Source organism: Megalobrama amblycephala, linkage group LG17 (assembly GCF_018812025.1).
Source record: "Megalobrama amblycephala isolate DHTTF-2021 linkage group LG17, ASM1881202v1, whole genome shotgun sequence".
In the NCBI taxonomy this organism is placed as follows: domain Eukaryota; kingdom Metazoa; phylum Chordata; class Actinopteri; order Cypriniformes; family Xenocyprididae; genus Megalobrama; species Megalobrama amblycephala.
In genome coordinates, this window is record NC_063060.1 from 46793593 (window position 1) to 46924593 (window position 131001).

The following is a 131001-nucleotide window of genomic DNA, read 5'->3' on the forward strand; positions in this document are numbered from 1 at the left end:
TGAAAATCCAAGCCTCCAACAAACTGATCTAAAGTCAGTAAATCATTTGCAAAATATAGTTAATTCATATTTTATATATTTCATTATGTACATTGTTAATATATTAAGATAAGGCTATATACTGTACAATTATTGATTTCATTCCTTGTTACTGTAATTAAGAAGATTATATTAATTTATTAACATTTTATTAATTAGCTCATATGTGAACAGTGAGATAATGTTTTTTTATGCTTTGTTCACAACTTATTACCTGCAAGTGTTAGCACTTTGGATTAGGTTATGGTAGCTCCGAAAATCAAAAAAAATCAAATGACATTAACTGCACTACAATAGACCCTTTTCACATTTCCGGGGTTCTCAAATGTGGAAGTCGTCATAGTTGTGTTAACTTTTATAGCGCCGAATGAGAGACTTTCATGACTGAACTACTAACTTAGCCCATACTAAATGTCAAGATTTATTTTTATTTTTTTGTTCAAACGTATTAACCATAATAAATTTTCATAATTTTCCATGACCTAATGTAAAGTGAAAAATATTTACTTATTAAGATGTTTATAAGGAATAAAAAGCATTATCTTAGTCTTTACATATGACCTAATTATAAAATTTTGATTTATATCCTGAAAATGAGTTAAGAACGCACTATATGGTAATCTATTAATACATTAACAGTTAGGAGACTACAATATACAAACCAGGAGTTACCTATTTAATTTGCAATTGATTTGTAAGCATTTGATTAGTTTTTATACTTAGTAAGAAGTGTCAGCATTTTTTTTCACAGGGCCAGAGTACAAAACAAAGTTGCTAATTACTGCTTATCATGGTTTTCTTAAATATACACCATCATTGGACCATGAAGATGTAAGAATATTTACAGTCTTGTATTTAGAGGCCATTTCAGTTTTAGGTTCTTAGTGGCTGAAATTTCATTTTAAATGTAATTAAATTAATTTTTATTAATTATTTTTTTTTAAATATATCAATCTATCTATCAAAAAATTAGAACATTTAAAATAGAACACTGATTTGTGGGAATGTAATTACAGTGTTCAACCCCAAGGATCATTGCTCCTTTTGTGGACAAGAGTCTCCTGCTGGACGTGTGGGTCGGAACACATGGGTTTGTGTCCTTTTTTATGAAACAATTCTTATTAGATAGGCTATTTAACATAGATCTTATGTTTTAAACTATTACATCTACTTATATAATTAGTATGCAGATAATTAAATAATTAGTATGGGGTCAACCTTGAAATAACATTATAGCAAATGTTCTGTAGTACTTTGTATTAAGTAAATAAAATCATATATTTTCATTATTTCAATTTCCCCCCACCAGATTCAGTGCAGCAGCTGTGCAAGATGGTACCATGCAGTCTGTGTCAACATTACCATAAAAGGTGTACGAAAACTAAAAAGAGCACTGTGGCTGTGTGCTTTCTGTACATAAGCACTACTAAATCCTTTGAGACAAAACATGTAAAAAGTTATTGTTCATTTTGTATGGTTTTCATTTTATGTTGAATGTTTGCATAAACACGAGTTCTGTCAAAATGGCTGTTGTCCTAACAATTTTTGGGGTGAGGTCTGGGAACCTATTAACAGCATTCAGTATATTTTTTCGTACTGTTCCATATTCAACCAGTAGGGTCAAGTCTCCTTTATTTATGTTTCATATTTTTTTACAATACAGATTGTTTAAAACCAGCTTTGCAGAATTAACAGCAAACATCTACATCATGTACATTTTGACATTGTAATGATATAATTAAGGTATAATCTGTACATGCAGTTCCCTTTTTCACCAGTAGGGGTAAAAAAAGGTTGTGAAAGTTGTCCCCTGTCCTCTTCTACTGAATGACACTGGTTGGATGTCTCTGTCTCCGTCTCCCTGATGGTCAAAGCTATTACACAGAGAAAGTTAATTTTGGGCATGCAGTTCCCTTTTTCACCAGTAGGGGTAAAAGAAGAGGTTGTGAAAGTTGTCCCCTGTCCCCTTTTACTGAATGACACTGGTTGGATGTCTCTGTCTCCCTGATGGACAAAGCTATTACAAAAAGAAAGTTAATTTTGGTCATGCAGTTCCCTTTTTCACCAGTAGGGGTTAAAAAAAGAGACTGTGAAAGTTGTCCCCTGTCTTCTTCTACTCAATGACACAGGTTAGATGTCTCTGTCTCCCTGATGGACAAAGCTATTACAAAAAGAAAGTTAATTTTGGGCATGCAGTTCCATTTTTCACCAGTAGGGGTAAAAAAAGAGACTGTGAAAGTTGTCCCCTGTCCTCTTCTACTGAATGACACTGGTTGGATGTCTCTGTCTCCCTGATGGACAAAGCTATTACACAGAGAAAGTTAATTTTGGTCATGCAGTTCCCTTTTTCACCAGTAGGGGTAAAAAAAGAGACTGTGAAAGTTGTCCCCTGTCCTCTTCTACTGAATGACACTGGTTGGATGTCTCTGTCTCCCTGATGGACAAAGCTATTACACAGAGAAAGTTAATTTTGGGCACGCAGTTCCCTTTTTCACCAGTAGGGGTAAAAAAAGGAGGTTGTGAAAGTTGTCCCCCGTCCCCTTCTACTGAATGACACTGGCTGGATGTCTGTCTCCCTGATGGACAAAGCTATTACAAAAAGAAAGTTAATTTTGGTCATGCAGTTCCCTTTTTCACCAGTAGGGGTACAAAAAGAGACTGTGAAAGTTGTCCCCTGTCCCCTTCTACTGAATGACACTGGTTGGATGTCTGTCTCCCTGATGGACAAAGCTATTACAAAAAGAAAGTTAATTTTGGTCATGCAGTTCCCTTTTTCACCAGTAGGGGTACAAAAAGAGACTGTGAAAGTTGTCCCCTGTCTTCTTCTACTGAATGACACTGGTTGGATGTCTCTGTCTCCCTGATGGACAAAGCTATTACAAAAAGAAAGATAATTTTGGGCATGCAGTTCCCTTTTTCACCAGTAGGGGTAAAAAAGATACTGTGAAAGTTGTCCCTGTCCCCTTTTACTGAATGACACTGGTTGGATGTCTCTGTCTCCCTGATGGACAAAGCTATTACAAAAAGAAAGTTAATTTTGGGCATGCAGTTCCCTTTTCACCAGTAGGGGTAAAAAAAAGACTGTGAAAGTTGTCCCCTGTCTTCTTCTACTGAATGACACTGGTTGGATGTCTCTGTCTCCCTGATGGACAAAGCTATTACAAAAAGAAAGATAATTTTGGTCATGCAGTTCCCTTTTTCACCAGTAGGGGTACAAAAAGAGACTGTGAAAGTTGTCCCCTGTCTTCTTCTACTGAATGACACTGGTTGGATGTCTCTGTCTCCCTGATGGACAAAGCTATTACAAAAAGAAAGTTAATTTTGGTCATGCAGTTCCCTTTTTCACCAGTAGGGGTACAAAAAGAGACTGTGAAAGTTGTCCCCTGTCTTCTTCTACTGAATGACACTGGTTGGATGTCTCTGTCTCCCTGATGGACAAAGCTATTACAAAAAGAAAGATAATTTTGGGCATGCAGTTCCCTTTTTCACCAGTAGAGGTAAAAAAAGATACTGTGAAAGTTGTCCCCTGTCCCCTTTTACTGAATGACACTGGTTGGATGTCTCTGTCTCCCTGATGGACAAAGCTATTACAAAAAGAAAGATAATTTTGGGCATGCAGTTCCCTTTTTCACCAGTAGGGGTAAAAAAAGATACTGTGAAAGTTGTCCCCTGTCCCCTTTTACTGAATGACACTGGTTGGATGTCTCTGTCTCCCTGATGGACAAAGCTATTACAAAAAGAAAGTTAATTTTGGGCATGCAGTTCCCTTTTTCACCAGTAGGGGTAAAAAAAAGACTGTGAAAGTTGTCCCCTGTCTTCTTCTACTGAATGACACTGGTTGGATGTCTCTGTCTCCCTGATGGACAAAGCTATTACAAAAAGAAAGTTAATTTTGGTCATGCAGTTCCCTTTTTCACCAGTAGGGGTACAAAAAGAGACTGTGAAAGTTGTCCCCTGTCTTCTTCTACTGAATGACACTGGTTGGATGTCTCTGTCTCCCTGATGGACAAAGCTATTACAAAAAGAAAGTTAATTTTGGTCATGCAGTTCCCTTTTTCACCAGTAGGGGTACAAAAAGAGACTGTGAAAGTTGTCCCCTGTCTTCTTCTACTGAATGACACTGGTTGGATGTCTCTGTCTCCCTGATGGACAAAGCTATTACAAAAAGAAAGTTAATTTTGGGCATGCAGTTCCATTTTTCACCAGTAGGGGTAAAAAAAGAGACTGTGAAAGTTGTCCCCTGTCCTCTTCTACTGAATGACACTGGTTGGATGTCTCTGTCTCCCTGATGGACAAAGCTATTACAAAAAGAAAGTTAATTTTGGGCATGCAATTCCCTTTTTCACCAGTAGGGGTAAAAAAAGAGACTGTGAAAGTTGTCCCCTGTCTTCTTCTACTGAATGACACTGGTTGGATGTCTCTGTCTCCCTGATGGACAAAGCTATTACAAAAAGAAAGTTAATTTTGGGCATGCAGTTCCATTTTTCACCAGTAGGGGTAAAAAAAGAGACTGTGAAAGTTGTCCCCTGTCCTCTTCTACTGAATGACATTGGTCTCATGTTTATAGGGCTTTAAACAAAAGAGCTATTAGAAAAACACCACTCAGCGAGTTATAGCAAAAAACGAAGAAAACTTGCACTTTCCCCACGGTCCCCGACTTACAGCACAGTCTTTACAGCGAGCCTTCTCGCCGTAACTCACATTGCGATGGCTTTTGCGGGTCATTGCTCATTAGATCGAGCGACAATAATGAAAAGAAAGCTTGTGAAACATTACCAGCTTTCCCATTTTAGCGATAATACAGTTTAGATTTTTGGGGGGCATGTCGTTTTGGAGTTATTGCCGTTTATAGCTGAATGTGTGACGAATATCCAAAACAAAACTAACTTTACTCCGCTGAAAAAGCGGTATAGAAAAGCATCGATATATGTAGCTGACTAATGAATAACTGGATTCAATCTTGTGATAAGCTTTCCGAGCTTCTGTAATAGGTGAAATTACTGTCACTGTCGTGGCACACATTCGTTTATTATTTCTTAGCACCATCTTGTGGCAGTTTGGTGTAACAACAAAGAACATTGGCTGCGTTTACACTTGGCATTAAGGCCTGGATCCCATGAATTAAGGACAAAGCTTTTTTTCTTTAAATATGTTTTTGAACTTTTTAATAGTTCAGAGGAAATTTAATGGAAGTAAAATATTAATTCACTGAGAAACTCAAAGTGATATCAGTGCCTTAACTTAGGTGCTAACTCTTTAAAATGATAATGTTTTAAAGGGGCAGTTCATCACTGTGACGACAAAACACTGATTAATAATTACAGACTCCATGAAATACAGTGATTTGCCTTTTCTATCAAGCCATCATTGGTTGATTGGTAACAGACCTGACAGTTGATTACTGAACTGATGGAGCTTTAAGATTTCTGAACTACAGATTAGATTCTGTAAGATAGGATAAGAATAATAGATCAAGTTCACATTTGCTTCTGTAATATGAATTTGTGAAAAATCCTAAATTAATTTGTCAGATCTGAACTTAAGATAGAGGGTTTCTGTAATAGATTCAGATGATGACAAAGCATGCTGGGAACTAAAAATCCACTGCCCAGTTTCAGTTCATTCAACACTAATGGATGAACTTCAGTTTCACATATTTAACTGCATTTTACACAATTAAAATTAACATATTTTAATGTTTTAGTACATTTAACAAGCAGCAGAAATATTTTTTCAGTGTAGATTAAAGATCAGACAGATTGATAATTTCTGATTGTGATGTGTTTTATCTCATCAGATTCCCATCGGCTCACTCTGGATCTGAACACAGTGAATGAATACCTCCATCTGTCTGAGAGCAACAGAGTGATTACTTACACTGACACACTGCAGCCATATCCTGATCATCCAGACAGATTTGATCTTCCTCAGGTGTTGTGTAGAGAGAGTGTGTGTGATCAACGCTATTACTGGGAGATTGAGTGGAGTGGAGATGTGTCTATATCAGTGTCATATAAGAGCATCAGCAGGAAGGGAGTGGATTATGAGTGTGTGTTTGGATCTAATGATCAGTCCTGGAGTTTGATCTGCTCTTCCTCCAGTTACTCATTCATACACAATAAGATACAGACTGAACTCTGTGTAAAGCCCATCAGCAGGAGAATAGGAGTGTTTGTGGATCACAGCGCAGGAACTCTGTCCTTCTACAGCGTCTCTGGAGACACAATGATCCTCATCCACACAGTCCAGACCACATTCACTCAACCGCTCTATCCTGGGTTTGGGGTTTATTATGGATCATCAGTGAAACTGTGTTGATGAATCAGAACAGACTGATGAGAGATTCTACCCATAATGCTTTGAGCTGATGATGAATCAGTGACAGTGAGATGTTATTGAGTCTCTTCATTACATTAATACTGAAATATCATGTCAGAATAAATGTGTGATAAATCCTGATATAGACAGATCAGTGTGTGTCTGTGTGTGTGTGTGTGTGTTTGTTCTTCTCTCAGCCTCTACTCTGATGGAAATCAGTTTTTATTGTAGTGTCACATCAATCTCTATTATTACTGTTAACATTACCTTCAGTTGAAAAGTGTCTTTCACAAACATTATTCATGAAGAACATGTTATTGTCATAATTCATGTGATTATTCTCTAGTGTTTCTGCTCAAATAATAAAACTTGACAAATTAACTTGATCAGATTTTAACTGATGAATATTTGAAATGTCTCAGCTTCATCTGAAATATGATCAATTTCTGACATTTAATAACAATACCTTAATTACTAAAATACATGATCTGATTATTTGATATTTTGATCAATGTAGTTGATCAATGTAACATTATAGTGTTTTCCACCTTCCACCTTCCCCGGACTCCATTTCCCAGCATCCCTCCTGATACACACCTGCACCCAGTCAGCTCATCATCTCATCACATGGATTCCCTGCACCTGCACATCCTCATCAGCACTTCCTTTAAAGACTCGCTCCTCCTGCTCTCCCTTGTCTGTCCTCGTCATTGTTTAGTTGGTTGTCTCTGTTCCTGCTCCTGAGTGTTTCTGTGTTCTAGTCATTGTAAATAAACCTAGGGATGTGCAGTGAGGCTTTTACAACAAACTGCACCGGTGCTTCGAAGCTTTTGAAACAGTGCTCTACTTCGCCATCTGGTGTTCACCAAAAATCAGTACACTACCTGTGCCATTCAGTTTTGTTCATTGGGATGTCATTGTAAGGTTTATTATTAACCATATATGTCATTTGAAAGATGGTGGCGCGTGTGTATGCAGCGAAATTTCATTGCATTTTGCACAATACAATAATAATAAAGACTTTGTTCCATTATTTCTCGTCTGGGATCATGTAGAGCTCTTTGAAGCTGCACTGAAACTGACATTTGGACCTTCAACCCGTTGAACCCCAGTGAAGTCCACTATATGGAGAAAAATCCTGGAATGTTTTCCTCAAAAACATTCATTTCTTTTCAACTGAAGAAAGAAAGACATGAACATCTAGGATGACATGGATTTTTTAAATTTTATTTAAAAGGAACTAATCCTTTAATGTATTCTTATTTGGAATTATGTATTTTATTTATATTTATTGTTTTTGATATTTTCTTCAGTAGAAAAAAAGAAAATTTAATTAATAAATAAAGCCGAGACCTACTCTGGCATATTGTTAATGTTATGATACAACGATGATGAAAATTTATGTTACTTGTTTGTTTGTTTTTTCTCAAGCATTTAATAATAAAAAAAAATAATAAAGCAGGGAAAACATCCTTAGCTTATTAAATAAGATTTAATTACTCTAATTACTAATTACTTTTTTGTTTTGTAAATTCAATAAACACTCTGTAATAAACTTTACCATAAAGTAAATAAAGTTTACAGTCATTTCCATATTTTTCAGTATGTTTCTCTTTGTTTTAATAACAGCATTTTAACGTTTGTAGTGAAGATGTTCGTGTTATCCATTGTGATTTCAGAATGTTTCAGTGAAGGTCACATGATCAATCTGCTCGTACATTTGACTGACTCTTGGTAAAATATTTCCAAACATTTCTAAAAATGACAATACATAAAACACCTGGATGCTGCTGTAAACTAGGATTTGGATCTTTATAATTCTGTTCACACACACACACACACACACACACACACACACCCACACACACACACACACACACACACACACACACACACACACACACACACACACACACACACTCACTCACTCACTCACTCACACACACACACACACACCCACACACACACACTCACACATACACACACACTCAATCACACACACACACACACACACACACACACACTCACACACTCACACACTCAATCACACACACACACACACACACACACACACACACACACACACACACACACACACACACCCACACACACACACACACACACACACACACACACACACACACACACACACACACACACACACACACACAGTTGCTGTAAATAAGGTCAGTTTTATTGCTGAAATCTCTCGGCCGCCACTGACAGCTGTGTCACATGATGCTGGTCAGGACGGGGCGCTGCACCCTCGTATAAAGTCATGCAATTTCTACAAAGTTTTCAAAATCACAGCATTGTTAAAAAGATGATTTGGCTCCTTGAAAAGTTCTTTCCACATGAGTTCAGTTCGGTGACGGATGTTTGTTTTTGTGCCTTAATGTTCAAGATTCCTACAACTAATATCATAATCTGGACTCAATCCTGATGCAAACAAACTGAAGTGTGTTCGGACTGGATTCTCCTGACAATCTCAGGGGATCAATAATTCAAACGAATCACAAATGAAATGAAAATACACTGAGCGAACTGTTAAAGTACAAGCAGAATATGATTGTAGCTTGAAAACAGAATCAAAGAAGACAATCTGAATGTTGATTTGTGGGTGAACTGTCCCTTCAAGCCTGTTACTGATCAGATTATAACTCACACTTCTGTCAGCATCTGAACCTGCTGTCCGCCATAATTCAACTGTGACGTTTATTAAAGGTGAATTCAGAGCAAAAATATTAATGTGTGACTGCGCTCAGCATGTTAAAGCATGTTAAAAAAATATTCAACTATTCTAGTAAAATGTGGAACAGTTTTGCTCAGCTCTAAAATATTTTATCAGCATATTGTACTCTTTGTTGTATATAGTCTATTAGTTGAAGTCAGAAGTTACATACACCCTGCAGAATCTGCAAAATATCAATAATAAAAATAAATAAATAAGAGATATAATAAATTACATGTTTTTATTTAGCCTTCAAAATCATTTCAGACCCTGAAAATGTTTTATTATATCAGATGTGTACATGTAGTCCACAAAATATAGTAATATCTGAATTTACACTAATGGCTGGACGGCACTACAGAGCACTGAACACCAGAACAGCAGTTTCTTTCCTCAGGATATCCATCTCATGAACAAATGCTCCCGCTGGCAACAAACATACATGTGCAACACAACACTATTTATACGTTTATTTATTTAACACACCATATTATTTACGTTTCCTTGCATTTGTACATAACACACCTGTACACACATATATTCTATTTTTGTGTATTGTGTATGTATTATTTATTTTTTTATATTGTTATTTCCTATTCACTTATTCTATTTGTATTATCTGTGTTTTGTCACTGTCATTCTGTTTGAGCTGTGAGCTTCTGTCACCAAAGCAGATTCCTCATATGTAAATACCTGCAATAAACCTCTTTCTGATTCTGAACTGAGGGAATCACAACTATTACAAATGGTGAAAACATGTACTGTTCCAGAGAGAATTGTAAACATTTGCACAGGTGTTAATTGGGAGTAAATTGTTCTTATTTTGTCTTCTGGAAAATAAAAGTATTTTATGTAGCTTCTGCAGGGTAGTACTGAAAAACTAAGATCTTTAAATAAAATATGAGCAATTTTCCAATCACCCTGTTCAAAAGTTTATACCCACTGACTCTTAATTGTCAGTTGTTCAGTGAATGTTTGCAGCTTTTGATCATCCAAGTAACAACACACTATTAAGAATTAAGAATCAAGCATATGTAAACTTCTGAACTGGATCGTTTGTATAAATTCAGATATTATTATTTCTTGTGTTCTATAAGTAAACAAACATCATGTGACTTGAACTGTACATATATTTAAAGTTCCTCTCAAATTACTATATATTGGTGCAATAAAAAAATCCTAAGTAGTTTATTTTTCTAGCAAGACTTTTAGCAAGAAAATTTTACACAACAAATGATTTTAATTATATAACTCGAAGTTACATGATTAAGTTCACATACAGTATCTCACAGAAGTGAGTACACCCCTCACATTTTTGTAAATATTTTATTATATATTTTATATATTTTATTTTATTATATTATATATTTTATTCATTTTCATTTTGGGGTGTACTCACTTTTGTGGCCAGCGGTTTAGACATTAATGGCTGTGTGTTGAGTTATTTTGAGGGGACAGCAAATTTACACTGTTATACAAGCTGTACACTCACTACTTTACATTGTAGCAAAGTGTCATTTCTTCAGTGTTGTCACTTGAAAAGATATAATAAAATATTTACAAAAATGTGAGGGGTGTACTCACTTCTGTGAGATACTGTATAGTGTTAATGTTTCAAAGGAAAGTCAGTACGTTAAATCAAAAGATGTCAGGAAAGAAAAGGCAATACACAAGGGAGAAGCTAGAAAAGGCAGTTGAGGAAGTGAAGGCAGGAGCAAGCTTGAGGGCAACAGCAAAGAAATACAACATACCACACATACCAAAAAAATGTCTTTCTTTTATTTTCTGGATGGCAGACCATGGCTTTCCATTAACAAGATCTCTGGTCAAAGCTCTTGCTATTGGGATAATTAAAGAGAGTGGCAGATCCCAGAACACCACTGTTAACATGGAGAAGAGGCCAAGTGATGTCTGGTGGGCCAGGTTCAAGGCCCGACATCCAGAAATGACCTCCCGGATAGTAGATTCTCTGGACAGAGCCAGAGTTCATGGTGCTACACCAAAGGCCATTGAAGGCTTCTTCAAGTTGTATGAGGCCCTCTATGTCAAACATAGTTTGGAGGGCAAGCCACACCTCATCTACAACTGTGATGATACAGGCTTTGGAGACAAGCCTCCGTCCAGGGAAAAGGTCCTGTGCCAGACTGGGAGAAAGCATGTGTACCAGCAGCAGCAGATGACCAGGAAGCACATCACAGTGCACTGCTGTGTGAAGGCAGCCGGGGACAACATTCAAGCTTTCATCATTTACCCCGGCTGCCTCCCAAGCAGTGCCTATAAGCTGGATGGGCCCCCCAACGCCCTCTGTGGCATCCAGGAGAAGGGTTACATGGACTCGGTGCTCTTCCTGAAATGAGGAGAGACCATTAATTTTAATCATGGACCAACACAAGACACATGTGTCAAAAGATGTAATCATGTACTGCAGAGAAAACACAGATGCAGATGGAAGTGATGCCACTCCATCCATCACTCCCGTCAATCCTTCAGCCATTCCGTTGCCAGCCCGTGTCATCACCAGTGAACAGTATTTCAACCTGCTGGTAGAAAAGGAAGCTGAGGAGAGGAGAAGGAAGAAAAGTAGAGAAAGCGCAAGGAAGAGATGGCAAAGAAGAAGCAGGAAAAAAGACAAGCCCAGGAGGCCAAAAGGCAAAAAAAGCAGGCAGCTCCTCCGACTGAAGATGATGGAGAACACTGCGCTCTCTGCCGTAGAGTGGTTCCACCTGGATCAGGAGATGAGGCCATAGATGAATGGGTCCAGTGTGATCTGTGCCATTTGTAGTTCCACTTGCGGTGCGCAGGGGTGGAGGAAGTGCCAGACACTGCCTGGCTTTGCCATAAATTAATATTATAAAGTGACGAGAATATTTTTGGTGCACCAAAAAAAACAAAATAACGACTTATATATAGTGATGGCCGATTTCAAAACACTGCTTCAGGAAGCTTCGGAGCATAATGAATCAGTGTGTCAAATCAGCGGTTCAGAGTGCCAAAGTCACGTGATTTCAGCCGTTGGCAGTTTGACACGCGATCCGAATCATGATTCGATACGCTGATTCATAACGCTCTGAATCTTCCTGAAGCAGTGTTTTGAAATCGGCCATTACTATATAAGTCATTATTTTGTTTTTTTTGGTGAATCAAAAATATTCTCGTCACTTTATAATATTAATATTGAGCCACTGTACTCACATGAACTGATTTAAATATGTTTTTAGTACATTAATGGATCTTGAGAGAGGAAATGTCATTGCTCCCTATGCAGGCCTCACTGAACCATCGGACTTCAACTAAAATATCTTAATTTGTGTTCTGAAGATGAATGAAGGTCTTACAGGTGTGGAACGACATGAGGGTAAGTAATAAATGACAGAATTTTCATTTTTGGATGAACTAACCCTTTAAGTAGTTTTTCCACTATTGCCGAAAGATCTTAGTATTTAATGCATAATAAGGTGCAGCATCCCTTTCACTACTCCCTTTCGCCGAACAGAGAGTGAAGCTGTGGTCTTTCATGCAGAACTCTCTACAAATAGCTCAGAGGACATCATACACTGTGTGATTTCAAAACAGGAAATGAAATGCATGTGGTTATTCATTTAGATCTACATATTTACTAGTATATAAGATCAGAAAGGACCAGGGCAATAGTAAACAAATGCTTAAATGTTAACCTTATAAAATGCTTTATTCGCATTAAACTCTATGTATGTTCATTCTAAACTCTGTAAAGAGATAAAAGGCGTCTCAAAACTGCACGTGTCTCAGTTTGAGTGTAGGTGACTTCTGGTGGGAGCAGGTTTTGTTTTAAGGTCTTAGTGAGATGTGGAAGATCCCATTAAGGCTGTATAAAACATTTGTGGTTTCACGATCACGGCCCCTTCTTTCATTTTTGGGTGAACAAACTGGCACATACATAGAAACTAGGTCAGCTTAATAAGACAGGGAACAGAAACAGAACCAAACCAGAACGAAACATAATCATATAATATAATTACACTTTTAAAAACCCAGCCAGTGGGTTAAAGATCCAATTTCTATATTTTTTGCTGCTAGAGGTCACCTATTCAAAACAAAGTTGTAGTTTGATGATACCGAGTTTGAGCACGGAATCTTGGGAATCGTCGTCTTCATCTCACAGCCAGTGGAAAAGAATCGGGACGGGACTCGGGCAGAAATCATATTCATGGATGAGATTATTAACGTTAGTGAAGTATGAAGCAGAGCAGGGCTGAGTGTTGTTGGAGATGAACGAGACCGCCGGAGCGATAATGAGACGAGGGCGACATGCACACATCTCACGAGCAGTGGAGCTCTTATGCCGTAGTCACCACTTCTGCTTTTATCCAGTCAAGCGTATGAGGTAACAGAGCGCTGTTTATCAAATTAGATACATTTGACTATGTTGAAAATTATAAAATTACTCTGTGCGTTCACTCACTGGCTGCTATGAATCACTTGTTGCACACTGTAAAATTTTAGAATAACATTAATAAATGCTGGGTGCGTTGTGTTGAAAAATAAATGGCATGCGATTAATTTTATAACGTATTGTACGATGGAGAAAATGCTGTATTAGCCATTTGAAAAAAAAAAATTTCTCTGAGGCATGGTAAAGCATGATACTCTCAGAAAATTAGATTTAAGCAATAAGAATAAACGTTTTGAGCTATATATCAATAATTTGTTTTCCGTCTATAAATGTAACCAAACAGTTGTTCCCTTGTCTATTAAAACATGTAAATATTAAAGCGTCTTTGGTGTTTCCATGGTTTCTACAAAATAAACCGTAAACCGAGGGTAACGCGGGTATGACGCAATTGACAGGCGACTCCTCACACGTCCCGGAGCCTTGGTTAAAATTGCAATTTTCTCAAGATTTACAAATAGTTGGAAACATTTGAGATATTGTAAGTACTCAAGTGAACAAAATATATAACACTGGCCTAGTGGTTTTTGGATATTTTACTGCAAAATATTACATATTGCACTTTTAAGTTTTTTTAATTACATTTTTAACCCTACCTTAGGGATTGTGCATATTTGACCCAAATTTGGGTTGAAACAACCCAGCAGTTTTTAGAGTGTACTAAAGTAATACCATCTGGTTTATTTATTTATTTATTTACATAAGTTTAAGTAAAAAAAAAAAAAAACGCAACATAATTAATTAAATAATAATAATACATTTTAATTTTAAAACCAGGGACAGGTTCTGCATATGAATTATGTAGATCAGCCTATATAGAAGATGAATTTAAGTGAATCGTCACTCTGACCAGAACTGTAGGCCACGATGAACTGAATTCAGTCACTCTCAACGCTCATTGTGAATTCTGTAACCCCTTATTTTCCTGTATGTGGTTGAGTGCAACTCTTTCTCTTTCTCACTTTTGGTCTTCCACTCATCAGTCATCTTTTCCTGTCCCCATCTGAGGTGTCTGTGGGCCTGTAGGTGACGAAGAAAAAGTGGTGAGCTCTGAGGGCTGAAAGACCTCCCTCCACATAGACCCTTCAGCACTGAAGAACGTCTCACAATTAGAAGAGAGCAACGGGACAAGATGAAGTCCTCTCTGTTTTCTGCCGTTCTTTTCTGTATTGGATGGATGAGTGTTATGGTAACAGGTGAGATTTGATTATTTTAATTTTTGAGCTCTTTGGTTAAATATTGTGGTTTGACCTCAGTAACTTTCACTCGACTGAATGCAGAAGTTGAGCTGATATTGTGTCTTTATGAGAGAGTGAACATGTGTGTTCATCTTATGGTAATGTGCTCGCAGGATGGCAGACGATGGCAGAAGATAAGGTTCCAAACATTTAATATAACAATCCAACTCAGACAGACAGACAGGCAGGCGTGCAAACACCTAAGTATTACTGTGACCGGACAAGGAGTGCATCCCTGGGTCCCAATGTCCATACTATCCATCCTAAATAGTATGTGAGATTAAAATAAGTGTGTCCCAAAGCATAATATGTTGAAAAGAGTATGCCAAAACTCCCCGGATGGTCTACTATTTCCGTTAGATTTTCGAAGTGTGGATCCGTGCACACTATAAAGGATAATATTGCCCACAACCCACTGCGCTTTAGATGAGGATTCAGTTCAGAACTACAAACACGAGTAAAAAGTAAAAAAACTACAAAACATGGAGGATATGCGCGACTGACGGTGAGAGGTTTGAGTGACTAATAATCAGTTCAACCTGATAGAAAATATTTTTTAATGTTATCCGTGTTATATTTCATCTGCAATACCAATATGGACTTTTATAAAGATCCGATTGGCCATTAACTTTTAAATGTATCATTATGCATTAATATGAGGAGAGTTCTCCACATGAAAGACCCGCGACTGCAGATCAACGTGCTGCATTTCTCTCCGATACAGTAGGAAATGAACTAAATTACATGTAGTAGAGGATGTAAGATGATTGACAAGCCAGTTTACGGTGACAGGATGCGACAGAGAGCAAAGACGCAATTGTATGACGTGATAGTATGTCACAAAGCTTGTCTACTCTTTTGCTACACACTCAAAAGTAAGTACTTTTTGTTCACAAAAAGAGAACATACTTTTAGGGCGTAGTAGAAGTAGGCGAATTGGGATGCAGCACATGAGAGAGAACAACTAGTGACACAGATGATTAACTCAAATGACAAACAGCTGATGATGATTAGTGTCCATTGTGACAGATTGTGGCGGGAACATAAAACAAAGGAACACGTGATCAATGATAAACTGAAAGTTCATACAAACTGAAGCTAAATGGAACTGAATGTGACACTTATACTGAGAAAGTAATGATTATTTACTGAATATAATGATGTTCTTCTCCAATAGGTGAAGGTCCCTTAGGATCAGACTGCTGTCTTACTGTGACAAACACCAGAATACCAGTTGAAAACATCGAGGATTATTACATCCAAGAGACAACATCAGTATGTTCTCTCAGAGCTGTAAGGCAAGTTCAGAGTTATTATAGTATATCATGATGTGAACTTTTATTTATTTATTTTATAATTTTGGGTGCTTAATTAAATGCAAAAAAAAAAAAAAAAACATAAAGCTTTAAAGCTAAAACATCAAGTATTTTACCCCCATGTCCAGATTCCTCACCAAGAAAGGCATATATATTTGTTCAGATCCAGATGACAGTTGGGCTATCAGAGTGTTAAATTACTTGAATAAGAGAAAGAACAAGGAACCTTCTGTAGAAACTACAAGTGCAACAAAAATGATCCCAACTACAGCACATAAGTCACATGATCATCCAGACTGTTGTCTCACTGTGACAAACACCAGAACAGATGAAGACATCGTGGATTATCACATACAAGATTCATCTCTGTGTCCGATCAGAGCTGTGAGGCAAGTTCAGAGTTATTATAGATCTCAATATGAAGTGTTACACAGATTCTGTTATATATATATATATATATATATATATATATATATATATATATATATATATATATATATATATATATATAAGACTTGTGCCGATATTCGGTAATGCGATAAATCGCGATAATGAATATGCACGATATTGTAATCGTGGGCACTTCAGAATACCGTAAATAATAATTTATTACCAATTATTAATTTTTTTATAAGGCAATTAAGAATACTTTACCCATCAATCGTATAAAATGCACAACACCGCTGTATTCTGCGTCAAAAGGACACGCGCTCAGATGTAAACAATCCCAACGTGCACGAGAAGCACATGGCGGAACCAGTGAAGGAGACGAGCTGAATGAAAGTGCGCGTTCACTCTCTGACAGCAGAGGGCGCTGATGGAACAGCAGCGTGCAGCGGTTACCACGGAAACCGTGCAAACAAAGTAACTGCGCTAGGGAAGTTTTTAAAAATGCTTCAAACAGCCATTCATTTTTTTGTAATCTTTGTGTTGTTCATCACAGCACCAAATACTGAATACTTAAAAAAGACTTAAAAGGATATTTATTTTCAAACCTAAACATTTTTATATTTTAATCAGGAGTACAACATGCCCTAATGATTAGAAATGTTCTGATTATTTGTTATTGTTCAGTAAAACTTTGAAAACATACAGCTTCATTAGTTAACATGTTAATTCATTATCACTAAACTGACAATAAAAATACTTATAAAGTATTAATTATTATTAATTAATGTTAATTTCTTAGTTACTGTTTAATAACATTACTAAAATCAAAATAACTTATTTAATGGACCTGAGATAAAACTAACAATGATCAGTTGTGTTTCTAAACTAACATTAACAAAAAATAACACTTTCTGCAACAAATGTAGCTATTGCTCAATCTTAGTTAATGCATTAAATAGAGTAAAGTGTTATCTGTTGTTCTTTATAGCCTAATTCTTTTGCATTTTAATCTGTTTGAAAATTTCAGTCAGAGTTGTTTTTGTTTTATTACAAAAAGAGTTCTTAAACCTGTTAAACTATGACAAAAATTGTTTTGCAACTTATTTTAATATCGTGATAATACCGTATACCGTGATAAAAGCTTCATCAATTAATCGCAACATGAAAATTTGATACCGTCACATGCCTAATATATATATATATATATATATATATATATATATATATATATATATATATATATATATATATATATATATATATATATATATATATATATATATATATAAATATAAATGACGGCTATCTAATGTAGTATCTATTCTTATTGGACCCTAAATTCCATATTAAAACAACTCATTTGCTTATTTACAGATTCATAACTGTGGAGAACAACACAATCTGCTCTTCTCCAACAGAAGAATGGGTCCAGGATTACATACAGAACCTGAACAGAAGAAACACATCTACAGACACTCTTCAGCTGGACGGGTTATCAGAGGAGGAGAAACACACATCAGAAATAAATGATCCATATTCAAACAACAATGAATACTTTTGTTTAAAGAAGGAACCAGTTCAATACTTTTGTATCAAACAACCTTAAAACTTCTTCTGTTTGAACAGTTAGGACTGATAATAACACAAAATGACTGTAAGTCTAATAACTGAATGAAGTGATAGTGAAAAATCAGCTATGGTTTCTTGACAGGGAAGAGAAGAGATTGTTGAATAAAGTCGTTATTTTTATTTTGGTGCACGAAAAGTATTCTCGTCACTTCATAACATTAAGGTTGAACCACTGCAGTCATGTCAGCTGTTTTAAGGATGTCTTTAGTTCCTTTCTGGACCTTGAAAGTGTTAATTATATTGCTGTCTATAAACGAGTCATATACCTCTTGGATTTCATCAAAAATATCATAATTTGTGTTCTGAAGATGATCAAAGGACTTATGGGTTTGGAACGATATGAGGGTGAGTAATTAATGACAGAAACTTCACTTTTGGATGAACTAACTGTTAACCCTTTAATATTCTTAATTGCATTTCAGTTCTCTCTCTCTCTCTCTCTCTCACACACACACACACACACACACTCACACACACTGTAAATAAGGTCAGTTTTAATGCTGAATTGCCATCTCTCGGCCGCCACTGAGAGCTGTGCCACATGATGCTGGTCAGGACGGGGCGTAAGTTTTCAAAATCACAGTATTGTTAAAAAGATGATTGGGTCTTTGAAAAGTTCAGTCTTTCCACGTGAGTTCAGTTCGGTGACGGATATTTGTTTTTGTGCCAACAACATTTGGTGCCATAATGCTCAAACTCAGTCCTACAACTAAATATTTATTTAATATTCAAAAAATATCAAACATTTAAATATGTTTCTTGTTAAAAATAAATAATTACTCTGTCTCCTAATTTGTCTTTTCCTTCTAGCATGGTCAGATTTGTCTGTAAGCATATTTTGGCATCTTTGTATAGTCTCACCCAACACAAATGTTTTTTTAAAAAATTGTACAATTTTAACTTCTGATAAAATCTAAAACTTGAGAGGTTAGTTTGTTACAATATTGGTTTATACAGGTCCTTCTCAAAAAATTAGCATATTGTGATAAAGTTCATTATTTTCCATAATGTAATGATAAAAATTAAACTTTCATATATTTTAGATTCATTGCACACCAACTGAAATATTTCAGGTCTTTTATTGTTTTAATACTGATGATTTTGGCATACAGCTCATGAAAACCCAAAATTCCTATCTCAAAAAATTAGCATATCATGAAAAGGTTCTCTAAACGAGCTATTAACCTAATCATCTGAATCAACTAATTAACTCTAAACACCTGCAAAAGATTCCTGAGGCTTTTAAAAACTCCCAGCCTGGTTCATTACTCAAAACCGCAATCATGGGTAAGACTGCCGACCTGACTGCTGTCCAGAAGGCCATCATTGACACCCTCAAGCGAGAGGGTAAGACACAGAAAGAAATTTCTGAACGAATAGGCTGTTCCCAGAGTGCTGTATCAAGGCACCTCAGTGGGAAGTCTGTGGGAAGGAAAAAGTGTGGCAAAAAACGCTGCACAACGAGAAGAGGTGACCGGACCCTGAGGAAGATTGTGGAGAAGGACCGATTCCAGACCTTGGGGGACCTGCGGAAGCAGTGGACTGAGTCTGGAGTAGAAACATCCAGAGCCACCGTGCACAGGCGTGTGCAGGAAATGGGCTACAGGTGCCGCATTCCCCAGGTCAAGCCACTTTTGAACCAGAAACAGCGGCAGAAGCGCCTGACCTGGGCTACAGAGAAGCAGCACTGGACTGTTGCTCAGTTTTCCATGTCATTCGGAAATCAAGGTGCCAGAGTCTGGAGGAAGACTGGGGAGAAGGAAATGCCAAAATGCCTGAAGTCCAGTGTCAAGTACCCACAGTCAGTGATGGTCTGGGGTGCCATGTCAGCTGCTGGTGTTGGTCCACTGTGTTTATCAAGGGCAGGGTCAATGCAGCTAGCTATCAGGAGATTTTGGAGCGCTTCATGCTTCCATCTGCTGAAAAGCTTTATGGAGATGAAGATTTCGTTTTTTCAGCACGACCTGGCACCTGCTCACAGTGCCAGAACCACTGGTAAATGGTTTACTGACCATGGTATTACTGTGCTCAATTGGCCTGCCAACTCTCCTGACCTGAACCCCATAGAGAATCTGTGGGATATTGTGAAGAGAAAGTTGAGAGACGCAAGACCCAACACTCTGGATGAGCTTAAGGCCGCTATCGAAGCATCCTGGGCCTCCATAACACCTCAGCAGTGCCACAGGCTGATTGCCTCCATGCCACGCCGCATTGAAGCAGTCATTTCTGCAAAAGGATTCCCGACCAAGTATTGAGTGCATAACTGAACATAATTATTTGAAGGTTGACTTTTTTTGTATTAAAAACACTTTTCTTTTATTGGTCGGATGAAATATGCTAATTTTTTGAGATAGGAATTTGGGGTTTTCATGAGCTGTATGCCAAAATCATCAGTATTAAAACAATAAAAGACCTGAAATATTTCAGTTGGTGTGCAATGAATCTAACATATATGAAAGTTTAATTTTTATCATTACATTATGGAAAATAATGAACTTTATCACAATATGCTAATTTTTTGAGAAGGACCTGTAGATTTCAGCATATGCAGCCAGTGAGTACTACTGCCATCTAGTGGCCATTGATATTTCATGTAATTGCTATTTTTATTCCAACATATGTCACCAGATGTCACCGATTTATGCCAAATGTTGAGTTTTGGCTGTTTCAACTTACTGGAATGAATATTTTTTTTACTGGAGTAAGTAAACAAGATTTAAAACAAGTCTCGGATGTCCCAGAGTGTGTATGTGAAGTTTTAGTTCAAAATACCCCACAGAAATGTTTTTTTAAAGTGCCCCTATTATGGATTTTTGAAAATACCTTTCATGTAGTGTGTAACAGCTCTAAGTGAATGAAAACATCCTGCAAAGTTTTAAATCTGAAACACCGTATATAAAGTTATTGTCTCTCAAAAGTAAGAGTCGACTCTGAGTCAATTAAACGAGTCATTTGTAAAACGAATCCTAAGCCGTTTTGTTGTGACAAAACATTAGCATATTGCCCGCCCACTTCTTGCACGCGCAGACGCCAGGGGGGAAAAAAATGCACAACATTTCAACAATACCACAGCAGTACAATAATTTGAGTACATTTTAAGCGATGTATCTGTTTCACAATTTTCCATGATCATGGAAAACTTGGAAATTTAACTTGGAATTTTAAAATTGTGATTTCCAGGCCATGAAAAATCTTGAAAATAAATAAATTAAAAACTTTTAATACATATATAACTATTCTAGTAAAATATGGAATAGTTTTGCTCAGTAATGCTCAGCTCTAAAATATTTTATCAGCACATTACACTCTTTGTTGTGTTAGTTGAAAAATAAATAAGAGATATCATAAATTATGTTTTTTATTTAGCCCTCAAAATCATTCCAGCCCTGAAAATGTTTTAATATAACAGAAGTTTACATATAGTCCATAAAATATAATAATATCTGCATTTACACAAATGAAGCAGTTCAAAAGTTTACATACACTTAACTGTAGTTTCATTACATGACTGTCTATATGACAAGTCCCATATTTGTCCTGTTCTGCCCACAGTTCCTCAGAAAAAATCCTCCAGGTTCAACATTTTTTGGTTTTCCAGCATATTCTGTATATTTTAAGCCTTTCAAGCAGTGATTATGAGTGAGTAGAAGGGCTGGCAAAATCATTCTGGACCCTCACACCCGAGCCACTTCCTCTTTGAACGGTTACCCTCTGGTCAATACTAAAAAAAAAAGAAAAGAAAAAAAAGATCTTTAAATAAAATATGAACAATTTTCCAATCACCATGCTCAAAAGTTTACACCCACTGGCTCACTGTTGCCTTGAGCATCAGTGCTTTTGATCATCCAGGTAACAACACACACACACACACACACACACACACACACACACACACACTATTAAGAATTAAGAATCGTGCATATATAAACTTCTGAACCGAATCTTTTGTGTAAATTCAGATATTATTATTTCTTGTGGTCAATAGGTAAACAAACATCATGTGACTTGAACTGTACATAATTTAAAGTTCCTCATTGGTGCAATAATTAATCCTAACTAGTTTATTTTTCTTGCAAGACAAAGAAAGTATTAAAACCCTTTAAATGCATTTTACTTACTATTTAATACAAGTTCATTAGAAATCAAAGTGAATCATTCTGATTAACAAAAAAGCTTATTTTTAAAAAAAACCTATCATAAATCGAATCAATTGACCAACCAACACTACAAAACAATGCTGCCCATCCAAGTTTTAGAAACTTAGAAGTTTAGAAGTCAAACACTTTACTGTTCCACACAAAAGATCGGACCCTGTCTCCAGGACAGGCCTCTTCATCATCTTCTTCTTCTTTCTTTTATTGACAACCGCACTTCACAGTGCATTACAGCCAAGTAGCTTGGATCAGAAACTATTTCCTATACCTCTTAACATTTTCTACCCCCATTAAAAAACAAACAAACAAACAAAACAAAAAAAAAAAAACATGTTCAGCTCCTCCAGTTTCCAGCCCAATTCCCTTTAACTCCCAATACCCCACTGTATCCTTATTTAACCTTCAGATATTATTTGCCTTTTACCCACACACTATATCAGCATCTTACCCACATCTTCTCTCTATATACTTATCCTTCATTCTATTAATTAAACCTGTTATTCAGAAACTGAAACAACACATTTACCATACTATTTCCTATATATCTGAGTCTAATATATTCTTTAATGTTAATTAACTCTTCCTTCATTCTTCCATACTTCTTCTCTTAGCAATTTTCTTTCTTCACCATAACCATTAAAATTAATAATCTCGTTTACGCTGTTCACATTTCTCACACAGATATTAAATGTAATGTTTTATTCAAATCTGTATGTCCCATTCTTAGACTTGTAATTATATTTCCCTCCATCCTATTTCTGTCTCCAGGCCTCCCTTCAGGTGCCTGCTCAAAAAGCACTCTAGGGTTGCCAGGTTTTCACAACAAAACCCGCCCAAAAGTAAGAAATCACGGTAAAATCCGCGATTTTGGCGGGGTTCCCCAGGTAAATGTCGCATTCTAGTGGCTAAATATCATGTTATTTGGGGTCGCTTCAACCCGTGGACATGAAAAACAACCCGCGGTAACAGTGATAAAGTAGCCCAATTCTGCGGTAAAACCAAGGATTTGGCAACACTGCCTACCTGGCCACGCCCTCTACTAGCCGCCTCACTCGTCATAAATGAAAGTGAAAGTAAATCTTTTTGATGTTTCGCCATTTAAAACAGACATAATTGATCATTTACCAGACAGAATATGTTTAAAACTGTATTAGTGTCATTTATAAAAGTTTAGGCAGGAATTGCTAATCGATGGAAAAGCTGTAGGATTTCTGTGAATCGGTATGTATGATATTTTTCATCCTAAAATGTCTCCGCAGTTCGTGTTTCTGACTGATTCTTCAAAAGTATAAAGATCATTTGTGTTTACATGACTAACCATATGTATTTGAGTGGTCTGATCTATTTCTCCAGCTCTCAAGATCATTCAGCTGAGTTATAAAGGCTGTTTGATTAGTTTTTGTGATTGTTTGTCACTTCCTGTTCAGATCCATCATGGATGACACACACGGAACCAGAAATGAAGATTGTTTTCCAGGATGCAGGTGCTTTGACTAACACATTAAATATCCTCAAATTTTATAGAGGAAATTACTGTCTGCAGAGTTTATTTTTAATGTAACATTTATTGATAACAGTAAGCCTCCTTGAGCTCTTATCTTGAGAATCTGATGATTGTAATCATAAAGGATGTTCTGTTTTAGCTCAGTTCATCAGAAGAGATCAGAACCAGAGCCCAGCTGTGTGTCTATGAAGAGTGATGTGTCTATGGATAAGCCAATACAGTTTAAGAGTGGAGATAGACGGACTGGCCTCCGGTAAACATTTCTATAAAAATGATTATAGTATGGCAATTTATATTATCATGTATTTTCTACAAGAGATTACATTCTTCTTGTGCTTTTTGTGGGAATTTATATCTTTATTTTATAATGTAACACACTTTAAAGGGTTAGTTCACCCAAAACTGAAATTCTGTCATTAATTACTCACCCTCATGCCGTTCCACACCCGTAAGACCTTCATTCATCTTCAGAACACAAATTAAGATATTTTTGATGGAATCTGATGGGTCAGTGAGGCCTGCATTGACAGCAAGATAATCACTTTCAGACATCTGGACATCCAGAAAGGTACTAAAGACATATTTAAAGAAGTTCATGTGACTGCAGTGGTTCAATCTTAATATTATGAAGAGATGAGAATACTTTTTGTGCTCCAAAAAAACAAACTAATGACTTTTCAACAATATCTAGTGATGGGAGATTTCAAAACACTGTTTCATGAAGCTTCAAGGCTTTATGGATATTTTTTTTTTTTTTTTTAATCATTTGTTCAGATCGTGTATCAAACTGCTGAAATCACGTGACTTTGACGCTCCGAACCACTGATTTGAAACAAAAGATTTGTAGCAGTGTTTTGAAATCGTACAACACTAGATATTGTTGAATAAAGTGCTTTTTTTCTGGCGCACAGAAAGTATTCTCGTCACTTTATAACATTGAACCACTGTAGTCACATGATCTGTTTTAAATATGTCTTTAGTACCTTTCTGGGCACTGAAAGTGTAAATTATCTTGCTGTCAATGGAGGCCTCACTGAGCCATCATATTTCATCAAAAATATCTTAATTTGTATTCTGAAGATGAACGAAGGTCTTACGGGTGTGGAACGACATGAGGGAGAGTAATTATTGACATTATTTTCAGTTTTGGGTGAACTAACCCTTTAATGTGATTTCTTTAATGATAAATAAATAAATGAGTGGTTAAATACAGTAATTTGAAGTATTCACATTAATCTCTGTCTGTTTTAGCTCAGTTCATCATAGGAGATCAGAACCAGAGCCCAGCTGTGTGTCTATGAAGAGTGATGTGTCTATGGATAAGCCAATACAGTTTAAGAGTGGAGATAGACGGACTGTCCTCCGGTAAACATTTCTATAAAAATGATTATAGTATGGCAATTTATATTATCATGTATTTTCTACAAGAGATTACATTCTTCTTGTGCTTTTTGTGGGAATTTATATCTTTATTTTATAATGTAACACACTTTAAAGGGTTAGTTCACCCAAAACTGAAATTCTGTCATTTATTACTCACCCTCATGCCGTTCCACACCTGTAAGACCTTCCTTTATCTTCAGAACACAAATTAAGATATTTTTGATGGAATCTGATGGGTCAGTGAGGCCTGCATTGACAGCAAGATAATTAACACTTTCAGACATCTGGACATCCAGAAAGGTACTAAAGACATATTTAAAGAAGTTCATGTGACTGCAGTGGATCAATCTTAATATTATGAAGAGATGAGAATACTTTTTGTGCTCCAAAAAAACAAAATAATGACTTTTCAACAATATCTAGTGATGGGAGATTTCAAAACACTGCTTCATGAAGCTTCAAGGCTTTATGGATATTTTTTTTAAATCAGTGGTTCGGATCGCATGTCAAACTGCTAAAATCACGTGACTTTGATGCTCCAAACCACTGATTCGAAACAAAAGATTTGTAGCAGTGTTTTGAATTCGCCCATCACTAGATATTGTTGAATAAAGTGTATTGTTGAATGAAGGTCTTACGGATGTGAAACAACATGAGGGTGAGTAATTAATAGGGGTGTAACGAGACAGGTATCTCACGAGACGAGACTCGAGATTAAGTTCACGAGACGAGACAAGAGTTTTACACACTATTTTTAAGAAATCCTCAATGGCGAAATACATGACTAGAAAAAAAATTCTGCAGGTGTATTTGAAATGTTTTAACTAATCATCTTGTAATGAATGCCATTTCAGTTCTACTTTCTGAGTATGAATTATCATCTGCAGTAAAAGACAACAATACTCAAGTACTGTAAAAGGTTTTGCCACAAACTCAACTGACTGACTTCTCTTCTGTATGATTTCAGTCTCTTCAGACATTACTGTACATGATTTATGAGCTTCTACAACTTTAGACCTCCTAACTGAACTCCTTTCCACAAACTGATCATAGAAATAAAAACAGTATAAATACAAATGGTAACACTTTACAATAAGGTCTCATTTATTAACATTAATGTATTAACCAACATCAACTAACAATGATATAACAATATATTTGCTACAGTATTTATTAATCTTTGTTTATGTTTGTTAATAAAAATAGTCATTCATTTTTAGTTCATGATAGTTCACAGTGCATTAACTAATATTAACAAATGAAACCTTACTGTTTGTACTTAGTAAGATTAAGAGAAAATTGTTATTGTCATTTTTTATGGTAACACTTTACAATAAGTGCAACCATCGCACTCTCTCAATATTCAAAGTGCAAATAGAGACCAAATTTTTCTTTGATACAGAGCTGAGAGATGGTTACAACTACACTGCCCAGCCTAAGATAGCTTTCATATTGAGAGATATTTGCATGCATCAGGGAGCCGCTTTCAAAATGCAGGGTATTGAAATCGTGTTTGAATACGTGCTTGCGTTTACTTTCACGATCGCGATCGCACGTAACTCTGTAAATATGGAGCGGCGGCGACTGTTATCCAACTGAATTAAATGTTTTTTATTTAAATACAAAGCAAAACAACAGTGGAGGCATAATGTAAACGTAGCAGTGGCATATTCTTTCCTAATCATCCTAACACTCTGTCATGGCAATATCATGAGACTACTTTTGGCCTCAACGAGAAATCTCGTCACATATTAGTCTCGCTAGATCTCGTGACACGAGATCTTGTCACACCCCTAGTAATTAATGACAGAAATTTTTTTGGATGAACTAACTTTTTTGGATGAACTAACCCTTTAATATGATTTCTTTTAATGATAAATAAATAAATGAGTTGATGAATACAGTAATTTGAAGTATTCACATTAATCTCTCTCTGCTTTAGCTCAGTTCATCATAGGAGATCAGAACCAGAGCCCAGCTGTGTGTCTATGAAGAGTGACATGTCTATGGATCAGCCAATACAGTTTAAGAGTGGAGATAGACGGACTGTCCTCCGGTAAACATTTCTATAAAAATGATTATAGTATGGCAATTTATATTATCATGTATTTCTGTGTTTTTTTTATTTTTATTTTTTTTGGGGTGGGGGGATTTTATCTTTACTTTACAATGTTTAAATTTTCACCATTCGAATCACTTCACTGTCAGCATTCTCACAGCGAGTGTCATGGAGGATGAGCAAACCCACCATATTGTTATTCATGCACCCACAGAGAACAGCTTTAAACAACATCTTATGAGACGCAGCTGACAAATGCATTGACTAGTTGAGTAGTTCCTCACAAAAGAGGGTTTTTAAAGATACTCCGTTGTTATTTATTATTTACTAGAGCTGGTCCGAATACCAAATTTTTTTTTTTTTTTTTTTGAGCTTCGAAGCTCTGTAGTGATCATCACCGAATACATGAATCACAGCTGTGCTGATATACAGCTATATAGTAAGGCTGCTCATGTGATATTGCTCATTTATACAACAGTTCTATCTGATTGGCGAGAGCCGTGCGATATTCTAGTGATAACAGCACTCCTACCTTTTCACTGTTTTTATCACTCCGCTTGAAGCAACTGTCATGGTGGCTGAGTAAATCCACCGTATTTTTTACAAATACTACACTTGTACCACAAACAGTAGATTTAAGAGTTTTTTTTTAGGTGAGAATATAGTTATTTAGTTTTTAAGCTTTTGCAGATGTGAGTTCCAGGCCGCCAGCGGTCATTCAATGCTCATGTACCCGCCGAGAACAGCTTCATCTCAGCCAGTCCTTTGGGTATTTGCTGCTGGCTGTTATGTAGATAGTAGTTAAAAATATAATTAATTTGGGGTATATTAAATGGGCAATCTTTGGTGTTAATAATCTATTACTTGTTCCAGAGCAAAACGATTTGGGTTAAGGGGAAAATTAAATTTCATAACTATATTTTGGCTATATTTAACTTATAACGATTTGGGTTAAGGGGAAAATTAAATTTCATAACTATATTTTGGCTATATTTAACTAATCCTGTATTAGAGCGCTACTTTTGTACGTTTGACTAAATGGTTTGCTTGTGTTTTATTTATTTGCTTGTGTTTATTATTTGCTTGTTTATTTATTTTTATAATGTCTATTGTTGTTTATTTAAATATTGTTCAATATATATACAGTGGGTACTGAAAGTATTCAGACCCCCTTAAATTTTTCACTCTTTGTTATATTGCAGCCATTTGCTAAAATCATTTAAGTTCATTTTTTTCCTCATTAAGGTACACACAGCACCCCATATTGACAGAAAAACACAGAATTGTTGACATTTTTGCAGATTTATTAAAAAAGAAAAACTGAAATATCACATGGTCCTAAGTATTCAGACCCTTTGCTCAGTATTTAGTAGAAGCACCCTTTTGATCTAATACAGCCATGAGTCTTTTTGGGAAAGATGCAACAAGTTTTTCACACCTGGATTTGGGGATCCTCTGCCATTCCTCCTTGCAGATCCTCTCCATTTCTGTCAGGTTGGATGGTAAACGTTGGTGGACAGCCATTTTTAGGTCTCTCCAGAGATGCTCAATTGGGTTTAAGTCAGGGCTCTGGCTGGGCCATTCAAGAACAGTCACAGAGTTGTTGTGAAGCCACTCCTTCGTTATTTTAGCTGTGTGCTTAGGGTCATTGTCTTGTTGGAAGGTAAACCTTCGGCCCAGTCTGAGGTCCTGAGCACTCTGGAGAAGGTTTTCGTCCAGGATATCCCTATACTTGGCCGCATTCATCTTTCCCTCGATTGCAACCAGTCGTCCTGTCCCTGCAGCTGAAAAACACCCCCACAGCATGATGCTGCCACCACCATGCTTCACTGTTGGGACTGTATTGGACAGGTGATGAGCAGTGCCTGGTTTTCTCCACACATACCGCTTAGAATTAAGGCCAAAAAGTTCTATCTTGGTCTCATCAGACCAGAGAATCTTATTTCTCACCATCTTGGCAAACTCCATGTGGGCTTTCATGTGTCTTGCACTGAGGAGAGGCTTCCGTCGGGCCACTCTGCCATAAAGCCCCGACTGGTGGAGAGCTGCAGTGATGGTTGACTTTCTACAACTTTCTCCCATCTCCCGACTGCATCTCTGGAGCTCAGCCACAGTGATCTTTGGGTTCTTCTTTACCTCTCTCACCAAGGCTCTTCTCCCCTGATAGCTCAGTTTGGCCGGACGGCCAGCTCTAGGAAGGGTTCTGGTCGTCCCAAACGTCTTCCATTTAAGGATTATGGAGGCCACTGTGCTCTTAGGAACCTTAAGTGCAGCAGAATTTTTTTTTTGTAACCTTGGCCAAATCTGTGCCTTGCCACAATTCTGTCTCTGAGCTCTTCAGGCAGTTCCTTTGACCTCATGATTCTCATTTGCTCTGACATGCACTGTGAGCTGTAAGGTCTTATATAGACAGGTGTGTGGCTTTCCTAATCAAGTCCAATCAGTATAATCAAACACAGCTGGACTCAAATGAAGGTGTAGAACCATCTCAAGGATGATCAGAAGAAATGGACAGCACCTGAGTTAAATATATGAGTGTCACAGCAAAGGGTCTGAATACTTAGGACCATGTGATATTTCAGTTTTTCTTTTTTAATAAATCTGCAAAAATGTCAACAATTCTGTGTTTTTCTCTCAATATGGGGTGCTGTGTGTACATTAATGAAAAAAAAATGAACTTAAATGATTTTAGCAAATGGCTGCAATATAACAAAGAGTGAAAAATTGAAGGGGGTCTGAATACTTTCCGTACCCACTGTATATATATATATATTTTTAAATAATGCCATATTTGGTATTGAGAAAGGGTCAATAGTATACATGAAAGTTACATTATTATGCCATTAAACGGCGGCAAAGACTCTCTCTTTGAGTGAGTCAGAACAAGGAATCTGTTTTAGTGCTTTGGAAAATTCTTTTAACTTTTAAAAGGACAAAAATGCTTTCCTCAGTGGACATTCAAACTGATTTTTGTTTTTATAATGATATAATATTATGGATATTGACCTGAAGATTGAATGCAATATGCAGGTAATACCCTCGTTTAGTAGATCTCTCTCATAATACCATATATATGTCAAACAACAGATAACAAAGAAATCACTCACTGCTCTTGACTGAATAGTTTTTGTAACTTCAATAATGATTAATCTTTATTTATTTTATACAGTAAAGATAATATGCATGCAGTGTTATTTTATATTTGATTACTTTATCCATTTTCTGTACCTGTAATAAACTACTATTTATTTTATTTGAATATTTGCTTTATTGTACTTATTTGTGATGTTGCTTGTTGTTGCGATGAATGATTGTTTGTTCTTATTTTCTTTATTTTTATTTGACAGTAGTCCTATTTTCCCTAAACATAGCACATATCGAACCGTACCGAAACCGTGACCCTAAAACCGTGATACGAACCGAACCGTGAGCAATTTGAACCGTTGCACCCCTAATATGTATATATGTATATGTGTATATATAATATACCAGTGGCGAGCGGTGACTTTTTTAACCGGGTATGCTGTGTGGTGCGTCATGTAAATAAATGTGGCCAATGCAGTTACGTTGAATGGGTTTATAGCTAATATGCGAGACGCTCACGTTCTCTCTAGACATTGTTAGTTTACTCATTTGCTTGCTCATGACAAATAGAAACACAGTGAAAAGTATTTCTAATATGTTGGAACTTTTATTGAGAGTAGTCCATATTTACCTGTTGAGACGTAACTTCACAAGCACCTGTAAGAGCTTTTGTGACGTTTGAGTCGACGGAGGCGCAACATGCGAAAGGTGTTTGCAAAATATGCTGTATTTTTGTAATCCGCTAGGTGCCGCTAGTGTCACAGAAATGACATACTTCAACGTATCAGTTTAGGACACAGATCTAAATCAGACACGACAAATAAAAAACACCATGGCGTCAATTTAAATGTATGCCAGAAGTACCTTTTAAATTAATAATTAAAAAAAGTATAACAATTAGTATTAGCAGCCTATTATAAATAAAAAAAATAATAATTATGATAGTAATTATAATAAATATACGTAGGCTATAATAAATAAAAATATCAGTAGGCTATTCTTTAAAAAAAAAAGTTGAAATTATGCAACAATTATACACAAAAATGATATCGATTAACATCCTTAAACTATTTATAAGTTTTCATAAAAGAAAATGAAATACTATGAAAATAGTTTTAGTTATGATTTAAGTTAGTTTAAGTTTTGTATCAAATACAATGTGATTTTCGGTTTCAGCAGCTATTTTTTCCTCTTGGGCAAGCGGTCCGCTCATAGCTTATCCTGCCTATGTAATTTGCAATAGACCAGCAAACCAATGAGAACGCGCGACAATGATGACGTTCCATAACAAAAGCGCGAAGGCGCAAAAGCTGCTGCAGATCAGCTTACCCGGAAGTCTCTGTAACTGGCAGATTTAGGGAAAATTACCGTCGTTTGGCAAATAAATTAATTACGGACAGTTACATATGCATTACCAATCATGTAGGCTTTATGGTACACATCAAACAAGGGATTTAATAGTAATTTATCATGTTAATATTAGTTGCCGAGTCCACGAATGGCTTGGGTATGCAGAGCAATCGCAGCTTATATGGACCGAACGCCACTGTAATATACAACAGTTCTTTCTGGTTCAAATGGCTGAGAGGTCTTTCCAAACATGCAATATTCTACCAGTATCGCCACAGAAACAGTTTCATTGTTTGAATCACTCCGCTTTCAGCATTTTTAGGCTTTCTCTGGCTCTTATTTAGATAGTGTTTAAACATGAGTTATAATTCATTTTTTGGGCATATCAAACAGGCAATCTTTGGTCTTATTAATCTATTACTTGTTCCAAAGCTAATAGATTTGGCTTAAGGGCTATATTAAGTGTAATAACTTTATATTTACTTTGAAATTACATCCCGCACTAACTAGAGCGCTGCTTTTGTACATTTGACTAAACTGTTTGCTTGTCTTTATTTCCTATATTACTTCTTATACTATAATGGCTATAGTTGTTAATTTAAATATTGTGTTCAATAAATAATTACACTCTCATAATACTCTACATATTACAATGAGTTTCAGTGAAGAGACTCTATGTTCCTTTATTACTAGTTCTAAAGTGACGTTTTAGAATTAGTAACAGACACTTGGTCAAACTCGTGCTGTCAAACTGTTGCGTAAACGCAATGTCACACTTGTAGCCGTGTGTAATGGCTGTATATCAGCACGCTGTGATTACCTACGGGACTCAGCCTGCGGCCTATATATATGGAAGAAAATTATTATAAAGTGCTATTTAACATTTTAATAAATAAGTTGTTGAATACAGTAATTTGAAGTATTCACATTAATCTCTCTGTTTTAGCTCAGTTCATCAGAGGAGATCAGAACCAGAGTTCAGCTGTGTGTCTATGAAAAGTGACGTGTCTATGGATCAGCCAGTACATTTGAAGAGTGGAGATACACAGCCTGGTCTGAGGTAAATCATTTCTATAACAGATATTTGAATTTGAATATATGATACAGAACTTGCATTGTGCTTATTAAACCATGTAATAATGTGGAGTTTTTAATTTACAGTCATAAAGCCGACTGCCTCAACACATTTAGATCAAACCTGAGGAAGAAGTTTCAGTGTCTGAATGAAGGAACAGCAAAGCAGGGAAACGCAACACTCCTGAATGAGATTTACACAGAGCTCTACATCACAGAGAGTGAAAGTGGAGAGATCAGTAATGAGCATGAGGTGAGACAGATTGAGACACAATCCAGGAGAGCAGCAACAGAGGACACACCGATCAAATGCAATGACATCTTTAGACCTTTACCTGGACAAGACAAACCCATCAGAACTGTGCTGACAAAGGGAGTTGCTGGCATTGGAAAAACAGTCTCTGTGCAGAAGTTCATTCTGGACTGGGCTGAAGGGAAAGAGAATCAGGACGTCCAGCTCATATTTCCACTTTCTTTCAGAGAGCTCAACTTGATGAAGGACAAAACACTCAGTCTTTCAGATGTTCTTCATGTCTTTTTCCCTGAAACCAAAGAAATGGAAATATCCGGTGATGAATATAAAGTGTTGTTCATCTTTGATGGTTTGGATGAGTGTCGTCTGTCTCTGAACTTTAAGAGCAAAGTGAAACTGTGTAATATATCTAAATCAGCCTCAGTGGATGAGCTGCTGATGAACCTCATTGTGGGGAATCTGCTTCCCTCTGCTCTCATCTGGATCACCTCCAGACCAGCAGCAGCTGATCTCGTCCCCTCTGAGTGTGTCCATCGAGTGACAGAGGTACGAGGCTTCAATGAGCCACAGAAGGAGGAATACTTCAAGAAGAGAATCAGTGATCAGAGACTGGCCGACAGGATCATTTCACACCTGAAGTCATCAAGGAGCCTCCACATCATGTGCCACATCCCAGTGTTCTGCTGGATCTCAGCCACAGTTTTAGAGAAGATGTTGAGTGAAGCAGAGAAAGGAGAGATTCCCAAGACTCTCACTCAAATGTACACACACTTCCTGATCATTCAGACCAACATCAAACATGAGAAGGACTATGAGAAGAAAGTGAAAGATGAAGACATGATTCTCAAACTGGGGAAATTGGCTTTCCAGCAGCTTGTGAAAGGCAACCTGATCTTCTATGATGAAGACCTGAGAGAGTGTGGCATTGATGTGACAGAAGCATCAGTGTACTCAGGATTGTGCACTCAGATCTTCAGAGAGGAGTTTGGCTTGTATCAGGGGAAAGTCTTCTGCTTTGTTCATCTGAGCATTCAGGAACATCTAGCAGCTCTTTATGCACACATTTACTGTACAAACAAGAACATAAATGTGTTTGAAAAAACCAAGCAAAGTCTCTTTTCTAAAATTCCAAACCAGAAGAAATATCATTCATTATCTGAGTTGCATCAGATAGCTCTAAATAAGGCCTTTAAGAGTAAAAATGGACATCTGGACCTTTTCCTGCGTTTTGTTCTGGGTCTCTCATTGGAGTTCAATCAGACTCTCTTACAAGAACTAATGACACAGACAGGAAGCTGCTCCTACAACAAAGAGGAAACAGTTCAGTTCATCAAACAGAAGATCAGGGAGAATCCCTCTCCAGAGCGATCCATCAATCTGTTCCACTGTCTGAATGAACTGGGTGATGATTCACTGATGCAGGAGATCCAACTTTATCTGAAATCTGGAAAAATAGGAGAAACCAAACTCTCCTCTTCACAGTGGTCAGCTCTGGTTTATGTGTTGCTGACATCAGAGCAGACGATGGAAGTTTTCAATCTAAAACTGTTTATTGGAGAACAAAATACAGCAGATGAAGTTCTTCAGAAGCTGATGCCTGTGGTTAAAGAATCCAGATCAGTTCAGTAAGAAACATTGACATTATTCCACTTTCAAATCATGATCATTTAATGAATTTAACATGTGCTGTTTTGTAGTTTGATGATAAAGCAAATAGGAGAGTGTTAGTGGCATTAAATGTAAAAATAAATGCAGTTGTTGTGATTAAAATATTAGTGTGATGCATTAAAAAGTAGACAAGGTGATTCGTTTGTAGAAATGTTTTTAAACATTACACATTTAGATATAAATGTGACACTCGTCATACAAACCTCAACAATGGTGACAACAAAATATTCAGATAAACAGATCAAATCAACATCACAAAACAAGCTATTAAAAAGTCTCAAGAAAAACGACAGCAAAAATAAAAGCAGAAAAATTTAAGACAATTCAGCTTCATAACCTATTATTGATGCAGTGCATGCTGGGAGCCTTTGATGAGTTTTGAACTATGCTGTTACCCAGCATGCACTGCAGCATAAAGCTTTTAATTTATTGTTACCATTGATGAGTTTCATGTGCTGTTGCTGTTGATGTCTGTGAGTCTGCGTTCCTGATTATCACAATACTGCTGGATTTTTATCACTACAGTTAAAGTTACAGTCAAAAGTTATCTGTGCTTTAGTACCCTGCCTGATAAACCCATTATATCACTGTTTGTTTTGCACTCTACACAGACTACAGTTCTGTAACCTCACCGCTCATTCCTGTGAGAGTTTGTCTTCAGCTCTACAATCCACAAACATGTTCCTGGGAGAGCTCGACCTGAGTAACAATGACCTGCAGGATTCAGGAGTGAAGCTTCTTTCTAATGGACTGAAGAGTCCAAAATGTCATCTGCAGATACTGAGGTAAATGGATTTCCATAAAATCACAAAAAAATACCATTAAATTTTGTCACTAAATGTGGCATTTGCTCTCAATGAATTACCATAACAAGAGTGGTAGTGGTATTAAATGTGAAAATCTGTTAAATGCAGTTGTTGTGATAAAAATATTAGTGTGATGCATTCAAAATTAGACAAGGTGACTCGTTTGTACAAATATTTTTTTAAACATAACACATTTTGATATAAACACTCATCATACAGACCTCAGAAATGGTGACAACAAAATATTCAGATAACCAGATCAACTCAACAAAACAAGCTCTTAAAAAGTCACAAGAAAAACGACAGCAAAAAAAAAAAGCAGAAAAAATTAAGACAATTCAGCTTCATAACTTATTATTGATGCAGTGCACGCTGGGAGGCATTGAATGAGTTTTGTACTATGCTGTTACCCAGCATGCACTGCAGCATAAAGCTTTTAATTGATTGTTACCATTGAGTTTCATGTGCTGTTTGTTGATGTCTGTGAGTCTAAATAATACAGTAGTTAATAAATTTTGCTCTTTGCATGTTTTTAACACTTTTAACCCTCTGGAGTCTGAGGCTGATTTGGGGTCCTGGAGAAGTTTTGACATGCCCTGACATTTGTGCTTTTTTCAGTTGTTCATAAACATATTAATGGCAAAAGTGTCATTACATTCAGCACAAACTAGGCTACCATAATATGATGTACATGTTTGTATTTTTTAAGGAATAACGTTTATGTGTGGTTATTGAAAAAAACAAACAAAAAAAAAAGTCACTGAAATAATGCCAAAAAACTAATGTTATATATGTGTTCACAAGACTTCTTGGTATTGGAGGTTGTAGACTAGAATTTTTGCTTCAAAATGATGTAAAAATTTTCCTGCCTACTCGTTCATATAAAACAATATAGATCTTTAAATTTTGTAAGACACTTTTTGTCAAGAAACACAGTATGCGTGGAGGCGTGAATCATCATGAATAATGCTGTGATTCACACCTGAGAAGACAAAATATTTGCATAATGACCTTTAATGACTTGAATAATAATGAGGCCTTTCAGTCAGGTAGGCTATGTGAAAAAACCCTATCATGCTGATAACAGGATTAATGTCCACTCTGTCTCAATTAATGTCTCAAGCTCATCATGGTGTATATCAAACATACAGAAAAAACAGCAATACTGTGAAATATTATTACAATTTAAAATAATGGTATTCTATTATATACAGTGGGTACGGATAGTATTCAGACCCCCTTAAATTTTTCACTCTTTGTTATATTGCAGCCATTTGCTAAAATCATTTAAGTTAATTTTTTTTCCTCATTAATGTACACACAGCACCCCATATTGACAGAAAAACACAGAATTGTTAACATTTTTCCAGATTTATTAAAAAAGAAAAACTGAAATATCACATGGTCCTAAGTATTCAGACCCTTTGCTCAGTATTTAGTAGAAGCACCCTTTTGATCTAATACAGCCATGAGTCTTTTTGGGAAAGATGCAACAAGTTTTTCACACCTGGATTTGGGGATCCTCTGCCATTCCTCCTTGCAGATCCTCTCCATTTCTGTCAGGTTGGATGGTAAACGTTGGTGGACAGCCATTTTTAGGTCTCTCCAGAGATGCTCAATTGGGTTTAAGTCAGGGCTCTGGCTGGGCCATTCAAGAACAGTCACAGAGTTGTTGTGAAGCCACTGTTTCGTTATTTTAGCTGTGTGCTTAGGGTCATTGTCTTGTTGGAAGGTAAACCTTCGGCCCAGTCTGAGGTCCTGAGCACTCTGGAGAAGGTTTTCGTCCAGGATATCCCTGTACTTGGCCGCATTCATCTTTCCCTCGATTGCAACCAGTCGTCCTGTCCCTGCAGCTGAAAAACACCCCCACAGCATGATGCTGCCACCTTGGCAGCATCATTTTTTGTAACCTTGGCCAGATCTGTGCCTTGCCACCATTCTGTCTCTGAGCTCTTCAGGCAGTTCCTTTGACCTCATGATTCTCATTTGCTCTGACATGCACTGTGAGCTGTAAGGTCTTATATAGACAGGTGTGTGGCTTTCCTAATCAAGTCCAATCAGTATAATCAAACACAGCTGGAGTCAAATGAAGGTGTAGAACCATCTCAAGGATGATCAGAAGAAATGGACAGCACCTGAGTTAAATATATGAGTGTCACAGCAAAGGGTCTGAATACTTGTGATATTTCAGTTTTGGACCATGTGATATTTCAGTTTTTCTTTTTTAATAAATCTGCAAAAATGTCAACAATTCTGTGTTTTTCTTGTCAATATGGGGTGCTGAGTGTACATTAATGAGGAAAAAAATGAACTTAAATGATTTTAGCAAATGGCTGCAATATAATAAAGAGTGAAAAATTTAAGGGGGTCTGAATACTTTCCGTACCCACTGTACTTTAAAATATAATGTATTTCTGTGATGCAAAGTGTCTGAACAATTATGTTACCTCTATGGTATTTCATATAGACTTTTAGCTTAATAGCATGCACAATTGGATAAATACTGATGGATTCTCATATGTTTATGTCAATTTTCTATACAGAGGAGTAATATTTATTCAGTATTTATTGTCTGTGAAATATTTATATTCTGTGACGACCTGTAACCTTTCTCCAGATATAAAAATTTCCGGTTCTATATTTATATTGTTTTTAGAAAAAAACATGGTAACTGTTTTAGATATATTCAATTGCAGACAGGATTGTTCAAGCCAGATTGAAATCGATGACATGGCCTCAGTTAGTTTAGAGGCAACTTCCTCTGCAGATTTTCCATAGGCCAAAATAACTGTGTCGTCTGCATACATCAAAGTGTCACAGTTCTTACACAAAGATGGTAACTTGTTAATGTATAAACTAAAAAGAATTGGACCTAAAATTGAACCCTGTGGAACACCAGTTGATAATAGTAAGGGGGTAGAATTATATTGGTCAATTCTTACACTTTGTGAACGAGATAAAAGATATGAGTTAATAAGACTAATATATTTTGAAGAAAAATTAAATGCATGAAGTTTGTGCAGTAAAACTGAATGGTTGACTGTATCGAATGCTTTACGAAGATCTAAAAATATTCCTCCCACTATCCCTCCTTTGTCTATATTTGATTTAACCTTTTCCAGAAAATAACATGTTGCTGTCTCTGTAGAATGATAAGCCCTAAATCCAAACTGCATTGAGTGCAAAGGAAAAGAACTGCAATTAAGATGATTGATGATTTGTTTAGCAACCAATTTTTCAAAAACTTTAGATACTGTTGGCAAAATGCTAATCGGTCGGTAATTAGATGTAAGAAGGGAGTTGCCACCTTTAAATATAGGAATGACATTAGCAATTTTCCATGACTCAGGAAATTTCCCTTGATCTAGTGACACATTGATGATATGTGTTAATGGACCCTTAATTGACTGACCTATTTGTTTTAGCATAAGTGTATCCATCCCATACACATCTTTTGCTCTTGAAGACTTAAGCTCTATAATTGCCTTTTCCACATCGGATATAGATACAGATTTTGGATATAGTGGGGGCTCAATTAACAAATCTGAAGTAATGACAGGTAAGTTGTTATATTTCACAGGGAAACTTTTAGCTATGGTATCCACAGAATCAACAAAATACTCATTTAGTGTCTGTACCACAGCAGATGGATCCTGCAAAAGCATGCCATTATTCTTTAGCTGTATTGAATTATTACTAGAAGAAGTTTTACCTGTTAATTTATTAATCTGATCCCAAGTCGCTTTTGAGTTTCCATGACAATTTTTAATAATTGTGATAAAAAAGTCTGCCTTTGCTTTTCGTAGTTGTCTTATCACTCTATTTCGTAATGAAGCAAATTTTTGTCTCTCACACGATAGTTTTGATTTTATGGCTTTTTTAAGAGCATTGTCTCTGTCTTTCATTAACTGTTTTTTTCATTAACTGTTTGTTCTTTCACGAACTGTTTGCACTTTATTTTATACGTATTATCTTTTTATTCTTTAAATTCCTTTTCCTGTTTTTATTTCATTTTTAATGTATTTTATCATCTTGATTCTGACTTTTAAAGCATTTTAAATATTGCGGTAAAATTCTCTGTTTTTACTGTTATTTCTATTCCTTATGTTCTATTTTATTATTATTCTTTATGTAAAGCACTTTGAATTACCATTGTGTATGAAATGTGCTATACAAATAAAATTGCCTTGCCTTGCCTTGTTTAATATCATCACTGAGCCAGGGAAGTGAACACTTTCTGTTTTTATGTTTAACTGTCACTGCAAATTCCTTAAAGGTCCCGTTCTTCGTGATCCCATGTTTCAAACTTTAGTTAGTGTGTAATGTTGTTGTTAGAGTATAAATAAAATCTGTAAAATTTTAAAGCTCAAAGTTCAATGCCAAGCGAGATATTTTATTTAACAGAAGTCGCCTACATCGAACGGCCAGTTTGGACTACATCCTTCTACTTCCTTCTTTAATGACGTCACTAAAACAGTTTTTTGACTAACCTCCACCCACAGGAATACACAAGAGTTGCGTTTGTAGAGTGTGTTTGTCGCCATGTCGTCGAAACGCTGTTATTTTCATCCCGCAGTCCAATCACCGGGTCTGATTCCGGCTCAAATTGATAGGGTAAAATTAAAGACATGTTTACAATAACACTGAGCGCATGCATCTCCACGTTATGGTAAGAGGCGTGACTTTTCCGGGCACGGTGCGCTCAGAGCTGTCGAATCACAACACAGGAACCGCTGGCACAATCAGAACTCGTTACGTATTTCTGAAGGAGGGACTTCATAGAACAAGGAAGTCATCAGCCCGTTTTTATGACAGTGCAAACAGCGGTATACAGATAAGTAAATTATGTGAAAAATACTGTGTTTTTTACACGCGAAACATGAACACATGTTATATTGCACACTATAAACACAATCAAAGCTTCAAAAAACCTCGAAAAACGGGACCTTTAATTTTTGTTTGTAAGCATTCAGTAAATTTCTGACTAATTATTTCCAATTCATTGTCCAATAATAGAGTGTCCCAGTTCATATTTCTTATTGCAGAGTGAAATTGATCCTGTTTGCTCCTTGGAATGCCAATGAACTCCTTTTTCCGGAATAAGCTGCAAATCACTTACTGGTTAATTTTCTTGTTATAAGCACCATGTTATGATCTGAAAGACCAGTTAACATATTGTACGATTTTGTAATCCGTTCCGGGTGATTGGTGAAGATTAAGTCAATTAAGGTGCTAGAATTGTTTGTAATCCGTGTTGGTCCTTTAACCATCTGGACAAGATTAAATCCATCCATAATTTGCTGCAGTTTTTTTCCTTGTACTGTTATCGTCCCAGTGTAGATTAAAATCGCCCATCACTATAACCTCCTTTTTAAAATCACACTGCTTTAACATTTCCTTGAACTTGTCATAAAAATCTATGTTAGCAGCTGGTGGTCGATATAAAACTATTAATGTGAGAGACATCTGAGGTGCAAGAGATAAATTTAACCCGACACATTCTAAATCAATTGGGGATTTCCACTGAATTTCACTGCACTGTATACTGTCTCTCACATAGATCATTACCCCTCCCCCTTTAGCATCAGCTCTATCTCTCCTGTAGGAGACGTACCCCGGAACTAAAAGCGCAGTAGTAGGGGAATTTTTATGCAGCCAAGTTTCAGATAGGCAGAAATAATCCAGATTTGATTCAGTCATCATGTGTATAATTTGATCGCTTTTTGATCTTAAGCTTTGGATATTTAAATGTCCGCCAAAGAGACCTTTTGGTTTGGCTTTTTGATCCCAGATTAAGCATGCATTGTTTACAGTGTGAACAACCTTCCACTTCCGGTTCATGCGTATTGCTTTATTTACTGTAAAGCGTTTGTGGATGTTAGCGGTGCTCACCCTGCCGACTCCGTGAAGACCGCCCTCGCTTGGGCCTCCCACCTCCGCGGTAGCCTCTCCTGTCGCCGCAGGACGTCCACCCGGCGAACCACGGCAAAGCCCCGGACCGTCCAGACCCAAGTGCCGCATAGAAGCATCACCAAGCTCAGGGCTGACAATGGCAGCTGCAGGTGCACTCTCCGCGGACGTGAATCGCTGCCGCTCCGGTGAATCACGCCGCAGATCCAGCACACCATCCGCGCAAGAGCCAACCCCACCGGACCATCTCAGCTTGGCGCAAGGATTCACCCGAGCCAACGCCGGATCCCTGTAGACACCGCCCGAGAGCACCGCCGCCAAAGACACACCGGAGTCACAAGTAGGCGCATTAGGAAGGTTTGCTCTGTTTGTTCGGCCAGTTGGACCAGGGCACTGATGGATGTCACCCGACAAAAGTAGGCAAATGCATATTATCATGGCATTGTTTGTTGATTTCTTACAAAAAGTTTCTTTGCGTTTTCTTCTTTGATGGTAACGATTTGAAATTGCAAGTGTAACAGCCAAGGTGTATTCTCCATACCCAAAGACGCCATTGATCTTGTTTGTTTGCTCATGCCAATACGCCTCCTTGTCATACCAGTTGTTTAAGATGGTATTACAAATTGTGTCCTTAGTATGAAAGATTTCAACCGGCAGTATGAACTTTACAAAAAGTGTGTAAAGTAGTAGAGCAACCAGCACGCCTGAGCAGGCTACCGCCATCTTCTCAAAGTCAGTTGGACTTTTGCAAATGTGACATCTGCTCTCAATGAATTGCCATAATGAGAGACAAAACAAAATTTGCAGGAATGTGATTTTTCCCCCCCATAATGTCTGCATTCTCCAAACTGATAAGTGACTCGAAAAATTTGTTTAGGGTAGGGAGATGAGTGGACAGTATGATGATGGAAATCATGACATGGTCTGAAATAATTACTACAGATACTGCAAAATGATGTGTTTCAAATAAATGTATTAACACTCTGGAGTCTTGAGGTATCGGCGAATCCTATTTTTTTCTTACCAGTGTGAAAGAGACTCAAAATACTCCGTCAATGTTGCACATACAATTAGGAGTTGTACACCATTTTAATCTATGGAATATCTTCTTTTATTTGTGTACACTCAGGGTAAAAACAAAATGTTGTGCTTTTTGTAAAATAAAGAAAACAAACATGATGAGTGATCTGTCATCTCCCTCTGAACGAAGTCCAATCTGATAGTTCTCAGAAAATAAACTGTAACTTAGTGAATACTAATCACAAAAAAATTAAACTTATGTCTAAAGAAACGTTGAAATGCCAGGTTGTAAATCGTGTAAGTCAAATCAAAGACAAAAATTCTCTGTTTATGTAATCTATATGAAAAGAGACACATGTCAGATGCCCGTGATTCAGCTCATTATCCGCTAATGCGGCAAAGCCCACGGAGCGAGCGCTATTCGGATATTCAGACGCAAATTCTGAGACAATACATGTATACATTGTCACAATCGTGTATTTATTGTCTTGAAAAGTGTTTATCTGTATGTTAAAGCGATCGCTGGAAGCCTTTTAGTTCCTGGAATGTCACATGATATGCCTCTTCTTTTACTGAGATATTTGTGGACTAAAGGTGCACAGAGCGCCCTTCGGCTGCAAGTATGAATTGAAAACACAGTATCCAGCGCTCACAGTGATGACAATAAATATTGAATAAATATTACTCCTCTGTATAGAAAATTGATATAAACATATGAGAATCCATCAATATTTCTCCAAATGTGCATGCTTTTAAGCATATTAAGAAATTACAGTCAATATAAGATTTTAAGAGTCAAAATGTGAAGCTTGAGTCTTAGATCTTTTTTATGATGTATAGTTTGTCAACTGCACATTAACATTTAGGCTATATAACAAATATAGTAGCCTACATGAAATGCCATAGAGGTAGGAATGTTCAGACGCTTTGCATCACAGAAATACATTATATTTTAAAGTATATTAAAATAGAAAACCATTATTTGGACTTCTTTTTAAAAAAGACTTCTTTTAAAAAAATGTCCAATCTTTTGACTGGTACTGTAATTTAACATAGGCCTATACAAAATTTTCTTCACATCATGTGCAATGATACGTGCATGCATGGGATCACAAAAATCTAGTTTTTTTTTTTGTCAAGAGTGGACATTAATCCTGTTATCAGCATGATCACATAGGGGTTTTTCACAGCCTACCTGACTGAAAGAGCTCATTAATATGCAGGTCATTAGAGGTCTTTATGCGAATCTTTTGTCTTGCCTCCATCCGGAATGCAGAATCCTTGGCAATATTCAAAAGACAGCTGAAAACTCATCTCTTTCGTGAGCACTTAACCTCATCTTAAAAAAAAAAAAAAAAAAAAAAAAAAAAAAAATTCTTATTCCTATCCTTTCACTTCCTCTAATCCTTCTCTATTGTAGTTTATGATACTCTGAGCACTGCCTAAACTTGTATAGTGAGCACTTCTTGTGTCTATTTGCCTCGTCATGATGACTCGCTTGTTGTATTCCTCACTTGTAAGTCGTTTTGGATAAAAGCGTCTGCCAAATGAATAAATGTAAATTTATTCATTTGAAATGACCTGCTGATACAGACAGAGAAGTTAAATTTTCTAAGCTCTAGTGAGACTAGGACTAAAGCTGAGTTACGTTCAGCTTTGCTTGAAATTTCTGAGCTGAAAAAGCAACAAGAAATAGAAAACAAAACTTGTGTTCTGTTCAAACAACAGCTTCCCGACTCAAATGGTACCCAAATCCAGCATAGGGAACACTTGGGTAGAGTAGGAGCTGAGACTGCAGCTAAAACATCAACGTTGGTAAACAAAGATAGCATTGCAAGGCAGAGATGTGAAGAAATAGGAACAAGGATCAGTGAATTGGAGAAAGGCAGGCGTCTCCCCCAGCAGCAACCAGAACCACAAAGTGTGCACCCCCGCTCCTTTGGTTCAACTTTTAGGGACACACTGTTTTATGGCTTTGAACAGAGAAAGCATTATCAGGACAGTGATGTCACAGCCTCAAGCAGCCTAACTGTGAGGGACTCTCCTAAAACTGTCCGCTCCTTACCTGAGCTTCCTAGTATGCTAACATCTAGCAACAGACTGCAAATTCTTAGAGAATTAGCACGTGACATAGAGGTTTTTAACCCTGAGACTACTGATAACAACATAGAGTTGTATTTAAAGGATGTAAATGCAGCCTTGACATACTTTCCTGAGGCCAGCATGGCTGACAAAGTCTTTCTTCTGAGAAAGACCACAGCCCAGATTGTCCATGGCTTCATGGATAGACAAAGTCCAGCTATTGCTAACAATTATGATGAATTGTGTAAAGCCCTTCTGGTAGAGTATACTCTGTATCAGAACCCATCTGCCTCTCGCCTCTCAGCTTTCCGAATTAAGCAAGGTCGCCATGAGTCTCCCAGAGAGTACTATGAGCGACTGAGGAAAATGTATTTTTCTGGCAAAGATGACCCTAGGGCAGAAGAGGATGTAATGTTTAAGAGCCTGTTTGTAAGTAACCTTTACCCCACTGTTAGGAAACCACTCATACTCATGGTAGATGTTGAAAACATGTCTGCAGGAGAACTGAGGCAGCTCGCCATGCGAGCCTGGGACAGTGAGAAGGTAGGCACAGGCAGGGAAGACAGAGAGCCATTTGCTTCTGTGCATGAATCTAGACATGACTCTAAGACTCCCATTCAAATGGAAGAGTCAGAACTTCCCCAAAACAGCTATGCCCATTGCAGCAATCTCCAGCAGAGCACTGAGAGCCCTAGGTTCTCAGGTTACAGGGGACATAACAATCACAGGTATGCCCCCAGAAATGAGAGCAGGCAGTGGGATAACAGAGGGCAAAGACAGAAGAAGGGTAGAGATAACTCTGAGAATGGCCAAAAACAGAGTAGTCATAATAGAAGTAGGAAATCTAGAGGGACCAAAAGTAAGGATGCTGAGAACTTAGCAGAGATCCAGCACATACTTCTCAAAGCCCTCAAAGACCTTAAGTCAGAGGAGTACATCTCCACTGACAGAGACCTGGTTTTCTCAGCATAACCAGTTCGGGGCCCCTCCCCCTCCACCTTACATCTCAGACTGTGGACAACAGCCAGGGAAAGGGGGGTAGCTCATAATTGAACAGGGTCTTTCAGATTCAGCAGACATCAAGTCCCTGTAACGTTTAGACCTCAACTTCAGCCTAAGAAGGATTCATTACTTTCCACTTCATGTTCGCTTCAGACTTTTCAGTCAATTTCTATAAACCACAAGGTTTATTTTGCATGCCCATGACAATCCCTTTGGATGTCAGGAAAGGGGGGTCAAAGCCTCCTGTGAAATTCCCATTCAGCTAGTTTACTGGCCACATGTAGAGTATTGCAGATCACAGCCAGGGTTGTTTATTTTGTTCTCCATTCCAGTCATTCAAACTTCCTTATAGGAGACCTCCAAAATAAGAGATAGTGGACTGGACATGTGGTGCAGCCCTCCAGAGGAAGCTGCAGACTTTAGGCAGAACACTTAAATTCCCAACCCCAACTGCTGGTCAACATACAGCCCCTTGAGCTACACCATCTAGGGTAGCCAAGATAATGGATGTCATACAACATGACTACTCCCATTAATTTGTCTGTATATTAGTGCAATTATTACTTGTGAGCTTTGCTCCTGATAAGGTGACAATAGATACAGTCTTGTCATTTGTGGTACCAGGTGAACTAGTTGAGGATTCTTGTAATCAGGCAATGCAAGGAACTATTTATACAAAGCAGGTGCACTTAGCTTACAGCTTGAAAAGTGCCATACCAAATTATGTCAATCAAGACATTTAAAGAACTGGTTTCCTGCTAAATTTGTTTAAACATTTTTTTAATGTTTACTCTCACTCGTAATACTCTTTAGAGATTTTCATCCACACATTAGGTACCTTCTCTAGAATGCTTCTAACCTGTTTAGAAATTATTCTAACAGACATTCCATTTAGCTCATTGAATTCTATGTAGAACATATCGAGCCAAATTTTATTTCCAATGCCATTGGTCAGACGGAGGAGGTGAGGTGTGTGTGTTTTGTTCCCACTGATCCTTTTCAGTGCATCGCCCAGATCAACGACTTAAGGTCCTCGATCAAGCCGATCAGGGGGGGATGTAGTGAACAGCACATTCTAGGGCCCAGTTTACGGCCGGGCCCCTCTCTCTCCGTAACAGTGGACAAAGGTTTGCTACATTTTGATTGGATCTTGGTGGACTAACACAAACAAACTGTCCAACGCCATCAGATAAAGATGTAAGGACAACATCCAGACCTCTCTTAGAGGGTAAGAAGAAGACCTCTTGTACCAAGCCTGGGAAGGACAAGACTTCTCATTGGTCCACAGGCAGTTACTGCCCTTCACCCATCTAGACACTACTTCCTAAGGTTGGCCAGAGACTGCCATAAAAATTCCTCGGGACCTTAGCAGAAATGGGTGAAACAAAGAGAGATCACAAAGATCCATCCAAATCCATTCAAAACTATGTCTGAAAACCGTAGAACTGATGCAAACTACACATCCATTTCATACTTATTCACAGAAATAAGTATTCTCAGTGACAGCCATTTGTAGTGCAACATCTGATACAAATCCAGCTGTTAATGTACAATTGAATGACAGTTCAATCTTTTTCCATCATGTTTATTCTCTATTTGTGTAGAATATTGCCAAAGGTATTCTGGTGGTGGTTTGGAAAGTGAGAAATGCATTGGTAAACTTTAAAGACACTGTAAAGACTGAGTCTACAGCTTGTGAGGCAGCAACAGAGACGAGCACGTTCTAAGCCTCCAGCTTTGAGGAAAGAGACGTTAACCAAGACTACGTTCAAAGTTTCCATCCAGTGAGACAGTGACGACATCTGCAACAAGGTTAAGCTCAGGAGAGCAAACCTTCACTTCAAGGTATCTTCATCTGCATGTTCCAGATTGTTAAGGACCTTCTGCACCTACGCCAGGGCCTCGTCTGCGTGTCCCAGATTTTAGGACCCTTTGGTGCTCCAGGAGATCAGCATCCCACAGAGCTTCGTGTTCAAGACTGTTGAAACAGATTCTGGCTCCTCTCCCCACTGCATTGTCACCCAGCACAACCAGTGGAAGACGTCACCGTCATCGGACTCGACCAAGTGGAACGTAAATATCACTTAACCAAACCTCTTTCCAGAGACCTTGGCATTGTTGTATATTATCAGTATATAATTTCCTAATTTCCATTAGATGTAATATAGCTGATGTTAGTTAATAACAAATAATCTTTCGTTTATTTGTTTGGTGCATAATAAGGTTTTCCACCTTATTATTTTTAGAGAAACAGTTTATCTTTCCCTAAGATAACGTAACTCTTCCATAGCCACACTCAACTTAATCACTTGTATTCTATGTATCTTATGCACTTTATTCCTTTATCATTCATGGTATTCATTTAGTAGTTGTGTTAGTTATTCTTGTTTATCTTTTTGTTAATAAAATTTATTTTATTAAACTTGTGTCGTCCTTGTGCTGATAATACAGAAAAGGTTCTACAAGTTAGCAATATCACCAATCTTTCAGATAAATCAGTTGACCACTTTACATAAATTCTAAATGAATGAAAAGCCCCTGTTGAGAGTGTTCTCATACTGCCAAGGTAAAAGACCTTGACTGGTGCCCTGAACTAAGGAAAAAGGGGAAAGTGGTCATCTGATGCACTCATAACCACACCTTAAGAGACGTGTGATCCAAAAATCACAATGTCAGCGGTGACGTGAGTACCAATCCCTATTTTACTTCGCGTCCTTGGATGGACAAAGTAAAAATCACTACAATATGAACAAGCAGGCAGCATAATTTTTACCTCATTTTGAAGCAAAAACTCTAGTCTACAACCTCAAATACCCAGAAGTCTTGTGAACAAAATTTAATATATATTTTTTGGCCTTATTTCAGTGACTTAAGTTTTTTGTTTTTTCAATAACCACGCATAAACGTTATTCCTTCAAAAACACAAACATGTACGTACATGTTCCTCACATATTATTGTAGCCTAGTGCTGAATACAGTGTAATGACACTTTTTCCATTAATATGTTTATGAACAACTGAAAAAAGCACAAATGTCAGGGCATGTCAAAACTTCTCCAAGGCCCCAAAAATCCTCAGACCCCTGTATCGTTGGGCTCCAGACACAATCGCTGGAGATTCAATACCTCCCTATTACAAGATTGTACATTTGTGGCTGAACTACGCAGCTCCTTGAAAGAGTTTTTACAGATCAACAAAGATTCAGTCTCTAACCCCCAGGTATTGTGGGAAACTACTAAATGTTTTATTAGGGGTAAATGTATAAGCTTTTCATCCTTTAATAAAAAGCGTAGAGAGAGCCGTAAAATTGAATTAGAAAATCAAATCAATTTACTAGAGAAAGAACTAAAAGGCAGATTTTGCGAATCTAAAGCTAAAGAAATTAAAGTTCTTAAATCAGAATTAAAATCCATATATTTACATCGAGCAGAATTCATCATTCATCGTACAAGACACTCTTATTATTTCCATGGAGAGCGCTCTTCTAAGCTGTTGGCTTTGAGGCTGAAAGATGCTGAATCTAAGGCCAGTATATCAGCTATAAGGCATGAGGGTACAGTATATACTCAACCTAAGGACATAAATAGGACATTTGAATCCTATTACAAATATCTGTATACTTCCGAATCCAGCACTGACCCAACTAATTTTGATTTATTCCTTAAACATCTAAATCTTCCTAAATTAAATGACTCTCAACGCAATATATTAGATAGCCCATTGACAATCGGGGAATTAAAATCTGCCCTGGATTCCATGAGCACTAATAAAGCCCCTGGGTTAGATGGGATTCCCCCAGAGTTACTGAAGATATATGGGATATAATAGCACCCTTGATTCTCAACTCTCTTAACTTTGCTTTAGAAACAGGTGCTTTACACAGGGACCAAAACACAGCTTTAATAGTTTTGCTGCTGAAGAAAGGGAAGGATCCACTTGAATGCTCTAGTTATAGGCCAATTAGCCTTCTGTCCACAGATTCTAAGCTGATGGCAAAAGTTTTGGCCCTAAGATTGAATAGATGTGTAGGAGACTTGATAAGCCATGATCAATCAGGTTTTCTAAGGGGGAGATTTGCGGCAGACAATATACGTAGGCTTCTTCATATTGTGCAACAAGCAGACTCCTATACAGCTTCTTCTGCAGTCCTTTCTCTGGATGCAGAGAAAGCTTTTGACCGAATTGAGTGGAATTTCTTGTGGTCTGTCTTAGAGCATTTTGGATTTGGCTCTTTTTTCTTGCGAGCTGAAAACTATTTATTTTAATTGTTCAGCCAGGGTACTTACTGGTTCTTCTATTTCTCCTTCCTTCTGTCTTGGCAGGGGCACTCGTCAGGGATGTCCCCTGTCACCCCTGCTTTTTAATTTATCATTGGAGCCTCTGGCCCAAGCGATTAGACAATGCCCTGCAATAGCACCTATAAGCTGTGTGAATACGTCCCATAAAATTTCACTCTATGCCGATGACGTTTTGTTGTATGTATCAAATATCACAGATTCGGTTAACGAATGCTTAAAATTATTTGATACATTCGGTAGACTGTCCGGTTATAAAATTAACTGGAGCAAATCAGTACTTCTGCCCCTCAACCTAGCTGCCAAATCAGAGATTCAGGCCTTACCTAATATGATTCCCGTTAGTGACCAGTTTAACTATCTTGGAATTAGAGTTTTTCCTTCATTATCTCGCATCTCCAAGTGGAACTATCAGTCTCTCCTGGATAAGATCACAAGTAATCTTCTCTGTTGGTCTCCACTCTGCTTGGCGCTGCATGGTAGGATAGCCACAATTAAGATGAATATACTTCCAAGGGTATGTTTTTTATTTTCAGTGTTACCTCAGGCACCACCTATTGGTTATTTTAAAAAGCTTAATACGGCAGTAACAAAATTCTTATGGAATAATAAAAGGCCTAGAATTCGACTTAAATCTGTGCACCGGCTAAAACCTCATGGTGGCATATCCCTACCAGATTTTTGGTCCTATTATCTAGAATACCAAATGAGGCCGCTTAGGACTTGGATAGATGCTGACTCCCCTGTGCCATGGCGGGCCCTACTTAGCCAAGGTCCAAAATTTCCACCATACCTCAAATGGCAATTGTATAAAATAGTTTTACTTGTCAGTTGGACAGCATTTTTTTTTTTTTTTTTAAGAATTCTAACAATTCCTGGCTGAGAGAATGGGATATGGCTTATTATGATTATCAAATTATGAAGGTTGCTATGTATTTTTATAAATATACATTCTGAAATTTTGCATGTTTCAGAGTGAAGCGAGGCTCTGTATTCATTTACACATGAGAAGCTCATGATCCTGTTTTCAGCATTTCAGAGCAGCTCAATTCACAGTAAATACAGCAAACTCCTGCAAGTGAGTTTGGGCCACTTATAACATGGACGTAACTAAGCAGTTGTGAAGCATTAATGTGTGTCACTATTTGTTATTAGCTCCCTGTTGTTTTCTGCTAAAAAAGAGCTTTAGTTATTTTAAATTAAAAGTTATTTAATAAAGTTTTTAAAGGTATTTAAGAGAAATGAATAAAGAATTTATTAGCACTGCATTTGAACTACTTGTAAATATTTTATTGTAAAATATGCACAAATTCCCTCAAAGGACTTGTTTGCTGTCAATGTTTTTTGTGTAATCATATTCAATTAAAAATTGAATGAATCACGTAAACTATATTTTCAGTTGAAAAAAAAAACAATGAAGGTTATTTAAGTTTTTAAATGGTTAAACATAAATAATGCCTACTGAATGGCTGAAATAGATATTCTATAATGCACACACAAGTATAAATGTCTGTTGAATTCACTACATTATTAAAAGTAAATGAATACCTTTTACAGAAAATACTGAATTTACAGAAAATACCTGCAAATGCAAACGTGTGTGATAGTGACCTATTTGATTTGTCAAACTAATATCATGTTTGCTGTTGCTGTGTGTGTTTGTAGGCTGTCTGGCTGTATGGTGACAGAGGAAGGTTGTGGTTATGTGTCTTCAGCTCTGAGTTCAAACCCCTCACACCTGAAGGAGCTGGATCTGAGCTACAATCACCCAGGAGATTCAGGTGTCAAGCTTCTCTCTGACAAACTCAACCATCCAAACTACAGACTGGACAAACTCAAGTAAGTCAAGCTAGTGGAGTTTTGTAACAAGCTTAGCCTTTGTTATACTTCAGAGATATTTAATGCTTAAATCTGATTGTTTGACCAACATTCTAAGGTGTGCTAATTATTTTCCAGTAAACACACAGCTACAGTTGTTCTAAGCAGGTCTTGACCGCTTTTACAGTTCAATATCACTTTGCAAAAATATTGAAAAGTTATATCAAAGGTCCTTACAACCTGCAACAAAACAACTAAAACACACAAAGAAACTGATCAAGCAAATAATCTAACAAACAACAGAATAAAAAATTACAAATTATTTCCATGATTTTACCACAAAATTATGTTTTATTTTCTGTGGAAAGCACACACTTTCTCCTAGGGCTGTCACAGTGAAGGCATTTCCTTTGCAGGGATTTTTTGTGGCTCAGCAATATTTATAATAAAACACTGATTCATTTATGAATGAAACAAGGGGTCTCATTCACTAAGCATGCGTACGCATAAATTTGTGTGTGAAATCTGCGTACGAACGTTTTCACAAACAAATCATGATTCATCAACATTTGCTCTAAAATGAATTCTAAATGTATGAAAAAATGTGAAATGCAAAAATCACATTCATAAATATGTGACTTGACCTGAAGAAGGACAGATAAAGGTATTCACAAACGCTCAATTGATATCTCTCTGTCTATTTAATAATAATAATAATAATAATAATGCATTTTATTTAACGGCGCCTTTCAAAACACCCAAGGTCACCTTACAGGTAAACAAGCAATAACATTATATATCAACACAACTTAAAATATTCATGCATCATAGAGACACTAAAATAAGTAGTAAATCATAAAAAAAGCCTGAGTAAAAAGGTAGGTCTTAAGACGGGATTTAAAAGTATGCAGACTGTCAATATTACGGATATAGAGAGGGAGAGAGTTCCATAGGCGAGGGGCCGCATGGCTAAAAGTTCTAGCTCCCATGGTAGTTAAGCGTATATGTGGTCAGACAAGAGAAAGTGTGAGTGAGGATCTTAAAGTGCACGAAGGGGTGTAAATATGAAGAAGATCAGTAAGATATGGAGGAGCGACACTGTGAAGTGCCTTGAATGTGAGAAGCAGGATTTTAAAGTCAATTCGATATTTGACTGGTAGCCAGTGAAGTCGCTGGAGAGTTGGTGAAATGTGCATGGTAGAAGGGGTTCTAGTAAGAACACGAGCTGCAGAGTTCTGAACCAACTGAAGTTTATAGAGAAGTTTGGAAGGAAGACCAGTAAGAAGAGCATTGCAGTAATCAATACGTGAAGTAACCAGTGCATGAATGAGAATTGCAGTATTGTTCATTGAAAGGGAGAGATGAAGGCGATTAATATTACGCAGATGAAAGTATGCAGTACGTGTAATATTATTAATATGGGCTTCAAATGAAAGTGTGCTATCCAGAATAACACCCAAACACTTAACCTGTGAGGAGGGATAAATGGGATGTTGATCGATATCCACAGAAATACAGTCAGATTTTGTCAAAGTGGATTTTGTCCCTACAAGTAGGACCTCGGTTTTATTACTATTAAGCTTAAGAAAGTTAGCTGAGAGCCAGTCTTTAATTTCAGCTAAACAACGGGACAAAGAAGGTGGTGGAAAAGAGTCAGAGGGTTTGGAAGACAGGTAGAGCTGGGTGTCATCGGCGTAGCAGTGAAAGTGAATACCATATTTCCTGAAAATGTGACCAAGTGGGAGTAGATAGATAATGAATAAAAGTGGGCCCAAAACAGAACCCTGAGGAACATCAGTAGTGACTGTAGATGATCTCGATCTGAAATTCTTTAATTGGACAATTTAGGCTTGTTCAGTGCGAATCTATGGTGCCTCTTTACTAATCACAATACAGAGTATTGAGCAGGACAGAGTAGAGACCTGAGCGGGACGGATATGTTACCTTCTCCCGCCCACAACATTCATGTTTTGTCCCGCTCACAGTTTGAAGTAAAGTTTTGCCTAGCCACAACCTATAATGCTTCTGATATTATAAATAATAAATTATTCACAAACCATTGTTAATTTAACATTAAAGCAAGCATAGGCTATGTGTACATGGCAGAATGTGCACAAAGAGCTCTCCCTTTATAATCCCTAAAAAGCTGACATCTCAGTTCACTGCAATCTCACAAAACTCTGTTATAATCAATGAAGCTGACTGCATAATGACTCTTTCATAATGTCTACACTTTGTTATAATTTGAGGATTCACCAGCAGAATACAGCACTGAGCAAAAACTCTGGCGTTTTGAGCAGTGAGTGGATTCTAACTTACATACATCTTATTGGCCACTGTGTCCAAGAAATCAACAGATATGTCTGTGATTGGTTGCTCAATGCTGCAAAAACATGTTATAAATGATCAAAACTCTGTCTATGCTTGCACCTGTAAATCATTTTTATTTTATTTTAGTTCTTGTTGCTTTAGTGCAACAGATGAATAACAATTTATTTGTTGTAAGATATTTTATTTTTAGATTTTTCTATTTTGCTGGAGTACTGCAATTTTTTTTCGCAACCCGCACCTGCAATTTGCCATCAAATCTTGTCTCACGGTGCATTCTGTTGCATCAGGTTCTGTGGGAGTACTGGTCTCTAGTACAGGGTCTTAAAGGGGACTTATTGTGTGCATTTTTTTGCAAGATGTCATTTAACTCTTCAAGACCTAAAGGCATTTTTAGAGTTTTTTTTTTTTTCCTGAGCAACATACACAAAAGTAAAGATTCATAACTCCAAAACTATAGCAAGGAGAGTCAAAAGGTTGGTTATATACAGTATATTAATAAAACACACGTTGTTGGCTAAAAGATTTGTTCGTGAGATTTACTATAATGACAATAGCGGGAGGATAAAAAACTCTGACAGCATTGCTTGGATATTATAACTAAAACTGCTGTATTTTGAAAAATTATACTTTGGACTTGGGCTTATTTGTTTGTTAGATATATGCAATCATATACAGTTTTACAACATAAACGCTGCTCAGGTTGCATAATTTCTTGAAGAACGATGATGGAGAGCAGATCATTCAGAAGAAATGTGATGCAGTTCCAACCACATCCCGCCTCTTTTCCCATTTTCAGTTATCCTGGAGTGACATGTGGTGACGTGCTAATAAGATGGCAGCAGCCTCATTTTTAGAAATCAACAGGTGACGTCACAGACACTACGTCTATATTTTTTTTTTCAGTCTATGGGTACTTCTCAGCGTTCGTTAAAGGGTTAGTTCACCCAAAAATGAAAATTCTGTCATTAATTACTCACCCTCATGCCGTTCCACACCCGTAAGACCTTTGTTAATCTTCAGAACACACATTAAGATATTTTTTGTTGAAATCCGATGACTTGGTGAGCCAGCAATGACATTTCCTTTCTCAAGATCCATGAAGGTACTAAAAACGTATTTAAATCAGTTCATGTGAGTACAGTGGTTCAATATTAATATTATAAAACGACGAGAATATTTTTGGTGCGCCAAAATAACAAAATAACGACTTATTTAGTGATGGTCGATTTCAAAACAGGATGCTTTTCTCTTTGAGACAGGTCTGATGAATATATGCGACCTCCAACTCTCAGCAAACCATCATCAATTACTGGATTTAATTTTTTGAGGAGACTTCGTTTTGGAAGGACTACTCCATTTTCAAGGCACTCAAACTCTTCCATAAATGTTTCGTATTGCACACAGCGTATAATTGTATTTGTGGCTTGTGTCAGCTCACTTGGGCTACAGGATTTGTTGCAGTAATGCCAACTTTTGCAATGAGCCTCATCTGTTTTACCACAACAGGATTTTGCAATATGGATTAGTCGAGCTATTGACTTACAGAGAGTCTTCCAGTTAGAGAACCTCTCAAATCTATGAGAGCTTAGCTGAGCTGCAGAAATCTTTGTTGCCAGGACTGAAATGTCAGGTCAAATTTCAGCATCAGGTTCCACCAATTCAAAGGTCTCAGCCAATTATTGGGCATTGCTCTGGAGTAGAAATTGTGGTCCAGAAAGCCAACATGAGTACTGCAAACGTTCTGCTGATACAGCTCTGGTGGCAAGGTCTGCTGGGTTGTTGTTGGTATTCACTAACACCACTGTTCAGGATGTGTTGGTTTCCTTATCCGAGCTACCCTATTTGCTACATATACATAAAATCTCTTGGTGACATTATGGATATATCCTAAGACTATCCATGAAGAGTCTATTTCCTCATCAATCTCATCCCTGATAATTTCATACATTTCTACTGCTAGCACAGCTGCACACAATTCCTGGTGAGACAAACTCAACTTGACATTGGTTATCAGTGTCAATTACCCTAAGGTAAGCTACTGCTCCTATTGCAAATGTGGAGGCATCTGAGAAGAAGCACAATTCTTTCCTTTGTGTGGCAGACAGCGGAACAGGACAACATCCAGACCTCTCTTAGAGGGCAAGAGGAAGACCTCTTGTACCAAGCCTGGAAAGGACAGGACTTCTCATTGGTCCACAGGCAGTTACTGCCCTTCACCCATCTAGACACTACTTCCTAAGGTTGGACAGAGACTGCCATAAAAATTCCTCGGGACTTTAGCAGCAATGGGTGAAACAAAGAGAGATCACAAAGATCCATCCGAATCCATTCAAAACTATGTTTGCAAACCTTAGAACTGATGCAAACTACACATCCATTTGATACTTATTCACAGAAATAAGTATTCTCAGTGACAGCTATTTGTAGTGTAACATCTGATACTAATTCATCTGTTAATGTACAATTGAATGACAGTTCAATCTTTCTCCATCATGTTTAGTCTCTATTTGTTTAGAATATTGCCAAAGGTATTCTGGTGGTGGTTTGGAAAGTGAGAAATGCATTGGTAAACTTTAAAGACACTGTAAAGACTTCCAACTTTGTGCTTTATGCAAATGAGTTCCACAGGGGAGAGAAGGGTGGGCCACACTTTGTGTGTCCCCTCTGATGCCAGCAGCCAATCACAGCACTCGAATGGAGAAGCGCCAAATTGCAATCTCCTCCTCATCGGAAAGGGATAAAGGTACCCTTTCAACAGACACTCCTTGTTCTGAGTCCCGGCTTGCAAAGCTGAGACATAACAGATATTGTTCTGGGTCCCAACTCTGTAAGGAGTGAGACATTAACAGACATTGTTCTGAGTCTCCCATCGGGTGAGACATAATAGATATACCGTTCTGAGTCCCGGCTTGCGAAGCTGAGACACAACAGATACATCGTTCTGAGTCTGCCCTGCGAAGGGAGAAGACATAACCAATATACCGTTCTGAGCCTCTGGTACATCCAGAAGAGACAACAACAGATCCCGTGATCTGAGCCTACAGCTTGTGAGGAAAGAGACATCAACAAACACTACGGTCAGCGAGACAGTAACGACATCTGCAAAAGGTTAAGCTCAGGAGAGCAAACCTTCACTTCAAGGTACCTTCGTCTGCATGTTCCAGATTGTTAAGGACCTTCTGCACCTACACCAGGGCCTCATCTGCGTGTTCCAGATTTTAGGACCCTTTGGTGCTCCAGGAGATCAGCATCCCACAGAGCTTCGTGTTCAAGACTGTTGAAACAGATTCTGGCTCCTCTCCCCACTGCATTGTCACCCAGCACAACCAGTGGAAGAAGTCATCGTCATCGGACTCAACCAAGTGGAACATAAATATCACTTAACCAAACCTCTTTCCAGAGACCTTGGCATTGTTGTATATTATCAGTATATAATTTCCTAATTTCCATTAAATGTAATATAGCTGATGTTAGTTAATAACAAATAATCTTTCGTTTATTTGTTTGGTGCATAATGAGGTTCTCCACCTTATTATTTTCAGAGAAACAGTTTATCTTTCCATAAGATAACGTAACTCTTCCATAGCCACACCCAACTTAATCACTTGTATTCTATGTAGCTTATGCACTTTATTCCTTTATCATTCATAGTATTCATTTAGTAGTTGTGTTAGTTATTCTTGTTTATCTTTTTGTTAATAAAATTTATTTTATTACACTTGTGTCTTCCTTGTGCTGATAATACAAAAGAGGTTCGCAAAGTTAGCAATTTCACCAATCTTTCAGATAAATCAGCTGACCACTTTACATTAATTCTAAATGAATGAAAGCCCTTGTTGGGAGTGTTCTCATACTGCCAAGGTAAAATACCTTGACTGGTGCCCTGAACTAGGGAAAAAGGGGGAAGTGGTCATCTGATGTACTCATAACCACACCTTAAGAGACGTGTGATCCAAAAATCACAACGTCGGCGGTGACGTGAGTACCAATCCCTATTTTACTTTGCGTCCTTGAATGGACAAAGTAAAAATCACTACAATCCTCTTTGGGAAAGCTTACATAACGGTTTTGCTATTGGATGCGGTTTTGTGTAATCTAAGATTTGACTCTGCAAGCATCTTTTGTGTGTTTCTAAAGAGATCAATGGCTTCCTCAGGAGTGGAAACTTAAGTCAGACCATCATCAACATAAAAATTTCTCACCACAAAGTGTTTTGCATCAGAGCCATGATTGTTTTCTCCTTGCAGAGCAGCACGTCGCATGCAGTAAATTGCCACAGTAGGTGAAGGACTGTTTCCAAATACATGGACTTTCATCTTGTACTCAGTTATCCTTTTGTCTAGGTTGTTGTCTTTATACCACAAAAACCGTAAATAATCTCTGTGGTCTTCGCAAAACAATAAAACATCTGCTGTACATCCGCTGTCACTGCAATGCTCTCTTTGCAGAACCTCACAAGAACCCCAAGGAGTGTGTTGTTTAAATCAGGCCCACTTGTTAAGTGACATGCCTTCAAATTCTGCACTCGAGTCAAACACAACCCTAATTTGATCAGGTTTTTGCGGGTGGTACACACCAAACATGGGAAGGTACCAGCTCTCTTTTTCTTTATCTATGGGAGGAGCATTCTCTGCGTGGTCATTGTCGAAAAGTTTTTGCATGAACTCAATGAACTGATCTTTCATCTCAGGTTTTTTATCTAGAGTTATGCGCAGTGATATGAGGTGTTTCATAGCTTGATCTCTGTTATTTGGCAATCGAGACCTTGGAGAGCGAAAAGGTAATGGTGCAACCCAGCTATTTGCAGAATAGACATCATGGTCCATGATTTCTAGAAAAGTTTTGTCTTCCACAGAAAGACCAGGTTTGTCGTCGTCTTGCGTTGTTTGGAACACTACACAGCCTAAGTTATCAGTAGTTTTCCTTAAACTTGATTTCCCATTGTTATCTGGTAACATGTAGTGTTGCTTTGGTGTTCCAACTACACATTCCTTCACTTGAATCTGTTTTGGACAAGGAGTGAGATATGATGTGCGACCGTTACTGAGCACATGTGTTCGATAGACATTCACACTCAAAGGGCGATGCGCTGTTCCCAAGCATACTTCCCCAACTATCACCCATCCGAGATCCAGTCGCTGAGCATATGGAGCATCATTGGGTCCATTTATTTGCTCTCTAACTTTGTGCAGCCTCAGAATGTCTCGTCCTAAAAGTAAGAGAATAGGAGCATTGGGATCAACTGCAGGGATCTGATTTGCAACTGGCCTTAAGTGCGGATAATGCTGAGCAACATCTGGAGAGGGAATCTCTGTTCTATCATCCGGCAGCCTATCACACTCTATCAAGGTTGGCAGTGAGAGTTTTGTTCGTCCATCTATAGATTCTATTATAAAGTTGATGGCTCTCCGTCCAGAAGTCTGATTTACCCCGGCACAGGTCTTGTATGGGGAAAAGCTGGCTTTGATCTCAAAGATTGAAAAACTCTGTCTTGGCTAAAGATCTGTTACTTTGTTCATCCAAGACAGCATAAACCCGGATTGCTTTCTCTCTTTTGCCAGCAGGATACACTGTCACCAGACAAATTTTAGAACATGATCTTGCATGACTGGACTCACCACATATCTCTGTGCATTTTGAAGTAACTGAGGTGAGTGAGCTATCAGTCTGCTCCCCGCATTGTTCTTTCTCCTTGACAGGCTTTTCTGAAATCAAGACTGTTGAATCTGGGTGCAAAGCCACAACATGTCGTTTGCTGTTACATTCAGAGCATCTGATTGGAGTTTTGCAATTTTTCGCAATGTGTTTGGTAGAGTCACAGCATCTGAAGCAGATATAATTTTCTTTTAGAAAGGATTTGCGCTCCTCTATTGATTTCTCTCTAAAGGCTCTACACTTTTTGAGAGGGTGAGGTTTGCGTTGAATAGGACATAGTCGATCAGGGCTTTCAATTAGTTTCTGAGGCTGTTTATACTGCTGGTCTAACGTCTGAGATAGCACCTCTGTTCGATGTACAGTTATAGCACTCTTTCCGCTGAATTTATTAGGTTTGGCTCTGCTTGATGCTAGTTGAGTACTAGAGGTCGAGAATGAGAAACTGGGGTCATTCCTTATTTTAGCTTGATTTCTCACAAATTGGGAGAAAAAGACAAAGGGTTGGAATGCTACTTGATGATCCTCCTTATATTTGGACCCTTGAACTATCCATTTGTCTTGGAGGCATGTGGGCAATTTCTCCACTATTGGATTAACCCCACGTGGAGTATCGAGATAGGCAAGACCCGGAAGGTACCCATCAGCCTTTGCACACTCCAGTTCAAGAAGAATATCTCCTAACTCTCTCAATTTTTGGTTGTCCTTGTTTGACAATTTCGGTAGATTCTCAATTTTCTTTATAAGTGCGTTTTCACTTCAGGTGCTCCATAGCACTCCTCTAAGTGCTGCCAAGCCATACTAAGTGCTGCTGTTGCATTAAGAATATGCACAGATCTTATTCTTTTTACTTGTTCAGAGGAGTCTTTTTCTAGCCATTTCACCATCAAATCCAACTCTTCTCTGGCTGTTAGATTCAATTCACTAGTTGAGTTAACAAAAGAAGATTTCCATGCCCAATAGTTCTCTGGACAGTCATCAAATTTCAGAAGACCAGAGCTAACCATTTCACATCTAATCAGATATTTAGTTAGATCTGATGGTACTTGTGTCTCTGGTACATATTGTGAAGAATGATGAAATGATGTTCGTTTCACATCATTCTCATTTTCTGTTTCTTTCTTTACAGCACCATTCTTTTGGCTTATGAGACGCTGATTATCTATATCTGCACTAGGTGGCACCAGCAGGGTATAATCAACACCAACCGCAACTGAAGTCAATGGTGGCTTAACTTTGGTTTCTAAGGGCTCATCATTGAATGGGTGTTCTGTGAAAGATTCTCTTGAGTGCTGTTGTACATACTCACAGGTACGCTGAGCAACATGGACTGGCTGCATGTCAGGAACTGGTTTTACATGAAGTTTGCCACTTTCAAGCTCTTCCTCTTCTTCCTCATATGCTGCTGCTTCAGCTGAAGTGACTGCTGCTGCATGTTCAACTTGTAAGATGTGCTTTTTGTTTCAACATACTTGCTTCAATTTCCGCTTTTTGTTTTATCATATTTGCTTCTTTTTCTGCATAGGCGATTTGAGGGCATGCTGCAACTGCTTTTGCTCTGGCTCTCATGGCTGCTGAACTTGTGCTGGACCTTTTTGATGATGACCTGGAAGATTGAGATTGTATTTCCATCTGCTGAAGAGGCTCTGTGAATGTCTTTATATGCGCCCCTTCCTCAGTTGGTTGATAGCTTGCTCCTTGTTGTTGCTCCATTGTGAATTGCACTTTATCTTCAGGGGGAGGAACTGTCTTGGAAGACCGGAGTATCATGAGCTGTTCATGCAGTGATCTTGTTAAGCTTATTCCGCTGTGATGTTGACTTTTTACTATTCCGCCCTTATAGCACGTGACTGTGCTCCATTAGACAGATAGTGAACATTTAGAATAAAGTCCCAAGGCGTACTTTTCTTGGTTATTATTCTTTACTGTAAAACTGCAAATACAAAAAATAAAATTTGTAAATAAACATTTCAGGCAGTTTGTAGCATCGCTTGCTACAATCAAACATCCATAATAACTTGATTAAATTCGTAAATTACTTTTTAGTCAAATGTTTTCCAAGAATAAACTGTTAAAAGATCGCACATATGAGCTGTGCTGCGTCATCTTTGTCTCTCTCTCGTTTCTGAACGTTCTAGAACATGCGCACTTCTGCAAGATCAGATCGCGATTTCAAAATAAAAGTCCCGATTCACAATATATATAAATAAAATAGTAAAATAATACACACAAAATACAATTTTGATTTCTAAGAGCAACACACATATTACTCAGACTCATTGGAGGGTGAAAACAATGCAATAGGAGCATGTTGGAGGCTTGATCTGAACTGTAAAGTCTCTGATTTTGTGTGCAAAAAGAATTATTGTGCTACCTATTTGGTTTCAGTTCATATTGTCTCTTAAACAGACACGCAAACGGAAGCACTGACTCTCCCGTATGTCTTAAAGGTTTAAGTCACAGATGTCCCCAGAATGTGTCTGTGAAGTTTCAGCTCTAAATACCCCACAGATAATTTATTATGCATGTTGTAAATACTCATTTTGATTGCAAGCAAAAACATGCTGTTTTCATGCATGTTTCTTTAATGTAAATGAGCTGCTGCTCCTCGCCCCCCTATCCAGAATAATGCCTATCTTGGATACTCTGCCAAATACTAACAACATCTGCTTGGTTTTGATTACCATCTATATCGCAATTACTGTCCAAAATTCCCTCCTCATGCTTGTGCAAGTCAAACTTGTTTTATCTGGTGCATGCGCATGTAACGGAGGCCAACTTTGTGAGTAAACCTCACTCCTCTGGTCTCAAGAGATGCTCTAGCGACTGACACTAGAGGTTGCAGCCTTTAGACTCCTTGTTAGAGCGTCCAACTCCCACGCTGAAGACCCAGTTTCGAGGCCCGTGCAGAGCGGGGTGAGTAGGACCTGGGTGGAGGGGTTACACACAGAAAGTTTTGTTTCAGCAGAGTTATGTTATAGGCCTATGAGTTTTCTGACTTTGTTTTTTCCTTTAAAAGTCTGCTTTTCCCTGTGTGGTATTGCTGTGCGTTAATAACTCTGCAAGTAACAATATTTATTATAATTGTAGATGTATTTCAGAGTGTTTCATAGCATAATTCAGTTGATTTTACTTCAGAAGTATTATTGTGTCAATATTAGGGGTGCAACGGTTCAAATTGCTCACGGTTCGGTTCGTTCGGTTTTAGGGTCACGGTTTCGGTACGGTTCGGTATGTGCTATGTTTAGGGAAAATAGGACTACTGTCAAATAAAAATAAAGAAAATAAGAACAAACAATCATTCATCACAACAACAAGCAACATCACAAATAAGTACAATAAAGCAAATATTCAAATAAAATAAGCAGTGCTTTTCAGGTTTTTCAGGTATCTAACAGTAGTTTTCAGGTACAAAAAATGGATAACGTAATCAAATATAAAATAACTCTGCATGCATATTATCTTTACTGTATAAAATAAATAAAGATTAATCATTATTGAAGTTACAAAAACTATTCAGTCAAGAGCATTGAGTGATTTCTTTGTTATTTGTTGTTTGATTTAACATTAAAAACAGGCAGCAGGAATAGTTTTTTTTCCCTGTAAGACATGCACGATCCCGTACATACTCTGTTACACATGCGCTGTCTTTCTCGACTAATATACGTTCACTTAAGACATAACCGACTATGTTTGCTAGGATACTCGCCAAGACGGGCATGATGACATAATTTTTGTATGAATTTGGCCGCTGAAGCACAACACTTGAAAGAGAACTCAGTATTCGCGCGCTGACTGAAATAAGCGTGTGCGCGCTTCGGATGAGCGCACACAAATCTTCTCACAGCGCGTGCGAGTTCTCTTTCGCGTCTTGTTCTTGAAGGTTTAAATCAGCAAGGCTTAAATGAGTTTAGTTTAAACACAGATAGCAACGTGTGCTGTTCAAGTCTCACCTGCGCTCGCGCGCTATCAACACCCGGGTGATGACGGCGTAAATGACTGGACATTAGAGCATACGGCACTCGCAGTTAACAGTTTACAAAGAGTGACTGTTTTATCCATGCTTTTTGATTATCGTTGTTGCAACGTTGTGCGCATCCATCGACTGAAACATACATTATCTGAACTCTGTCTGTCTGTTTTCCACATTGCTATTTTAAACAAACCATATTAACCAATAGATGCGTCATCATTCGAGATGGACCGCGGTGCAAGTGCGTACCGAACCGTAAGTGGAGAACCGTAGGGTTCGATTTTTTTACAGAGAACCGTTGCACCTCTAGTCAATATACATGCCGTAATGCTCACATATTCGATGAGTCATTAGTTTATTTGTTTATTTGATTAGTAGAATATGTGAGCATTACGGAATAAACAGTTCTTCATTATGAAAGTTTATTATTTGCATTATTTGAAAAAGTTTATTAAAGCTATATCAGTTACTACTAAACTACTAATTTAGTTTTCTGAGCACACACAACTGAAGCACGCACACATAAAGCTGTCTGTCAGATGGCATGTCTTGAGTATTAATTAACCTAAATTCTCTTTCATGTCTTATTGTGCTTAAACTGTCAAATACACACAAGGTTATGCAAAATTCATTCACACAGGTTATGTCTGTGAACAGCAGGGAAAGAAATCGCATGTGTATAGATCTGTGTATTAAAGGTGCCCTAGAACCCTTTTTCACAAGATGTAATATAAGTGAAAGGTGTTCCCTGAATGTGTCTGTGAAGTTTCATCTCAAAATACCCTATAGATTCATTTTTTTAACTGCCTATTTTGGGGCATCATTATAAATGCGCCGATTCAGCGTGCTTCCCCTTTAAATGCTCGCGCTCCCCGCCCCCAAGCTCGCTACTCTATAATACATTGCATAAAGAAAGTTCACACAGCTAATATAACCCTCAAAATGGATCTTTACAAAGTGTTCGTCATGCAGCATATCATATCATGTAAGTATAGTATTTATTTGGCTGTTTACATTTGATTCTGAATGAGTTTGAGGCTGTGCTCCATGGCTAAAGCTAACATTACACACTGTTGAAGAGATTTATAAAGAATGAAGTTGTGTTTATGAATTATACAGACTGCAAGTGTTTAAAAATGAAAATAAAGACGGCTCCAGTCTCTGTGAATACAGTAAGAAACGATGGTAGCTTTAACCACATTTAACAGTAGATTAGCAAAATGCTAATGAAACATTTAGAAAGATAATTTACAAATATCACTAAAAATACCATGATATCATGGATCATGTCATTTTTTGCTATTGTCCTCGCTTGCTTACCTGCATAAAGTCTGATGATTCAGCTGTGCTGCTCCAGACGTTAATACTGGCTTGTCTAATGCCTTGAACATGGGCTGGCATATGCAAATATTGGGGTTGTACATATTAATGATCCCGACTGTTGCGTCACAGTCGGTGTTATGTTGAGATTCGCCTGTTCTTCGGAGGTCTTTTAAACAAATGAGATTTACATAAGAAGGAGGAAACAATGGAGTTTGAGACTCACTGTACAGTGGGTACGGAAAGTATTCAGACCCCCTTAAATTTTAAGACCCCTCTTTGTTATATTGCAGCCATTTGCTAAAATCATTTAAGTTCATTTTTTTTCCTCATTAATGTACACACAGCACCCCATATTGACAGAAAAACACAGAATTGTTGACATTTTTGCAGATTTATTAAAAAAGAAAAACTGAAATTTCACATGGTCCTAAGTATTCAGACCCTTTGCCGTGACACTCATATATTCAACTCAGGTGCTGTCCATTTCTTCTGATCATCCTTGAGATGGTTCTACACCTTCATTTGAGTCCAGCTGTGTTTGATTATACTGATTGGACTTGATTAGGAAAGCCACACACCTGTCTATATAAGACCTTACAGCTCACAGTGCATGTCAGAGCAAATGAGAATCATGAGGTCAAAGGAACTGCCTGAAGAGCTCAGAGACAGAATTGTGGCAAGGCACAGATTTGGCCAAGGTTACAAAAAAAAAAATTCTGCTGCACTTAAGGTTCCTAAGAGCACAGTGGCCTCCATAATCCTTAAATGGAAGACGTTTGGGACGACCAGAACCCTTCCTAGAGCTGGGCGTCCGGCCAAACTGAGCTATCGCGGGAGAAGAGCCTTGGTGAGAGAGGTAAAGAAGAACCCAAAGATCACTGTGGCTGAGCTCCAGAGATGCAGTCGGGAGGATGTGAGAAAGTTGTAGAAAGTCAACCATCACTGTAGCCCTCCACCAGTCGGGGCTTTATATACCGCTTAATTCTAAGCGGTATGTGTGGAGAAAACCAGGCACTGCTCATCACCTGTCCAATACAGTCCCAACAGTGAAGCATGGTGGTGGCAGCATCATGTTGTGGGGGTGTTTTTCAGCTTCAGGGACAGGACGACTGGTTGCAATCGAGGGAAAGATGAATGCGGCCGAATTGCTATTTTAAACAAACCATATTAACCAATAGATGCGTCATCATTCGAGATGGACCGCGGTGCAAGTGCGTACCGAACCGTAAGTGGAGAACCGTAGGGTTCGATTTTTTTACAGAGAACCGTTGCACCTCTAGTCAATATACATGCCGTAATGCTCACATATTCGATGAGTCATTAGTTTATTTGTTTATTTGATTAGTAGAATATGTGAGCATTACGGAATAAACAGTTCTTCATTATGAAAGTTTATTATTTGCATTATTTGAAAAAGTTTATTAAAGCTATATCAGTTACTACTAAACTACTAATTTAGTTTTCTGAGCACACACAACTGAAGCACGCACACATAAAGCTGTCTGTCAGATGGCATGTCTTGAGTATTAATTAACCTAAATTCTCTTTCATGTCTTATTGTGCTTAAACTGTCAAATACACACAAGGTTATGCAAAGGTTATGCAAAATTCATTCACACAGGTTATGTCTGTGAACAGCAGGGAAAGAAATCGCATTTTGGGGCATCATTATAAATGCGCCGATTCAGCGTGCTTCCCCTTTAAATGCTCGCGCTCCCCGCCCCCAAGCTCGCTACTCTATAATACATTGCATAAAGAAAGTTCACACAGCTAATATAACCCTCAAAATGGATCTTTACAAAGTGTTCGTCATACAGCATATCATATCATGTAAGTATAGTATTTATTTGGCTGTTTACATTTGATTCTGAATGAGTTTGAGGCTGTGCTCCATGGCTAAAGCTAACATTACACACTGTTGGAGAGATTTATAAAGAATGAAGTTGTGTTTATGAATTATACAGACTGCAAGTGTTTAAAAATGAAAATAAAGACGGCTCCAGTCTCTGTGAATACAGTAAGAAACGATGGTAGCTTTAACCACATTTAACAGTAGATTAGCAAAATGCTAATGAAACATTTAGAAAGATAATTTACAAATATCACTAAAAATACCATGATATCATGGATCATGTCATTTTTTGCTATTGTCCTCGCTTGCTTACCTGCATAAAGTCTGATGATTCAGCTGTGCTGCTCCAGACGTTAATACTGGCTTGTCTAATGCCTTGAACATGGGCTGGCATATGCAAATATTGGGGTTGTACATATTAATGATCCGACTGTTGCGTCACAGTCGGTGTTATGTTGAGATTCGCCTGTTCTTCGGAGGTCTTTTAAACAAATGAGATTTACATAAGAAGGAGGAAACAATGGAGTTTGAGACTCACTGTACAGTGGGTACGGAAAGTATTCAGACCCCCTTAAATTTTAAGACCCCCTCTTTGTTATATTGCAGCCATTTGCTAAAATCATTTAAGTTCATTTTTTTTCCTCATTAATGTACACACAGCACCCCATATTGACAGAAAACACAGAATTGTTGACATTTTTGCAGATTTATTAAAAAAAGAAAAACTGAAATTTCACATGGTCCTAAGTATTCAGACCCTTTGCCGTGACACTCATATATTCAACTCAGGTGCTGTCCATTTCTTCTGATCATCCTTGAGATGGTTCTACACCTTCATTTGAGTCCAGCTGTGTTTGATTATACTGATTGGACTTGATTAGGAAAGCCACACACCTGTCTATATAAGACCTTACAGCTCACAGTGCATGTCAGAGCAAATGAGAATCATGAGGTCAAAGGAACTGCCTGAAGAGCTCAGAGACAGAATTGTGGCAAGGCACAGATTTGGCCAAGGTTACAAAAGAAAAAATTCTGCTGCACTTAAGGTTCCTAAGAGCACAGTGGCCTCCATAATCCTTAAATGGAAGACGTTTGGGACGACCAGAACCCTTCCTAGAGCTGGGCGTCCGGCCAAACTGAGCTATCGCGGGAGAAGAGCCTTGGTGAGAGAGGTAAAGAAGAACCCAAAGATCACTGTGGCTGAGCTCCAGAGATGCAGTCGGGAGGATGTGAGAAAGTTGTAGAAAGTCAACCATCACTGTAGCCCTCCACCAGTCGGGGCTTTATATACCGCTTAATTCTAAGCGGTATGTGTGGAGAAAACCAGGCACTGCTCATCACCTGTCCAATACAGTCCCAACAGTGAAGCATGGTGGTGGCAGCATCATGTTGTGGGGGTGTTTTTCAGCTTCAGGGACAGGACGACTGGTTGCAATCGAGGGAAAGATGAATGCGGCCAAGTACAGGGATATCCTGGACGAAAACCTTCTCCAGAGTGCTCAGGACCTCAGACTGGGCCGAAGGTTTACCTTCCAACAAGACAATGACCCTAAGCACACAGCTAAAATAACGAAGGAGTGGCTTCACAACAACTCTGTGACTGTTCTTGAATGGCCCAGCCAGAGCCCTGACTTAAACCCAATTGAGCATCTCTGGAGAGACCTAAAAATGGCTGTCCACCAACGTTTACCATCCAACCTGACAGAACTGGAGAGGATCTGCAAGGAGGAATGGCAGAGGATCCCCAAATCCAGGTGTGAAAAACTTGTTGCATCTTTCCCAAAAAGACTCATGGCTGTATTAGATCAAAAGGGCGCTTCTACTAAATACTGAGCAAAGGGTCTGAATACTTAGGACCATGTGATATTTCAGTTTTTCTTTTTTAATAAATCTACAAAAATGTCAACAATTCTGTGTTTTTCTGTCAATATGGGGTGCTGTGTGTACATTAATGAGGAAAAAAAATTAACTTAAATGATTTTAGAAAATGGCTGCAATATAACAAAGAGTGAAAAATTTAAGGGGGTCTGAATATTTTCCGTACCCACTGTATGTCATGTCCACGTACTGAACTCTTGTTATTCAACTATGCCAAGGTAAATTCAATTTTCAATTCTATGGCACATTTAAAGTGACAGCACCTCTTGAAAAAAATAATTAAAAAGTTAACATCTTTTGCGGTTGCTTGCCATCCTCTTGGTTGGCTTGTCAGTATTACTGTATTACAATATTGCAGTTATCATGACAGGTCTAATTTCTTCACCTTTCACCCAAACAAAAGCACACATACAGTACGACAAACACTTTCACACACACAGAAACATACATGCGCACAGAAAGTTGTTGTCAGCGCTGCCTTGTGACTTTATCAGTAAAATAGTTTCCCAACTTATTTAGTATGACTGAAAAAGTGACTGATTTCACTGATTTCTAGATCTCCTCAAGGGGTGTCGGTCAAAACACAGTAATCCAATCAGCATCATCTTATTTGTTCTTAACACAATGCTAATTTTCATCCAGGCTGAACACAACACATTGTGCATTTACATATGCAGGAATATATATGGGTTTGTTTATGTGTGTTTTGGTCTACAATAGAAAGAGAAAAAACTTTTGTCTCAAATATTATCCAAACATTATTTACATGAAAAGAATCTTTGATCAATTTCATGCATCCTTGCTGTATACATTTTTTTTAATACAAAAATCTAACTAATTTGGAACTATTGAAAAGTAGAATATAATGAAATGTTTTATAAAACGGAACAATGACCAATTCTAACTGCATCAGAACATTAAATAGACCATAAATCAATCCTCTGGGATACATCAGTAGATCTCTGCATGATCTCTGAACTTCTGGATCTTCTCTTCTTCCCATCATCACGGTCTCCAGCATTACAGAGTCATGATTTAATAGAAGTTTCCATGGTAATGCTTTAGATTACAGCCCGGAAAGTACTGCGTAATTACAACAAATTTTGTTTCAAGGCAAGTAGAAAGAACTATTGCAATCTTTTTTAATACATGGGCATATATAGCTACTTTTGTTTCATGTAGTTACAGGGTAAGTATGACATTACGGGCTGTAAATTAAAGTGGTGCTTGTTACCCTCTTATTTCATGTAGTTACAGGGTAAGTATGACATTACAGGCCGTAAATTAAAGTGGTGCTTGTTACCCTCTTATTTCATGTAGTTACAGTTAGGGCTGGGCGATATGGCTGAAAACTGTATCACGATATCAGTGTTTCATATCGGTCGATATCGATAATTATTGATATTTTTTTATGACCCATATTACATTTAAACATTTTTATCTTAAACTTAACCTTCCTCTGATCATAATCCCCTCAGTTATTAAGACAGAAATGTGAACAACCATGGAAAACTCAAATAATTAAAATGTGTAAGTCTAAAGTAGGGTGACCACCCATCCCGCATTTTGCGGGACAGTCCCGAAATTAGGAGCTGTGTCCCGCATTTCATTTATGTCTGTAATTAAAATTACAATACCACAGTAAGAAATATAATAAAAACTGTGAGCATTTAAAAATCTATTTGTGCAGCCGTCATATTCTAGCTGTGAAAATAACCAACCAGCGCAATCATAGAGAGAGGTTTTCCCGCTGATGACAACTGAGTGGACAGCGCAAAGAGCAGGCCTCATCAAAGTCAGTAAACACAACTACACCAGCAAGGATTTCATCTCACATACTGGATAAGAACCTCAAGAGCTGCTCAAAGCTGCCCAAATCGATGATTTAAAGCATGTAATCATCCATCCTGATGTTAAATATTTCCAACGAACGGCAGCGATCAAGCGCCACACGCGGAAATGGTCGAGCACCTACAGAAAAACGAGATATTCTCCATTTGTTTTAACCAATACAAAATTGCGAAATTCAGACACGACTTTCTTCTCACGTTAATATTTCATTTAATGCGGGTTTTGTGGCGTTATTATATTGAAAAATGTCGAATATTGAAACCGTGAGCAATCTCTCCGCTCACAGGCGGATTCACTTGCACAAAACTGGACGTGCGCGCTCTCGTTCAGATATCACATCTGCGCGCTCAAACTTTTGTCCTCCTGCATGTACAGCCGTGAAACTAGAATTGTCTTTTCTCCAGGATTTAATGTTGCCATAAGCGCAACATTATAGTGTGGGCACCCACGGCAGAAACATTAATCGGCGCATATGCTGAGTTTGCCAACAAATGTAAATCAATATTTACACAGTGTAATAGTTGTAAATTTATCTGTCTCATGTGTCCCGCATTGTCCCGCAAAATCACATCTACTGTCCTGCAACAGATCAATAGTCAGGTGGTCACCCTAGTCTAAAGTCACAATGAACACTTTTCCTCTTTTATTTACAATTTCCTTGCTCGCTGCAGCACTCATTTTCTGCTTATCAGTCGCCGGTTACTGAAGAGGAATCCAGCACGACACAACGATATGACACAACCAAAATTGATACTGTTACATGATTGATTGTTAGAGTGTCACTCCCTACGTTGCTAGGTTACCAGAGAACGAGTGCCTTTGTTAATGCAACCAAACTTGCTTCGCAACCTCTGTTTTCTTCCAACGTAGAATAAAAAATATCGAATGTTTTATCGAACACATTTTTTATTGATATCGATCACGTGTCTATCGCGATACATATCGTTATCGTTTTATCGCCCAGCCCTAGTTACAGTGTAAGTATGACATTACGGGCCGTAAATTAAAGTGGTGCTTGTTACCCTCTTATTTCATGTAGTTACAGGGTAAGTAAAAAACAACAACAAAAAAACGCAAACAATCTGATATCAATTGGAAACCTTTATTTGAAAAATAACTTATTTCAAAACAGATTTGAAGTTACAACACTTCTTATTCGTTTCTCTTGCTTCGCTTCCTCCTCCTCTTGTTCCTCTTTTTCTTTCTTTCCACCGATGAATCTTAAGAGGGAATCCCATTTGCTATTCTGTATCAAAAGAAAATACAGTAGCCTACACCTGGAAATGTGCCCGTTTACTCATCTTTTACCCTCATGCCATCTGAGATGTATACGACTTTCCATCTTAAGATGAACACAAAAAGGTTTTTAGGAAAAAATAAATCATCTGGGAACGCTTTATATTGTAAGCTCACGTGTTCCTAAAAGTCGAAGCATCAAACAGCACAAACAGTAATAACTACAGTAATCCATACGACCCCAATGCATGAATCAATGTCTTCTGAAGTGAAACAATACGTATTTGTAAGAAAAATACCAAATATTTTAATATTTTTAAAACTTTCGACCAACTGTCTTCTGCGCGTGCATGCGAGGGTTGAGAGTTCATGCTTGATGTAACTTGAAGCGTGACGTAAGCGTGCCGAGAAACTCATGCAAATGTTGGATGCCGTCAGTTTTTTTTTTTTTAATTAGTTTTTTTTATTAATGCTCAAAACAAAATACACAGAATAACAGATAATGAGAATGAAAAACAAACAAGACAGAATAACAGAGACGGCAGTTCTCGCGCGAGTTTCACATGAATCTCCCGCGAGAATGTCATGAAAGCTTCACATTGCTCATTTCAATGTTCTTCGTCGAACGCAAAGTCGACTCTCATGCAGGCGCTGGTGATAGTTGATCAGAAGCGAAAAGATGAATAGCCTAAACCATGAGAAAATTTCTGGGTGTACTGTATTTTCTTATAATACAGAACAGCAATGAGATTCCTTCTTAAGATTCATCAGCTGACAAACAAGGAAGCCAAGCAAGAAACAACAACAACCGGGGGATCACGTGACCCTTCGACGGCGATGCACACATAGTCCTTCGCTCCGCTCACTTTGTCAAATTTTTCTGTAATCCTGAATTTAAATTTCGAACCACTCTTCATCTAACCCATCATGAGTACTTCAACGACCAAGGACAATCGGAAAAGAGAGATCGAGCAGTCACCAATAAAGAAAAAATTCAAAGATTCCACCATCTCCAAAGAGGACCTTGACGACGCCATTGCTAACGGTATTAAGCTAGCACTCAAAGAGCAACAGAGTACCTTGGATTCGGCTGTGGCTTCAACAGTAAGAGATGCAATTTACTCTGTACTGACCCCAGCATTGCGTAATATACATATGGACATACAAGCTACCAACAATTCCGTCAAGGAGTTAAGAAGCAGAACTTGAAATGTTAGCCAGCACGACGAAACAGACACGTGACCGAGTTGATTCCGTTCAGGCAGCTGCGCGTGAGGACAGGAGGACAGTCACGAACTTGAGAAAACAGCTGGAACAACTTACCGACAAATTTACGGACATTGAAGACAGAAGCAGGAGAAACAATGTACGACTGGTGGGGTTACCGGAGGGGGCAGAGGGCTCCGACGCGGTCGGCTTTCTCAGAGCCAATCTCTCCAAGTGGATTCCAGCACTGAAAGGCCGCGACATCGAGATTGATCGCGCTCATCGTATTTATGACGGAAGAAAGAACTCCGATCGGCCGCGTACTCTTATCTTTCGGACATTAAGATGGCAAGACAGGTCAGCGATCCTGAGGGGTGCACGACAGTCGTACCCAGTGAAATATACGCAAGACAAGGTCACGCTGCTATTTTTTCCTGATTTTAGTCCAATCACAACGGCTAAGAGGAAGAGCTTCAGCCCAATCCTGAAGAAGATGACGGCACTGGGTCTGCAGCCTTTTCTCGTGTATCCGGCGGCGATTAAATTACGGCACAACGGCGAGCAGATGATGTTCGACTCTCCTCAGAAAGCGGAGGATTTTATCACCTCATTGCCACAGAAGAAGACGTATGCTGCGGCTCTACAAAGCAACGGGAAGGCAACGGATACCGTCTCTACCTCCTCTGCTCAGCGAGGGGAATTTGTCGATTGCGGTGGTGGTGATTTTAATCGCCCAGGAGAGGAGAATAACGACGCTGACATGGTCACTTAAGTTTTTGCTGCGATCTTGTACTTCTCTTTTTTTTTTTTTTCTTTTTTTTTTTCTTTAAACTTGTCTAGTGACTGGTAAGCCTTAAAATCTCTCTTGGGGCTAATGGAGGGAAGGTTCGACTATAGTTCTTGACACCGTGGGCTGTATGGGGACATGTTTTGCGTTGGAGTGGACTGGTCACGTATCGAAATATTTTTCTGTTTGTTAGTCAGACCTATATTCTCGGTAATATGCGGTCTGTTTTGGTTCTTGTTCAGAGTTGTTTATCGTTCCTGTTTTCTGGGTTACTTTTATATATATTTTTTTTCTCTACAACAGACATCAATACTTTATTTATTATTTTTTAACTTTTTAAAAGGACTAACTCAAGTGGCTTGGTATATAGAATACTTATCAGTGTTGAACATGTCATTTACAGGTTGGAATTGCTTGCTGCTTTTCACTTACTAGATGCAATTTTGAAATTACGAATATACAATGCTGGCTTTAAATATTTTATCACTGAATGTAAATGGCCTAAATTCCGCTATTAAACGTACCCGCGTATTAGAATATTTGCACCGTAAATCGATTTCCTGTGCACTGATACAAGAGACGCATTTAAAACAATCTGACGTGGCACGTTTTCAGAACAAGCATTATAAATTGGCAGCCTTTTCCTGCGCTCTTAATAAAACTAAGGGGGTGCTTATCTTAGTTAACAGGAAATTGCAGCTAACAGTTGAACACACCGGAAGGGATAATGAGGGTAGATTTGTTTTTATTCGTTGCAAAGTACATAATGATAGGATAACATTGGTCTCTATTTACGGTCCGAACGAGACAGACAGTAATTTTTTTACAAATATATCCAGTACATTGCTTGAACAGACTGATAGCCCTTTAGTGGTCGGTGGGGATTTTAATGCTGTCGTAAATCCTGCTTTGGATAAATCTCATTCTGAGACAACAACCAATCCATCTTCTAAGTTGTTGAATGAATTTATCACCGAACTCAATATAATGGATCTTTGGAGAATTCAGAATACCACCTCTAAGGATTTTACTTTTTTTTCTAATAGACATAAGACTTTCTCTAGGATAGATTACATATTTCTCAGTCCATCTCTAATCTCGTCTAATTCCTCCATCTCTATATTACCAATCTTATTGTCTGATCATTCTGCTGTGTTGTGTAAAATTCATCTTTCCAATATTAAAGCCAAAGCCCCTAGATGGCGTTTTAACACATCATTATTAAGTAATCAGACTTTTACCAATTCACTAAAAGAACATATAAAGGAATTTCTGGAAATTAATATGGAAGGTGATATAGATCCTCAAATATTGTGGGAAACGACCAAGTGTGCTATACGTGGATTTTGCATAGCTTTCTCTTCCACTCTTGCAAAAGCAAAAATTTGTCAGATTACGCAATTAGAAAACAAAATCCAATCATTGCAAAACCTACAAAAACAACATTTTACTGATCAGCGGGCCATACAGTTGTCCTCCTTAAATGAAGAATATGATTTACTTTCACAATCAAAGGCAGAGTTTATCTTGCATAGAACTAGGCAAAAATACTATTTTGAATCGGAGAGACCCAGCCACTTGCTGGCTCTTAGGCTGAGAGAATGTGAGTCCAAAGCATATATCAGCGCAATAAAAGCATTAGATGGTCAGGTCACTACAAACCCTACGATGATCAACAACATATTTAAAGACTTCTATATAAACTTATATAAAGCTGAAACAGATTCTGAGGAATCAGTTAGTAAACAGTATTTGGCTAAATTAGATTTACCTCGGATTTCTCAGATTAACAAAGAATCTTTGGAGGCCCCATTAAGTTTGGAGGAGCTCCATAAATCACTAAAGAGCCTACAAAAAGGCAAATCACCGGGTCTAGATGGTCTTCCCCCTGAATTATATTTAGAAATCTGGGATTTGATAGGGACACTTATGCTTAACTCATTTAATTTTGCGATCGAGCATGGTGCATTCCATAGAGATCAAAATACATCGATGATATCGTTACTTCTTAAAAAAGGGAAAGATCCATTAGACTGCTCCAGCTATAGACCGATATCTCTTATCCCCGGTGATTTAAAAGTTTACGCTAAAGTTCTTGCCTTTCGAATGGAGAAGGTCATTCATGGTTTGATCAAGGAGGACCAAACTGGTTTTATAAAAGGGCGCCACGCATCTGATAACATGCGTCGACTCTTCCATATACTTGATTTTGCAGACTCGCATCAGAGCCCCTGTGCGGTTTTTTCACTTGATGCAGAAAAAGCCTTTGATAGGCTAGAGTGGAATTATATGTGGGCAGTTCTGCAATGTTTTGGCTTCGGTGAACATTTCATTTCTATGATTAAGACTCTATACCACTCACCTGCGGCATCAGTCTTGACTGGCAATGTTATTTCTCACCCGTTCTTTCTACAAAGGGGAACGAGGCAGGGATGTCCACTTTCCCCATTACTGTTTTGTCTATCTCTTGAACCATTAGCAGAAGCCATCAGGAAGTCTGAAGTAGCATCGATTAAGATTCAAGATCAGATTATTTCACTGTATGCAGACGATATTATTTTGTATTTAGATAACTTTGATGTATCAGTTCCTGAGATAATTAAGGAATTTGATCACTTTAGTGTTTTTTCTGGATATAAGATAAATTGGACCAAATCTGCTTTAATGCCAATTAACAATGTTAAATTTAATTCTTCTATTCCCTCGTTTATTCCTATTAAGAACTCTTTCATTTATTTGGGTATTACCATATATAAAAACATACATAAGATTACTAGAGACAACTTTAATAGTATTATAGTTAAGATCAAAAGTGACATTCAAAGATGGAATAATCTTAAAGTTTCTCTTCAAGGTAAAATCTCTACAGTGAAAATGAATTTGTTACCTCGTCTTAACTTTTTTTTTTCTATGCTACCACTCTCTCCTCCTCCAGGCTACTTTAAGGAGTTAAACTCCATACTTTCCCGTTTTATATGGAATGGTAAGCGCCCCAGAATCAAACTTACCACTTTACAGCAACCTTTGTGTGCGGGAGGACTGGCCGTACCAAATTTTGAATTGTATTATTGGTCGTTTCAACTTAAGGCCCTTTATAATTGGGTTGATCCGCAATCTAAAGTTGCATGGAGAATGATTGAAGCGGACAGGGTTAAGCCAAACAGACTTCAAGATATTTTATTTGCTGGCACAGGGAAAAAAGATAATTATAAATTCGGCCCAGTTATAGCTAATTCTATTAGAATTTGGAAAACAGCTTGAACGTCTGATAGGAGGACCCTTCAAACTTTGTAACAGTGCACCATTATGGCATAATCTCAATTTTTTATGCGGAAATCGTCCATTTGTCCAACCATCTTGGTCTTCCCTAGGCATAAACACATGCGGAGATTTATATGATGATCAAGGCCTTTGTTCGTTTCAGGCACTAAGAACTAAGTTCTGTTTACCAGCATCCTCATATTTTGTCTTTTTTCAATTGCGCTCTGCCCTTAAAGCATATGGAGTTCCCTGGGCTTCTCCTATTTCCTCTCATCCTATGCGAGATTGGATTGCACCATCCTCTGGTCGATCATCTGTTTCTTTATTATATAGTAAAATTATTGACCGTATTATAAAATCTCTTTCTATCAAGTCTGTTTGGAATCGGGAACTATCTGACCTTAATTTATCTGTCGACTGGGAGAGGGTGTGGGCTAACCTCAGTTTAACTTCTAAAAACTTGGCTCATCGTCTTATACATTTTAAAGTTATTCATAGAGCATATATAACTCCCTACAAAAGATTCAAAATGAAACTGCAATCAAATTACAACTGTTATATCTGTAACACTGTGTCTTCTGGTACTTTTCTTCATATGTTTTGGGAGTGTCCTATTGTCAATAATCTGTGGTCACATGTACATGTCGTTTTGTCCTTTATATTACAAATTGATTACCCCAATAAGCCAAATTTATGTCTTCTTAATGATGATTCTGATCTCTGTATAAGCTTAATACAAAAAAAAATGTTGTTGGCTGGTTTTACAGCTGCTAAAAAGACAATAATTCAGAACTGGTTTACACCACAAATGTCTAGGGAAACGTATTGGATACATAGTCTCCTTAGAATAGGGGCCTGTGAATGTACAATAGCAAGAATTAATAAGGCCAAACCTAGTACTGTTGATGCTTGGCAATGTTTTTGTTCCAAAATACTGGATTATATAAAAGAATAATGTTTGTTTTTATTTTATTATTATCTATATCTCTCTTTTTGGAACATGTTACTTCATTATGTGTCTGTTGTTTTTGTTGTTTTGTTTTTATCCCGAGTGGATGTTATATGCAAAAGCTAATAAAAATTTGATCACAAAAAAAAAAAGAAACAACAACAACCAAAAAACGTGTTACTTTCTGTCAGGACTTTAGAATTTGAAATGAAAAGTTGATTTAAAAAACTGAATAATAAGTGTTGTAGACCTGTTTTTAATAAAGTTGTTTTTCAAATAAAGGTTTCGGAGTCAGTGATATCAGATTGTTTGCATTTTTTAATTGCTTACCCTGTAACTACATGAAATAAGAGGGTAACAAGCACCACTTTAATTTACGGCCCGTAATGTCATACTTACCCTGTAACTACATAAAAACGTATCGGTTACTAATGTAACCTCGGTTCCCTGAGATACGGAACGAGTACTGCGTATGGGGGAAAAGTCTCCCTTTTTCCCCGCTACTGAAGCCTTTTCAATAACGCAGTGCAGCTGCATCGTCATTGGTTCACTCATTGCAAGTCGTTGAACCAATGACGGCGCGGCTTTGCTGCGCAGCCTATGGCGACAAAGCGCGCGAACTTTCCCGCCGAAATGGGCGGGGAAAGGCCCTATATAAGTGAGCATTTCGCCATAGGCAACTCAGGCCATATCGACTGAAGCGACGACACTGAGCCGCAGCCAAGTGGCACGGCAAGTAACGCAGTACTCGTTCCGTATCTCAGGTAACCGAGGTTACGTTAGTAACCGATAAGTTCCCTTTCGATACTTCACTCGTACTGCGTATGGGGGAACAAATTCAACCACGCCGTGCCACTGCTGGGGAACGACTGGACTTGACCGGACACCGCGAGGGGACCGAGTGTCAAGTGTGAAGGCCGAAGCCGCCGTAACCCTTGCACTACGAGGGAGAGACTCCCGGGTTTTGCGTAAAACGCAGAACTATGATGGCTGCGTAATTACGCCGAGAGGACCCGAGCCTGTAAGGTCGGAATGTCCAACTGATAAAATCTGGCAAAAGTGGACGGCGAGGACCAGCCGGCCGCCTCACAAATGTCTTTAATGGAAATTTCACTGGACCAGGCCCAAGATGAGGCCATACCCCTAGTGGAGTGGGCTCTTACTCCTATGGGGCAAGGGGTCCCCACCAAGGAATAACAGAGCGTGATAGCGTCGACAATCCAACGCGAAAGACGTTGCTTTGAGACCGGAAACCCTTTGGTGCGGCCGCCAAAGCAAACAAAGAGCTGATCAGACTGCCGGAAGGGTTGTGATCGCTCAATGTAGATGCGCAGTGCCCTGACAGGGCAAAGTAATTCTTGCTCCTGATCGCCCGGCATAGGGGGAAACGCAGAGAGCGAAATGACCTGCGATCTGAAAGGTGTAGAGAGCACCTTGGGAACGTAGCCCACCTTAGGTTTCAGCACGACTTTGGAGTCGTCTGGCCCGAACTCGAGGCATGCAGGGCTAACAGAAAGGGCCTGCAAATCGCCAACACGCTTGATCGACGCCAGTGCAAGAAGCAGGGCGGTTTTAAGCGTCAGGTTTTAACCCCTTAGAAACCTAACAACGAGGTTGTTCCGACCTACAGACTGGCCAGCAATAGGAGCGTGAAACGTTGCGATGGCTGCTACGTATACTTTGAGCGTGGAGGGGGCTCGCCCCGCGTCCAGGCGCTCCTGGAGGAAGGACAGTATATCGGCTACATCGCATTCCTCAGGGTCTATGCTGCGTGTAGAACACCAGCTAACAAAGACCGCCCATTTCTGAGCATAGAGGCGTCTAGTGGACGGGGCTCTAGCATGTGAAATGGTATTTAGTACATTCTCGGGGAGGCCAGAAGGCTCCCGTCGAGAGACCACAGGTGCAGAGCCCACAGCTCTGGCCGTGGGTGCCAGATTGTTCCGTTCGCCTGAGAGAGGAGGTCCCGTCTCAGAGGAATCGGCCAGGGGGCTTTCGTGGAAAGCCTGAATAGCTCCGAGGTCCAAATTTGGCACCTCCAGAGCGGGGCCACTAACAGAACTCTGTGTCTGTCTTCCCTGACACGCCTGATCACCTGGGGGATCAGAGCGACCGGGGGAAAAGCGTAGAGAAGGGTGTTGGGCCAAGAGTGGGCCAGCGCATCTTCCTTCTTCGAAAAATAAATTGGGCAATGAGAGCTGTCTTGAGAGGCGAAGAGGTCTACCTCTGCCTTCCCGAATAACTCCCAAATGGTGCGAACTATCTGGGGATGGAGCGTCCACCCGTCTGAGGGGACGTTGCTCCGGGACAGCATGTCTGCTCCCAGGTTGTTCTTTCCGGGAATGTGGGTCGCTCTGAGCGACCGAACCCATGAAGAAGCCCATTCTAGCAGTCGTTTCGCCAGGGCGCATAGGCGGCTGGATGAAAGACCTCCTTGGCGGTTGATATATGACACCACTGTCATGCTGTCCAATTGGACTAAGACGTGGCGATCCGTCAAATGAGCCTGAAAGGCCTGTAGGGCTCGAATCACTGCCAGCATCTCGAGGCAGTTGATGTGCAGATGGCTTTCCTCGTGGGACCACGAGCCGAAGGCCGGACTGCCCTCGCACAGAGCGCCCCAACCCAGGTTGGACGCATCCGTGGAAAGCACCGTCCTCCGTGACACCGCCTGTAGGGGTACTCCAAGACTGAACCAAGAGGGGTTCGTCCAGGGCCTCAGGGCTGCTACGCAGGCCTGATTGACCTTGAGGCGCAAGCGGCCGTGCCGCCATGCGTGAGGAGGGACCCGGAATTTCAGCCAGTACTGAAGAGGCCGCATTCGTAGCAGGCCTAGCTGCAGCACCGGGGAGGCGGAAGCCATCAGCCCTAGCAACCTCTGGAACAGCTTCAGAGGGAGGTAAGCTTTGTTCTTGACGGAGGCCGCGAGCTGCTGAATGGTCAGAGCGCGCTCTGACGAGACTACTGCCGTCATACTGACAGAGTCGAGAACTGCACCCAGGAACGAGATACGTTGAGTGGGAAGCAGCGAGCTCTTGGCTAAATTGACCCTGAGACCCAGACACTGCAGGTGGCTGAGAAGCACGGATCTGTGGTGCTCCAACTCTGACCGCGAGCTGGCTAGGATGAGCCAGTCGTCGAGATAGTTCAGAACGCGTATACCCATCTGTCTGAGAGGGGAGAGCGCAGCGTTCATGCACTTCGTGAAAGTGCGAGGAGCTAGGGACAACCCGAAGGGAAGGACCGTATACTGGTAAGCCACACCTTCGAACGCGAATCTCAAGAATCGCCTGTGTTTGGGGGCTATCTGGATATGAAAGTAAGCATCTTTCAGGTCCAGCGAGCAGAACCAGTCCCCGTGACATACTTGTGCGAGGATCTGTTTCAGCGTTAGTACTTTGAACTTTCGCTTCATGAGGGAAAGGTTCAGAAGTCTGAGGTCCAGAATTGGTCTGAGACCGCCGTCTTTCTTTGGAACCAGGAAGTAACGGCTGTAGAAGCCCGACTCGCTCTGTGAGGGAGGCACTAATTCTATAGCGCCTTTTCTCAGAAGAGTTAAAACCTCGGCCCGGAGGACATGAGCGTCGTCCGGTTGTACCGTAGTTTGAATCACCCCGCCAAAGCGCGGGGGCCTTCTGGCAAACTGGAGCGAGTAGCCTAGGCTTATGGTTCTCAGAATCCAACTTGATACATCGGGGATAGCTCGCCAAGCCTCGACCCGGGCAGCAAGGGGTAGAATGACATCGGATGGCGACCCGCTTAGAAGGGGGTCGCACACCGGTATGGTAGGAAGAGGAAATAAGCTCTTTTGAGGAGTGTGTAAAAATTGGGTCGCCGTGATAACGGCGGTTGTTGAGGACGCAGCAAGTGTGGGCCCTGTTACTGCAGGTTGCATTTGTCCCGCGCCCAGCGATAAACGAGGCGGAGGGGAGCATGTGCGAGCGAGCTTTCGGGGTGGTCCGGCCGTGGCGAGACATGCCCCGATCCTCTTCTTTTCTGGCTGATCAGGACGACTTCTGAGGCGCCAGGTCCAGCACGATCTTGGGCCGGGGTTCCTGGCGTTTCGGGAAGGTTGTGCGCTTCGCAGAGCGCGAGCGGTGGCGGTGCTCTTTGGGCGGCGCAGCCTGAGAGGCAGAAGGGGCTGGTTTCGTCTGCTGAGCCGGCGCTGAGCCTGAAACAACTTAATCAGTGCACTTTCTCGCTAAATTGCTCCCAAACATAAGATTGTTGTCTATCATAACAGTGTAAGTACCCCTTAGTTCTAAAATACTTACAGTATAAATAATTTGATAGTTTCCTGGTTGTTACCCCTTTATTCCCAATACTTTACATATTGTTCCCCTATACTTACACATACTTACTGTATAGGTACACTATAATTATCGATAGTTACGCTGTAAATTCGTTGTAATTATGCAGTACTTTCCGGGCTGTAATCTAAAGCGTTAACGTTTCCACTTCAGATGCTGTGTCCTGAATGTTTATTGTTCCAGCATCTAAAGTGAGAAGAAAACAACAGTAAATGTGTAAATGTAAAAAATCATAACAAGGGTTGTCCTAAGGGCAAAGTATACACTTGTGTTTTCCTACTGTTAGGACATTTCCACCTAATTCCACATCATATATTCACTGCCATTTAGATGAATTTTAACAGAAAATTCAGAAATCGCCTCAAATCTATAAAGCTTATATGTGTCTGTGTGTGAATGTCACACTGTGTGTGTTTTCTAGTGTGGATCATGGAGGAGAGATCAGGATTACAGCAGGAATACACAAATGTAAGTCCACACACACACAAACACACACTCTCAAACACTGTAGCTGTTCATGTTGTTTACATGTACATATTGAAGATGCTGTTTTCTTCTCTTTTTACAGTTTTTTTCAATTGCTAACAAGCGTTTAGCAATACTTAAAGTACTTTTTCTAAACTCTTAACACAGCAACACACAAACATCACACAATTATCCAAATAGTTAATTTTCTGCCCAAAACCATATTTTGTTATATAAACACAAACTCCACATTTCAAAATGCTAAAAACCTTTTTCAACACATACTAACTCTATCAAAACACAGCAAACCTGATTCAAAATCGAGTCGTTCTGTCAAACACCAGCACTAGTTTTCTATCCAACATGAACATATAGTCAATCAAAGCGCAATGACTCTCAAAATACTAACAGTTGATGGCATTATGAAAACTGCATTACTTGTCATGTTTCAGTTCTACCTGCAGAAAATATGAAATCCATTGTTTTTATAATTCAGTTTCCTTGTACTACAGTAATAGTATAATGCATGTAAGCCATTCTACATTTTTGGTTGAGTGTTGAATGTGTGCATTCTTGGCAAAAGAAGTGAGTCATTATTTTATAGAATGTGCGGTAGAAAAAGAGAAGAAGAAGAAAGTAACAGAATTGCTCAGGGCAGCTACTGGTCAGATGTGTCCCCTATGCAGGACTTCAGTGCCCCCCTTGGTTGAAATCTCTTTCTGGGGTTGGGTGTGTGGTGTTGATGTTGCCCTCATAGAGGTTGGGATGGTGTCCCCTTGGTAGTTAGTGCCCTACGCAGACCACATATTCTGCATACATGGAACAGTGGTAGAGGAATTGTTGTAGTAAAAGCTTTACATGAAGCTTTTACTGAAATGAAAACATGAAATTGCTGCCATTGATCAACAAAAATCCAACATACATGGCCTTTGGTTACTGTTGAAGCTTTTTTCCACCACAGAATAAAAAAAGTATAAAAGGTAATTGTGACTTTTTATCTCACAATTCAATTTTTTTATTTTTTTATTTTGCAATTGTTAATATACATCTCACAATTCTGACTTTTTCCCCTCAGAATTGTTATATGTAAACTATAGGAATTGAGTTTAAAAAGTCAGAATTGTGAGATAAAAAGACATAATTACCTTTTTTATTTTCTATTCATGGCAGAAATAAGCTTTCATAGGTTCTACATATGTAAGTGAAAAAAACAGAGATGCACAGTCCAGCACACATTCTTCCTCCTCTCCCATACCTCTTCTTCTCCCTTGTCCTGATCCAACTTCTCCTTTCCTCCTTCATCTATTCTTCTCCCTCACCCAGATATTATTTTCTCTCTGCTCCTCTGTGTTGTTCTTCATCCACACTGAACAAATCCGATTCAAAGAGTCCTATTTTACTGTGTATGTCCATGTAATGGAAAGAAGTTCAACCCCTGACTATTCCTCCAACTGAGATTGGAATCTGCTATTTCTCAATATTTCAGTGATCTGCTAATTAAAAATGCTTATCAATTGTTTCAGTATTTGTTTGATATATTTTTTCAAATACTTTTAAGCTGCTGTTGTTGCAAAAGTATATGTTTTATCCTATATTTAAAGATTGGAACATTGGGTCTTCATTTCTGACTTGCTGTGTTTAAGCATTTGCAAATAAGATGAGAAAGATCCATAATTTTGGTATGAGGTAAGCTTATATGAAAAGAAAATTGAAGCATTTAAGAAATGTGTTAATTGACTGCATTTTGTGTGAAAACGACATGAATTGTGTTAATGGTATGGCCACAACAGACGGATGTTCTGCTAAATGTGTTTAGAGTTTTGAAAATGTGACTAAAGAATGGACAAAAGTATGTTAGCAATTGAAAAAAACTGTAATGATTTTCATGATTGCTTCTCAAATCTCTGTGAGGTCTAAATGGGATTTACAAAACTCCATTAAAGACTGGACAATAGCCACTTTATTTGGACCAACTTGCTCTTCAGAATCATTATTATTTTGATCATTATAATTATTGATGTGATTTTCTACTGGGTGGTGATGATCCCAGGATCCCTGTGGGATTTAATTGAGTTGAAAATGTTGTTAATGGTGACAAAGAACATGAGTGTGAAGTTTGTACCATTTTGGTTTACTCTGAAAAAGCTGGCCTAGTAAAATGAAGTAGGTGTAACATCTGGAGAAAGCAGGCTGAGACGCAGATCTAAATGCAGGGGTTTTTAATAAAGAAACTAACATACAGTACAAACAATAAGCAACATGGAGACTAAGGAACAAAAGCATGATGGAAACAGACCATCACATTCAACACTGTTAATGCTGTGGTTATTTCAGCAAACAGTTAATAAATTCAGCTTAACATCATGCAATAAATGCACGTCCTTGAATAAGTGATGTTTTACTGTAAGTGTGCTCTAGATCTTATTTGTGCGGCAAACCTCTCTTTACAGTTTTATAACTGGATTGATGAAATTTAAAAGATAGCTTTAAAGCCTGGATCCCATGAATTAAGGACAAAGCTTTTTCCTCTTTAAATAGTTTTAATAGTTCTAAGGAATTTTAATGGAAGTAAAATATTAATTCACTGAGAAACTCATGAAAGTGATATCAGTGTCTTGCATGAATTAGGTGTAAACTCTTTCAAATGATAATGTATTTAAAGGGTTAGTTCATCACTGTGATGACAAAACACTGATAAATAATTACAGACTCCATGAAATACAGTGATTTACCTTTTCTATCAATATTATCAAAACTTTTTCTATCAAGCACATCATTGGTTGATTGGCAACAGACCTGAGAGTTGATTACTTAACTGATGGAGCTTTAAGATTTCTGAACTACAGATGAAATTCTGTAAGATAGGATAAGAATCCTAAATCAAGTTCAGATTTGCTTCTGTAATACGAATGTGAAAAATCCTAAATTAATTTGTCAGATCTGAACTTTAGATAAAAAGATTCTGTAATGGATCCTGACGATTGCAAAGCATGCTGGGAACTAAAAATCCTCTGCCCAGTTTCAGTTCATTCAACACAAATGGATGAGCTTCAGTTTTACATATTTAAGTGGATTTTACACAATTAAATTAGGACAAAATGTTCATAAATGTGTGGTTTTAACTAATTAAGTTAATTTGACAGGCAGCAGAAATTATGTTTACAGTGTAGATTGAAAGATCAGACAGATTGATAATTCCTGATTGTGGTGCGTTTTATCTCCATCAGATTCCCATCGGATCACTCTGGATCTGAACACAGTGAATGAAAACCTCCATCTGTCTGAGAGCAACAGAGTGATTACTTACGCTGACACACTGCAGCCATATCCTGATCATCCAGACAGATTTGAAGGGTGTCAGGTGTTGTGTAGAGAGAGTGTGAGTGGACGCTGTTACTGGGAGATTGAGTGGAGTGGGAGTGATGTGCGTATATCAGTGTCATATAAGAGCATCAGCAGGAAGGGATGGGGCTATGAGTGTGTGTTTGGATGGAATGATCAGTCCTGGAGTTTGATCTGCTCTCCTGACAGATACTCATTCAGACACAATGACATAGTGACTGATCTCCCTGTAAAGTCCATCATCAGGAGAACAGGAGTGTTTGTGGATCACAGGAGAATAGGAGTGTTTGTGGATCACAGTGCAGGAACTCTGTCCTTATACAGCGTCAACAGAAACACAATGATCCTCATCCACACAGTCCAGACCACATTCACTCAACCGCTCTATCCTGGGTTTGGGGTTTGGTCTGGATCATCAGTGAAACTGTGTTGATGAATCAGACTGTGGAGATTCTACCCATAATCCTTTGACCTCATGATAAATCAGTGACAGAGAGATGTTAATTAATGTCTTTTCATTACATTAATACTGTGAAATATCATGTCAGAATAAATGTGTGATAAATCCTCATATAGACAGTCAGATCAGTGTGTGTGTGTGTGTGAGAGAGAGAGAGAGTCATGATGAGTGTGTGTGTTTGTTCTTCTCTCAGCCTCTACTATGATGTAAATCAGTTTTTATTGTAGTGTCACATCATTCTCTATTATTACTGTCAATATTACCTTCAGTTAAAGTGTCTTTCACAAACATGATTCATGAAGAACATGTTATTGTTATAATTCATGTGATTATTCAGGTGTTTCTGCTCAAATAATAAAACACGACAAATGAACTTGATCAGATTTTAATTGATGAATATTTGAAATGTCTCAGCTTCATCTGAAATATGATTAATTTCTGACATTTAATAACAATACCTTAATTACTAAAATACATGATCTGATTATTTGATATTTTGATCAATGTAACATTAATGTAACATTATAGTGTTTTCCATTGGACTGCTGTCACAGTCACCGTTCGTCTCACCTTCCCCGGACTCCATTTCCCAGCATCCCTCCTGATACACACCTGCACCCAGTCAGCTCATCATCTCATCACATGGATTCCCTGCACCTGCACATCCTCATCAGCACTTCCTTTAAAGACTCGCTCCTCCTGCTCTCCCTTGTCTGTCCTCGTCATTGTTTAGTTGGTTGTCTCTGTTCCTGCTCCTGAGTGTTTTTGTGTTCTAGTAATTGTAAATAAACCTAGGGATGTGCAGTGAGGCTTTCACAACAAACTGCACCAGTGCTTCGAAGCTTTTGAAACAGTGCTCTACTTCGCCATCTGGTGTTCAATAAAAATTCCTACACTACCTGTGCCATTCAGTTTTGTTCATTGGGATGTCATTGTAAGGTTTGTTAACCATGTATGTCATTAGAAAGATAGTGGCGTGTGTGTATGCAGCGAAATTTCATTGCATTTTGCACAAGACAATAACAATAAAGACTTTGTTCCATTATTCCTCGTCTGGGATCGTTTAAAGCTTCTCTGAAACTGACATTTGGACCTTCAACTGTTTGGAGTCCAGTGAAGTCCACTATATGGAGAAAAATGTTTTCATCAAAAACCTTCATGTCCACTGAAGAAAGAAAGACGTGAACATCTTGGATGACATGGGGGTGAGTAAATTATCAGGAAAATTTTATTTGAAAGTGAACTAATCCTTTAAAGTATTCTTATTTGAAATTATGTATTTTATTTATATTGATTGTTTTTGATATTTTCTTCAGTAAAAAAAAAAAAAATAATTTAATTAAAAAAAAAATAAAGATGAGACCGTACTCTGGCATATTGTTAATGTTATGGTACGACAATGATGACTTTTTTTTTTTTTTTTTTTTTTTTTTTCCAAGCATTTAATAGTAAAAAAATAATACAGGGAAAACATCCTTAGCTTATTAAATAAGATTTAATCACTCTAATTACTACAATTTAGAAAAGTTAAAATCCTTTTTGTTTTGTAAATTCAATAAACACTCTGTAATAAACTTTACTCAATTTCCTAAGTTAATGCAGTTGTTTTCAGAAGTTTACAGTCATTTCCATATTTTTCAGTATAAGCCTATATGTTTGTCTTTGTTTTTATGACAGCATGTAGTGAAGATGATCCGTGTTATCCAGTGTGATTTCAGAATGTTTCATCAAAGGTCACATGATCATCTGATCGTACATTTGATTGATTCTTGTTTAAATATTTCCAAACATTTCTAAATATGAAAATACACAAAAAACACCTGGATGCTGCTGTAAACTAGGATTTGGATCTTTATAATTCTGTTCACACACACACACACACACACACACACACACACACACACACACACACACACACACAGTTGCTGTAAATAAGGTCAGTTTTATTGCTGAAATCTCTCGGCCGCCACTGACAGCTGTGTCACATGATGCTGGTCAGGACGGGGCGTCGCACCCTCGTATAAAGTCATGCAATTTCTACAAAGTTTTCAAAATCACAGCATTGTTAAAAAGATGATTTGGCTCCTTGAAAAGTTCAGTCTTTCCACATGAGTTCAGTTCGGTGACGGATGTTTGTTTTTGTGCCTTAATGTTCAAGATTCCTACAACTAATATCATAATCTGGACTCAATCCTGATGCAAACAAACTGAAGTGTGTTCGGACTGGATTCTCCTGACAATCTCAGGGGATCAATAATTCAAACGAATCACAAATGAAATGAAAACACACTGAGCGAACTGTTAAAGTACAAGCAGAATATGATTGTAGCTTGAAAACAGAATCAAAGAAGACAATCTGAATGTTGATTTGTGGGTGAACTGTCCCTTCAAGCCTGTTATTGATCAGATTATAACTCACACTTCTGTCAGCATCTTAACCTGCTGTTCCGCCATAATTCAACTGTGACGTTTATTAAAGGTGAATTCAGAGCAGAAATATGCATGTGTGACTGCGCTCAAAGGATTTCCTAGTGTTTGATTCTACAATAAACAGTAAAAAGCATGTTAAAATCATTTAACTTAAAAATAAATAATGATCAAAAATGCCCTCAATCATAAAGATGATGACGACCTTCAGGTCATGATGATGAATTCAAAACAGACAAAGATCAACAAAACAAAAGAAGAATGCAAACGATGAGAATTTACTATAAAACGGTATAAAATAACTGGATAAATGAGAAGATCATACACGAGTCAGTTCTCTCAGGATGAACGCACAATAAAAGGCTTCATATTTACATCATGGACTCCAGTTTTCCCTGTGGATCGTGATCAATCTCGCTATGAATGGATCTTGGAGTAAATGACGCGTGTGAAGCAGCAGGAAAACCCTGCAGACAGCAGCACAATGAATCTGTCCACATGGATAGTAGGCTATGGAAAAGCGTTCGCTGGGCTCTCGTCTCACACATGAAGCCCACCGCGCGCGAATGCAGTCAGTGTCGGTCGCGCGGCTCGGTCCACTGAACCGCGGAGATGACACGTCCCGTCCTACATTTGGTGCGTTTGGCTTCTCACACTCCAGCTACCTACCTGGCCACGCCCTCTACTAGTCATTTCACCTCGTCATAAATGAAAGTGAAAGTAAATCTTTTTGATGTTTCGCCATTTTAAACGGCCAGAATTGATCATTAACCAGAAAGAATATGTTTAAAACTGTAATAAGCTAGTATCGTTAATAAAAGTTTAGACAGGAATTATGTGTAGCTACTCGATGATAAAGCTGTAGGATTTCTGTGAATCAGTATGTATGATATTTTTCATCCTAAATTGTCCCGTAGTAGGCTACTTGTTTCTGACTTTTCTACAAAAGTCTTAAGAGCATTTGTGTTTACATGACTAACCTTATGTATTTGAGTGATTGTGATGTATTTCTCCAGCTCAACATCATTCAGCTGAGTTATAAAGGATTACTTTAGTTTTTGTGATTGTTTGTCACTTCCTGTTCAGATCCATCATGGATGACACACAAAGAACCAGAAATGAAGATTGTTTTCCAGGATGCAGGTGCTTTGACTAACATTAATCTTTTAATGTTTTAGATGAAATGACTGTCTACAAAAAAAATAAAAAATAAAAAATAAAAAACAGAAAATGTAACATTTATTGATAAGAATATGCCTCAAGTGCTTTTCATTATTGTTTTTTTTTTAAAGATGATTGTAATCATAAAGGATGTTCTGTTTTAGCTCAGTTCATCAGAGGAGATCAGAACCAGAGTCCAGCTGTGTGTCTATGAAGAGTGACATGTCTAGGGATCAGCCAGTAAATTTTAAGAGTGGAGATTCACGGACTGGACTCAGGTATAACATTACTAAAAAAAATATATATAATTATAGTATGGCATTTTATATTATCGTGTATTAAGAGATTACATGCTTGTTGTGCTTTTTTTGTGGGTATTTTTATGTTTACTTTATAATGTAACACACACACACACACACACACACACACACTCTGTTACGGGTAGCTGGTAGAGAGATGAGGCAGATACGGATTTCCACAATAATAGATGCTCTTTAATAAAGGCAAGGAACACCAGACATACACCTTAACAAAACAGAGAACGGACCAGGAGTGAAGGGAGTGAGTGCAATATAAAGGCAGTGAAGATAATCAAGTCCAGGTGCAGGTGATGAGTGATGATGGGGAGATGACGAGGGAAGTGAGTGCAGGTGTGGAGAACAAGAGGATCATGGGAAATGTAGTCCAGGGAAACAAGGGATCTGTGACATTACCCCCCCTCCCGGTAGGCGCGTCCTCGCGCCGTGGATGGAACAACCGGGAGGGGGGTGGGCACCCTGGAGACCTCATGCAGGAGCGGACTGGAGTGGAGGTCTCCAGGGCGGGTCCAAGAGCAGCCATGGCGGGTCAGGGGCCGAGGGCAGCCATGGCGGGTCAGGGGCCGAGGGCAGCCATGGCAGGTCAAGAGCATTAAACGAAGCCTTACTGCCGTCGAGCCCAGGCGGCGCTGAAGGACCGGCGGGAGATGGCGGAAACATTGGCTCCACCGACCGAAGCGCAGGCGGGGCTCCAGAAGGCCGCAGTAGAAACCAGACGACACACAACAAAGGGAACACAGGAGGGAGTGAGGAGGCCAACTGAGACTGAGGGACGGGGCGAAGACTGAGGAGTGCAGTCCAGAGGCGAGGGCAGGCTGACGAGGGACCAAAGTGTGACCGGAGGCAGGGTGGAGACTGGTGAGACTAGTGGACAGATGGGCCATGGTGGAGACGAGGGAGGTTGGAGCCAGGGTGAAGGTAATCGACCAGAGGACCGAGGTGGAGATCTGGACGAGGGGTCTTGAGGAGGAGGTGAAGTGTAGAGACAAATGGGAGGAGGTGGGAGAGGGAGGCAGGGAGGGAACACAGTTTTAGGACTGGAGCCCAGCGGGGAAACACAAAGTTCAAAGTTCGTAGCTGGAGCGGGCTCATGGCAGACTGGAGCGGCTGGCTTGGCGGCGGCGGCTGGAGCTGAGGGCTCGGCGGCGGCGGCTGGAGCTGAGGGCTCGGTGGTGGCGGCTGGAGCTGAGGGCTCGGCGGCGGCGGCTGGAGCAGAGGGCTCGGCGGAGACTGGAGAAATAGGCTCGGCGGAGACTGGAGACATTGGCTCGGCGGAGACTGGAGACATTGGCTCGGCGGAGACTGGAGACATTGGCTCGGCGGAGACTGGAGACATTGGCTCGGCGGCTGAGATTGGAGATAATGGCTCGGTGGCCGAGACTGGAGATAATAGCTCGGCGGCTGGAGCAGAGGGCCAGTCCATCCCCTCATGTACAATTAAAATTCCCGTAGGGATGGGAGCAGGCTCGGCAGAGACTGGAGAGGGCTCAGGGGAGACTGGAGAAGGCTCAGCGGAGACTGGAGATTGCTTGGGCTTTCTTCTCTTCCTCCGCCTTCTGGACCCAGCGGAGGAGTGTGGGTCCAGCATGGAACAGGCAAGGAATTCACTGGAGGGGCATGCGGAGGAAGACGGAGGCTGACTAACTGGCCTGGCCAACCGTGTTTCTGGACGAACTGGACGAAACAAACACTCATCCTGAACCTCTTCTACAAGGAATTTGGAGTCATTTAAACACAAAATTAAATTGATAGTTTCGCTTAAGGTAAAACGATAGTCAGGTTCATCAAAATGGATAGTGTTGTCATCCAGCCCGTCCAGAAACAGGGCGATCAAATAACCGTCTCACCAGTTAGTCATAAAAGCAAGCTCAACGAACTCCTCCACATACCTCTCCAGTGAACGACCAACCTGCAGGACCCCGATGAGACAATCAGTGGCCTTCATGGGAGTGGGAGGCATGGGAGAAACTGGAGCTCGGGAGCAGAAGATTGCATCCATCTTTTTTTTTTTGTTTTAAGGGTCCGTTCTTCTGTTACGGGTAGCTGGTAGAGAGATGAGGCAGATACGGATTTCCACAATAATAGATGCTCTTTAATAAACAAAGGCAAGGAACACCAGACATACACCTTAACAAAACAGAGAACGGATCAGGAGTGAAGGGAGTGAGTGCAATATAAAGGCAGTGAAGATAATCAAGTCCAGGTGCAGGTGATGAGTGATGATGGGGAGATGACGAGGGAAGTGAGTGCAGGTGTGGAGAACAGGAGGATCATGGGAAATGTAGTCCAGGGAAACAAGGGATCTGTGACACACACACACACACACACACACACATATAATGTAGGCCTATATATGGAAGGAAATGGTTGTAGAGGTGCTCTTTAACCTGTAACTTGTAGCCTGTAAATGTTTAAGTGATAAATAAATGAGTGGTTGAATACAGTAATTTGAAATATTCACATTCATCTCTCTCTGTTTTAGCTCATTTCATCAGAAGAGATCAGAACCAGAGTCCAGCTGTGTGTCTATGAAGAGTGACATGTCTATGAATCAGCCAGTACATTTTAAGAGTGGAGAGACACTGACTGACCCCAGGTATAACATTTCTATAAAAAATATTATTATAGTATGGCATTTTATATTATCATGTATTTTCAACAAGAGATTACATGGTTGTTGTGCTTTTTGTGGGTGTTTTTATCTTTATAATGTAACACACTTTAAAGTGATTTCTTTAATAAGTAAATAATTTAGTTGATAAATACAGTAGTTTGAAGTATTAACCTCCCTCTGTTTTAGCTCAGTTCACCAGAAGAGATCAGAACCAGTGTCCAGCTTTGTGTCTATGAAGAGTGACGCGTTTAAGGGTCATCTAGTACGTTTAAAGAGTAGAGATACTCAGCCTGGTCTCAGGTAAAACTTTTCTATAACAGATATTTAAATTTGAATATATGATACAGAACTAGGCATTGTGCTTATTAAACCATGTAATAATGTGGAGTTTTTATTTTACAGTCATAAAGCCTCCAGCCTCAACACATTTAGATCAAACCTGAGGGAGAAGTTTCAGTGTCTGAATGAAGGAACAGCAATGCAGGGAAACCCAACACTCCTGAATGAGATCTACACAGAGCTCTACATCACAGAGAGTGAAAGTGGAGAGATCAATAATGAGCATGAGGTGAGACAGATTGAGACACAATGCAGGAGAGCAGCAACAGAGGACACACCAATCAAATGCAATGACATCTTTAGACCTTTACCTGGACAAGACAAACCCATCAGAACTGTGCTAACAAAGGGAGTCGCTGGCATTGGAAAAACAGTCTCTGTGCAGAAGTTCATCCTGGACTGGGCTGAAGGGAAAGAGAATCAGGATATCCAGCTCATATTTCCAATTCCTTTCAGAGAGCTCAACTTGATAAAAGACAAAACACTCAGTCTTTCAGATCTTCTTCATGTCTTTTTCCCTGAAACCAAAGAAATGGAAATATTCAGTGAATATAAATTGTTGTTCATCTTTGATGGTCTGGATGAGTGTCGTCTGTCTCTGAACTTTAAGAGCAAAGTGAAACTGTGTAATATATCTGAATCAGCCTCAGTGGACGAGCTGCTGAAGAACCTCATTGTGGGGAATCTGCTTCCCTCTGCTCTCATCTGGATCACCTCCAGACCAGCAGCAGCTGATCTCATCCCCTCTGAGTGTGTCCATTGAGTGACAGAGGTACGAGGCTTCAATGAGCCACAGAAGGAGGAATACTTCAGAAAGAGAATCAGTGATCAGAGTCTGGCCGACAGGATCATCTCACACCTGAAGTCATCTGGGAGCCTCCACATCATGTGCCACATTCCAGTGTTCTGCTGGATCTCAGCCACTGTTCTAGAGAAGATGTTAAGTGAAGCAGAGAGTGGAGAGATTCCCAAGACTCTCACTCAAATGTACACACACTTCCTGATCATTCAGACCAACATCAAACATGAGAAGGACTATGAGAAGAAAGTTAAAGATGAAGACATGATTCTCAAACTGGGGAAACTGGCTTTTCAGCAGCTTGTGAAAGGAAACCTGATCTTCTATGAGGAAGACCTGAGAGAGTGTGGCATTGATGTGACAGAAGCATCAGTGTACTCAGGATTGTGCACTCAGATCTTCAGAGAGGAGTTTGGCTTGTATCAGGGGAAAGTCTTCTGCTTTGTTCATTTGAGCATTCAAGAACATCTCGCAGCTCTATATGCACACATTTACTTTACAAACGAGAACAGAAATGTGTTTGACAAACAAAGTTTATTTTCTAAATTTTCAAACCAGAAGAAATATCATTCATTATCTGAGTTGCATCAGAGAGCTCTAAATAAGGCCTTTAAGAGTAAAAATGGACATCTGGACCTTTTCCTGCGTTTCCTTCTGGGTCTCTCATTGGAGTCCAATCAGACTCTCTTACGAGAACTACTGACACTGACAGGAAGCTGCTCCTACAACAAAGAGAAAACAGTTCAGTACATCAAACAGAAGATTAGGGAGAATCACTCTCCAGAGAGATCCATCAATCTGTTCCACTGTCTGAATAAACTGGGTGATGATTCACTGATGCAGGAGATCCAACGCTATCTGAAATCTGGAAAAATAGGAGAAACCAAACTCTCTTCTTCACAGTGGTCAGCTCTGGTTTACGTGTTGCTAACATCAGAGCAGACGATGGAAGTTTTTGATCTAAAAAAGTTTATTGGAAATCAATATACAGCAGATGAAGTACTTCAGAAGCTGCTGCCGGTGGTCAAAGAATCCAGATCAGCTCAGTAAGAAACACTGACATCACTCCACTTTCAAAACATGATCATATCATGAATTTAGCATGTGCTATTTTGTAGTTTGATGATGAAGCAAATAGAAGAGTGTTAGTGGCATTAAATGTAAAAATCTCTTGAATGCAGTTGTTGTGATAAAATATTAGTGTGATGCATTAAAAATTAGACAAGGTGATTCGTTTGTACAAATATTTTTTAAATGTTACACATTTAGATATAAACACTCATCATACAAACCTCAACAATGGTGACAACAAAATATTCAGATAAACAGATCAACTCAACATCACAAAACAAGCTCTTAAAAAGTCACAAGAAAAACGACAGCAAAAATAAAAGTCAGCTTCATAACTTATTATTGATGCAGTGCATGCTGGGAGCCATTGATGAGTTTTGTATTTTGCTGTAACCCAGCATGCACTACAGCATAAAGCTTTTAATTGATTGTTACCATTGATGAGTTTCATGTGCTGTTTGTTGATGTCTGTGAGTTTGCGTTCCTGATTATCATAATACTGCTGGATTTCATGCTGTAGTATCAAAGGGATGGTAGTGTGCAACAAAATATCAGTCATTAGACTTGAAAATGTAACAGGATGTTAAAGTAACCTTTATGTAACCCCATGATAACTGTTTTATCTGTTATTCTTTAACTAGTGGCCTACCTTATGATATGTAGTTCCATTCAGAGCACTGATAATCCAGATTTGGTAATCTGGATCATTAAATGAATCATTTGATCTTTACATAAAATAGTGGGTAAACCGCCCTGGTCCAATGCTTTATGAAGAGTTGAATTACTGAAGCATTTTGCACTTATATAATCTAAGGGAAGACATTTAATTTTGTTTTATAGCCTTAAATTCTTAAATTCAGAAATCATTGAATATATCTGGTTTTTATTGCCTCAACTACATAACTACATCACTAAAGTTAAAGATACAGTCAAAAGTTATCTGTGCTTCAGAACCCTGCCTGATAAACCCATTATATCACTGTTTGTTTTGTACTCTACACAGGCTACAGTTCTGTAATCTCACCGCTCATTCCTGTGAGAGTTTGTCTTCAGCTCTACAATCCTCAAACATGTTCCTGAGAGAGCTGGACCTGAGTAACAATGACCTGCAGGATTCAGGAGTGAAGCTTCTTTCTGATGGACTGAAGAGTCCAAAATGTCAGCTGCAGATACTGAGGTAAATGGTTTTCCATAAATCACAAAAAACTACCATTAAATTTTGCCACTAAATGTGACATCTGCTCTCAATGAATTGCCATAACAAGAGTGGTAGTGGTATTAAATGTGAAAATCTGTTAAATGCAGTTGTTGTGATAAAAATATTAGTGTGATGCATTAAAAATTAGACAAGTTGACAATTTTTTTTAAACATTACACATTTAGATATAAACAGTTGTCATACAAACCTCAACAATGGTGACAACAAAATATTCAGATAAACAGATCAAGAAGAGAAGAAGAATTCTAACAATGCCTGGCTCAGAGAATGGGATATGGCTTATTATGATTATCAAATTATGAAGGTTGCTATGTATTTTTATAAATATACATTCTGAAATTTTGCATGTTTCAGAGTGAAGCGAGGCTCTGTATTCATTTACACACAAGAAGCTCATGATCCTGTTTTCAGCATTTTATAGCAGCTCAATTCACAGTAAATACTGCAAACTCCTGCAAGTGAGTTTGGGCCACTAATAACATGGACGTAAAAAAAAAACATTTTTCCAATTTTTCCAGTTTTTGAATTTTGTCTTCTAAGCAATTGTGAAGCATTAATGTGTCTCACTATTTGTTATTAGCTCCCTGTTGTTTTCTGCTAAAAAAGAGCTTTAGTTATTTCAAATCAAAAGTTATTTAATAAAGTTTTTAAAGGTATTTAAGAAAAATGAATAAAGAATTTATTAGCAACTAGAATTCACTGAATTTGAACTATTTGTAAATAATATTTTATTGTAAATTATGCACAAATTCCTTCAAAGGACTTTGTCAATGTTTTTTGTGTAATCATATTAAGTTAAAAATTGAATGAATCACGTAAACTATATTTTCAATTGGAAAAAAGAAACAATGACATTTGAAAAAAGTAGGTTATTTAAGTTTTTTTAAATGGTTAAACATAAATAATGCCTACTGAATGGCTGAAATAGATATACATGATTGAAAAAAAATTCTATAGACCTTATTTACCAGAAAAACAAGTGTGCCACCATCTTTAAAATATTGTCTTTGAACTTCCGTTTTAGCAGTAGCCCTGTATATTTCTATGGCATCATATGGCAATATTTTAAAACAAGCAGTTCATTCATAAATACATAATATCGCCGTGGAAATACAAGCCGGAAGTCAAAAGACAACGAGCACAGTGCTGAAAAGGGACAGGGCTACATAAGGTCTATAATGCACACAAGTATATATGCAAGTATCTGTTGACTTCACTACATTAATAAAAGTAAATGAATACCTTTACTCTAGTACATTTCCACAGACACTTTTGTTAATTTTGTGACTGAATTTATAGAAAATACCTGCAAATGCAAAAGTGTGTGATAGTGACTGATCTGATTGGCAAACTAATATCATGTTTGCTGTTGCTGTGTGTGTTTGTAGGCTGTCTGGCTGTATGGTGGCAGAGGAAGGCTGTGGTTATGTGTCTTCAGCTCTGAGTTCAAACCCCTCACACCTGAGAGTGCTGGATCTGAGCTACAATCACCCAGGAGATTCAGGAGTCAAGCTGCTCTCTGAGAAACTCAACCATCCAAACTACAGACTGGACAAACTCAAGTAAGTCAAGCTAGTGGAGTTTTGTAACAAGAATAGCTTTAGTTATACTTCAGAGATATTCAGTGCTTGAATCTGATTGGTTGACCAACATTCTAAGGTGTGCTAATTATTTTCCAGTAAACACACAGCTAAAGTTGTTCTAAGCAGGTCTTGACACGTTTACAGTTCAATATAAGGTCCTTACAACCTACAACAAAACAACTAAACCCACAAAGAAAATGATCTAGCAAATAATCTAACAACAGGATAAAAAAATTACAAATTATTTCCATGATTTTACCACAAGATTATGTTTTTTTTCTGTGGAAAGCACACACTTTCTCCTAGGGCTGTAGCAGTGAAGGAATTTCCTTTGCAGGGATTTTGTGTGGCTCAACATCACAATATTTATAATAAAACACTGATTTGTTTATGAATGAAACAAGGGGTCTCATTCACTAAGCATATGTATGCATAAATTTGTGTGTGAAATCTGCGTACAAATATTTTTACAAACAAATCATGATTCATCAACATTTGCTGTAAAATTAATTCTAAATTTATGAAAAAAATGTGAAATGCAGAAATCACATTCATAAATACAAACCCGATTCCAAAAAAGTTGGGACACTGTACAAATTGTGAATAAAAACAGAATGCAATGATGTGGAAGTTTAAAATTTCAATATTTTATTCAAAATACAACATAGATGACATATCAAATGTTTAAACTGAGAAAATGTATCATTTTAAGGGAAAAATAAGTTGATTTTAAATTTCATGGCATCAACACATCTCAAAAAAGTTGGGACAAGGCCATGTTTACCAACCACTGTGTGGCATCCCCTCTTCTTTTTATAACAGTCTGCAAATGTCTGGGGACTGTGGAGACAAGTTGCTCAAGTTTAGAAATAGGAATGTTGTCCCATTCTAGTCTAATACAGGCTTCTAGTTGCTCAAATGTCTTAGGTCTTCTTTGTCACATCTTCCTATTTATGATGCGCCAAATGTTTTCTATGGGTGAAAGATCTGGACTGCAGGCTGGCCATTTCAGTCCTTCTACGCAGCCATGATGTTGTAATTGATGCAGTATGTGGTCTGGCATTGTCATGTTGGAAAATGCAAGATCTTCCCTGAAAAAGACGACATCTGGATGGGAGTATATGTTGTTCTAGAACTTGGATATACCTTTCAGCATTGATGGTGCCTTTCCAGATGTGTAAGCTGCCCATGCCACATGCACTAATGCAACCTCACACTAGGGCTGGGCAATATATTGCATGCGATTGTCACGTGCATTTCGTCAGTAAAGCCGGTTCCCTGATTACCGCGAAATTGCCATCACCTGCTTTCAAATGGAGCAGCATTTAATAGACAGAGCCGTAGTTCACTGACAAGCTACGCAATATTGTGTTCATTATCGAAGGCGATTCATCTGCGATAATGAACGCGATATTGCATAGCTACTCTCTACGGCTCACCCACACCCAGGTTCGAGGCCCGCGCAGAGTGGGGTGAGTAGAACCTGGGTGGACGGGTTACACGCAGAAAGTTTTGTTTCGGCAGCGTCCAGTAGCAGAGTTATATGTTATATGAGTTTTCTGGCTTTATTTATTCCTTAAAAGTCTGCTTTTCCCTGTGTGGTATTGCTGTGCATTAATAATTCTGCAAGTAGCAATATTTATTATTATTGTAGATGTGTTTCAGAGTGTTTCATAGCATAATTCAGTTGATTTTACCTCAGAAGTATTATTGTGTCAATATACATGCAGTAATGCTCACATATTCGATGAGTCATTAATTTATTTGTTTATTTGATTCGTTGAATATGTGAGCATTAAGGAATAAGCAGTTCTTCTTCATTATGAAAGTTTATTATTTGCATTATTTGAAAGTTTATTAAAGCTATATCAGTTTAAACTACTAATTTAGTTTTCTGAGCACACACAACTGAAGCACGCGCACAGAAAGCTGTCTGTCAGACGGCACGTCTTGAGTATTAATTAAACTAACTACTCTTTCACGTCTTATTGTGCTTAAACTGTCAAATGCACACAAGGTTATGCAAAATTCACATTAACACCGTTGGTTATGTCTGAACAGCAGGGAAAGAAATCATGTGTATATTAGATCTGTGTATTAAAGTGACAGCACCTCTTGAAAAAAATAATAAATAAGTGAACACCTTTTGCGGCTGCTTGCCATCCTCTGCGGTTGGCTTGTCAGTTATTGCTGTATTACAATATTGGGTTTATCATGACAGCCCTAATTTCTCCAGCTTTCACCCAAACAAAAGCACACATACAGTATGACACACACAGAAACATACATGAATAGAAAGTTGTTGTTGCAGTGCTGCCTTGCGACTTTCAGTAAAATAGTTTCCCAACTTATTTAGTATGACTGAAAAAGTGACTGATTTCACTGATTTCTAGCTATTCTCAAGGTGTGTCGGTCAAAACACAGTAATCCAGTCAGCTTCATCTAATGGAGGTTTATTTGTTCTTAACACAATGCTAATTTTCATCCAGGCTGAACACAACACATTGTGCATATATACACAGGAATATATATGGGTTTGTGTATGTGTGTTTTGGTCTACAATAGAAAGACAATAAAGATAGAAATTAACCCACGTCTCAAGTATTATCCAAACACATTATTTACATGAACATAATCTTTGATCAATTAATGCATCCTTGCTGTATACATTTTTTTAATACAAAAATCTTACTAATTTTTAACTATTGAACGTTAGAATATAATGAAATGTTTAATAAAACAGAACAATGACCAATTCTAACTGCATCAGAACATTAAATAGACCATAAATCATTCCTCTGGGATACATCAGTAGATCTCTGCATGATCTCTGAACTTCTGGATCTTCTCCTCTTTCCATCATCACAGTCTCCAGCATTACAGAGTCATGATTTAATAGAAGTTTCCACTTTGGATCCTGTGGCCTGAATGTTTTTTGGTCCAGCATCTAAAATGAGAAGAAAACAACAGTTAATGTGTAAATATAAAAACACAACAAAGAGTTGTCCCAAGTACAAAGTATACTCTTGTGTTTCCTACTGTTAGGACATTTCCACCTAATTCCACCTCATATATTCACTACCATTTTGATGAATTTTAACAGAAAATTCAGAAATCACCTCAGAAATCTAAAAAGCTTGTGTCTGTGTGTGAATGTGACACTGTGTGTGTTTTCTAGTGTGGATCATGGAGGAGAGATCAGGATTACAGCAGGAATACGCAAATGTAAGTCCACACACACACACACACACACTAAAACACTGTAGTTGTTTGTGTTGTATACATGTACATGTTGAGAAGATGCTGTTTTCTGCTCAGCAAAAGCAAATTCTCTTTGCAAACACTCCTAAAGGATGAGGATGTGAAGAGTCAGTGGTTAAAATTACCACAGTGATTCAGCAGCAGAATAACATTTTTATGATTGCTTCACAAATCTTCAACAACAACGTTCAATTAATCTGACTAATCACTACATAATTTCAGCCAGCTGTCAACAATCAGTAATCAACATATCTACCCAATCATCATGAGTGAAGGCATATATATATATATATATATATATATATATATATATAAACACAGTCGACTCACTCATATATATTCCTCAACAGTTTTTCAGCATCCCTCCACCACCCAGTCTCCTCACACTCACCTTACTTCCCTAACCTGAAATACGGGGGCAGTACTCTGGGTTCGGGCCAAATACCGAGCTCGGAGTCCTCTCCTCAGACAGTATGCCAAATACACATATATTACACATTATTATCTGATTATTTGTAAGTGTGAACTCATGAAACTCCATTAAAGATTGGAAATGGCCACTTTATTTGAACCAACTTGCTCCTCAGAATCATGGGTGGTAATGATCCCAGGATCCCTGTGGTATTTGAGTTGAAAATGTTAATGATGACAAAAGCTAAGAAACAAAAGCATGATGGAAACAGAGACCATCACATTCAACACTGTTAATGTTGTGGTTATTTCAGCAAACAGTTCATAAATTCAGCTTAACATCATGCAATAAATGAATGTCCTTAAATGAGCGATGTTTTACTTTAAGTGTGCTCTAGATCTTATTTGTGTGGCACACCTCTCTTTTACAGTTTTATAACTGGATTGATGACATTTGCTCATTAATTCATGCACTGCTCTGACCTAGACCAACTTCGAACACATTTTCTATCACAAATCCCTATGAAAGATGACTGAACCAATCAGAGTACGTGTGGGGCGGGGCGACACATGCAGCTCCGCCCCAATCTGCAGCCAGGTGTTCTTGTGGGAAACTGCAGAAGGCAAATAAAAAGGATAATTTAAAAAATAGCTTTAAAGCCTGGATCCCATGAATTAAGGACAAAGCTTTTTTCTCTTTAAATATGTTTTTGAACTTTTTAATACTTTTAAGGAAATTTAATGGAAGTAAAATATTAATTCACTGATAAACTCATGAAAGTGATATCAGTGTCTTGCATGAATTAGGTGTTAACTTTAAAAATGATATAGTTTTTAAAGGGTTAGTTCATCACTTTGACAGAACATAAATGAAATACAGTGATAGCCTTTGCCTTTTCTATCAACATTATCAAAACTTTTTCTATCAAGCGCATCATTGAGCAGAACTGATGGAGCTTTAAGATTTCTGAACCACAGATGAAATTCTGTAAGATATGATAAGAATCCTAAATCAAGTTAAGATTTGCTTCTGTAATACGAATGTGAAAATCCTAAAATAATTTGTCAGATCTGAACTTTAGATAAAAAATTTCTGTAATGGATCCAGACAATTGCAAAGCATGCTGGGAACTAAAAATCCTCTGCCCAGTTTCAGTTCATTCAACACAAATGAATGAACTTCAGTTTCACAAATTTAACTGGATTTTACACAATTAAATTAGGACAAAATGTTCATAATTGTGTGGTTTTAACAAATTTTAATTACGTATATTTAACAAGCAGAACAAATCATTTTTACAGTGTAGATTAAAAGATCAGACAGATTGATAATTCCTGATTGTGGTGCGTTTTATCTCCATCAGATTCCCATTGGCTCACTCTGGATCTGAAGACAGTGAATGAAAACCTCCATCTGTCTGAGAGGAACAGAGTGATTACACGCACTGGCACACTGCAGTCGTATCCTGATCATCCAGACAGATTTGATCTTCCTCAGGTGTTGTGTAGAGAGAGTGTGTGTGATCGACGCTGTTACTGGGAGATTGAGTGGAGAGGAGATGTGCGTATATCAGTGTCATATAAGAGCATCAGCAGGAAGGGAGTGGATTATGAGTGCGTGTTTGGATCTAATGATCAGTCCTGGAGTTTGTTCTGCTCTTCCTCCAGTTACTCATTCATACACAATAACATACAGACTGAACTCTGTGTAAAGCCCATCAGCAGTAGAATAGGAGTGTATGTGGATCACAGTGCAGGAACTCTGTCCTTCTACAGCGTCTCTGGAGACACAATGATCCTCATCCACACAGTCCAGACTACATTCACTCAACCGCTCTATCCTGGGTTTAGGGTTTATTATGGATCATCAGTGAAACTGTGTTGATGAATCAGAACAGACTGATGAGAGATTCTACCCATAATGCTTTGAGCTGATGATGAATCAGTGACAGTGAGATGTTATAGAGTCTCTTCATTACATTAATACTGAAATATCATGTCAGAATAAATGTGTGATAAATCCTCATATAGACAGATCAGTGTGTGTGTGTGTGTGTGAGAGAGAGTCATGATGAGTGACATTGTGTATCTGTTCTTTTCTCAGCCTCTACTCTGATGGAAATAAGTTTTTTATTGTAGTGTCTCATCAATCTCTATTATTACTGTCAATATTACCTTTCAGTTGAAAAGTGTCTTTCACAAACATGATTCATGAAGAACATGTTGTTATAATTCATGTGATATTCTCTAGTGTTTCTGCTCAAATAATAAAACATGACAAATGAACTTGATCTGGGGCCGTATTCACAAAACATTTTATCTTCCCTCTAAGAGTTCTCCTAAATAGCAGTAAAAGTTCTTAGCTAAGAGTTTTCTCTTAAAAGCTATTCACAAAGCTGCTGAGACAAACTTTTACTAAGGAATAGACTGAAGTCTTAAGCTAAGAGTAAGGGCGGGGTTGACCTCATTGCTATGGAGTAAACACACAGTGATTGGCTGATGAGGGAGGAGTCAGCGATTTAATCATATAAATATTGTAGAATGAGGTGTCATGTTTCCACATTAAAATAATGGTTTTAAAATACAAATGTTGCCTATTCAAATAAATATTTTTTAATAAAAATGTTGCCATATTCAAATGAAGGTTTTTAAAGGCTAAGTGTCACAAATTAAACTAGTAGTGAATTGTGGACCGCCTCTAGGATGTCTGCATCTCTGAGCCCTCAATACCCTTGGACAGCACACCAAATACGCTAATTTTTTAAAAATTTTTTTACTTCATTCAATCATTTGTAAAAGTGAACTCATGAAAACCATTGCTACAGGTAATCGGACAATATTTATTTATTTGTTAAAGATTTTATTTTTGGCATCTCATCGTAGAATCAAATCTATAAATCAATGTATTGCGTTTATGAATAATGTTCAGCACCCAAGGCTCTATCGCTATTGCCTCAATGGTGTTCAGTGTCTTTGGGTGGATTAGGACTGTTTGTGATTTGGTCTTAGTGACTTAGGAGTCCTCTTGACTACTCCTAACATTTCAGAGACTTAGGAGCTAGTTTTAGTGCTTAAATGCTTTGTGAAATACTCTTAAAGCAAAAATTTAGGACTCCTAAAATTAGGACTGACACGGCCATTATTTTTAAGAGTTTCTCCTAAATCGGCAAGTTGGGAGCTACTTTTAGCCTTAAGATGTTTTGTGAATACAGCCCCAGATTTTTATTGAAGAATATTTGAAATGTCTCGGCTTCATCTGAAATATGATCAATTTCTGACATTTAATAACAATACCTTAATTACTAAAATACATTATCTGATTATTTGATATTTTGATCAATGTAACATTAATGTAACATTATAGTGTTTTCCATTTGACTGCTGTCACAGTAACCATTCGTCCCACCTTCACCGGACTCCATTTCCCAGCATCCCTCCTGATACACACCTGCACACAGTCAGCTCTTCATCTCATCACATGGATTCCCTGCACCTGCACATCCTCATCAGCACTTCCTTTAAAGACTCGCTCCTCCTGCTCTCCCTTGTCGGTCCTCGTCATTTAGTTGGTTGTCTCTGTTCCTGCTCCTGAGTGTTTCTGTGTTCTAGTAATTGTAAATAAACCTAAGGGTGTGCAGTGAGGCTTTTACAACAAACTGCACCGGTGCTTCGAAGCTTTTGAAACAGTGCTCTACTTCGCCATCTGGTGTTCAATAAAAAATCCTACACTACCTGTGCCATTCAGTTTTGTTCATTGGGATGTCATTGTAAGGTTTAGCACTAAACCTGTACTAAATGAGCACTATTGTGTTGAAAACTCGAGATGTGTGGCAACACTAGGTATCGAATTACCCATCCCTAAATAAACCTTGCTGCTTCAATTGATCCTGCGGCAGAAGGGTTGGTCTTTGGAGAGGTATGTGGAGGCATTTCTTGAGCTCTCCAATCAGGCGAGCTGGCCTGATGCCTCCCTCAATGCATGTTTTCTGATGGGACTGGATAAGGATACAATTCGGTATAGTGAACCTGCTTGTTATTTCTCCCTAGTCGAATCGATAAATCTTGTTCTTTAATCGGTTGTAATTTTGAAGTTGAAGAAGTTTAAGTATCCTCCTCATCCAGTCCCATCAGAATCAAACGAGGCCTCGCCAGCTCACCTCACGCCGGTTCCCTTCACATACCGCTCCAATGGCTCTGTTCATTCCTGCTCACCTGTGTTTCCCCGTGGACGTAAATGGGCTTCCAACAGCGCTGACCTGGGGGCCAAGGTTGCAGATCAGCGCTGAAATCCGCCTCCCTTCCAGCTACAGCTGCTAATGCCATCCCGGTCCTCAGTCCAGTGAGCAAGATGGCTGCCAGCCCAGAGTCTCTTCTTAAGCCCCAGCTCTAGTTTGTGAGCCCGCTCCCAGGCTCCGTTCCAGCCCACAAACCCATTCAAGAATCTCATCTAGCCAAGAACAAGAAGGTTTGTGTGAGCGTGGAGGATCAGTGGGTGAGATAAATATGACTTTATCTGTACAGATGTCTTAAACAGCAATACTGATGGAAAAACATTAAAACTGAAGTAATTTAATTTAAAACTAATCTTTCTATGTTCACCACTTTAAAGACAAAACCTATTTGGGAGAGAGTTAACAGAACACAGATGAATAGAACTAGTTGACAAAACAATCACTGTAGTTCAGAACAAACCAAAACTCATCTGTGTGAAGGTGTGAGCTTCTGCTACATCAGACAACGCCACCATAATCTCATCTCTGTTCTCTTCAATCCCAGCAGGCCTCGGTACAGGAGTCCTCAAGTTCATATTGCTCATCAGCTGAAAGAGAGAGACGAAACAAACATCTGCTGAATACTTCTGATCTGCACTTACTAGTCAAACTGACATATAGATGTTAAAGAATTCTGCAAAAATTCATAATTTATAACCTGAAGAAACCCCTCAAAGTTGATGGCGCCGCATTGATGAGTGTCTGCAGCGTCAAACATCGCTCTGCGCTGCTCAGGAGAACAGTCCACCTGAAAGAGCTCCAGCAGCTCCTCGCTGTCCCAGAGTTCATGACAGAGTATTAAAAACACGAGAGATTATTAATACTTATTTTATTCAAATAATCTGATCTATTAGTGACTTGTGGAGAATTAAATCTTGTGATGTTAGAGAGTGCTGCCCCCTAGAGCTGAAATCTGTTACACACTCAAGTGTCAGTCCTGAAAAGATCTCTGATCATGGACAACTGGGAACTGGAGGGGGATTGTGGAGAATTGGAGCAGGGTCTGGAGTTGGACTCCAGGACATCCCCTCATATTCCACTAATAACCCCAGGGGTACTGGTGGGGGTGCCGATAGGAGCGAGGGCTCAGGCTTCACGGCGGCCATTTTATGGCTTGGCTTCGATGCGGCAGTTTGGACTTTGGGACAGGCAGGACAAAATGGGCAGACCCACTGGAGGGATATACGTGGAGGAAACTGACGGTGGGTGAACTGGACCAGGCCGCATGTTTTTCTGAGGGGACTGGACGAGGAAGACATGTTTTCTCTTGAACCTCTTCTGTTTTGAAATCAGAAACATTTAAAAAGAGAATCAGATTAATAGATTTGACTACGGAAAAGGAACAGGCAGGTTCATCATAAGAGATTGTGTCCTCATCCAGGCCCATCAGAAAACATGCGTTAAGCGGGGCATCTGGCCAGTTCACCAAGCAAGCGAGCTCAGAAAATTCCTCCACGTACCTCTCCAGTGGGCAACCGTCCTGCCTAAGCCTCCGCAGACAATCCACCACTGAAGCATAATCTCTGGGGAGCACAGGAGAGATCAGGAAAATTCCCATCCTTGTAGAAGTCCTTGCAGTTGTTCCATTCTTCTGTTACAAGTGGTGTGGTTGCAGCAGCGAAGAGGCAGAATCGAACTTCTACACAAAAAGGGGTTTCATTAAACAAACAGAGCAACCAAACCAGGTGTAGCAAACAATAGAACGGACAAGGAGTGCAGGGAAGTGAGTCCTTATAAAGGGAGTGCTGATGATAATGTCCAGGTTCAAGTAATCTGTGATGCTGGAGAGTTGACGAGAAAGTGAGTGCAGGTGTGGAACAGGGAGGATCATGGGATATGGAGTCCAGAACGAAAGGGAACCGTGACATATGCCATCATATCTGATTTAGCCAGCCAGTCAGTTTAAACAAAATAAACTGATGAACAAAAATGTTGGCTACTCATTTTTTTCTCTACAGTTCTAGAATACTTGCTCTAGCTTTAGGCTAAACTGGTGTACTGTTGAGATTAGCTGATCAATTTCTAATGATTTACAAATAAGAAGATTAACAGATTGGGAAAACCCGCCATCTTAAAATGACAAATAAACGAAGGAAATATTACGGCTAGCCCCGGTCTGACCGACACGATTGTGAGCTCGACGGTTGATTCAGTCACTGACCTTCTTTCGCGCTCAGACTTGGTCAGATCAAACACGTAAGGCAGGTTGTTGTGACAGAGGAGAAGAGAAAAACGAGCCCATTTCTAACCGTTTGTGGACAGTTTGTCAAAAATGTGTGTTTGTTTGATTAGACAAAATCACGGCAAAAGAAGACGACAGTCTACTCTGGAGTCGAATAACGGCTCGCGCGCTTCAAATACATGACCACGTGACGAGAATGACGTTATAACATTTTGAGGCTAAATTTAACATTCATACGTGTAAATTTTCAGGGGGAAAAATATGTTTTTTCATTTAAAAAGTGAAGTGTTATATTAATCAATATTGCCCTCGAACAAAAATTTATTTTAATTTTACAAGCATGTAGGCCTACTCTCTTTAAAGTATTCTTATTTGAAATGTTATATTTTATTTATATTGATAGTTTTTGATATTTTCTTCAGTAAAAAAAGAAAATTTAATAAATAAATAAAGCTGAGACCATACTCTGGCATAATTGTTAATGTTATGATATGACAACGATGACAATTGTTGTTACTGTTTTTTTTTTCAAGCATTAAATAATAATAAAAAAATAAAGCAGGGACGTCATCAGAAAAAAACAGCTTATTAAATAAGATTTAATTACTCGAATTACTAAAATTTAGAAAAGTTTAAATCCTTTTTGTTTTGTAAATTCAATAAACACTCTGTAATAAACTTTACTATAAAGTAAATAAAGTTTAGTCATTTCCATATTTTTCAGTATGTTTCTCTTTGTTTTAATAACAGCATTTTAATGTTTGTAGTGAAGATGTTCGTGTTATCCAGTGTGATTTCAGAATGTTTCAGTGAAGGTCACATGATCAAAGCCAATCTGCTCATACATTTGATTGACTCTTGGTTACACATTTCTAAAAATGACAATAAATAAAACACCTGGATGCTGCTGTAAACTAGGATTTGGATCTTTATAATTCTTGGTGTTCACACACACACACACACACACACACACACACACACACACACACAGTTGCTGTAAATAAGGTCAGTTTTATTGCTGAAATCTCTCGGCCGCCACTGACAGCTGTGTCACATGATGCTGGTCAGGACGGGGCGCTGCACCCTCGTATAAAGTCATGCAATTTCTACAAAGTTTTCAAAATCACAGCATTGTTAAAAAGATGATTTGGCTCCTTGAAAAGTTCAATCTTTCCACATGAGTTCAGTTCGGTGACGGATGTTTGTTTTTGTGCCTTAATGTTCAAGATTCCTACAACTAATATCATAATCTGGACTCAATCCTGATGCAAACAAACTGAAGTGTGTTCGGACTGGATTCTCCTGACAATCTCAGGGGATCAATAATTCAAACGAATCACAAATTAAATGAAAATACACTGAGCAAACTGTTAAAGTACAAGCAGAATATGATTGTAGCTTGAAAACAGAATCAAAGAAGACAATCTGAATGTTGATTTGTGGGTGAACTGTCCCTTCAAGCCTGTTACTGATCAGATTATAACTCACACTTCTGTCAGCATCTGAACCTGCTGTCCGCCATAATTCAACTGTGACGTTTATTAAAGGTGAATTCAGAGCAGAAATATGCATGACTGCGCTCAAATGACTTTCTAGTGTTTGATTCTACAATAAACAGTAAAAAGAGAGTTAAAATAATTTAACTTAAAAATAAATAATGTTAAAAAATGCTGCACAATCATAAAGATGATGACAATCAGGTCATGATGATGGATTCAAAACAGACAAAGATCAACAAAACAAAAGAAGAATGCAAACGATGAGAAGTTACTATAAAAACGGTATAAAATAACTCGATAAATGAGAAGATCATACACGAGTCAGTTCTCGAACGCACAATAAAATGCTTCATATAAACATCATGGACTCCAGTTTTCCCTGTGGATCGTGATCAGTCTCGCTATGAATGGATCTTGGAGTAAATGACGCGTGTGAAGCAGCAGGAAAACCCTGCAGACAGCAGCACAATGAATCTGTCACATGGATAGTCTGTAAAAGCGTTCGCTGGGCTCTCGTCTCACACATGAAGCCCACCGCGCGCGAATGCAGTCAGTGCAACAGTGAGCCCTGCTGGCAGGAAGTGCTTGAAAGTGCTGGACGTGCCGCCGCTCTCAGCCTGAGTATCAGCTCTCCTCCTCTGATGATGGACTGAAGGTGATGGATGGCCGCGGCGCCGCAGACGTCCGTCCGGCTGTTGACAGGAGCATCAGGCAGCGGCACTCTTCTCTACGGCCGATGAAACCTGAACAAACACAAACACACAGCGTAAGACATCTTCACCTGTGTTCATACTCTTCAGCCTCAATACAAATGATCACTGTAGAATTTATAGAAATACACAAATTAGGGCTGTCAAAGAAAATGAGCATCATCTGTTTGCCGGTGTTAAAAATTATTAATGCAATTAACACTGAATCCATCAGTGTATTACTGCCCTCCACAGGTCAAAGTTTGAACTAATTATTATATACTGGAAAAATCCTGGAATGTTTTAATCAATAACCTTAATTTCTTTTTGACTGAAGAAAGAAAGACATAAACATCTTGGATGACATGGGGGTGGGTAAATTATCAGGAAATTTTAATTTGAAAGTGAACTAATCCTTTAAATGGCTTTTCTGGGGTGAATATGATGTTACATGACATTGTTCTCAAGCTGTTTTATTGACGTCTTTCTGAGATTACATGAGATGGATTTCAGTAAGTTGTTCTTTATCTTCCAACATTTATTACTCACCCTCATGTGGTTTCACAACCGTAAGACCATTTTGATGAAATCTGATGGCTCAGTGAGGCCTGTATTGACAGCAAGATAATCAACACTTTCAATGCCCAGAAAGCTACTAAAGACGTATTTAAAACAGTTCATGTGACTACAGTGGTTCAACCTTAATGTTATAAAGCGACAAGAATACTTTTTGTGCACCAATTAAACAAAATAACGACTTTATTCAACAATATCTAGTGATGGCCGATCTCAAAACACTGCTTCTGAAGCTTTACGAATCTTTTGTTTTGAATCAGTGGTTCGGAGCACCAAAGTTGCTTGCTTACCTAGTCTGATGATTTTGATAGTGCTCCGTGGCTAGCTGTGTTGGAGAGATTTATAAAGAATGAAGTTGTGTTTATGAATTATACACAGATCCGGCTCTTGTCTCCGTGAGAAGAAATGATGGTAACTTTAACCACATTTAACAGTTAATACTGGCTTTACAAATATCACTAAAAATATCATGCCCTTGTCTATTTTTTGCTATGCCTTGAACATGAGCTGGCATATTAATACTGCTGCCCTTGTCTAATGCCTTGATGGGCTGGCATTGCAAATATTGGGGCGTACATATTAATGATCCCGACAGTTACGTAACAGTCAGTGTTATGTTGAGATTCGCCTGTTCTTCGGAGGTCTTTTAAACAAATGAGATTTATATAAGAAAGAGGAAACAATGGAGTTTGAGACTCACTGTATGTCATTTCCATGTACTGAACTCTTGTTATTCAACTATGCCAAGATAAATTCAATTTTTAATTCGAGGGCACCTTTAAGGTTGAACCACTGTAGTCACATGAACTGTTTTAAATATGTCTTTAGTAGCTTTCTAAGCATTGAAAGTGTTGATTATCTTGCTGTCAATGCAGGCCTCACTGAGCCATCAGATTTCATCAAAAATATCTTAATTTGTGTTCTGAAGATGAATGAAGGTCTTACAGGTGTGGAACAACATGAGGGTGAGTAATTAATGACAGAAATTCATTTTTTGGGTGAATGAACCCTTTAAGTATCAATGTCAGTTCATCAAAATAAGAATCAATCAAAACTGACATATTTTTAACCCAGTCCTATTTTTTAAGCCTATTAAAATTAGCTTTCAGTTATTCTGTGATATTGAATGGTTAATCACATTTCAACCCCAGAAATTAAGGAATAAATCAGTAGCAGTACTGTATCCTGTTCCTTGGATCGCCAATTTATCATGGTGGGGTGAGGCTTTGACTGTTGTGTGCTACAGTTCACAGTATCCGGCCTTCTGAGAGGCCCTAGATGGGGAAGATGAAGCTCGTGCACACGTGTGTCTGGTGTTGATGTGCTTCACCTGGTCAGATGGCGGCTGGACTCGTGCACCTCCATCTCATTGCTCTTGAAATCATTCAGCTCTTTCCTGATGGCGGCCTGCAGCGGCACACGCAAGAGTTCATTTACGATTACATTCATTCAGCAAACACTTACAAATGAGGCACACAACAAGCAATTCATCTTAAAGAGGCCGTAAACACAAGAAGTGCTAGAAAAAACGTTTTTTAGTACAAGATTTTACAGCGAGGAATGAAGGATAGTGAGGGCATTTTGTTAGTTCACGTTGGGATGTTTCAGTGCGGTTTAAATCCCTGTCGTGGTGATGAGGTTCGGTTATCCCTTCGTTTACATAATGGGGCATCATTGCATAACACAAGCTCAGAGTTTTCATCTGAACAGGTGCACGTGTCCCTCAATGTGACTCAAACTCAATCATGTTCATTAAAGCATGATTTCTCAGTGGACTAGACGTGATGGGTGACAGGTGACTCATCATCACTTCAGCTCAAACATGTTACTCACTATTATCCATTCACTTCGATTTACTTTTATATTACTCATCATTTCAGCAGCACGCAACACCAAAACTGTAATTTAAGTTTTGATTTAGCTGAAAAGAAAGAGCTACAAATAATGTTTAGTGAAGTTTTGTTCATGCATCGACTGAAAACATCACAGACTAAAGCATCTCAGTTCTTCAAACGAGAAAACGATATGGTCAACACATGATTTGGCCCTCCGAAACCAAAACACTCGTATGACCAGAGTCCTTCAAACTCGCCTTGTCGGCCGCAGTGAGTCGCGTCCAGGGTTTGTCCGTGCGTCTGTCGTAATCCTGAGCGTCCGCCACCTCCACGTAATCGTTGAAGCGGATGAGGATCTTGGCTCGCCGTAACTCCTCCACCGTGGGCCTCTGACTCAGCTGAAACACATTCACACAGGTTCAGACGCTGAGCGAGAGAGACACACACACACACACACTCACGCATGGCATCACGCTCCCATCATACCTTGCGTGAGAGTCGGCGTCTGATCTCTCTCTTCTCCTCCATCTGCTCCTGCTCATTACGAGCTGCGGGACAGAAAAAAAAATGTCTTCATGAGCAACAGACTGGAACACCGTGTCCTAATCAAACACGACACCACGACACGGGATAAAAGCCGTCTTTCCAATGTTGATCATAGTTTTTGTCCTAACCAGACGTGACTGATGGCGATACGCAAATATTCTATTTTAGAAACGTTTTTTTTTTTCTAAATATAAAATCTAATTAAAAATATTAACAATACCTATAATAGTCTATCAATGATAATCAAATAACAGTGTTTCAGTCACTCAGTATTTTTAATAATGATAAAAAGGTGTAATATTTATGAATTTGATCATGTTATCATCATTTGGTTGCGAGTGCAGTGCGCTTGCAGAGACTCCGCCCACACGCTCTTCTGATTGGCTGTGATTTTGGACTGATTTGGTTGCGAGTGCAGTGCGCTTATAGATAGACTCCGCCCAAACACTCTTCGGATTGGCTGATTTTGGATTGATTTTGTTGCGAGTGCAGTGCGTTTACAGAGACTCCGCCCACACGCTCTTCTGATTGGCTGATTTTGGATTGATTTTGTTGCAAGTGTAGTGCACTTACAGAGCGACTCCGCCCACACACTCTTCTGATTGGCTGATTTTGGATTGATTTTGTTGCAAGTGTAGTGCACTTACAGAGCGACTCCGCCCACACACTCTTATGATTGGCTGTGATTTTGGATTGATTTTGTTGCAAGTGTAGTGCACTTACAGAGAGACTCCGCCCACACGCTCTTCTGATTGGCTGTGATTTTGGATGGATTTTGTTGCAAGTGTAGTGCACTTACAGAGCGACTCCGCCCACACACTCTTCCGATTGGCTGATTTTAGATTGTTTTTGTTGCAAGTGTAGTGCACTTCCAGAGAGACTCCGCCCACACGCTCTTCTGATTGGCTGTGATTTTGGATTGATTTTGTTGCAAGTGTAGTGCACTTACAGAGAGACTCCGCCCACAGGCTCTTCTGATTAGCTGATTTTGGATTGATTTTGTTGCAAGTGTAGTGCACTTACAGAGAGACTCTGCCCACACGCTCTTCTGATTGGCTGATTTTGGATTGATTTTGTTGCAAGTGTAGTGCACTTACAGAGAGACTCCGCCCACACGCTCTTCTGATTGGCTGATTTTGGATTGATTTTGTTGCAAGTGTAGTGCACTTAAAGAGAGACTCCGCCCACACACTCTTATGATTGGCTGATTTTGGATTGATTTTGTTTGTGAGTGTAGTGCACTTACAGAGAGACTCCGCCCACACACTCTTCTGACTGGCTGTGATTTTGGATTGATTTGGTTGCGAGTGCAGTGCGCTTATAGAGAGACTCCGCCCACGCTCTCTTCTGATTGGCTGATTTTGGATTGATTTTGTTGCAAGTGTAGTGCACTTAAAGAGAGACTCCGCCCACACGCTCTTCTGATTGGCTGTGATTTTGGATTGATTTTGTTGCAAGTGTAGTGCACTTACAGAGCGACTGGACTCTTATCTCAGCGCGTCTGGTTAGGACACAGTGCAAGTGTCTCTCTGGCGATTAGTGAACATGACTCACGTTTGAGGATGTTCCTCTGCTCCAGCTCCTCAGCCGTGGGTCTCTGGCTCAGTCTCCTGTTGAACACACACACGTTCAGCTCCGACAAACACATGCGTTTTAAACTCAAACACGTTTTATATATACATGTGTGTGTGTGTACCGTGTGAGTTTGGTGCCGATGAGCTGTCTGGACTGCAGTCGCTCCTCGTCCGTCTGAACAGGTAAGATGTTCTTCTCCTGCAGTTCTCTCTGAGACGGCCTGTTACTCAGCTTGACTGCCAGAGAGTCCTTCCTCAAGATCTTCAGCGCCAGTGTGCCTACAAACACACACACGATAACTATACCAGCGTCCACACCAGCGGACGGTATCGCTCTTTTTATTCTAAGCATGTACTGCAGTTTTGTCGTCTGTCTCTTTAAATGCTCGACCTCTTTAAAGCGGGATGGATTCTGATTGTCGATGTTTTTATCGATCATCAGCTGGAAAAATTTGTTCTGAAAGTGATTCCAACAATACAGTTTCCCTGTCATTATCGTCATAGTTTTGCTGGAGACTTTGCTATTCTTTTACATTTAGAATGATTTCTAGAACAATATCTTATTGTTAATCATCTGTGACACAACGAGCTCCGACTGCTTCATTTCTAAATGAGAAGTAGGTCAAGCTAATCAATCTGCCATAACCCATCATTATAACCAGCCGACACAAACTGCTTTAGTTTCAGGACTAACTTGTAAAGACAGAATCGTCGTCCTCCTCCTCATCGTCATCCTCGTCCTGCTCTTCATCCTTATACATGCTGGGCAGATCCTCGTAGTCGGATTCGTTGGGGATGTTCTCTTTATCGTCGTCACAGTCGATCACCACCGCAGGGAGAGGAGAGCCGTACTGACCCGCGTGAACCGCAGAGCTGCCGGACCACAACACACCATCAGTCATGTGACACACATCAGCTGACATGCTGTAGAAAGTCACTTAACCCGTTGCCTTAAAATAAACTTCATTTCTGAGTTACACTGACAATTACAAGTTATTAAAACAATAAAAAATTGTATTGTGGTCACTTTTTATGTTGGAATAACTTAAGCTGATTAAATTGCAACTTAAAACTAACAAGTTTTGGTAACCCAAACTTTTGAGTTTACAGGACTTATTCTCAGCTACATGTACTATGTTGACTCCCAGAGTGCATTGCAACAGGAATAAATTAAGCAATTGCTTTGTTTTACTACTTTCTGGCTTTATATGACTTCAAAAAACATTTTAATGAATCAATAACAATTTATAAAGTCAACTTATGTGACATTTTCAGTTGTATTGTTGACAATTCAACAGTCAAGATGACTTTGGAAAACGAGTGAACACAACTAAAGAGAAAGATAACTGCAGTTATATGCAAGTATTCATGTGTATTCAAGTATTCATTTATTAGTAGGCAAAAAATATCTGAGATGACCTACTACTTCTGACTAGTACTTCCTACTACTCTAGTCACAAAGTAATTACTAATTCAAAAGCAGTACCTACTCAGAGAGTGTGTGATTTCAGACGCAGCCAGTCACTTGCTTAATTCCTGACTGAATCCGTGTTTTGAACAAATCAGTTGAGTGAATGATTCAATTACCCATTCATAGAGACAATGTTTTGCCACCAGCTGCTTTTAGTTTAATATTTAAATAAGTTTAAAAAAAATCAATTGTAATTTCAGTGAAAATGCATCTGAATGCTCCTTCAGATGTTTTTTTTCCCCAATACATATTTTAGTAATCAATAATCTGCATGAATTAGGTATCATTCGTAAGCTTAAACACTTAAAATTCCTCTTGTGAAAACAGATTTGAAATTGGACATTGTGTTACCATGGAAAATGTATTTTTAAACATTTTATTTGGCTCCTCCTAGTGGACGGTCTCATGTTTCACTGTTTCACAATTTAATGCAGGTTACAGAGTTTTTTTCTAATATTGATAAAACAGTTGGAAAGGTCTGAGACTCAAGGTTCCATATTTGGTCACCATTTTGTGACAGAAGTGAATGAAGATCAGATGGAATGTGGGTGTCGCCTGGTGGCTGTTTTTGGTAAAGCGCCTAAAAACACAGAAACCTCAACTTCAAATTTGGATCACAAGTAGGTTAGACATGTGGCTTTGATTTTATAGCAATTTTAGAGTGAAAAATGTTAGTGTTAAAAAACAAAATGTATATTTTGTATCAAATTAAAAACACATTTGCTTTACAGTAAACTTTTATACAGTTTCATTTTAAGTCTGTATTCAGAAGCATTCATTAATTATAGCCATTTAAGTTTAAATAGTGCATTTTCACATCTATACTCAAAAGTATAGATTTGACACAATGGCTAAATGTAAGAATTTGACAAAAGATGATGCACACATTTTATAAGGCTAGAAAAGAACTGCCCTTATAAAGATAAAAATGTCCCTGGAAATCATTTTTGCCACTACTGTGAACTAACCAATGCACAGAATATGAAAATCTTTGAGTCAGCTGACCATGACAGACCACACTCAGAAAAATATTCTCCAATTAAATATTCTCTAATTTTCCGTGACAAAATCACGGAAAATATGGAGATTGTTTCCTGTCAGTATGAGTAAATAAGAGTGGTTGTGTGTCTCCAGCCGTAATGTGTCTTCAGTACTGGGTCAGACCTCAGCAGCGCTGGTGAAGTGGGCCGTGAGTCTACGGTGAGCTGTAAGCTGGGTCAGTGAGGCACTGTGACCTCATTCACACACACTGGGAGCTTCATCTATTCTGAGCATTCCAAAATGCAAATGTTTTCATAACGACATGGCCGTATGTAGCCTATTTATATAAATGAAGACAAACTGATCAACATGATTCATATTCAAAATGGTAAGCGAGCGCTGCTTTGTTTACAGTGTGTATATTCAGACTCCTAAGCTGGAGAATCTCACGCAGCCAAAATGAGGATTGTCAGTAACGGTGTTCAGCCTTACATTGTTCAAACCGGAGTCGACACTGATGGAGAGACTCAGGAAGAAGTTTCAACTTTTAGAACATTTCTGAATGGTTAGTGGAAAAAATTATGTAGTTGATTCAACTCATCTCTTCCATCATAACCTGCAGTGGTTTCAGCAGTATTGTGAGCTCTGTGTACAAGCACACGCACCTCTCCAGTCTCTGCATGGCGAGCGCCAGCGTCTTCTGCAGCTCGTCGATGATGCGGCTGGACTGGTGAACGCCGCCATACTGCAGCTGCAGCGGGTGACCGTACTGGCTGAACGAGGAGGAGGAGGAGGTGGGCGGCACATAGATCATGACCTTCTTGGGAGGTAGAGGAGGAGACGGCTTTCCCTGCAGACATGAGTCTGGACACAACAGAGACAGACAGCTCACATCTACATCATGAAATCTAAAGAAAACTAGGAACATAATTCTCATTTTAATGCACCATTATAATGATAGAGCAACTTCCACCAACATGTTTCATTCAAACATATAAACAGCTATTAGGGCCAATTCGATACCATCTATCGGCATACTTGGGTGCGGATACGATATGTATTGAGATTTTTAAAAATTGCAATTCTTGTGATTCGATATTGCAATGTATTGTGTTTTTTTTCTGTTTTTTTTTTTTAACACTAGACCATAGGGAAAAGTTGAATCATACACTTATATAGACTGTACATGATGTATAAGATGAGTCATATTTACTTTTATTTCAGAAGTGTCATTCATTACAGTAGGCTACTATGTTCTCTTAAAGGGTTAGTTCACCCAAAAATGAAAATTATGTCATTAATTACTCGCCCTCATGCCGTTCCACACCCGTAAGACCTTCATTCATCTTCAGAACACAAATTAAGATATTTTTGATGAAATCCGATGGCTCAGTGAGGCCTGCATAGGGAGCGATGACATTTCCTCTCTCAAGATCCATTAATGTACTAAAAACATATTTAAATTAGTTCATGTCAGTACAGTGGTTCAATATTAAGATTTCAAAACACTGCTTCAGGAAGCTTCGGAGCATAATGAATCAGCGTATCGAAACAGCGTGTCGAATCAGCTGTTCTGAGTGCCAAAGTCACGTGATTTCAGCAGTTTGGCGGTTTGACACGCAATCCGAATCATGATTCGACACAAAAGATTCATAACGCTTCGATGCTTCCTGAAGCAGTGTTTTGAAATCGGCCATCACTATATAAGTCGTTATTTTGTTTTTGTTTTTTTGGCGCACCAAAAATATTCTCGTCGCTTAATAATATTAATATTGAACCACTGTACTCACATGAGCCGATTTAAATGTTTTTAGTACATTAATGGATCTTGAGAGAGGAAATGTCATTGCTGGCTATGCAGGCCTCACTGAGCCATCGGATTTCATCAAAAATATCTTAATTTGTGTTCTGAAGATGAATGAAGGTCTTACTGGTGTGGAACGAAATGAGGGTGAGTAATAAATGACATTATTTTCATTTTGGGTGAACTAACCCTTTAAATAAACGATTCAATGACAAATACATTTTAACAGTCATTTGTCGCCAGTCATTATTTGAAGCACCTTTTCAAAAGGTGATAACTGATCGCTACCAGAGACATCAGTGTTTATATTTGAACTATAAACATTTATCCCACTATGATAATTTGAACTATTGTATCACAGAAATAACAATGGCTCTCTCTGGATCGGAGGCAGCACTAACACAGATCTGAATGTTGCGATATGATTTTGTCAAAGGTTAAATAGATGAATTGTTGTCATTTAGGAATAAGAACATGTGGGTGTTTGATTTGAGATCACAATCTTTTAAAGATTAGCTCTACTGTCTTATCTCTCTCAGCATTGATATCTGACACAAAGTGTATAAGAGAAGCGCTTTTTAGTGCATTTACTATATTAATATTCATGAAGTGAGACATCGCTATTAAAGGTTACAGCGCTTCTCCCACACATCCCACCAGAACCGTTTTCAGAACAGTTTAAATCTATTTGTGGCGGTCAATGTTGATATTGTGGAGGGCCGCACAAATAAATCAATGAAAAGCTGGATAGTCTCACATCACTTTCTCTCGTCCGCTTGAAAGGGATTTTACAAAAGAAGGTAACTTCTGTCCAACTCGTCTATAAGCAAGAACTAAAATAGAGTAATTTAATTCGATTTAATACTGATTCTTTAATTAACATTAACAAAAAAAATCACATTAATTAGGTGAATCGATTTATTCTCCAAGCCCTTATAGCTATTTTAGTTCCTTTCACTCCACAACATATCCTCTAAAATTAAAGAAGAAGGTTTCATTTTTGAATGTTTTAAATTTTAAATGTGTGTCACCTGTGCTGTGATTGGTCAGTCTGGAGAAGGGCTTCGGTGGCAGAGCGGGAGGCTGTTTATGGATGAGCTGAGGTTTGGCGGGGGGTTCCTGAAGGTCACCATGGAAGGTGATGGTTTTCTTGGGAGGAAGCGTTAGAGACTTGAGTGTGTTGTCCTGAGCACATACTCCATCCAGAGACGCACGGAAGTCCATGGCGGCTGAAACAAGAGTTTCAAAACTATATATGAGGAAGAAGAGCATCACTCCCATGAGAAACTAACGTCCTACTAACTTTGAGAGGGAACAGGACGAGCACTGAGCTGGACGCAGCAGAACAAAGCACATTATTCAGCTCATGAAGCGCTTCATTATCTGAGCTAAGCTCATTAAAAAGAGCCGTTAGCTAAAGCAGCCCTTTCATGCTATTTCAGCGCTTTTATGTGCTTTAATCATCTTGACATAGTGAGGTAGAAACACACAACATCTGAATCCAAATCATCACGTGACTCTTACTGCAGGACTGAGCTGATGTCCTTCAGTAACCCTGTGCTGAGCTTTACATGACCCATTTTTACAATATCAGCATCAGATATCGGTTTTGTAATGTTTTATTGTTTCCTGTCAGGAAACAATAAAAGTGTTGATGAGACACACACACTCACCGGTCCTCTGTCTGTCTGTGAGCTCTGATGTCCGGTCACAGTCTGACCCTGATGGCAGCCCGTTCTCCAGCCGGCCGTCCTGCATCATTCCCGGGACCCTGGAGTCTGACGGAGCACAAACAGTTTCCCGAGGTCAACTTTTATTTCTAAAATCGAGTCATTTGGGAGAGATCTGAAGTAACTACTGATAGCAACCTTTCTCAAAGATCTCCTTCAGCACTCCTCGCTTGATCAGCTCCTCTCGGCTCTGACGCACAGACATCTTCCTCTCCAGCGCTGGAAACACAGATGAAGAGCGTGAGATGAACATCACGTCTGACGAGAGACCTTCTGAGGAGCCACTGCGACCATCTGTGTGAAGAGAGCTCTGATTATCTGATCCCACACCCAGACGTGAATGACTCCTCAGATCATGTGTGTGGTTGAGGAGAGTCAGCTGATGCTTTACTAAGTCATCACATGCACCGTTTTCATCTGCTGGACCAGAAAACAGTACAAAGATCTCAGTAACTGTGATCCCTATGCAGTGAATACTACAGTGCATCCACTGAAAATCAAATCAAAGTATGTGATATGATATGTTGCTGGCTGATCTAGAGTCAGTATGGGTCATGTGAGGTTTTACAGTACAGTCCAAAAGTTTGGAACCACTAAGATTTTTAATGTTTTTAAAAGAAGTTTCGTCTGCTCACCAAGGCTACATTTATTTAATTAAAAATACAGTAAAAAACAGTAATATTGTGAAATATTATTACAATTTAAAATAACTGTGTACTATTTAAATATATTTGACAAAGTAATTTATTCCTGTGATGCAAAGCTGAATTTTCAGCATCATTACTCCAGTCTTCAGTGTCACATGATCCTTCAGAAATCATTCTAATATGCTGATTTGCTGCTCAAGAAACATTTATGATTATTTTCAATGTTGAAAACAGTTGTGTACATTTTTTTTTCAGGATTCCTTGATGAATAGAAAGTTCAAAAGAACAGCATTTATCTGAAATACAAAGCTTCTGTAGCATTATACACTACCGTTCAAAAGTTTGGGGTCAGTAAGAATTTTTATTTTTATTTTTTTGAAAAGAAATTAAAGAAATTAATACTTTTATTCAGCAAGGATGCATTAAATCAATCAAAAGTGGCAGTAAAGACATTTATAATGTTACAAAAGATTAGATTTCAGATAAAAACTGTTCTTTTGAACTTTCTATTCATCAAATAATCCTGAAAAAAATATTGTACACAAATATTTTGTACAATTGTACACATTAAATGTTTCTTGAGCAGCAGATCAGCATATTAAAATGATTTCTGAAGGATCATGTGACACTGAAGACTGGAGTAATGATGCTGAAAATTCAGCTTTGCATCACAGGAATAAATTACTTTGTGAAATATATTCAAATAGAAAACAGTTATTTTAAATTGTAATAATATTTCACAATATTACTGTTTTTTACTGTATTTTTAATTAAATAAATGTAGCCTTGGTGAGCAGACGAAACTTCTTTTAAAAACATTAAAAAACTTTTGGACTGTACTGTACATGCTTTAATCTAGACTACACTGATCAATAACACATATGCAAACTTTTTAAAAATATTTTGTCTAAAGGATAAACTGTTTCAGGGTTGAAGAAGCAGATGTTTTCAAATCTTGAGCTCAGCAGCTCCTGAACGCTGACTGGGATTCTGGGAATCTATCATTATTTAAATATTCTAATAAATTGTCACAATGCATACATTTACATAGAACATTTGATTCTGCATTTTACATTAATGACACACTTGATCATTTTACCCCAATCATTTCTCAGTTTTGTGCTATAACAACTAAATCTGCATGCGTTTTCATTTATTTCTCCTAATATTAGATTGACGACGCATTATCATTCTGCGCACTGTTTTGACTGGTTTCACGTTCCTCTCGCCACTCGTGTCAGTCTGTTTCAGAAGTGACTCCAGTATTCACATCATTTACTGGATTCACTCCAGTTTGAACGCAGATGAAACTGCAGGAGCACTGCACACAGATCAGTCGGCCTGGATTTCAGAAATCAATTTGCTGCCAGACGTAAACATGTCTATCGTACATCCCCTATTGAAAGGACCTCATTTTGACCCCGCCGTGCATAACAACTATTGCCTATCTCTAAACTTACTTTCATTTCAAAGGTTTTGGAAAAAGTTGCAGTTTACTTCATACCTGGATACTTTTAATATTCCAGACCCATTGCAATCTGGTTTTAGAGCATTGCATAGCACTGAATAACGATTCTGGGTCTTCTGCTATCCTGATTCTTTTAGATTTGAGTGCCGCATTTGACAGCATCGATCACAATATTCATCTCAAACGTCTTCAGTATGTTATTGGAGTCCAGGGTCTAGCTTTACAGTGGTTTGCCTCCTAAATGACCCTTCGCAAAGACCCGCCTCCCTTAGTTACTGTTGCTTTGTCGACAAGCCATGGCGCTGTCACGCAACACGCAGTGAAAAATACGAAAAGAGGACACTGACAACACATCGACAGACAAGACAGAGCAGGTTACTTATGATATTAAACAAAGTCCTAGCTTTCAAATTTTTTAAAGAAATTTGAACAATAAAAACCGTTTTGTGGCTCTTTAATGTGTCGTGACGGATTGCTTTAGCGCCGGCTCGCGAACCGATCATCTCTTCCTACTAGTTTATTAATAGCATCAAATAAACATGAATGAACATCAGAAGGAATGTTGTTTAAAACGCAGAAAGATGTAAATACACACATTTTTCAAGTTCAAGTCCACCGAGGTTAATCTTCTAACTCCTGACTGCTTTGGCGGATTCGGTGTTATGATTGGTTAGATCGCTTGTCAATCAAACTCTAGGCGAAGGGTCAATTAAAGGGGAGGATTTTCTCTGTAAACATCGGGTCATTCACTTCACCCTCCACGTCTATCCACTGTGGTGTTTCACACAAGAGAACACGACAGCGAACACAACTCATTTGCAGCCACTTCCATTTTTTAGGGATGCTCCGATCGACCGTCCACAGATTGGTATCAGCCAATAATCACATTCTCACTTGATCGGTGAGGATTTTCTCAAGAACTACTCATCATGTTATGTTGTGCGATTTACTACGGTTTACTAATGTTTTACAAAGTTACAAAGCAGAATGTGGAGCAAAAGCCTCATCAGTATACCATTTACATGAGATTTTTTTACGGTTTTACATCATCAAATTGCGATCGGTTCATTAAATCAGCCAAATTTAGTGACACTGACATACTGCTTGGCTAAAGCTATAGGACTTCTGGGATTTGATCGAGTCGCAATCATGACGCAGTGTTTTCCAACGACATTTGAAAGTTCAACCAATGGAAACCAGATCTCGGGTATGGTGGGTGGGCAGGGATGAAGTATCGAGACCAATCAGACACTGTTTTACAGCTTGGATTGGATCGATCGCTCAGATTGACAGGTCTTAATTTAGCATGCGCTATAGAATAGAAGCCACAGCTAAAACTGATCATCACTCATCAACCAGGATCTTATTACTTGTTACTTATTCTATGTAATTATAAATATTTTTATGATTTGTGGCGTTTACACATGTAAGCAGTTCTTATATTCAGTAAAACACGTTTGAAGGTTTTTGGACTTTTGATAAAAAGGCTGCCATGGTTTCAAATGCCATAATGTTTGATTGCTTTGAGATATCAACACAAAATTTGGCCCAGATGCAGTTGACATGATTGTGAACAAGTCCATACTTCATTTTATGACCTGTCATATATATATACTTTCTAACAGTCATTATGTCAAGCAAGAATAATAAAATAAATCAATAAATTGCATACATTTTTCTGGGGTTTTCTCGGCAGTGTTGTAACATAAGAACCTCCAAACATGATCAAAATAAACTTTCTTCAAAATTTGAAAGGTTTTCAATCAAAGAGACCATATACTTGAGGATACCTTATTATAAGCCATTACTTTTAAGTATGCCACATGAAATCACATGAAATCATTAAAAATGCCTTCAGGGTGTAAGGGGTTAAGAGTGACCGTCAGCAGAGCTTACATATCGCCTACATAAAGCTAGAATGATCGGGATCTGCATAAATCCTGATCGGAGCATCCATAATATTTTTATTACAGATTTTACACCAATTTGCCAGGAAGTGACGATTTTGTTCTCTTGAATACATGGGGTGGAAACAGAAACACTGCTTTATTCATAAATGTTTTATGCCTTATTCCAATTTTGTCATAATTTGCATCTTTGGATGGAAACATAATGACTAACAAAAGACAAAACACACAAAAAACGACTTCTGAAATATATTTGCTGTTCTTGGCAGATGCAGCATTTTGCAGATGTTATATAAACCCAATCTTTTGCATGACTGACAGCTTTCCTGTAGCTCAAACAACTGAGCATTACTCTAGCAACACCAAGGTCATGGGTTCAATTCCCAGTGAATGTGTCAACTTTCAAATCAAACTTATTCCTTGAATGCAACACAAGTCACTTTGGATACGAGCGTCTGTCCAATACTTGAATGTAAATTGTATTATTCATGTATTTTATACCGAATATATTAAAGTGTTTACCTGTTGACCTCTGCTTGAACTTCTCGCTCTTGTTCTTCCTCCACTTCCAGGGCTTGAAGAGGCGTCCCAGAGTGGCGAACTTGCTCCTGCAGTGGACGGGCGGCACCAGGGACTCGGAGCGCATGGAGGCCAATTTCTCCACCTCCTCTGCTGTGGAGGAACACAGAGGCTCAAAATGGTGCAGCTTCACTCCATTTCTGCTTCAGCCTGTAAACTGTTTCTCTACGGACCGTGCATTGTGTGCCATTTCTGTGCTTACTGGAAGCGTTTAAACTGCAGCACGTGTAATGCAGGAACAGAAGTAGGTCAAATACAATGGTGACGCACAGTCCCTACTGACACACATCACACACACTTATACGAGAGCAGACAGTATCATCACAGCTCAACCTGAGCGTATGAAGACCAGGGTCATGTGAACATGTGATGAGCTGCGATGAAGGACATGTTTCCAGCACGTGCTGATCACAGGGGTATTTATAGCTCCACCCTAATCATATTAACACACGTGTGACGTAAATTAATCAAAGAGGAATTAAATGGAGAGGATTAAACCAGCGGATTTAATATGATGTCACATTTTCTCATGGTCTGACTGTATGATCTGCACTAAAAGAGCTCAAAACGACACTACAAAACCATAACAATCACATTATAGCCAATGAAGCTGACTAGAAAAACAGCCCTAAACAGAAGCCTTTCACATTAAAGTCATGTGGTCTGGCCTTTTTTAAAGTTGAACTGTTTGATGGTGACACAAAGACATTCATCTTAAAGTCACCATGAAACCAAAATGGACAATTCTTGTTTTTTATGGAATATTGCAGTATTTATTATAAATTATTTATCCGTTCCTCGTAATCTTGAATCAGAATAACGTCTTGCAGACGTATGACCTGTCACTCACATGAGATCCACCAATAGCAAACCACAACCATCCAATCAATTCCCCACGAACAAAATCAAGCCCCGCCCTACATTTGTAGTGACAAATTGGGACCCACCCAGAAATCCCCCCCATGCGATCCCATTGGTTCAAATTGCTTTTAATAATTACTCTCTTTAGCATCTGATTACAATTCCTACAAAATCTTATGATAAATGTTGTTTCAACTACATTATAATAACATTTATGTCTGTATTAGTTAGCTTATTTACTAGCATAGCATACCTTGATAGCTTAATTTATACATGCATTTTCACGTACCCTACATGTATTCACAATCATCTTTAATGTAATTATGTGTTAAATTAAGCATTAAATGTCCAAATATTTCAGTTATAAATAAAACAAATTAAAGATGTTCAATTATACGTTTAATAGGCTATTATTATTATTATTTATTAGCAGTTAATCCAGTGTAAGAAATTGCGTTCAGTTGCACTAATTTGTTCTCTTACACATTATATAGTAAGCTATATGCGTGCTTTAAATTAATATAATGCGTATATACTTCGGATAATTTGTGGAGACCCGATTTCGAGTCATGACACCGTTTCACTCGGATATACGTCACAATAGAGACGACTAAAGGTGCTTCCGAAATCGTGTACTAAGTATGTACATGTGAATTTGAGCTTACTTCGTGACCGTCAAAAAGTATGTTATATAATATAAATGGGGATAGTATGAATGTAATCTATATCCGCCATCTTGTCTTTATCACGTGACCCACCGGCATCAGTTACGTCACCTCAACTCCATTCCTAAATCCAGGTACTTTTCGCCTACTGTTTTCCCGAATATTATGAATTCGGACATACTACTCTGTTGGCGTAGTGTTTTTTGCATACTATATAGTCGAGAAGTATTCGATTTCGGACACGCTTTGTATCAACTTCCGTTCTATTTCATGTGGACTTTAACCTCAGAATAGCATTGTTCGCACATCCTGATTTACTGTTTGTCGCGATCCCGCGATTTTTCTTTAGTCTGAATTTTTTTTGACAATTGACAATGACTGAGTAGACCAATGAAATCAGCTGTGGGCGGGGTTTGCTGGTTTGAAAAATAAATCACACTAAATATATGTCTATACAGAGAGACCAACAACTGAAAAATAGCAAAAACGAATCCACTTTTGGCACGTTTACACATGACAACTGAAGATTCAGATCCAACTATCCAACTTGACACGCCTTATTAAAAACGCAACGCTCGTGGCGCTATACGCGACGCACGTGTACATGAATACAGCAGAAGCCGAACGCAAGACCGCGTCCTGGTGAACGCGACGCAACATCTCATCAGGTATAACGCACATATGCATTCTGCTGTAGCCAAACAATTAAACCAGAGTGACAGCGTTCTAGTTTTGACGCGCTAAACGCATGAACGCGCGCTGTTTACTCACCGTCCTGCGCGTGGCTGCCGCGGCTGCAGTTGCTGCATATGTGTTTGATCTCCTTGCCAATGTGGCAGTGAATCATAAAGGGCATGTTGTTGTGATGCTGCTGCTGCTGCTGCTGTGGATTCTTATTCTCCTTCCTGTAATTCAGAGACATCATCCTGGCCAGGCTGAAGCCCTTGTTCTTCGGCTTCTCCATCCCCTTCCCCGCAGGCGCGTTGTTGCCCCAGATGCCGTGCATGACTGTATGATCCACCACAGACATGATGGTGGAGATGATGATGATGGTGATGATGAGCGCGTATCTGAGCAGGACTGAGCGCGCGCTCTGAGAATCAAGCTCGGCGGAGGCGCGCAGTCAGTGTACGCCGGTCATTACGCCCCCTCTAGACTACACACTGGAACTGCAGGCAGAGCCATCAGGTGCAGTGCAGGACTGTGTCTTAAATCACAGTAAGTTTGATGCACAGCCAATGAAACGCTGCAGTGATGTCGAGCTCACATGTGAGTATCACACACACACACACACGTTACCAGCTGGATTAGTGAAGCCACTGCGACGTTTGGCTCCACACAAATACACAAACATGTTCAGCATAATAGTCCGACTCCTACTGTTTCTGCAGTATGTGAAGTCTCAGTATGCATTTGCTGAACTGTGCAGTAAACAACACACTACTGTATCCCACAGTGCAATGTACTTGACCTGACCTTCAATTTCCAGTGTGATGAATGAACTGGAAATTATATTTTAATATTTTTGTAAGTATTATTTGAGCACCATAAGTGAAGACATTTTACACAAAACAATAAAAATGCTAAATATTCTGATCTATTGTTTTAATTAAACATATGTAATGAGCTCATGTGACATCAATGTTGCATATTACTTTGAAACATTTGTAAAATTGTAGTATTTAACATTAACAAGCAGATTGTTGCTGAAGCACTTAAAAAAATGAAAGTATGAAAACAGTTTAAATTTTACTGTAATTCAAATGTACTGAACTTTTTTTAATTTTATATTAAATATAAATAATTTTTACTCTAAAACGGATATAAAATCAAAGCCATATGTCTAACCAAGTTGTGTTCTAAATCCGAAGTTATCACAAAAATTAAAGTCCCCATGAGATTTTGTTTAGGTGTTTTACCAAAATTAGCCACTGGGTGTCATTCCATTGACCTTTTTTTTTTTTTTTTTTTTTTTTTTTATGCATTCTCCTGCAACAAAATTAATAAATTTCTGTCCAAATATAAATCACAAAACTATGGAGCCCCGGATATGACATGCAGGAAAAAAATAGTAGGCTAAATTGTGCGCACGATTTCATTCCCTCAATTTACTAAAACGTGCGCGCGATTTACTATTTCATTCCCTCGATTTATAAATCATGCACATGATTTATAAATCGAGGGAACGAATTAGTAAATCGTGCGCACAAATTAGAAAATCGTGTGCACAAATTAGTAAATCGAGGGAACGAATTAGTAAATCATACGCACGATTTAATTTTTTTTCTTGCATGTCGTGCAGTGCTCCATAAAAAACAGATGCCAAATAGGGAAGCTTGAGATTTAAGCCTTTCCGATGATATGTGTTTTGTCAAGATTAAAAAAAAGTTGACTATAAAGTAGTTAAAATAAATTTTGTAATATAAAACATGACAACGCCCACTAGGGGGAGTAGCCCGCTAAAAGAATTTAAAGTACTGTATCCATAATAACAAAATGTCCAATTTCAAAATGGTTTTCACAGGATGAATGCATTCGAATGATACCTAATTTATTATGATTACTACAATATGTGACACAAAAAAAGGGGCAATAAAATAAAAACCGCACCAGGCGGTGACAGTTAAGGGGTTAAAGTTGTGATGAAACAGAAGTCGTTACAGATCACCATCTTGTGACCTACAACAGATTATCGACACAGAATAAACGTGGTGGAGGAATGATTCTTTGTGCTTGGTTGTTGATTGGATGTTGAGATGTGGGTGTGGCCATCAAGAGTGTATGCAGATGAGTGTGAGCTAGCAGAGGCGGGGATTAAGCGCACTAATGATAGGAGAATCCTGCATACGTCACTAGAGAGAAGACTGACGCTTTACCAGATATGATTAAACATTATGAGGTCACAAAAACCCCGTCAGGTTGTAGCATATTGTTTAAGTGACAATAAAATGACAGTAAATGTTGTTAAAAGACAATAAAAGTCTCGATTGCCAGTCTTGGTCACCGTTTATACCTTTCGTCAGTGTGTGTGTGCAGTAGATCTCATCGTCAGAGACACACAAGCTGCACTGAAGAGGTGCTAAATGCCACATAAGCACATCCTCAGAAAAATAAAATCAGCCCATCCATGACTCAACAAAACCTGCAGAGCATGAAGGCATGATTCACCGCTGAGTCACCGTCTCGTACATCTACATGAGCTCTTCAGAGATTTCAGCAAAAGGCTGCTTTCAATGCAGGGACGTCAGCGGCTGAACCCTGACTGTCCACGCATGCAGACGAAGAGATTTAATCGCAGTTAATTACATGCATTACTGTTTTTTCAAATGTCAGAGTCTGGTGCACTAGTAAGGTGCCTATGCTGGCAGTATTTTGAGGCTTCATGGGTGTGTGCTGTTCCTGAAGGTTGGCTGTAGTGTCACCGCGATACTGGAATTTCTAATCTCAAAAAAGATGCCTAAAAAATATAGATATTTGATACCATTGGGAAAAATCGCCACAGCATTGACTAAGTCTACATGTGCAGATTGTGCACTTAGAAGGACTTAATCGCAGTAAGATGTTTACAAGTCATGAGCAAACCTCTTCACTGCCGTTTACATGTAATTTTCATTATACTGATTATTCACTAAGATTTGTGGTAATTTTTCACATTTATACGGATCCCCGCACAAGACATGCAGGAAAAAAAATAGTAGGCTAAATTGTGCTCACGATTTAGCATATCGAGGAAACAAAATAGTAAATAGTGCTCACAATTTAGCATATCGAGGGAACAAAATAGTAAATCGTGCTCATGATTTAGCAAATCGAGGGAACAAAACAATAAATAGAGTGCATGATTTAACAAATCTAGGGAACGAAATAGTAAATAGTGCGCACAATTTAGCAAATCAGGAGAACAAAATAGTAAATCGTGCTCATGATTTAGCATATCGAGGGAACGAAATAGTAAATAGTGCGCACAATTTAGTAAATCAAGGGAACAAAATAGTGAATTGTGCACAAGATTTAGCAAATCGAGGGAACGAATTAGTAAATTGTGCTCACGATTTAGCATATCGAGGAAACAAAATAGTAAATAGTG

The 131001-nt window shown here is 38.6% G+C and overlaps 4 protein-coding genes and 1 pseudogene across 13 annotated transcripts in view; 4 read left to right on the plus strand and 1 right to left on the minus strand.

The window, feature by feature from the left end:
• The window catches only part of LOC125250038, a 3991-nt gene extending 2019 nt beyond the window's left edge, over positions 1-1972 (plus strand). The window contains exons 6-7 of one of the 2 annotated variants that reach the window (XM_048162344.1): positions 1056-1129; positions 1349-1972. In XM_048162344.1, coding sequence (XP_048018301.1) covers positions 1056-1129; positions 1349-1459 — 185 coding nt within the window. In that variant the 3' untranslated portion in view covers positions 1460-1972. Of the gene's footprint in view, positions 342-1055; positions 1130-1348 lie in introns of those variants that run through there. The other variant, XM_048162343.1, reaches the window with a different exon arrangement.
• Positions 1973-15787: 13815 nt separating this feature from the next.
• Positions 15788-18211, plus strand: LOC125250039 (C-C motif chemokine 5-like). The gene is made up of 3 exons (XM_048162345.1): positions 15788-16048; positions 16235-16460; positions 17836-18211. The coding sequence occupies exons 1-3, from the start codon at positions 16033-16035 to the stop codon at positions 18065-18067; spliced, it is 474 nt and encodes a 157-aa protein (XP_048018302.1). The 5' UTR covers positions 15788-16032; the 3' UTR covers positions 18068-18211.
• Positions 18212-23280: 5069 nt separating this feature from the next.
• Positions 23281-87325, plus strand: LOC125250028 (NLR family CARD domain-containing protein 3-like). 5 transcript variants are annotated; one of them, XM_048162324.1, is made up of 11 exons: positions 23281-23465; positions 23672-23728; positions 23888-24001; positions 25000-25113; positions 27074-27187; positions 32571-32684; positions 32786-34576; positions 35231-35404; positions 51399-51572; positions 82582-82628; positions 85853-87325. In XM_048162324.1, exons 2-11 carry the CDS (start codon positions 23679-23681, stop codon positions 86398-86400), a joined length of 3240 nt encoding a protein of 1079 aa, XP_048018281.1. In that variant the 5' UTR covers positions 23281-23465; positions 23672-23678; the 3' UTR covers positions 86401-87325. The 5 variants fall into 5 exon arrangements, with proteins under 5 accessions (XP_048018281.1, XP_048018282.1, XP_048018285.1 ...); XM_048162325.1 differs by lacking the exon at positions 27074-27187; XM_048162328.1 differs by lacking the exon at positions 82582-82628 and having other exon boundaries at positions 85853-86030.
• Positions 87326-89574: 2249 nt separating this feature from the next.
• Positions 89575-103514, plus strand: LOC125251972 (annotated as a pseudogene).
• A 5559-nt stretch (positions 103515-109073) lies between these two features.
• Positions 109074-131001, minus strand: part of LOC125250970 (phosphatase and actin regulator 1-like) — a 38508-nt gene continuing 16580 nt past the window's right edge. Inside the window, exons 1-13 of one of the 5 annotated variants that reach the window (XM_048163820.1) lie at positions 127686-127956; positions 125332-125478; positions 120926-121081; positions 120731-120835; positions 120089-120286; positions 117919-118117; positions 115496-115674; positions 114924-115080; positions 114782-114837; positions 113168-113229; positions 112939-113079; positions 112177-112253; positions 109074-110324 (exon numbers count right to left, since the gene is read on the minus strand). In XM_048163820.1, the coding sequence (XP_048019777.1) occupies positions 110309-110324; positions 112177-112253; positions 112939-113079; positions 113168-113229; positions 114782-114837; positions 114924-115080; positions 115496-115674; positions 117919-118117; positions 120089-120286; positions 120731-120835; positions 120926-121081; positions 125332-125478; positions 127686-127944 (1752 nt within the window). In that variant the 5' untranslated portion in view covers positions 127945-127956 and the 3' untranslated portion in view covers positions 109074-110308. Of the gene's footprint in view, positions 110325-112176; positions 112254-112938; positions 113080-113167; positions 113230-114781; positions 114838-114923; positions 115081-115495; positions 115675-117918; positions 118118-120088; positions 120287-120730; positions 120836-120925; positions 121082-125331; positions 125482-127685; positions 127957-131001 lie in introns of those variants that run through there. The other 4 variants (XM_048163821.1, XM_048163818.1, XM_048163823.1 and 1 more) reach the window with 4 other exon arrangements.

What these genes read in the sequence shown, in the direction of transcription:
- LOC125250039 (XM_048162345.1), top strand. An exon ending in TGTCCGATCAGAGCTGTGAG is followed by an intron (nt 16,461 to 17,835) that starts GCAAGTTCAGAG and finishes GCTTATTTACAG; the next exon opens with ATTCATAACTGTGGAGAACA.
- LOC125250028 (XM_048162324.1), top strand. Translation starts at nt 23,679, where the DNA reads ATGGATGACACACACGGAACCAGAAATGAAGATTGTTTTCCAGGATGC. An exon ending in GATAGACGGACTGTCCTCCG is followed by an intron (nt 25,114 to 27,073) that starts GTAAACATTTCT and finishes TCTCTGCTTTAG; the next exon opens with CTCAGTTCATCATAGGAGAT. An exon ending in GATACACAGCCTGGTCTGAG is followed by an intron (nt 32,685 to 32,785) that starts GTAAATCATTTC and finishes TTTAATTTACAG; the next exon opens with TCATAAAGCCGACTGCCTCA.